This window comes from Balaenoptera acutorostrata, chromosome 9 (assembly GCF_949987535.1).
Source record: "Balaenoptera acutorostrata chromosome 9, mBalAcu1.1, whole genome shotgun sequence".
In the NCBI taxonomy this organism is placed as follows: Eukaryota; Metazoa; Chordata; class Mammalia; order Artiodactyla; family Balaenopteridae; genus Balaenoptera; species Balaenoptera acutorostrata.
In genome coordinates, this window is record NC_080072.1 from 43,655,119 (window position 1) to 43,799,297 (window position 144,179).

Here is a 144,179-nt window from a genome sequence, read left to right on the forward strand (position 1 = left end):
ATACCGAGAAACAAATGACAATGAAAACACGACGACCCAAAACCTATGGGATGCAGCAAAAGCAGTTCTAAGAGGGAATTTTATAGCAATACAATCCTACCTCAAGAAACAAGAAAAATCTCAAATAAACAACCTAACCTTTCACCTAAAGCAATTAGAGAAAGAAGAACAAAAAACCAGCAAAGTTAGCAGAAGGAAAGAAATCATAAAGATCAGATCACAAATAAATGAAAAACAAATGCAGGAAACGATAGCAAAGATCAATAAAACTAAAAGCTGGTTCTTTGAGAAGATAAACAAAATTGATAAACCATTAGCCAGGCTCATCAAGAAAAAAAGGGAGAAGACTCAAATCAAGAGAATTAGAAATGAAAAAGGAGAAGTAACAACTGACACTGCAGAAATACAAACGATCATGAGAGATTACTACAAGCAATTCTATGCCAATAAAACGGACAACCTGGAAGAAATGGACAAATTCTTAGAAAAGCACAACCTTCTGAGACTGAATCAGGAAGACATAGAAAATATAAACAGACCAATCACAAGCACTGAAATTGAAACTGTGATTAAAAATCTTCCAACAAACAAAAGCCCAGGACCAGATGGCTTCACAGGTGAAGCCATCAAACATTTAGAGAAGAGCTAACACCTATCCTTCTCAAATTCTTCCAAAATATAGCAGAGGGAGTAACACTCCCAAACTCATTCTACAAGGCCACCATCACCCTGATTCCAAAACCAGACAAAGATGTCACAAAGAAAGAAAACTACAGGCCAATATCACTGATGAACATAGATGTAAAAATCCTCAACAAAATACTAGCAAACAGAATCCAACAGCACATTGAAAGGATCATACACCATGATCAATGGGGGTTTATCCCAGGAATGCAAGGATTCTTCAACATACGCAAATCAGTCAACGTGATACACCATATTAACAAATTGAAGAATAAAAACAATATGATCATCTCAATAGATGCAGAAAAAGCTTTCAACAAAACTCAACACCAATTTATGATAAAAACCGGCCAGAAAGTAGGCATAGAGGGAACTTATCTCAACATAATAAAGGCCATATATGACAAACCCACAGCCAACATCGTCCTCAATGGTGAAAAACTGAAACCATTTCCACTAAGATCAGGAACAAGACAAGGATGCCCACTCTCACCACTATTATTCAACATAGTTTTGGAAGTTTTAGCCACAGCAATCAGAGAAGAAAAAGAAATAAAAGGAATCCAAATCGGAAAAGAAGAAGTAAAGCTGTCACTGTTTGCAGATGACATGATACTATACATACAGAATCCTAAAGATGCTACCAGAAAACTACTAGAGCTAATCAATGAATCTGGTAAAGTAGCAGGATACAAAATTAATGCACAGAAATCTCTTGCATTCCTATACACTAATGATGAAAAATCTGAATGAGAAATTAAGGAAACACTCCCATTTACCACTGCAACAAAAAGAATAAAATACCTAGGAATAAACATACCTAAGGAGACAAAAGACCTGTATGCAGAAAACTATAAGACACTGATGAAAGAAATTAAAGATGATACAAATAGATGGAGAGATATACCATGTTCTTGGATTGGAAGAATCAACATTGTGAAAATGCCTATACTACCCAAAGCAATCTACAGATTCAATGCAATCCCTATCAAACTACCACTGGCATTTTTCACAGAACTAGAACAAAAAATTTCACAATGTGCATGGAAACACAAAAGACCCCGAATAGCCAAAGCAATCCTGAGAAAGAAAAACGGAGCAGGAGGAATCAGGCTCCCTGACTTCAGACTATATTACAAAGCTACAGTAATCAAGACAGCCTGGTACTGGCACAAAAACAGAAATATAGATCAATGGAACAGGATAGAAAGCCCAGAGATAAACCTACGCACATATGGTCACATTATTTTTGATAAAGGAGGCAAGAATATACAATGGAGAAAAGACAGCCTCTTCAATCAGTGGTTCTGGGAAAACTGGACAGCTACATGTAAAAGAATGAAATTAGAACACTCCCTAATACCATACACGAAAATAAACTCCAAATGGATTAAAGACCTAAATGTAAGGCCAGACACTATCAAACTCTTAGAGGAAAACATAGGCAGAACACCTCCATGACATAAATCACAGCAAGATCCTTTTTGACCCATCTCCTAGAGAAAGGGAAATAAAAACAAAAATAAACAAATGGGACCTAATGAAACTTAAAAGCTTTTGCACAGCAAAGGAAACCATACAGAAGATGAAAAGACAACCCTCAGAATGGCAGAAAATACTTGCAAATGAAGCAACAGACAAAGGATTAATCTCCAAAATTTACAAGCAGGTCAAGCAGCTCAATAACAAAAAAACAAACAGCCCAATCCAAAAATGGGCAGAAGACCTAAATAGACATTTCCCCAAAGAAGATATACAGATTGCCAACAAACACATGAAAGAATGCTCAACATCATTAATCATTGGAGAAATGCAAATCAAAACTGCAATGAGGTTAATACCTCACAGCAGTCAGAAGGGCCATGATCAAACAATCTACAAACAATAAATGCTGAAGAAGGTGTGGAGAAAAGGGAACCCTCTTGCACTCTTGGTGGGAATGTAAATTGATACAGCCACTATGAAGAACAGTATGGAGGTTCCTTAAAAAACTAAAAATAGAACTACCATACGACCCAGCAATCCCACTCCTGGGCATATACCCTGAGAAGACCACAATTCAAAAAGAGTCATGTACCAAAATGTTCATTGCAGCTCTATTTACAATACCAGGACATGGAAGCGACCTAAGTGTCCATGGACAGATGAATGGATAAAGAAGAAGTGGCACATATATACAATGGAATATTACTCAGCCATAAAAAGAAACAAAACTGAGTTACTTGTAGTGAGGTGGATGGACCTAGAGTCTGTCATACAGAGTGAAGTAAGTCAGAAAGAGAAAGACAAATACTGTAAGCTAACACATATATATGGAATGTAAAAAAAAAAAAATGGTTATGAAGAACCTAGGGGCAGGACGGGAATCAAGACACAGACCTACTAGAGAATGGACTTGAGGACACGGGGAGGGGGAAGGGTAAGCTGGGACAAAGTGAGAGAGTGGCATGGACTTATATATACTACCAAATGTAAAATAGATAGCTAGTGGGAAGCAGCCGCATAGCACAGGGAGATCAGCTCGGTGCTTTGTGACCACCTAGAGGGGTGGGATAGGCAGGGTGGGAGGGAGACACAAGAGGGAGGAGATATGGGGATATATGTATATGTATAGCTGATTCATTGTGTTATAAAGCAGAAACTAACACACCACTGTAAAGCAATTATACTCCAATAAAGATGTTAAAAAAAAAGACAACAGAATGATATATTTAAAGTGCTAAAGAAAAAAATTGTCAACCTAGAATTCTTTTTCCAGAGAAAATATCCTATAAAATGAAGATGAAATATAGACATTTCCAGACAAAGGCAGAAGAATTCATCACCAGCAGACCTACACACCAAGGTATGTTAATGCTTTCAGGCCAAAGGGAAATGGCACCAGATGGAAATATGAATCTACATGAAGAAATGAAGAACTCCAGAAATGTTAACTACTTTCTCTTAAAAGTACTTTAGAAAATACAAAGTCTTGTTTTCATTGCAAGAAAAACACCTGACTGTTTAAAGCAAAAGTATTAACAATTTATTACAGTTTATAACATTTGGAAAAGCAAAAAAAAAAAAAAAGAAATAGAAAAATGTTTGGTAACAGTATCATGAAGAATGGGAAGCGGGTAATTGGAAATACACTGTTGTTACGTTCTTATATGTTAAGTGGTGTAACATTAATTCCAAGTAGACTGTGATAAGTAGAGATATTAGCAAGCCAAACTCAGTAGCGTATACAACAGACACTATACAAAAACTAAATTGGGTTTAATCCTAGAAAAGTGAGGTTGTTTTATAATTTAAAGTGGAATAATTCACTCTATGCAAATTAAAGGAGAAAAAAATAATCATAATGTTTTTCCTGTTCTAGAATTGTCCTTTTCCATCCTGACAAGCTAACTGTGCAACTTTTAACCAGGCCACATAGAGATGCTTAAGTTTGACAAAAGATGGCAGATATATTGCACACATGCCATGTTTCTGTTTTCTGCACCCATGGCAGACATCACTAAATGATCATGCCTCGCATTCTCTTCTGCTGAGCCTCTCTTGGGTCTCAAATTTTTTCTCAATACAGATATTAGTTATCAACTGACTGGCAATAATACCTAAGATAAAGTCTGTTTACGATCTCTGGTTTGGACCAGAAGAATGAAATGTGGAATGGAGTTTTATCAGAACTCTGGGATCACTAAGGATGATAGTTAGAAGACTAATCTTATTATTATAAATAATAACAGTAATGATTATGATGACAGTAATAATGAATCAATGCTATCAACTGCCTATCTCCAGATTTCTTATATAAGAAAAATTAGTAGCAATCTGGTTTTGGATATTTGCCATTGAAAGCATTCTTGATAGACTTGATGCCTAAATTGAAATGTGAAAGATGGGTGAGAGCAGACAAAATTTTGCAGGTAGAGGCACGTCGTGATCAAGACAAGACAGAGATTAGAACTTTGGTAGAAGAGCAAGTGGTTGAGGCATGAGGAACAGGAAAAAATGTAGGAGATGAGAATGTTCAGATCGTAATGAGCTTTAGAAATCTGTGTTATGAAGTACAAACTTTATCCTGGGTACAGTGTACAAATGGGAAGTCACTTTGGGGTTTTAAGTATGGAAACCAACGTATCAGAATTGTGATTTAGAAAGATCATTCAGTTGTTGAAGAGAGCATGCTTTGGAGAGGAACCAGACTAGAGGCATGGAAATCAGTTAGGAAAACGTCATCATGATCCAGGTAAGAGAGATGTTGGTTTCTGGACCACAGCGGTAGCAATGAAGATGGAAGGAAGTTAACATATCCCCAGTGTTAAGGGAATAGAATGGCAAAGATCTGGTGACTAATGCAAAAATTAGTATAAAGAGAGGGAAGAGCAAAGAATGATGCCCATTTCTAGTTTACCTGGGTGGATGATGGGGTCCATCTGATGGGACAGAGGAGGAGAGTTTGGGGGACAGGGAGAAAAATATAAGAGATAAATTCCATTTTTGGACAACCTTGAACAGTCTCTTCCAGAGCTGAGTTCATCTTAAGGAACAGATGAAGGGCTCTTTATTGAGGTACTACAACTGTGACTCCACTGTCTGACAAACAACAGAACAATGTGTGTGTGTGTGCACGCACGCGCACACCTTTTTGGGAATGGGATGTATAGAAAGGGGAAGATAGACTAGGTAGAAAGAGTGGGGGGGGGTTTGTTTTTTTGTTTTCAGGCAAAGAATTTGCCTTCTAGATGTTGGTGGGTGGACCAAATCTGCGAATTAGCAATCGGTTCCACAGTGATATAACACATATGGAAGAGCAAGGATGATTCCCATGTAATGATGGTGTGCCCATATCAGGGACTGACAAAGGAAGTGGTAGCCAACTTGAAAAAGTGAGAAAGGCAGTGAACATTTTTTCAGGACCAATCAGTAGGCTTTATTCCACCACATTTGGGGTCCTGAACTGTGTTAGTGGAAGGTACCAGCATTGCTAAGATGTAGATGAGGAACTGTATCCAAACCGGACAGGAAACAGATGGCACACTGAGAAAAGTAACAGAGGTCAAGGAAGGGACTACAGAAGTATGAGCAGGGTTAAGGCAACAACGAGGAATGGTGAAGCACAGGGACTAGCAACAGTGGGAAGCTGTAGGCCAGGGGAGGAGACGATGACTGGAACTCTGAGAAATGTGGAGCTGTAGGAGGGAGGCCACCCTGCAGCAGCAATGGCATTTGGTAGAGGAATGCAACCACTGCCAAACCAGAGCTCAGAGGGAATGGCTGAGGAGCAAACAGCCCTGTCCTTTCTCTCCTCTTGTCCTCTACTCCTGTCAGTGCCTCTCACGGGCTGAATCCAACTGGAAGCCAGAAGGCAAGGGAACCCAAATGTGTCATCCACAGAGGTCAGCTTGATGTGGCAAAGAGCAGCGTGGAGAAGACAGTGGGTCTGCAAGGGCAAAGAAGAACATTCAGCAGAGGAACTTCCTTCTTGAGGGAAAAGGGTGGGGGTGGGGGGCCTCTAAAGTGAGGACTGTGAATCAGAATTAGAAACTCAAATGAAATAACCAGCAAGTTCTAACCAAGGAAAAAAGGTAATAAGTAACTAGACTTATCTTGGAAAAAAAATAATTGAAGCCCAGGGTGGGGTGGGGGGAAGAGGGGAACCTGACAACTGGATGTGGAAACACTACACATTCTCCTTTGAAAATGAGAAAGAGTGAGAAAGCTGTACAGAATGCCTGGCAAAGCAGAGAACCAAATCTAGAACTAAGAATCTGCGATTTAACAGTATACAAATACACGTACCCTGCAATTTCTAGTTGTAAGTGAAAACTTCCGGAAGATTTTTGATTCTGAGGAAGAAGCCTTGTTCAAAAAGGAAGATTTTAAATGTGTATGTGTGAGGGTGGGATGATTTCCAGAATTTGCTTCTGGATAGTTCAAGGCTTTTCCTAATTACAGGCCTCCTATCAGGACTGAGGACTACAGACCTAATGGAATGCGAAATGCTCCAGCAGCCAAGTTATATAAACAATTAGAAAAAATTGACAGTTTGCAGTTCAAGTTTGTTTTATCTCTTTTAAATAAAAGCAAGAGGAGGGAAACTCCCCAAAGAATTCTTGGAACACAAATGAGGCCCAGGTCATGTGCTATAATCTCTCTACCTCAGCAAGAAGACAAACTATTGGGTTGACTACAGATCATTAGGGCAGATAAAGAGGGCCAGTTGTCTCAACATGTGGCTAATAAGAAGTCTGTGGGAATGGATGATTTGGGAACTGGCTACCTTTAAAGAATTCTTCTGCCCGCGGGTGAAATGACTAAGTGGGACTTCTGTTCCCGTATGAGGAAATTTTGAAGGATCCTCATTTTATCCAGTGGGCAAGTCCTGTTGATTGCAGAAAAGCCACAGTGGAGAAGGGTGCTCAATTAAAGTGATAATAACATTAACACTGCAAGGTGTAAAGAGAACTGATTTCTTATACTTTTATTCAAAATGTTCAAAATTCGTATTCCTTAATGATTAAAAAAAGTGGTATCAGGGACTTTCCTGACAGTCCAGTGGTTGAGACTTCGCCTTCCAATGCAGGGGGTGCAGGTTTGATCCCTGGTTGGGGACTAGGATCCCACATGCCTCGGGGCCAAGAAACCAAAAACATAAAAGCAAGGGCAATATTGTGACAAATTCAATAAAGACTTTTAAAAATGAGGACTTCCCTGGTGGCACTGTGGTTAAGAATCCACCTGCCAAAGAAGGGGACACAGGTTCGATCCCTGGTCGGGGAAGATCCCACATGCCACGGGGCAACTAAGTCCATGTGCCACAACTACTGAGCCTGCGCTCTAGAGCCCATGAGCCACAACTTCTGAGCCCACATGCCACAACTACTGAGCCCGCACGCCTAGAGCCTGTGCTCCGCAACAAGAGAAGCCACTGCAATGAGAAGCCCGCGCACAACGAAGAGTAGCCCCGGCTCGCCGCAACTAGAGAAAGCCCGTGCACAGCAACGAAGACCCAACACAGCCAAAAATAAATAAATAAATAAATTTATATTTTTAAAAAAAGACTTTAAAAAATGGCCCACATTAAAAAAATCTTTTAAAAAAAGTGATATCAGAAATGGGGAAACCACAGTATAAAATTGGAGAATATAAATTGCGTTGCATTAGTATAACTAATTCCATAATTATTCCATAGTTTTATTCCTTAGGCATTTTTGGTGATTTTGAAGAAACAGTTACTGAACACTTACTATGTAACACACACTTTATATTCATTATATCATTTAATCCTTACAACCACGTTCCTGGGCAGGTATTTTACAAAAGTGGAAACTGAGTCTGAGAGGTTAAATGACTCATTCATAGTCACACAGCTGATAAGTGGCAGTTGATTCATGCCTAGTCTTAGAGCAAAACAAATGCTTTTTCTACTACACAATTCTGCTTCTCTGTCCTTACGGAAGTTTTGTTGTAATAGTTTTTTTTTTTAATTTTAGAAGTGACTATGTACTTGTGCTCCAGTTACCATGGAACAGTATGTTAGAAAAGTAGACATGGAGTATTCATTTACAAGAACAATTAGAATATCTGTGAGAATCCCTTTCGACACTAATCTTTAACTGCTTATTTTTATTATTATTATTATTAACATGGCTGTGCCACGTGGCTTGCGGGATCTTACTTCCCTGACCAGGTATTGAACCCAGGCCACGGTAGTGAAAGCACTGAGTCTTAACCACTGGACCGCCAGGGAATTCCGCTTAGTTACTTTTCAAAACAGCAAATCCTTCATGTGTGCGGACCTTATAGGAATTAAGCCTCCTAGAAAGAATATTAGTCCAATTCCCTGCAAGAAGAATGCCAGTAATCCTGGAAGACTCACTGCAGCTGGAAAGGGAGTTTTCAAATGGGAAATGCGGAAGACAAGGGCAGAGAGAGAACTGTCAAGAACTATGTGACAAAAGGCAGAGTAGCAATGGGACCAGAGTGGGCAAACAAGCAGTAGTGACTCTCAAACAGATGAGGCTAGGTTTTACTACATTACCTGGGCTTTGTGAAGAAGTTCCAGAGCTGGAGTTTTAAAATGCCTCAAAGTCAACGTTTTCCCCTTGCATTTTTTCTGTGTTAAGAAAAAAAAGGTTTCTTTTCAGACAAAAGGGATTCCTCCTAGGATGCCCAACTTAGGGGATGGTTCTGTATGTCTTTTTGAGATTATGCTAATAAGTGTGCCTAGTGCCAAGGAGGATCTCGGGATACTCCAGGATCCCAGTACTGACATTTCTTGAAGAATTTGTCCTTATGCTCTGTGATGACCTAGAATTTTATGGTCTGTTAAGCAGAGTATTGATGTATATGGATACAATATGCTTGCAGGTAAAGTGCATCTGACAATTCGAGAAGTAGGAGGGTGCTCATAACACGGTATAAGTTTGAACAATACTGAAATTATACAGTGAGGAAATTGAGGGTTGAAGTGATGTCAGAGCAGGGCGGGCATTTCATATAGTGTACTGAACATTACCTCTTGTGTCAAAGGGAAAAAATTCAAAAATTGGCCTAGGCCTGCAAGATCATTCTGGTATACTGGGGAAGAAGGCAGATGATATAGCCAGGTCAAAAATGTGCCATCAGGCCATTCTACTGTGCTGCCAGATGTTACATGCACAGTCGACCCTTCCAGTGGCTTTCGCACCACTGAGCTAAGCAGATTCATAAAGCTTATCCAGAGATTTTCTAATCTAAGGCACACACGACTAGGAATCACCACACACCAGGAATCAAGTTGCCCTTCAATATAGACAACTAGATTTCTTTGGATATGTGTCTTCATAAAGAAAAACTCTAGAAGTAGTACAGACAGCAGAACTAGTACTTTATGATCTACTAAGAATTCAGAAGATTGTATTTAGCATGACTTTACATTAGTGGCTAGCAAAGAGCCAATCAGTGCTTATCGAATAAAAGACTTAGTAAAGTTTGTCAATTGTGGAGTTCCTAACTTGGAGCATTTGCATTGTCTTTTGTTAGCATCTCTAGGTGAGGGAAAAAAATGAAATTATTGGTGTCAACTTTTATACTCCTTTTGGCAAATTCTTCTTGATTGTAAAATTTTGTATTATACAGGAAAAGGAAGCTTAACAATTCTGGGGCTGATAGAAGGAAGGACAAACTTCATATTATCAATTAAGCTGAGACATTTATTGAGTAACTTCTATGTGCTAGGTTCCTTAAAGAAACAGGCCCTGCCCTATGGGAGAGCTCACAAGTGTATGAAGGAAACAAAGTAAACAGGTATTTTCAATCTAATGGGGTTAGATCCTGTTTTCATACAGCTTAAGGCAAACCCCCTAATCATTTCAGATTTTCTCAGGTAAAACATTCTAAAATTAGCAATACTTTCAACTGCCTGCATGCTTTGGTAATTATGCGAGGTTCCCATGACACAGGCTCTAGAACCCAGTTTTAAGGACAGAAACACCTTCTCAATCTACGAAGAGTTGAGCACTCTCTGTGACAGCTGACTCTCCATAAACTCACAATTAATTGATACATAATATGAGCACTATAATGGGAATTACAATGGGAAAGTAAGCTAGTTGGAGGACTGTGGTAACTTGGCTGCACAGAAAGGACATACACTCATGGTTAGTACCAGATAAAGACCGAGTAAGAAACTAGTAAGCACAGAAATGAATATACTTACCGAGTTTACCAAAAACATAATAAAGACCTGGACAATTTCAAAGGCTATCATAGCATAGTAGGTTGTTGTTCTCTAACCATGAGACAAAAATGCCATCTCAAGATCTGGAGTTAAAAACCCAGAATGAATGGACTTTTTTTTTTTTTTTTTTAGGCTTTTGTTATTTTTCCAGATTCCACACACCCTCATTTGTTACTGTAAAATAAAAACTTTTGCTTTAGTTTACAAAAAACTCAGGCTCATTGCAGAAAACGTAGAAAATATAAGGGTCAAAAAGCTAGACCACCCATAATTATCACATAAGGCTAACTTCTTGAACATTTTGGCATTATTCCTGTGAGGCCAGACCATTTCTTATGTATTACTATGTGTTTTGTGTCATGTTTTATATACTGATTTTTAGTTTCAAGTGGGACTTTCCAGACCTTGTCCCAGGTCCTAGGAATGCACTCTACTTGGACCTTGCTGGTATCTCACGAACACTGACTACTCAGACCAGCAGTTCTCCAACTTTAGTGTGCATAACAATCACTTGGAGGCCGTGTCAGAACAGGCTGCTGGGCCCCACCCAGTTTCTGATTCAGTAAGTCTGGGTGGGATCTGAAACTTGCATTTCTATTGAGTTCCCAGGTGATGCAAATGCTGATGCTGCTGGTCTGGGATCATACTTTGAGAATCAGAGAAAACTGAAAAACAGAGAGACCAGCTGTTTAAACACTGGTGTGGCTTGTATTCTCAAAAATACTTAGTGTCACTATTTAAGTAGAATTTTTTCTCTTAAGTTGATTTCATTCAGGAAATAAGTGTAATATAGGTCAGTTCACTGAAGTCCAAAATCTATTCATATTTAATAGAAATTGGTGTGCTTTGGCTAGGAGGACATTCTGAGTGGTTTTGACCACAGCCATTCCACATTCCATAGTGAATTCTGAGCATATAAAGGCCCTCGGTTGGCCCCCAATTGCCTCCCCAGCCTCATCTTCCCTTAGTCATCCTCCCCTTTGGCACCAAAATATTTCCTCATGGCTCCCCACACTTCCCTTTACACATGCCCTTCTCTGTACCTGGAACGCTTCCCTTCCCCACCATTCTTCCAATCAGACTTAAAACCACAATTCAAATACTGTATGTCTGTATGAGCTCTTCCCTGAAACACTAAGCAGTAATCACTCCTTTGTGCTTTTAGTATTTTGTTCTTTTCTTTATATGTTCTATTAAAACTATGTTTACTTACCTATGTTAAGTCATACAACGCTAAAGGGTAGGTAGTGTGTCATACTCCGATCTGAACCACTGACAAGTTTAGAGTGTGTTGAGTGATACAGACAGATAAACAGATAATTGCAATATATAAAACATAGTGCCTAACCCAACAGCATATAAGAGAACCTCCCTAAATGGTCCAGAAGCACGTGTTCCTATAGTGAGAGACAGTATAGTGTCATGGACAAGTGTAGCAGGCTTTTGAGCTGGACTTACCTGAGTTCAAACCTTGGCTCTGCCACTAGCAGTGTAACATGGATAAATTACTAATGTTACACACCTTAGTTACCACACCTATAAAACATGGGTAACAGAGGTGCCCTTCTCAAAGGGTTGCTGTAAGGCACAAATGGGTTAATACATGTAAAATGCTTAGAGTAGTGCCTGGCACATAGTGAGTGCTCAACAAGTGTTCACTAATGTTATTTCTACAGTGTAAAAGGTGCGAGCTGGTTTTCCTCTCAACACCAGAAATCAACAACCCAGTTCGGAAAAATGACAAACCTGTGAAAGATGTAACATAAAGCAGAGAAGTAGGTATTATATGTCAAAAAATTAAGTACTGATGAAATAAATATATATTCTCCTGGGATGACTCTTTTAAATAAAATCCATTCATCTGTATGTTTAGGTTCAGGTGTGTTTGTTAAAAAATAAAACAAAAAAAGCAGCTCTAATACTAGGTAGAGTCATATGAGATTATCTTTGTAGTTCAAAGACCATCAAGTATTAGCATTTTTACGTGTTTCAACCTAACACTTTCTAGTTAAACTTTGCTCTCAAAAACTGAAGATAAGCTTTCCACAGATATATGTGAGAGAGAAAGAAAGAGAAAGAGAATTAGGTTTTCTGTATAACAGCAGAAAATAAAGCAATTCTGCCTCCAAAGCATCTTTGGAGGACACCTAATTCAACCCCATAAAAAAACAAAGTCAAATGTCTAGGAGAGAATCTCAAAGTAAATATTTTGAAGAGAATAATGAGGTATGCTTATATATTTTAATGAATTCAGAAAAATCTTCACTGCCTCTCTTCATCTTTTTTTAAAATTTCTTGGCCGCACCACGCAGCATGTGGGATCTTAGTTCCCTGACCAGGGATCGAACCCACACCCCCTGCATCCCTGCATTGGAAGTGCGGAGTCTTAACCACTGGACTGCCAAGGAAGTCCCTTCCTCTCTTCATCTTGTATGAAAGTATAGGTATTGTATGTGATCTGTGACAAAGGAAGGGAGGGAGGGAGGGAGGGAAAGAAAGGGAGAAAGAAAACGACAATTATAGCCTTATTTGCCCACCATAAAGATATTAAACTCATATTTATCACTTTACATTTTTCTATATAAATGTATTTTTATAGCAATCAACTTGCAAAGGAGCACGTCAAACTTAATGTTACTCAAATTTTTCTTTAATAAAGAAAAATCAAAGGAATAATTTAACAAATATGCTCAAATGACAAAGATGATTTGTTTAGGAATCTTAAGGGTAGCAGAGATGTACGCTAAGAGAGTACCATCATAAAAAAAGGCATTCATTCATTCTATGACTTGAAAATGTTTCAAGAAGATAAAAATACTAATTCAATAAGAAAATATTTCATATTTCTTTTATCACAGAGACTGTAAATTTAATTAACTCATTTCTATATCAAGTTATGCAGTATACCTTCCTTTCTCTAGCTTCTCATGCAAAAGATTAGGGAGTTTTTCTCAAAATAGAGCAAGTCAGTGCTAATATTTTCAAGTCACAGCTTGGAGTCAGCCTAGAAGAGCTTGGCTAGGAAGGACATTTATATTCACCTGTACCCCAGCCTGATATCAGCTCTCTCCTTTTTTAGTTACCCTCTATTACTAATGAATGATTCCTTATACTTACTCAATAGACAAATTACAACAAATGTATTTATAAATTAATATAATATCATTCAAGGTGGAGGAGAGGAGCTGGAGCCTAATGACACCCTGGCACTGTTTTTAGAAAAACCACCTCATTCCAGCTAATAAATAAAAATAATACTTTAACAAAAAGTATTCATCCTGCCTATATGCTTCCCCTAAAATGCTGTGTAAGAGACTTAGAATTCAATAAAATTAGGATATAAAAAGTAATGAGTACACCTTTAAAAAGGTAAGAAGTATAAATGAGAACTGTTTCCTGTAATCCTAACCACATTACCTCATGAGTAATTTTCAGGACAATTATTGTAAAAATACAATAAATACTATAATGGAAATATAGGGATTCATTTATTACTTTTTGGTTTACAAACAAAGGCACCCAATAATGCTTCTATTTATTTCTTATAAAAGACTATCGATTTACATTTAAAACAAAAAGCAAAAAACCCTGAAACAGTTCCTACAGACAAGCACAAAAAAGGGAGAGAAGATTTTTCCTCCCTGCTTCCAAGCTTTATTATGCAGATTCAGAAAATATTTATTTTATACCATCCTTAAGTCAAAGAATGTATTGCCATGCTTCTCTGTGTTGAGTTTTTGAACATATTAACGTTGCCAAGTCAAGTTTAAATATAGTTATAATGACTTCACGACTGACAAATGCATATGCCAGAATTATAAGAATCAAGGGTGAATAGGGGGAAAAAACCCAATGTTTAAAAAACAGCTTTATCAAATGAGTTAAATGAAATATTAGATTTACTTAACAGGCTATCCTGTTAAAATCTGAGTTTGTGTGTAAAACACAATCAGAAAGAACTAAAAACCATGTCTAGCAAATGACATAAATACAAATGATTTCCAAACTCTTTGTTTGAGTTAAGCTTAAAGTCAAGTTGGTGAGGATTAACAACCTATATACTTTTTAAACTAATTTTAGAACTTTTAAGTTCCAGAATGACATATTAATTTATTCATTAGCTTTCTTTTGACAAAAGAATTCTAAACACACAAAATTAATGCAGTGGCCTCAGCACCCTCCCAGTTATCATTTCTTTAAGTTAGATTACAGGAACAATGACAGAGTTCAGAGACATACACCTTCCATGTACTTCACACGCCTGCTGAAGTTGTACCTGATTCTTTTGCAAGACACAAAGACAGTTCATCTGATTCTAAGTATATTCAGCAGATGTGTAAAAATCATAAAAATGTTAGCATGTTTTCAACACATTATGGAAATGTATTTGGAGAGATAAAGTACTCAATGTATAGGACATCTATAGTTAACTTTGTGGGCCACTTCAAATCAAAGGCATCATCATTTATTCCATTTTTAGACACTGCCATGGTCTCTCACACCTTACACAAGGTATGGTCCTAGACCAGAGACTTTAGTATCATTGCAAAGAATACATATGTATTTATATTTATATACATATTTCTTTTAAAATAATATTTTAAAAGGTTTACTACAGAAAATCTGGCTTCAACATGGAAGCATTTTCCTTTTCAAGATTATACACCTGCATGGAAGAAGGTGGTTTCCTTTACATTTAGTTTTTTCACAATAACAAAATAAACTTCTTATACATTGCATTTAAATTGATGAAGAAAATTAAGATGTAAAGTTCTATGTAACTTTTTGTATTGTGAACTGACTTCATTAAACATATTCAAGATACATTGTTAATGATTTAAATATAGTACAACTTGATCAGCTAAATTAGAACATGTTATGCTGATATGTTAAAGCAAATGTGTTGTAACAGTAAGGAGAGTTACCTACTATTAAGATTTAAAGGGAATTATAATGTATCATTAAAATATACATCGATTTTCTTGCTATTACTTGTTTCTATAATGAATTCCTTTCTAAAAGCTAAAACCACATGCAGAAAAAATAAATGATATTTTTAAACTCATTCAACAGTTTGCTACTTTATGTGGTATGTAAATAAAGTTCTTTAATTTTATACACATTATTTTATGTATTATTTAGTTTTTCTGGAAGAAATTCAGCTCTCAAGGTCAAAAATTAGTATGTGTTTACACACATATGAAAACATTTTCTTAATGCTATGACTACCTGCAAATACATTCCTCCATAGTAATGTACTTTTAGTTTTCGTTGGAAAGACAGTATAAGCCTTTTAAAGTCCTATTAATAAAATTTAAAAAGGGCAGAGAGCACAAGTATGGTGAATTCCTCCCTGCACCCACACCTGCTTGTCAAAGTCTCAAGTAATCATCCAGCTTCAAAATATGAACAAAATGTCACAGAACTGATTTTCATTTGGTCATAATGTGGTCAAGAAAAGTGTATTCCTATTCTTTTTGATACTAACAGTCTTACTGAATTTTCATTTTCCTTCTAAAAACACATAGCATATGTTGACATGGATTCTCAAACTCATTTAGATCCAGTAGGGCCTCTATAATAATATATAGCCTTCTGATTATGAAAGCAACTGACTGCTTATAGAAAAATGATATGCATCAGACCTCTAATCAGAGAAAGAAAAATAAGAACGTGTCTCTCATGTCTGAGACCACTCAATAACTTACAGGATGAGGTGAAAATAGTTTGGCTGTAATTTTAACAAAACTAAAACCCACTTGAACTGATGAAAAAAATCAAACACTAAAGAATCAAATATCTACCACCTAGCTAGTATTCCTGTCCAAATATATGCTTTCCACTGCACTAAATATTATAATTAGAAAATCACTGTATGTTAAGGCATATTTTAATTAATATGTTCCAGAATTGCACAGTTATACTGGTCAGTGTTCCTATTTCCCCACTCCTACCCTCACCCAACCCCTTTTCCCCAGGGATCAAAATGTTAAGTCATGGTTTTGGTGGCTATTATAGATTTGAGTTGGCATACCACAGTGTGTTCACTAGGTTTTTATGAGCATACGTTAAAATGTTACATAAAATGTACCATAATTTACTCCACACTCTGAGTTAAGATGGTTTAATGTCTTGACAAAAGGTGAAATGACTTAAGTACATTTTACATTTTGTGCATTTAGACCACCATATGCATAGATGTTCTAATGCTAAATTCTTGTCTTCAGTATCTCATAGTGCTGGATGCTCGGAAGTAAGACAGAAACTTGTAACACAGACTAACCACAAAGTACCAGATGTTTCTTGCCATTTGTGATCTTGCGATAAAAATGCGCCAAATCAGGATCACGAGGATAGTATTGAAACCATAACGTATGTTCCTCAACCTGAAAAGCAAATCAAGAAATGTACTGGATACTATTTTCTAGAATAGAATATTGTTGGATAGCAGATAATTCATGCTCAGTTTTAATCTAATCAAAGTTCAAATCCATACTAAGCTGCAACTTATTTAAAAACTAACTAGAAGGGACTTCCCTGGTGGTACAGTGGTTAAGAATCCACCTGCCAATGCAGGGGACATGGGTTCAAGCCCTGGTCTGGGAAGATCCCACATGCCGCAGAGCAACTAAGCCCATGCACCACAACTACTGAGCCTGTGCTCTATAGAGCCCGTGAGCCACAACTACTGAGCCTGTGTGCCACAACTACTGAAGCCCGTGTGCCTAGAGCCAGTGCTCCGCAGCAAGAGAAGCCACTGCAATGAGAAGCTTGCGCACCGCAATGAAGAGTAGCCCCCACTCTCCACAACTAGAGAAAGCCCGCTCGCAGCAACTAAGAACCAACACAGCCAAAAGTAAATAAATAAATCTATTTAAAAAAAAAAACAAACAAACTAACCAGAAGTCCTTAAATTAAAAGTTAGCAAACATCAAACAAACCTGACTGTGCACATTCTGGACAAGAGTCCATCAAACAATGCATTACCTCTATTAACAATGAATAACACAGTTTTTTTATAACAGTACATTTGGGATGCAAATTTATTTATTTAACAAGTATTATTTAGCATCCTTCCATATGCCCTATACTGTGCTAGTCAGCAAGTACATTAGTAGGTAAAACAGACATATCCCTTGCACTTCAGAGCTTCCTATCTAATCTAAAAAGATAGATTCATCATATACATCATCCTACAGACAAAATAAACATTTTTTGGACATCTTTAGCTGCTTAAAAGTTGTCAGACAAGTGAATTTACTCCTTCAGTCCCAGGATCAAAAGCCAACTGGACAAGTCCTCATTCGTGAATGAAACATGGCACTTGCTCTATATAGGAAGACCCTCCCATTCTCAAAGAGCAACATGCTCATTATCTTGCTCATGTTTCAAAACATTTTTGATGTTTTTTAATGGTGTTAGAAAGGAATATAAATCCTTTACATATGCAATACTGTTACATAAATTCCATTAACTTCAACAGGCAGTGAAAGATATAGGACTACAGTTGATCCTTGAACAACATGGGGGTTAGGGCATCGACCCTCCAACAATCCAAGTATAACTTCACAGTCAGCCCTTCTTACCCGTGTTTCTGCATCAGTGAATTGAACCAACTTCACATTGTGTAGTAATATAGTATGTATTTATAGAAAAAATCTACATGTATCAATAAATGGACCCACGCAGTTCAAACCCATGTTGTTCAAGGGTTAACCGTACAACACACGAACAATGGGTGTAGACAAAAGAGCTTTGAATTAGGAGTCAAAGATCAGTATTCTAGTTTGCCCTGCCACTTAATACAATATGACCTTGTCAAACACAACTTTCCTAAGTCTCCATTTCCTCATCTATACAACTAGCTGCCCTATAAATTCTCAAAGAGTTGAAAGCACAAGAATAATAATAATGTGAAACTTTTGAAAACTGTTATAAAACTTGTATTAAAAAATTACTATGAATAAAAGAGATTACTTTTAAAACTAACTGCATCTCTGAATAATGGATTAATAGTAATTTTTCCTTTTCTATTTTCTGAGGTTTTTTTTTAACAATTAGTATGTATTACTTTTACAAGAGACTAAGGGAATAATTACAACTATTTTATAAACAAGGAAAAAAGTTCTATAGTGAATAATGTATTATTATACCTCTTTTCCTCTTCTAAAGATGTATTTAAATAGGGTAAAAGAAACGTTACATTACCTCCAGTTTAAAATATATTTTTATTTTCTCCTAATATCTTTACTTCTTCACTAGCAATAAGGGAAGATAAAAGTGATATTTAAAACTAAATTCCACCTGACTTTATTACTAATGGACAGTATAAGCTGATGAAAACAGTAAGGTTCAACAATCATAGGCTAAATTAATACTACCATAGTTACAGCCCAAAGGCAACCACTTTTCTTAAATATTGATACGATATATTATTAGCAGTGTCTCAATTTATCAGCTTAGAAAAAACTGTAATATTTCATAAGGAAGACAAGATGAAATCAAACCCATATAAAACGTACTTGTTCAGATGTTTTCTAGCTGCAGGGAGGCCAGACATTTCTTCATTCAATACGTATTTCTTAGTTCCCATACAGTAGTTCTCTATATATTCTGCCCAATGTAACTGTCGTACATCAATATTAAAAGTCTACATAAACAAAAAAATTATTGGTTACTTTCTTAGATAATTTTTTTCACAACCAGTCAAAAATTCACACTTTTTCTAAAGGCTAATTCCACATGACATGATTACAAAACATTTACTGTATTAGTTTTTTAAATGTTACTGCTATTCACAAAAAAGTTCTTATTCCTATTTCATATCGTCCATTAAACAAAGACACATTTGAGAAGATAATCTGAAAACTCATGTCAGCTTTTAAAGAGTACATGAAGAAGAAAGAAGCCTGCACCATTAAAAATAAATAAATAAACCGACAAAATCCCATTGTCCAAATAGACCTAAGTATTCCTTTTATACATGTATCAATACACCTATTTCCAGTTTCCTTCTGTCTATACTATCTCTTCTTTTTGAACATCCTGCATACCACACAGATTAATTTTCCTAGAGAAACAGCATTGACATCAAGAGATAGAATATGTTACAAAAGCTGGCTTAGGAGTTTAGACAACTGTAAGTAGGCCATCTGATGAAAAGGGTAGATAAATCTGGAAAAGAAAGCCTTACAAAAATGCTATTTCATGACAAAATAAGAGGGCTATACACTGCTCAGTGCTCCTCCACACACAATCAGGTAATTTTTTTGGTGTAACAGATTATTCACAATTTAATTTACCATCATTTCTGAAAATAGCAAGTTCTAGACCAAAAATAAAAAAGCTATCATAAATAAATCACTGAAGTACCAGTGCACTGAAATGGAGACTTGACTTAAGATATGAGATATTATGAGAAGGTCATACATATGTGCAACTGGATTCCCATAGGAAGAGTGAAAAAGCATAGAATAGAAGCAGTATCTGAAAAGACAACGGCTGGAAATTTTCCAAAAATGGTGAGACACCAAGCCAAAGATTCAAAACACACATATACCACATATACACACATATATCTATGCATATCAGAGTAAAACTGCTGAAAGTCAAGGAAAAAATTTTTTTAAAAACCAGAGAAGGCACTGTGGATTACCTCCAAAGAAACATTAGTCTGACCAACTGACTTCTGAAAAGGAGCAATGGAAGCCGAAAGACTATGAGAAGATGTCTTCCAAGTGCTCAAAGAAAGCTGCTAACATAGAATTCTATACCAGTATAAATATCTTTGAAAAATAAAAATATTCCCAGAAGAATAAAAACTGATACAAGCTGACATCAATAGAAGACACACACTAGAAGAAGTATACTAATGGGTACTCTTTAGGCAGAATGAAAATGCTTCCAGATTGAAGTCTGGAATCATTAGAGGAGGATGGAGGAAGAAATAAGAGCAGTAAAAGGACAATTATGCCAGTAAATCTATATGAATACTAACTGACTAGACTACAGTAGGAATGATTGTGAGGCACATAACATAAATATAGAATTAAAAAACATAACAACATAGCAGATAGGTGTTACCCTTTGCATTATCCAAGAAAAGGTAGAAGTATCAATATTATATTAGACCTTGCTAAATTAAGAAAGGATAGTAAAGCAGCCGCAAATTAGACTGGCTTTTCAACATCAAGAAAATAAGACAAATATAAAGAGAAAGTTGTCTTTAAAGTGTTGAAATCATGTAACATAATCACAAACTGAGAATTCACTACCAACATACCTACTACACAATCATATTCTTGTATTCTGGATATATTTCAAGCAGAAAAAAAATGACCCTAAAGAGAAGATCTGATAGCAAAGACACTAATAAATATATAGTTAAATCTAAGTAAAACTGAACAAAATAATCATTTCTAATTATGAGGTTTAAGTAGAGAACTAAAGTAACATATAACCATATAAGTTAATGAGGATGGTAATCAGAGCTAAAACATTTTATGGTCCTAAATATCATTAAGGAAGAGGCTATAGAAATTACTCAATTTAGACTTTGTTAAGTATGCATGTTCAAATATCTAAGGTAACCTTAAAAAGAGAATACAGAGTTTTAGTTTCAAATTAACAAAGAGCAAAATGTGGAATGGCAAAAAGTAAAAGAGTATACAAAAACAATTTCTGAGAGAAGGTTTTCCTTAAAACTTAAAGAAAACAGAGTGTTTGGGGGGAAAATGCATAAAGAAGTCAAAATTCTCTTTGAATCTGACATTAAAGAGAAAAAGAGAATCAACATGTCAATCATGCTTTGAAAATACCTCTGCTACTCTCATACTTACATTATAAACTCCAGGATAAAGCAACTTTATCACCACCAATTATGACTGAAGCTTTAATGGGAGACTATAAATAGATCAACTTTCTTATTGTATAATAGTTGGGGAAAATACTCAATTATTTCTCGGGTTGCTAATTAGCATACTCTAATTAGTATGCTACTTGTTTTCTAATATAAAACAGAAAATACTTGCCTTTTTATCTTCCGGGTTTAGTTGATTCATTAACATATTGACATTGTCAGTATTCCAAACCCAAGAATTACTTGTGAAATATTCAAGAAACACCATAGCTTTGTGAAGACGAGTTATTGTCTTCATCATCCTGTATTATAAGAAAAATTGAGATTCATAATTTGCATAGATAGGGAAAAATCTCATCACCACCCAGGGTACCAGTTTCTATTTTGAGACATTAACAATAAAATTGTAACACGTAATTCAATAAGTGTACCAAACCACCAGGAAATAAGAATATTTCTGCATCTTAGAAGAACATTTTATAAATCCAAAATGAATTTAATACAGCAGCAGTAAGTTTAAGCAGCAGTAATTGAATTTAAGCAGCAGTAAATGAATTTAATACTGCCTAAAGAGAGTTCTGCTGATATATGAAATTAATTTTCAAAGGAAATACAATACTTCAAGGTCAAATTTTCTACATACAATACTAAGCAAATAAATGGATTCAATTAGTATTCCTTTCCTTTTTGTTCCTTAAGCCACCTTTTAGTTCAGCTGCATTTTACTAAGATTATCTGTGAATTCATAACATACTGTTCCATTATAATCTCAACTCTTCAGCATCATGGAAGCAAAGTACACAGAAATATTCATTTGCCATTTAGTCAACTCTCGCTATATATTTTAAATAACTTTCTCTTGAACACTAACGGGCACCGTGATTGTCTGGGCGTGCCATGAAATCAGTGACTCATGTTGGCAGCTGTCTGAAATAGATATTCAAGAGATTCACTCACCTTCCCAAGTCCCCAATATCCATCCTTATGGAAATAAGGGAGTTCGATACTTTTTTTGTTTCTTTTTAGAAGGGTGAAGGGCTTTAATCTCTAAATTTGTCATTTTATATATCATGGCTCACTATAAGTCATTGATATCATAACATTAACCAGAAAAGCAACATCTATACAATAATAATTACCTATGCTAAGTAGAGGAACGGAAGAAAGAACTTTTTGAAACAAAACACACACCAAAAATTCCTAACCTCTGGTAAACAGAAAAATTATGTGTGAAGTAATGCTTAAAAAGAATTCTATTTATAGTCCCACAGTAAGGATTAGCATTATATGCAGTTTAGAAGTCCCAAAATTAGGGGCTTCAGAAATGGGGGAAATAGGAGAAAATTAGAACATTAGAAATGGGGGGGAAATCAAAACAGTAACATTAGCTAAGAAATTCTGATGACATATTCAATACATTTAGAAAGAAACCCTAAATCCAGAATACTGAAAGAAAATGAGGCAACATGGACTATGTTAAGAAAAACTGTACTTCATGCAAGGAAGCAATTCCAAAATAAAACCTCCATTAAGCACAAAAAGAATTATTTAGCATCAAAGGCTAAATTTGGACAGGAATAGTTCAAATAGATAGAAAGCACTTGAAGGGAAAAAAAACAAGACATGCTGCTTTTAGAAAAGAGATTAGGCAATTTTTTTCTAAAAAACAACATAAAGATTTAACAGATTTGTAATTAATACCCACTATCACAGCCAGTATAGTACACTTGAATCACACATGTACACATATTTGGTTAATGTGATTTTCCAACATACATCTTACTAAAAAGTTTTTCTTCCTAACTCCTTTTTCACTGACAATTCTCACCTAGTCTTATTTGCAGATTCATTCAAGTGACAGAATTACCCTAAAACCAATCACTGATTCAGCCATAATTACAATAAAAAATTGGAGGGGGAGAAGGAAATTTGAAAGGTCATATATGTGTGAAGTTCACAGAATACTTATCAAGCAATAAAACTCTGGATTGAATACTATGGGGGATAAAAAGAAACTTAAAACTTTGCACCACCAATCTTTGGTTAAACATGCTGTAAGAGCAGATGCCTGGGACTACACTGCCATGTATGTTCTGAGTATTTATTCTTTATTACAGCAACCTGTAAAAACTAATCACAATCTTTTAGAGGAGGGCAAGATCTTAATGGTCATCTAGTCCAGGGTTTCTCAACCTCCGCACTATAGACATTTTAGGGCAGATAATGCTTTGTGGTAGGGGCTGTCCCATGCACTGTAAGATGCTCGGCAGCATCCCTGGTCTCTACCCACTAGATGCTAGTAGCACCCATCCCCCAGTTGTGATAACGAAAAACATCTCCAAAAATTGTCCAATGTCCCTTGAGGGAGGCAAAATTGTCCTCCACTGAGAATCACAAAGATAAAAAATATCAGATTCAGAGAAGTTAAGCTGGAGAAAGTTAAGCTAAATAATCAAAAAAAACAAGACAATGGAAACATTTTTTTTAAATACCATTTTAAGAGTGATGAAATATCTACTACATTTCAAGAGCTAGAGTAAATAATTTATACTGCTTCTACATGTGATAATATCATGCATCCTAGTCCCCAGTGACTATTAACCAGGAATCCATATGATGTGTATACTTTTTAAATTATGTCAAGATATACAGTAAGTCAGATTTTTATCTAGCTGGCACTCAGAATAATGTAAATGAGTAAACTGGACACCACGAATGACATGACTGACATTAGTTTAATGCAGAAGTAGGCATTATATTAAGGCCCCAATATAAGGTATAGAGGCCAGTACCTTGCTCAGTAAATATCTGAACAAATTAAATAATATAAATTACATATTTATATTCGTAAATATGTAATTTATATTATATATAAATATAATCTATTTATATTTAACATTTATAATATTGCCTAAATAAAAAACCTTTATGTCTCTTGTTGCTTTTACAGTATAGGTTCCCAAAGCATTCCTGCTTTGATACTTAGGAAGCCTTGTACAGGACAAACCTCAGGTAAGAAGATTCTTTATTTGATGTTTCCTATTTGTAGCAAATTTTAATTTCCAAAGGTGGCTGCAAATATTATCTCCCATCTTACATGTTCACCTTAATTATCGCCCCATTAAGAGGTGAAGGTAACTTATACAAAAAGAATGAGGTGGAAGTGACACTGTGTGACTTCCATGGGGAGGTAAGAAAAAGTGATGTAGCTTTCTGCCTTGCTCACTGGAATACTCACCCTTGAAGCCTTCAGAGGTCATGTATGCTGTCCAACTCTCCCTGAGGCTGCCAGGCTGTGAGGAAGCCCAAATTAGTCCATGTGTAGAGACCACATTGAGAGGCTCTGAGACTATATGAAGAGAGAAAGATGCCTGGCCACCCAGCTGCTCTGTACCCTTTCTCTCCTTTACCACTCCTACAGTGTACCTGCTCCAGCCCCTATGACTGCAACCACTTGAAAGATCCTGAGAAAAAACCACCCCAAAAAAGGCTTCTAGAATTTCTGACCCACAGAAATCATGAGCAATAAATGAAATGATTACTGTTTTAAGATACTAAGTTTGATGTCAATTAGATCTCAATTTTTTAAGAAAAGAAAGATACTAAATTTGAAAGATTTGCTATGCAGCACAAATAATGGGAACTAAAAGATTTGTTATGCAGCACAAATAATGGGAACAGATATCAGTACTGGGAGTGAGGGACTGCTATAATAAAAATCTAAAACATGCAGTACTGACTTTAGGATTAGGGGGCAGACAGAAACTGGAAGGCCCTTGAAACCACTGGTAAAACCTGGAAGGACCAAGAATGTTAGTGGAAAAAATAAAAGGGCTCTAAGGAAACTGTTGGTGAGAGTTTCAAGGTAAGTGAGGAAAATAATGTTGGAAGTTAACAAAACTGTCACCCGTGGTCACATGGAAAATAGAAAATGTATCTAATAAACTCGATGATCTAGCTAAGATGTCCTCAAAGAGGACAAAGATGATCTTAAAAAATGAACTATCTGTTTGGGTGCAATTTGGAAGGAATGTAAAATTCCAGCCAGGAATTCTTTAAGAAACATCTTCTGGGGATAGATCAAATCCAGAATGTAAACATAAGATTCTTTGTTAGGACCTCAGAAAGATTTAAGGTAGTATACTTCATAGAACCTTTCAGACAAACAAAAGTTTCACTCTAGATGTTAAAGACATGTCTTACATAAGCACTATTGTTTAAGAGGCAGGATGTAAGAGTCTAAGGATCTAAGATCCAAGGGTGCTATCCCACAGCAACCTCATAAGGAACCCAAGATAGAGAAAGGTGTGTCTCAAAAAGATATGTGGACTTTCGTCTAACGGAGTGGATTGTTTTAAAATAGATACATGGGAAACCCACACAGTTTTAAAAGGAATCCTATGAGTTTACACTTAAAAGGAAAGAGACAGTACCAAATGAAAAGAGGCCTATGGATCAAGGGCCAGCAAACCAGAGCTTAGGGGCCAAATCCACCTGTTTTGTAAGTAAAGTCTGACTGGAACACAGTCATGCTTATTCATTTACATATTGCCTAAGGCTGAAGAATTGAGTAGTTACAAGGTGGAAGCTACATTTAACAGCAGAGTTAAGTAGTTACAACAGAATCCATATGGCTCACAAAGACTAAAATATTTACTATATGGCCCTTTACAGAAAGTTTGCCAATCCCTGCCCTGAAGATTCCCAACTTTTTACAGGCAGGAAGTAGTGTACGAAGGCTATTTAGTTGCAAACACAGGCCATTTTTTATGGGAAAAGAAGGATGACTCAGAGGGGAGAGCCAAAAGCCTCAGAAAACCACCAGAGAGTGGGAATGAGCCCTAACTAAGAAACCATCAAACAAGACCCTGCTGGAATGCAGAACTGTTATGGACCAGTGATTGCTGCGTGCCTCTCTTTTTCTCTCTTTCGAACAAGACTGTCTAAAGTATTTCCTATGCTTGTCTCACTATTATATGTTGGGTGGACGGGCAGCAGGTAACCTGTCACTTTAGTTCACAGGTTTTCAGATTAATACTTGAGGAACTATACCTGAAAAAACACTCCTAAAGAGCTTCATCCACAATTTACCAGATTTCACTGACCACACTGGCTTCAAGCTGATGTCAGAGACGTTTTGGGGGGAAAAGGCAAGAGTATTTTCCATGTGGGAGGAATATGAATTGTTTGCATCAGAAGCCTGACTATAGCAGACTGCACTTTCCAAAAATGGCTGCAACAATACCTTTCATCTCACCCGTTCATTTACAAGATGATCTTGACTATTCTCTATATCCCTTCTTCTTCAATCTTGGAGGATCTGTGACTCGCCTGTGACTAAAAGAATGAGGTGGAAGTAGTGCTGCATGATTTCCTTAGGTAGGTCAGAAAATGCACATAGCTTCCACCTTGCCTGCTGAAGCACTTTTCCTTGAAGCCTTCAGTTGCCATGTACGTAGTCCAATTCCCCTAAGGTTACCACTGGTCCTTGCAAAAAGACTCTATGAAGAGATCCTGACACAATATGAAGAGACAGTGATACCAGCTGTTCCACTGCACGCCCCCCTTTCAGCTCCATCTGACCACAATCACATGAAAGACCTCTAAGACAAAGTTGCCCAGTGGATTCCTTCCTGAATTCCAGATCCTGAAAGAAATAAAATGACTACTGCTGTTTTAAGCCACTAAGTTTGAGATGATCTGTTATGTAGCAACATCTACTATAAATTATTTAATAAACTTTGGCTCTTCATTCATTTTTTAAGTTTACTAAGCCCCACTTTCTGTGTAAGGCACTGTGATGTATTTAACTTATTTTACTTTTTTGACCTAGTTTTGATTGTTCTGCTCTAATTTGCAACAACTTTATTAATATCAAGACGGCATCACTGCCATCACTCACAAATTTACATCTGCTTTTTAGCCATGAAAGAATGTTGCCAATGACAAATACTGCACTTTGCAGATCATTCTAGGAAAACTTGAAGATAGTTTTAATATATTTTGGATCTTCTTTCCACTGAGTATTTCTTTACCTATTCTAAAGTTGTTCAACACCTCTCTTGTATTTCAATATTTAACATACAGGGTTAGAAACATAATGGACAACTGAATCCACAGAAAATTCCCTACATGTAACTCAGATCCTGATACACTATAACTGGAAGATACCTCACTTTTATTTTTTTAAGTTGATGGAAGTTCTGGAATCAGCATCTTCTTTACACATAAATACTCAAATCCTGAACTCTCTAATCAAAGGCTCCACTATAATGCCAATGTAGTTAAAAAATAAATATTTTTATAGTACATTTCACTATAATTGTGGTAAAGACAGTAGGATTACTTATTTAAGTTTGTGGGGTTTCAATAAAAAAGAAAAGAAAGAAAGGCCATAACAACTATAATAGAAAGTTTTCCATTTGTTAACTTTTGTTTTAAATTCTCAACCTGAAAAATTAGTCAGAAACGGTAATTACCATATTATAAGCTGAATAGGAAGCTGAGATAGCTCAAGCAGTTAATTTTCTAGAAGCATCCTAGGTTTTTTCATATAAAACTGCACAATCCACTTAAAGCAAAACATTTAACCCTTAATCCCCTATAAAACTCACCTCCAAGTTTTTAACGGGGAGAGAAGGGCTCAATTTCAGCTTATAATAACAATGACAACCTTGACGCTGGACATTTCCTACATTATGGGATTCTGGAGGATCAATGGCCCAATAAGATGAGATCCACAGTTAGTCTCCCCAAATATCCTTAATTTCTAAGAAATGTCCTAGCATCCTGACTGTGATTGTGATTAATCAGGTTAGTAATTCTAAAGGTAAAGCTCATGCTAGCGACTTTTTGTCTCTCCAGCAAGCTTCCACCACCTTACCAATACATAGTGTATTTACTGCTATTCTTCTTACCACGGTTTCTGACCTGTCAACCTGAGTGCAAGATCGAGCAATAATGCAGGTACTGTATGTCTGACACCCTTCCAATAATGAAGCAATAAGTTGTTGGAATACAACTTAATATTGGGGCGCCTGAATACTTGGTTTAAAGGATTCATCTTGAAGGAATGATTTAGATAATATCCTGTAGGAAAAATAAGCGTCAAAGCATTTTGAATGTTATTTGTTATTCAGAAAAAATACCTGAAGTTAGACCTAGAATTCAGCACATGACAATAATTTATCATCCAAACTTTAGAACAGAGTGAATTATAACACCACCTTTGCTTTTCTGACAAATTCTGAAATTCAAGAGTCTTCTCATTCACAAAAGGCCATTAAGCCTTATCATAAGCATAAACAAATACAGAGTTAATATGCATTTTAGAGTAAGCATGGGTTGCTTAACAGTCAGAGGAACAGATAAGACAGAGCTAGTCACCATTACCTTGGGCTTCTTCCAGTCATCCTGAGGTAGATATCATACAGGAATGCTGGGGCCTTATGGCTTACAGCAATCCAGTAATGATATAAAAGGTGATTGGAGGTTAGATTTACATTGGGCCGTCTGAAGGCCTGTTCGAGAGGATTCCTCTTGAAAGTGGAAATTACATGGTATTCTGAGGAAGAAAAGTTGTGTAACAGCTTTGATAATAACCATGTAATGAAGTTTTGAAAAAAAAAAAAACACATGTTTTTACAAAGCAAAATATTTTACCAAAGATGTAAGAGTTTGCTCATTTAAAAAACAAACTTTTCTATTTTCTATAGTAGCTAAGAGAATATGGGTATTAGACTGCTGAACTCAAATGGTTTTAGAACTGCCACTATTTATGAATTTTTATTAGATGAATGAATTTTTGCTAAAATTCACTCTTAAAAATCCTTTTAATGTTTTACCTATATCAGTTTACAATGTCACTTTCTATATTTCATCTCTCACGATAGCTTCTTTCTTTCTGTTCCTCTTTCCAGATTCTTATTACTGTACTTACTTAAAAAAGAAAAGGGAAATCATCATCCTTTGCTTGTGAATAAGTTGCTCAAATTAACATATATCAACAAGCTTAAAACAACCCCAAATTAAGTTCTGTTGTAATTTATTTAGGTTATGCAATATCAAAATAATCTATTATCATGTATATATGATACATGTATACTTCAATGGAAATGTATACTGGAATATTCACTAAAATAAAGCTCAACTTGATTTTTGCTAAACTTCATAACACAATGAAAGAATACAAAAAAACCTAACTCATTAAAGTGTTTTAAAATTCTTAAAAGAATACAAATAATTATCATAAAATTAAAAGCACCCTAGATTTTTTTTTCTTATATGCTCTAATAGTCAATCTTTCAATTGAAATAAAAATGCCATAAAAAACCCTAGGATGAAAGACAAAGATTTACTTTAAAATCAAATCGCTCCACAAGGGTAACAAAAATTGTTCAATTAGAGGTAAAATAAGACCTAGTACTAAATCAACACTGTAAATACATTTTACTTTAAATTTGAAAACATAAACCAACAACTTAAAAATGATTCAATTTAAGTAGGCCTTTAAGTTATACTATTCCTATTCTAAAACAAGTAACATAGCATACACACTACCTGCTATGAATCTGTGAATTTAAACAGATTAATAAATGTAATAGAAAATATTCTGGCAACATGTATTCTACTTGCTAATTCCTTCAGTTATTACTCTTAGGACAACTAGCTATCTCCTACAACATACCAACTCTTGTAGTTGGAAGTGATACTGCCTGTGAACAGGGAACATCAGGATTGAGAGTACCCACGAGGGAGGAAAAAAGCATTATTTCCATACCACGAGTATTTATCGGCGTTGCTGCAGATGGCAGCAGAGAAACAGTAAGGGTCAGACGAGGGTAGGATGAGGAGGGAATATACAGCAGGATATTTTAAAATTTATGAAACATTATTAAGGACCAAAAGGCAGTACTAGTAGATGTTCTAACATGGCAATTAAAATAAGAATAAATTGGTAACTGGTGGCTCTAATGCCTCATGGGTTATTCTAACGTAAAAACTCAGTGAACATTTTAAGTTCTTTAAAATTTATTCTAACATTCAAAAACACAGGTAAAATCATACCAACTTCACCCCAGTGGAAAGGATTAGTGCTGCCTGTTGTACAATTATACACCATGATGTTTCTTGGTCTGCAAAGACAAAGATCAAAGCAATGAAACATAGAAAGAGGCTAAACTTAACCAATCTAAATCTTACATGATACTTAAGTAGGAAGAAATGAGGATGATGGGTGCCTTTTCTACAGTGAATATTTAAAATATTATCTTTAAAGGATTAATTTTTGTGTCTGAACGACTATTTACACTACCCTTTTTCCCTATCCTACCAAAAAATTATTTATAAAAAATAATATAGACTTCATATTTTCTTCTTTGTATTAGCAGGAGTGTCTGTTTTTCATGCGAGGAAAAAGAACAAACAACCTCAGCTCTTCCTATCTCCTTCCCATTTTCAGAGGCTCTAGCTGAAAAAAATTATGAATTGAGTTCCCTTTCACCAGAAACAATATATTCATATAATCATATCCCTCCTTTTTAAGATATAAAATACTGACTTCAAAAATAAGGGCAGTTTATTATTTAGAAAAAAAGTTATTGAGAAGCTTAGGTGTTTAGGTTTAGGTGTTACCTGTAAATGCTACTACTCCCTTTTAAAAGGAGGCCCATGAGTTGATTAAAGTGCTCTAGTGTGCATGTTTGATATATGTAAGCCATTCTCTGTGAATTTTAGCTCTTTATATATGCCAAGTTTATACCAAGTTCTAGTTTGGATTAAAAAAAAAATCATGTTTTGTGTTATTTTTTTTTTTAATTTCTAATGACCTTGTCCATCCTGTGGGCAGTACACAAGAATTTATGTTAATTCTTAATAAATGCTGATGGAACCACTTCATCGCCTACTTAAACCAACTCTTGCAGTTGAAAGTGATAATGCCTATATAATATTGGTATGGGTTAATAAAACTGATAAATATCAGTTATGAGGGATTATTTAACATTAGTTTTCCCATCTCAGTTACTATATATTTAACAAGCGACATTGTCATCTCATATACCTATTAACTCCGGAATACCAGGCTGCCGCAAGACTCATGTTGACAACTACATCTACAGGAACAAGATCTGCAAGGGCATTGTTGGAGGCACGCATTGTTCGAAGAATTCCTTTCCCTGCCTTTGTTGAAATTAAAAACAACACCTTAAGAAATATAAGCCAAAGCACATATACACAATATACAGATACACAGAAAACAGAAAAAAGTACAGAATAGTCAATAAAACAAAAGGCTTACTTACCGCAATAAAGAGACCACTTGGTCCATTAAAGTTATCAATCCATCCCTAATACCAAAAATTAAAAAAAGGGAGGGAGCTTAGAAATATTATGAAACTAGAGATTTATCATTTGAAATCTACAACTCCACATATATACTTGGTAGTTTTCTTCTAAAAACTAAAAAACAGACTAGATTCAGGCCAGAATATTTCTCCCCATCTTAAATAGAAGCAGTCTTCCTCTGAGATTGCAAATGACTAAGTAAAATCGTTTTCAAAGGGCTACCTACTCTTCCATTAACTCTCTGCAAAGAGAATTTTTTAAAAAGGAGTTTATATCTGTCAAATATTTTAGCTAAATGGTGACTGTTTAAGTTTGATTTTGTGCTATTTACTAAGGCAGTAGCCTGAGATTGAGGGAAATGGTAAATCCTCCTCAAAATTACTGAATAAAACAGAAGAAAACAGAATAATGCCAAAGCAACAGAAGAGATACTATCATTTACTACCATTACAGAGACCTAAGTTTTTCCTAAATCAATTTATCTCTTATGTTTTCTCTTATTTCAGGGATTCACAAATACCGTAATGCCTTGCTTTTCTACAGCAGATCACAGAAATCTCTTATCTTCCTTAGCTTGTAATCTATACAGGGAGGAGTCAACCTCTTGGAAGGCCTGCCTCTTTTTGGTACTAAAAAGCAAATGAAATAAAATAAGATCTGAATATTCTCATCTCTATTTCCTTCACCTCTGCAAGGGAAACTAATCTGCAAATAATTTTAAAAGCCAACAAATGTTGACGTGTCAGAGTCCAATCCCTCATCAATCATGAAGAAAACTCATGGTCTCCTTTGACTCCAGACAACACCATAGCCTTCGATTTAATTTTCAATTAACATTTTAAAAACTGATCTGCATATCTATACATACAGTATTACATTAGAAATAAAAGTACCAATAAGAGTGCCTCTTTCTACAAACGGAAACAACTTTGCCATAGTAAGCCATGTTCGGTAAACAAAACCTGCTCATAAAAAATTGCCAACTCTTTTTGTACAGAATTATGCCTTAAAATTCCCAATTCCAATTATTTACAAAGATTTCTAACAACTTACTGGAAAAGGTTCTTTCCAACTGGCACCAACAATTGATGGCCTTACAATCGCCACATTTAGCTTTGCTCCTTCTTGTTGTACAACATATTCTGCCAATGCTTTTGTGTATATGTATGTATTAGGTCTGTCTCCTATCAATTTTGGTGTGATATCATTTACTAGGCCATCATCCATCCACCTGGTAAACAAAGAAATTGCATGCAAAAATATTTTCGGATGTTTTACTATAAAATGAAAAACCACTTTGCATATTTCAAACATATCTGTTGCTCTGACTCAAGTGATTTGACAACAACTTTTACTAAAAAAATGGAAATTAGCTTTACTTTCATTAAATATCAACCAGAACTCCATATCTCTTATATCCAGTTTCTATATCCACGAAGGTCTGAAAAACAAGAGTTCTTTCATAAATCATATGGTAGGTAGCAAAAGTGAATCAGAACTGATTTATGGTCTTTTTTTTTTTTTTTTAAATCATTTAGTTGTAAGTATTCATATACTTCCTATGTGTTTGATGAGGGGTGCTACCCCGAATCCAGTTGAAGTTATTTCATATTACACAATACATAGATTATATTTCCTTTCTAAAGTCTAAATAAATTCCAAAATACATCTGGCCCCAAGGGTTTCAGATTAGGAATTATAGATTTGTATATAATCACCATAACAGCATAACATGTAAATTATATACATTTTAAATGAACATACATTTACAATCAACATAAAAGGTCTAGTAATCTAAATATTTAAGGTGAAGCACTAAAAATTGTTATGCTCTCACTAGCAACACTAACAAATACTGGGGTAAATGATAAAAATAAATTCAACCACGCTATAAAAATTCAATTAGCAACCTACTATGAAGTCACAAAATTCTTCCAATTCTCTCAGTGTCTCTGAAGAAGTTCTACTATGATAATCTGTAAGAGGAGGGTGATACGCTAGGTGATCTCTATAGTCTTTTCCAGTCTAAATTTCTAATTCCAATACATTATGTACTTGTTTTCAGATAGTTTTTCTTCCTGTCTATAATACAATGCATACTTGCATGCATACTAAGTATTCTATCAGTGCACAAATGATACCCATACCAACTGATAAGGATGCATAAAATGGAGACTATCAAGATAAACTTTCTTCTGTATGTGGAAGTACTTTTTGCGTGTAGAAGGAAAAGAACACTAACAAAATTGAAGGGAGGTTGCTACTCAACTTAGGAAAAATTCCATAGTGGAGATGAACTTTGAAAAATGGAAGAGAGAGTTGCTATATTAAAAAAAAACAAAACTGGCTAAACCGAGGAAAGACTTTAGAGTCAGTAAGCCTCATCACTGGAGTGAGTTTACAGAGCCAATCTATGAGTTATCCTAAAATTATCTGTTGGCCAGTTGGTCAGATTTCTTTGTAAGCGAAGAAAGGAAATAATAGAACTAGAAGGTTATAGGCTCTTTCTCAGCAACTTCGATGTCTGGATATACAAACTGCTAATAAGAGAAAAAGTAAAAAGATTTATTAACTTCCACACCCAGCTTTTCCCAGAGATATTAAACACTTCTGCCTACTGACCTGAGGAAAATGAGGTAGATATTTGGGACCATCTAAGAAACGAATTAGAAAACAGAAACCAGGGAATTACCATAAGAATGTCTCAGTAAGCTCCCATACTTATTAGTTTTCTTACAAATCTGTCCACTTCCTCATATTTCCAGGAAAGCCGTAAAGAAGTGGACTTATGTGTTTATTTTAGAAGAAAACTTGGAGAAGGAGCTATCAACATTCTGTAGCACCCTTGGGAAGAAAAGAATTCGACTGAGAAAACAGGGGATGGTAACTGAAGAGCTGAACGTGAATAGGATTCCTTGGAAGAAAAGAGACCTAAGAGCAAACAGAATAAAGGAGGAAAAAGCTCACAGGAATATTATATGAGGATTAACAAATATGTGAAGATACAGATACTGGAATTTTCTATAATTATCGTCTATAAAAGAAAAGACCCTTTATTTATTCTTGCTCTGATCCTGTTTGTTTGTTTCACTCGATGAGAAAGTACAGGCTGAAGCAAATGAAATCTTGGCCATGCCTATTTGTATCCATCAAATGCAAACATTTCTCAAGTAATCATTGATGACAGGATCCTAGTCCTCAGAAAGATGATAAACAACAACACTAGGAGTATCAATTAAAGGACCATGACTCCTCCGATTCCCTAATAATTCAAGGCCCCTCTGTAGATATACAGTTGACACTTGAAAAACATGGGGTCGGGGCGTTGACCCCTGCGCAGTCAAAAATCCACATATAACTCTACAGTCAGCCCTCTGTATCATGGTTCTGCATCAAAAGATTCAACCAACTGCAGATTGTGTAGTGCTAGAGTACTTATTTATTGAAAAAAATCTGCGTATAAGTGAACCCACATAGTTCAAACCCGTGTTGTTCAAGGGTCAACTGTACTCTATTGGGCAAAATAAAAGGATAATCTTTTAATAAACTAGAACTTGCTATTGAATAGGCAGTCATTAGTCTCCACGGATATCAGGCACTTCTTAGCAGCTAAGATTGATTCCTTGGAAAACGGAGACTCTAATACCATGGATGAGTTGTTCAGAGGCTTTCCTCCAACCATCACACCTGGTCAAAAGTGAAAGCTCTACACTGACTTTACACATTGACTTTACGGAGAGTCATTTAGGTACAAATCTATACAATAAAAAGAACATAGTAGATACATAATAATTTGTTGAATAAGGAAGAGATAAATGTATACATAAGTGTGGGTGGAGATTTAGAGAGAAAGAGAGAGAAACTGAAACAGACCAAGAGATACATGTAAATAGATAAACTTGGATCCAAAGTTTGGGGTCAAAGCTAATGTATATAAATTTCAAACAAACGTACTCTAAAGAATCAATCAGCTTCTTGGGATCCACAGGGGGTGGATAGACTACTTCATCAATATGCTTTCGATTGCAGTAGGCATATGCCGTTGATACATGCATGAACACTTCCAGATTCTTCATCTGTTGTGCAAGTAGAATAAGCTGTCGTGTAGCAATCACATTTAACTGAACAGCATCTCTGTAAAAGAAAAAGTGACAATAAAAAATTGGGAAGCTGTGTCATTTTTTCACCTGTTAAAAAAATCTTATTTCCATTTTAGAGCATCAGAGACAGAAAGGGACAAAGAGTTTTTTGTTTCTTTACAACTGACCCCTTAGCTCAGATTTTGTGTGTTATTTCAACATGAAGTACAACCATTCTACCAGTTGTGTTTACAATTCTTCTGATTATAAAATAAACTTCATATTAGGATTGTAAAAATAAAAGCACAAATTAAAATTCTTAAATTACCCAGAAATAGACACAGATAATTTCAGTCTTTGGCTTTTATGCATACATTTTTGAAGTCATTTTAGACTTCTTTTGCCTCTTGATTTTTGAAAGCATACTGTTTTATGAAATGGCTATACCACCAGGAGAAGTAAGAATCATTAAGTAATTTTAAAATGCTATGGTAGAGTCATCAATAAGGGTAAAACAGTCAAAGAAAACTCAAAAACATTAAATTATATTAATATATAATCAAGTAAAAGTATGTTTACTTCTCTCTTTGTAGCAATTAACCCAAACACCTTTTTAAGACTACCTTACAAAATTCAAAGGGGTGTTATAATACATTTGTTACGAGAGGCAAATGCAAGACCCCAAGATGATCTATATATTCCCTTCTTGAAATTTATTTGAGGTAAATAATTTCACAAATGCAAAAGTATATATGCAGAAAAATAATCGATGAAGCATCATCTAGTAATAGTAAAAGCCTAGAGAGCCCAAATATTCACTATGAAATGGTTTAATAAAGTAGGTATCTTATCACAATGAAAGAATACAGCCATTAAAATAATTGACAACTATAAAAACATGGAAAATCTGTGTGAATAATATTTTTTAAATATATAGATTATGAAGTGAAACAGGATTAAAAACAAGACCCTGGAATAAGACCTGGGTTCAAATCCTGGTTTAGCTTGCCTATCAGCTAGGATTAGGTGACCTTGTAAAGTCATTCAAGCACTCAGGCCTCAATTTCTTCATCTGTAAAGGAGAATATGTAATGGAGACTAACTACTAAGATTTGTATAAAGTTAAATTAAACAAAATAGCTTGCAAGTATTCATCAGTATTATTCTTAACATAGTCCCAAAATAAGCATTCAATAAATATTACTTAAGGGGTGGATCGTTTTTGCTTTCTATTATACTTTTGTTTATAACTTACTTGAGGGGAAAAAAAGTTGAAATACCCAAAACCAGTAATACTGTGAAAAAACTGGCAAAGTAATACACTGTTGGTGACACTATAAACTGATACAACTGATCTGAAAGAGACTAGGACAAAGTACCAGGAATTATAGAAATGACAGAGTTATTAATCTAGTTAACCCACTGAAATTAACTGAGAGGAAAAACTTGTTCTAACCGTAATTTTTCAAATAGAAAGAAATTAAGATTCCCTAAATTTGTTTTTTGGGTTCTTTGGTTGTGTTTTTGCTTTTGTTTTTTAATTGAAGTATACTTGATTTACAACGTTGTGTTAGCTTCTGGTGTACAGCAAAGTGATTCAGTTATACATATATATTCTTCTTCATATTCTTTTCCATTATGGTTTATTACAGGATATTAAATATAGTTCCCGGTGTATACATTAGGACCTTGTTGTTTATCCATTCTATCTATAATAGTTTGCATCTTCTAGTCCCTAACTCCCAATCCAACCCTCCCCCGCCCCTACCCCTTGGCAACCACAAGTCTGTTCTCTATGTCTGTGAGTCAGTTTGTCTTGTAGATAAGTTCATTTGTGTCATATTTTAGATTCTGCATATAAGTGATATCATATGGTATTTGTCTTTCTCTTTCTGACTTACTTCATGTAATATGATAATCTCTAGGGCCATCCATGTAGTTGCAAATGGCGTTATTTCATTCTTTTTCATGGTTGAGTAATATTTCAGTGTGTGTGTGTGTACACACACACACACCCCCCACATCTTCTCTAGCCATTCATCTGCTGATGGACATTTAGGTTGTTTCCATGTCTTGGCTATTGTAAACAGTGCTGCTATGAACACAGGGTTACATATATCTTTTTGAATTATAGTTTTGTCCAGATATATGTGCCCAGGAGTGGGATTGCTGGACCATATGGCAACTCTATTTTTAGTTTTTTGAGGAACCTGCATACTGTTCTCCATAGAAATTGGCTGCACCAATTTACATTCCCACCAACAGCGTAGGAGGGTTCCCTTTTCTCCACACCCTCAGAAAAATTCCCAATATTTGCTATACTAAGTGAACATGACATAAATTACAGTATAGTAACATGATGTAATATCATCACATCATGAAAATTATAACTATGAAAAAGTTAGAAATATGGAAATTGTTTCAATAAGTAAAACTACAAATTCTATGTTTACGTTTTATGGAAAACAACATATTTTCAAAGACAGATCACAAGAAAATTTTTTTAAAAAATAAAAATAGTTTTGAGTACTTTCCGAAATTCTTACATGTTCAGTATTTAAGAAGGAAAAAATCCAACTGTTCTTTTAAAAGGTCAGGATATGTCACAGATAGAATCTGGTCTACTTGACTGTAAAGTAGTTCTTTGATGCGTATCACATTTGCAAAACAGTGGGAATGGGAGGGTACTGTTTTGGAAAAGGTATACAGAGAATATCCTGTTACAGGTTTCTGAGGACAGAACAACAAGTTCTGGGTCACTAGGAGTAAGAAATAGTTCATGAGAGGAAAAACTCTTGGGACTTATTTTTTCTTTTAATATTATCTGAGAACCTATGAAAACATACTGAAAGGAAAAAAAATTTTTTTAATGGACTAATTGGGTTGGGGTCTTAAAAACATGTGTATCTTTTTCCTTCCTTATCTCAACTGAGGGAGGAAAATCTGTTCAAATAGATATCCAGCAAAAAAGACGTTTCACAGAGAGGATACTGTCCACTAGACTATAAGGCAATGTGCCATTTTCTTTTGCATTTGCAAAACAATAGTGGTAGGGAGAGTGATGTTTTGGGAGCAGAACACAAAGGATATTTTGTTACAGGTTCCTGAGGATGGTGACAGAATTTCTGGGTCACTGAAAATAAGGAATAACTTGAGAGAGGAAGCACTCCTGAGCTTTGCCTACTCACCTCTTCCCATCCATCCACACCTGACAGCGCAAACCTGAAGGCATTTTGTGCCCATGTAAATAACTCTTAGGATCCCTGCCAGGCTAGTATCCTCACTCTGTTTCACTACCATCCAATTTGTACACCTTGAACTTTAGGCTGAGACCCTGACATGTTAGATCTGAAAGCATTTAGTAGTACCAAACAAAAATAAAGTTCTCACTATGTTTTGGTTATGGGGATTCAACACATCTTATGTAACACTGGCTTTTGGGGGGGAGAGCAAAAATGAACAAATCTTTGTAATTATGGTCCATCACTAATGTAGACATAGAAACCACTTTAATAAAGGAAAAAACTCAACTTGAACTGCCAAGAAATTTTCTTATTCACCTGTCTTCTATTGACATATTGGGTTGTTCAAAATCTATGCTGATAACACTTACAAGACCTTAAACCAGAGATCATGCTTTGCTTGACAGACACCTGTGAGCTTATTTAAAATGCAGATTGCTGGACCTCATCTTCAGACACTTTTTAATGTGTCTTAAATCACATCTTATATAAGTTCCCCAGGCCATTCTGATCTCTCCCTCATCACTCCCTTCCCCACCTCTGAGAAAATACTACCTACATGAGATCTCATCACTATATTGCTGCTGATTTTATTTTAACTTAATGAAGATATAGAAACAGATGTCTATTAAGGGGACAATTAATCAATCAGGGTAGGGGACCCAGTCATTTGTAATTTAAATCACACCCTAGGCTCTTATTAAAAATGAGGATTCCTGGGTATTATCTCAAAACTAGAGGGTCTGAATTTGGCAAATACAGTCCAAGATTACGCATTTTTAACACATTTTCCAGTAATCCTTAAGATTCATAATACATTCTAAAGTTTGAGAATCCATGCCCTTAGGCTCAACAGTTTTCTTGATCTTTTCTAAATCATCGATCTTTACTTCCACTCCTTTCTAAACACCTACTCTCATGTTCATACCCTGGGCCCTCTCACCCAAAATTGCTCTATCTCTAAAATCTCATACTATGAATTTTCCCCAGACCACACTATCTGTCCTCCCATTTCTGCCCTTAAGCCTGTTTTCTGTCCTCATCATGGTCTCTAGTCTCCTGACACTTCTTTACTCTCAAGTCCAATGGCCCTGTTCTACCTTCACTTTCCTTACTAAGAGATACCATACCTATGGTCAATTATTTAAGTAACTCCCTTTATTATCCTCAATATCACCCTCTCCTCATCTTTTGTCAGTATTTCTTTATAATTCCTAATCTTGATATCCATTTTTTCCCACTTCAAGATTTATAGACCACCATATCTGAAAATAAATGAGCTCTGCCACCTCTCAACTCTCACAACACTTTAATGTATGCTCTTCAGTAACTCTACATTTTCTATCCTATTTTATGGTTATTTAAGTATATTCCATCTCCTCTAATAGACAATATGGACTTTGCAAATAGGATCTGTGTACAATTTATTTTGATTTCCCCCAAAATACAGAGTATAATGTTGGGAGTAAAATCTGGATTTTCTTGTCCTGGCAGTAAAGGCTCTGAACCATTTTTTATTTGTGGGCTAACTTAAAAACTGGTTATAAAGAATAATTGTTCTGTAAGTAGTTATTATATGTCAACCTACAGTATTTTAGAATGTTGTAGTATCACCACTTAGACATCAATATCCATTAAAGTTGCTCCACAGAAGACAATAATTTCAATTAATGACTAGGATTGGGTCAGTAAATATGCATGCCCTGACAAGGAAGAGAAGAACAATAAATTTTCTTGTTCACCTGTCTACCTCCTTCCACTATGGTATCTCTAGTGAAAGAAGAAAGAATAATAATAAAAAGATTTCCCTTTTGTTAATCATAACCTTGCTTACCCTGAGGGGAAGAGAAAGAGGAGAGAACATTCCCCAAAAGTATTACACTTTGGTCCTCCTCGTAAGGTTACTTGGATGAGTTTCACCCTAATGAATGTTGCCTGTCTGCAAAACAATTTCCCCTTTAAAAGCATCTGATTTTCCCTTTGAGGACTATACCATAATTATCAAGTATCTATATACCTTTTTCCTTGAAAACAGTTTCATAAGGCTATGTGAACTCTTTCTTTTGGTTATGAAAGAAATGAAAGCTAGAACTACAGGGAAAAATACCAGTTAGATGGACTATTTCATATTAAAAACCTACCTGTAATCACACTATCCAAATATAATAACTGGCTGATATTAAAAGATATGTATATAAATACACATCTATGTACACACATATTTTATGAAAATGAGATTATACTATAGTTCTAATAAGATTCTTTTGTCACTTTTGAATCCTGAACACATAATTGCTGCATAAAAAGAACTAAAATGTAAATAAATTATTACCACCAGATAATAAAGGATAAAGTCAAGATTAGAACTAAGGTATGTAATTCCAAAGCTCACGCCCTCTCCATTATACAGTGCTGCCTCAGCTTCCTCAAGTATAAAATGGATTTGACCATGATATTACATTGGGTAACATTAAGCATGGAATGAAATAATGAGCGAGAAAACACCCTGAAACTATAAAGCATTGTTAGAGGAATCTAAGGGACTATTATAGTATCATCACCTGCAATATAGGCAAAACTCACTGTAATGCTTTGGCACTGAACTGTCATGTTATACAATGTCGATTAAGGTTTATACTTCTATACATAGACAATATGGGGGATAATCTCAAAACCCTTCACAATCAGAATTGAACTTAAAAACATTTTAAGAAGCCCTTCAGGCAATTATGAAACCTAAAGAAGTGTGCACCATTTTAATTGCTGTAAGACCATACAATTAGATTAACATTATAAAACTGTATATAACACCAAAAAATGCTCTGAATTAAGCACCATTATTTGAAATGCGTATTTGTTAGATTTTTAAAAACATAGTGACCATTTAAAATGCTATTTTTTTTCTTGAAATAGGGCATCTTGAAGGAAGTCCAAACCGTTTTTAAAGTAAACCTATATCCAATGTACCCTGCCCTTAACACTGATACCAAAGTTTTAAAACAAAAACAAAGTATGACTTCAATGTATAAGCCATTTCATCTTACTCTGCAAAACCTGAGCCTAACTTTTTAAAATTTTCAGATGAATATGTGTGAAGTAGACAAAGCTGCTGGGGTATACACTTCTGAAAGAATGGAGGGCAGAGGAAATAAACACTATTAGCTGTTAAGACTAATACTCCTACCCAAGGTAAACTTCTCTTTCTTCTACTCCACACTTCCCATCTCTTGCCTCCTCCCTGCCCCATATATAAATTCATGGCAACTTCTTCTAATAAACATATACTAGCTATCCGATGTTTTTAAACTGTTGAGAAAGAAAATTCTTTTAATGCTCTGTAGGACACGGAATGCTACAATTAACAGAGAGCAAACATGTTCAAAACACTTTCAAATGACTTGACTAAAAAGTAGAATTCAAATTAGATCTTTTAACTATGCCGCAGTTCAAATATCATATAAGTACCTTTACTTACCTCAAATTTTCATTAAACCTTACTGTAGCTGCACAGTGGAATATAATATTGGTAGACTCTATGATGATCTCTTTATCTTCTTCACTAAGAGCCAGTTTAGGTTGGGTGAGTTCACTGTTGACTGCTATAATTTTCTCCCTAAAATCTGGATTTTCATCTCTCAATCTGTCAAAAAGCTATCAAAGGGGAAAAACATTTTAGGGCAGTATTTTTCAATTTTCTAAAACCCATCATCACCACCTTTTCCTCCCCCAAGGATCACTATTTTTTAAATTTCAACTACGTGAATCCTAAGGTTGCTTAAATTGCTATCATTCTGTATGAAAAACACTCTATGGGGTCCACATTATTATCCCCATTTTATAGATGAGGAATCTGAGACACAGAGAGGTTAAGTAACTTGCCAAAGGACACAGGGCTGGTAGCTTGCAGAATTAAATTTTAACTGTCCATGCTTTTGTTGATTAGATTATATTATCTCTCAGAATAGACATAAGCAGTACAGACATCAGAACAATGTTTAAAATGATCATTCAGGGACTTCCTGGTGGTGCAGTGGTTAAGAATCCGCCTGCCAATGCAGGGCACACGGGTTCGATCCCTGGTCTGGGAAGATCCCACATGCCGCGGAGCAACTAAGCCTGTGCATCACAACCACTGAGCCTGTACTCTAGAGTCCGCGAGCCACAACTACTGAGCCCACGCACCACAACTGTTGAAGCCTGCGCACCTAGAGCCCATGCTCTGCAACAAGAGAAGCCACCGCAATGAGAAGTCCGTGCACCTCAATGAAGAGTAGCCCCCGCTCTCCACAACTAGAGAAAGCCTGCATGCAGCAACAAAGACCCAACTCAGACAAAAATAAATAAATTACATTTTAAAATAAATAAATAAAAATAAAATGATCATTCAGATTTCTAAAATCCAAACCTTAATTTATCACTTCATTTCATTTTGGTTTTAGTCTCTTTTAGTAGATTAAAATACCATTAATCATACTCTACCTAAAATCTTAGAAAAATTTTAAAGGGAAAAACAAAGTATGTTAAAGGAAAAAAAAGTTGGTAAGCAAATGTGAATATGAAGCTGGATAAACTTGAGATATACATATAGGATTCTAACTTGAAAATAGAAAATTCAATATTCCTTAAGTATACTCAAAGGAATAAATTTAACTAGAGAATCAGATCCCAAAATGGTTACAGTATAAAGGTACATTCAATTGTGAGTCAAATTTAATTTTTTATCCCAGATTTTATAGAGGAACACTGATGTCACCTCCAGATCACTGTTCTATTACACCCTGACTCTCCACTCCATTGAAAGTCCATATTTGTAGTTTAAGCAGAGATTCTGAAATCTGGGGAAAAAAGTCTATAAAACATATATGGTACTCTCTTTCACCTTCCCAGGTGACTTTTAGTAAGTAACAGTCTTCCCCTCCACCACTGCTAGCTAGTGACTTCAATATTATTGTTTTCTTATGTTAATAAAATATTTACTAAGCATTTCAGATGAACTAAGTACCTTCTAGACACTGAGAAAACAAGAATTATGACCTTTGCCTCAAGCTATTTAGAGTCTAATAAGAAAAATTAGACAAGTAAACAGACAGTTAAAATATAATGTTATAAGTAATAAAATAGGGATAATATAAGTGTTATGAGACTGTACAGGAGCAACATCTAGCCCTGCTAGTTGGGAAGGACCTGAGATTATAAAGTAGAAGAATAGTGTTGCAGGTAGAGAAAGTAGCATGTATAACCACCTAGAAGTAATAGAGCACTAATCTTTGGGAAATATAAAAAACTCAGTAAGACTTGGCCAATGACTGGACGAGGGATAAGGAATATAAACTCCACGTGGACAGGGACTAGAGTCTATTTTGCTCAGAACAAAGGCCCCAGATAACAGAGTGCCTGGCAAGACAGTGACATGATAAACACCTGTTAAGTGAATAAATTCATTAGGTGGAAAACACTGGGAGAGAAAGAAGTGCAGCTATGGAGATACGAGTTCAGTTTTGTGAACATTGAGTGTAAAGTGTCAATGAGAACACCCCAGAAGACTGGTCTAGTAGAGATAACTGGCTCTGTGGGTCCTGAGTTCAGGGAAGAAAGAGCCAGACTACTGATATAGATTTTATTAACCACACAGGTAGCCCTGGGAGAATATCACCCAGGTAGCAGCAGTGATGAGCTCCCAAGGTCCAGACTATATGAAGCTTTTTCCAAATCTAATTTAAAATACAACTTTTCACCTCACATAAAACAGAAGGTGCTGAGTAATTACCTAACTGGACCTAGTAGGAAGAGATCAAGGCCAAGGACAGAATTCTGAAGAATATTTAAGGGGTTAGCAGAGAAAAGGAGCCTGAAAATGACCAGAAAAGTACTTTTAACACACTGAATTCAGACTTTTTCATTCTCCCAGATTGCCAATGACCTTTAATTCCCCTTCATATCAGATATGTCCACCACTACCATCAATATGTGATCACGCTGTTTTACAAGTTACATCTCAAATGTGATGCTCTTCCCTTCTTTAGCTACCATCTCTTTATTCAATACCATCTTTTCCAAAGTTTTTTTTTTTAATTATTTATTTATTTATTTATGGATGTGTTGGGTCTTCGTTTCTGTGCAAGGGCTTTCTCTAGTTGCGGCAAGCGGGGGCCACTCTTCATCGCGGTGCACGGGCCTCTCACTATCGTGGCTTCTCTTGTTGCGGAGCACAGGCTCCAGACGCGCAGGCTCAGTAATTGTGGCTCACGGGCCCAGTTGCTCCGTGGCATGTGGGATCTTCCCAGACCAGGGCTCGAACCCGTGTCTCCTGCATTGGCAGGCAGATTCTCAACCACTGTGCCACCAGGGAAGCCCCTCCAAAGTTTTTAACCCACTGGTACCCCAATTAGTTCCGACTTTACTAAGTCCACTAATGCCCTCTTTAATGTATTTTATTCCCTTTCCAGAATTTATTTCATGGTCAACTATTTTCACTCCTTGCCAGCAATGAGGTTTACCTTCCCAGAGACATTCCTGTAAATCAGTGGTTCTCAAGTTGGGGCAATTTTAGCCCCCAGGGAACATTTGGTGATGTCTGAAGACATTTTTCTTTGTCAAAACTGGGATGGTGAGGAGAGGGAGCTGCTGGCATTTAGTGGGTAGAGGCCAGGAATGCTGACCACCCTACAATGCATAGGACAGCTCCCCATAACAAAGAATTATCTGGCCCAAAATGTGAATAGTGCTGAAGTTGAGAAATTCTGCTATAAGACAATGTCCCACTACAGTATATGCTCTATGCCTATGCTTTTATTCCTGTTTCAAAATCACAGAAGGCTCTACCTAAAAGTTTCTTAACAACTTTAAGTGTACATATTCACTGCTACTTGATATAAAAAGAACTCATTTTATTGATTCACCAGAAAGGCTATACCTAAGTGGGAATGAATGGCCCTAGGAGTAAGTGGTGGGATGTGCCGGGGGGAATTAAAAGCATAAGATAAAATGACAAAATTTTAGAGTATTTTAGTCAAGTATTTTTTAGACAAATACTTGGGGACAAGGCATTTTTATATTGAAAATAATGGCCATATGTTTAGACTAAACTATAAAAGTTCAATGAAATTTCAGGCTTTCAGTAAAAGATAATCATTTTCTTTACAAATTAGACTTACTGGTGCAGAAAAATTTTAGAAGCATTACCCTGGAGACCCCAGAGAAGATGCCCAACTCTTTCACATTTAACTTAGGTCCTCAATTCCAACCAAGACATCAGCTTCAATAATTGCTCCTATCCAATCTCTCTTAACACCTCTACACTCTCTCTCCCTCCCTCTTAAAAACTCTCTAGACTGTAGGCTCCATTAAGGCAGGGACTCTTATTTATTCCTGAATTCAACCCCTTACATCAAGTCAAGTGCCCAGCACTGAGTAGGCACAATAAATGTTTTCTTAAAAATAAAAAATGAATAAGAATAAATAACCTCTCACTAGGGGGAGGGAGGGTGTTGGGAAGGGAATTACAATATACCAATTACAAGTGGTTCATGATAAAATGCCAAGATGAGTAAACAAAGGGCAGAGATGGCAGCAAAACACACATGGAGGCATTATTACTTAAAATAGGCCTTGTGGTCTTATAGCCCCCTTGATGACTCCCTTCTCACAGGTTTTAAGGGAAGCAAAGAATTCCAAAAGGATTTGGCAAAAAATCAGAAAGAGGAAAAAGAAGAGACACTAACGTACACTATCTGAATAGTTAAGAAGTTTAGGGATAACTTCTAAATTTTGTAGAAAGGATTTTACATCCTACAGTTAAATAAAAATAAAAGCAACATGTTAAGTATCTGCTGCATGATGTCAAAGAAAAGCTACTGTGACATGACAATTAGTTCTAATCCAAAGAACTATCACAAAGGTATACGAAGTTCATTCAAAGTAAAAAGTCTGGTTAGTTGCTATGTAAGGATTTGCTAATTTTTTTTGTTTTTTCCAACAGGACTATAAGAATTTAGATAGACAAATGAGCATCATTCTCTTCCAAAAAAAAAAATAATAATGCTATCACTGACATTTCTTTGGAGGTATATGCCTATAGAGTCTGAGCCCTTGCAAAACTGAGCTCACAGCTTTCTAATCACTTTTGTTTCTGACTCCAATTTCATTCTCTGAATCTTTACTGCCAAGCTTGGGTTCAAATTAATTTTGGATGTCTGCAAAAGTCAACTCTCTCCTTAAAGCATGAACATTTGCCCCTATTCAGTATATCCATTAGAATGTGTCTGTAGGCTGTCCCCACATGGTCTAAGCAACACTGTACACTCTTAATCAGCACCAGTTCTCAAAGTGTGGAAGATCCTAGGAGTCCCTGAGACTCCTACTTAGGGAGTGCACAAAGTCAAAACTACTTTCATAATAAAAGTAAAACATTATTTGCATTTTTCACTTTCATTCTCTCACAAGTATGGAGAGGAATTTTCCAAAGCTACATGTGTAATGACATCATCACTCTCGATGGCTAATGGAATGTGTGCTTGTATGTATATTCTTTTACTTTAAAAATTTCTCAATTTTAAATGGGACCTAACGAAACTTAAAAGCTTTTGCACAGCAAAGGAAACCATAAACAAGACAAAAAGACAACCTTCAGAATGGGAGAAAATATTTGCAAATGAAGCAACTGACAAAGGATTAATCTCCAATATTTACAAACAGCTCATGCAACTCAATATCAAAAAAACAAACAACCCAATCCAAAAATGGGCAGAAGACCTAAATAGACATTTCTCCAAAGAAGATACATAGATTGCCAACAAACACATGAAAGGATGCTCAACATCACTAATCATTAGAGAAATGCAAATCAAAACTACAATGAGGTATCACCTCACACCAGTCAGAATGGCCATCATCAAACCATCTACAAACAATAAATGCTGGAGAAGGTGTGGAGAAAAGGGAAGTCTCTTGCACTGTTGGTGGGAATGTAAATTGATACAGCCACTATGGAGAACAGTATGGAGGTTCCTTAAAAAACTAAAAATAGAACTACCATACGGCCCAGCAATCCCACTACTGGACATATACCCTGAGAAAACCATGACTCAAAAAGGGTCATGTACCACAATGTTCATTGCAGTTCTATTTACAATAGCCAGGACATGGAAGCAACCTAAGTGTCCATCGACAGATGAATGGATAAAGAATTGGCACACATATACAATGGAATATTACTCAGCCATAAAAAGAAACAAAATTGAGTTATTTGTAGTGAGGTGGATGGACCTAGAGACTGTCATACAGAGTGAAGTAAGTCAGAAAGAGAAAAATAAATACTGTATGCTAACATATATATATATGGAATCTAAAAAAAAAAAATAGTTCTGAAGAACCTAGGGGCAGGACAGGAATAAAGACGCAGACGTAGAGAATGGACTTGAGGACACAGGGAGGGGGAAGGGTAAGCTGGGACGAAGTGAGACAGTGGCATGGACTTATATACACTAACAAATGTAAAACAGATAACTAGTGGGAAGCAGCCCATAGCATAGGGAGATGAGCTCGGTGCTTTGTGACCACCTAGAGGGGTGGGATAGGGAGGGTGGGAGGGAGACGCAAGAGGGAGGAGATACGGGGATATATGTATATGTACAGCTGATTCACTTTGTTATAAAGCATTAACTAGCACACCATTGTAAAGCAATTATACTCCAATAAAGATGTTAAAAAAAAGAAAAAAAAAAGAAAAGAGGAAACTAGAAGAGGAATACAGCATAAAGCTTACTTTGATAAATCTATACACAGAAAAGGATGGGTGAAGAGTTGAACTGGGGAAGCATAGATCATAACTACAGTGTGAATACCTGACTGGAAAATTGTTCTTGTTAACTCTCAGCACTCGATGAATGATCTAGCAATCCAGTATAAAATAAATCAATATTAATATTAATATTGCACTACAATTATCATAACTACTAAATCACTATCATTGCTATTACTGCTTCTATCATGTTTTGAGTTTTTACTATGGCCCAGGCTTTGTGCAAAATGTTTTAAATAGCAGTATCTTATTTGAATCAATCATTCAACATGTATTTAACACGTGGTCTGTGTAAGGTATTGTTAAAGTCTCAAAACTTTATAAAGAGGTGTTACGGACTGAAAAAAAAAAAATTCTCAATTTTAATCTCTACTACAATAAACATCAATAAGATACTTGAAATAAAACCTCACAAAAACAAAATCTCTTTGAAGTCCTCAATAATTTTTAAGAGGTAAAGGGGTCCAGAGATCAAAAGTTTGAGAATCACTGCCTTAAATAAACAGAATCTTTCAACCTATTTGGATGATATGAAAAAATATAGCCATAAGGTAATAATATCAGTCTGCAATACACTGCAGTCAATATACATTATCAAATAATTTGCTCAAGAGTTTTAAAAGTCACTTGGAAAAAAGCTATAAATTATATCACGTTTTTTAAAAAGTCCTTATACTAGGCTACCAAATAGTTTTAATTTTAAAATGATATTGAATACAGTTTAGTCGATCTTCCCAGTTCTCAGGAAAAACTGAAAATGACCTTTGTACCTACCACACTTTAAGATGGCAAATTCTTCAAGCATAGTTATTATGTAGCTAGATTTTACGGTAGTAAATACTGAAATATTAACTCACATCTTTTTTTTCATTGTCTCTAAAGAATTTAGAAACAATAATGAAAATGACTACAACTTGTCTTTTTTTTTGGACATGCCACATGGCACCCGAGATCTTAGTTCCCCGACTAGGGATCGAACCCATGCCCCCTCCAGTGGAAGCAAAGAGTCTTAACCAATGGATCACCAGGGAAGTCCCTTGTCTTTTTTTTTAATTGAGATAACTAACACTGGTTTATAACATCATATAAGTTCCACGATTAGGACATTATATTTTGACTCCTATATACACTACTGCATGCTCACCAACAAAAGTTTAGTTTCCATCTGTCACCATACAGTTGACCCCCTTTACCCATTTCACCCTACCCCCAACCCCTTCCTCTCTGGTAATCACTACTCTGTTCTCTGTTTTCATGTTTAACTCACATCTTACTTTTAAAAATAAGTACGTAGAAAGTTCACGTGATAATTCCTTAATCTAAGAGTTTAAAAATACTAGCTACATTTTTCTCATGTGTAAGTATAAATATTTGTTCGAAGCCCTCTTCCTCAAGTCAAACAAGCAAAAATTTAAAAGAATAATTAACAATTTTAATTGTATTTTAAAAGGCAGAAACCTCACTTGGGGAGAGGAAGAGTGTTAGTAGGAATACTCCAGCACTTAGTATTTACTTTACATGCCTTATACAGAGTCCAGTAAAGCAGACAACACAGCTTGCTCTGACACTCTTCCAACCTGCCAAGCAGTTCTCAGAGCCTCTGCCCGTGCTGTTCCCTCTACCTTTAACACTCTTCCTCCACGTACCACATGGATTCTTCCTCACTTCATCATTCAGGTCTGTGACCAAACGTCACCTCAGAGAGAACTTTTTCTGACCATCGTATCTAAAGCAGCACCTCCATCACTTTCAATCCCCCTTTTCTGCTTTACTTTTGAACAGCACGTGCCACTATTCAACATGTTATATAGTTGTTAACTTGTCTCCCTAACTAGAATGTAAATTCCAAATGCTGGGATTTTGTTTTCTTCACTGCTGTATCTCTAGTAACCTGAACAGCTTCTAGTATATAGCAGGACTCACATCTTTGTGGAAGGGAGGGAAAATGGGAAGAACACAAGTGCACGAGAGTTTGGGGCAATGGGAAGAACGTTACTAGAGTATAACTACCCTTGTGAGCTATACTGTTAACTGAGTAGCCCTCAAAGAAGTAGATTTGTTTTAAAAAGTAATTCAGAGAAAAGAAGTTTTTCTAGTTGAAGTAAAGATTATTTAAAGTTTTCATATGGGGACAAACTCAATAAACAGTGGGACAAAGGTAAATATTATTTTTATTCTTTAATGCCCTATTAATAGTTTCAAACAATTTATTTTTAAAAGGAAAAACAAATATTAATTTACACCTCACTGTTAAAACCCTGTGGGTCTAGGATTACCTCTTAATGGGGAGGAGGGGGAATACAAACAAGAAAAACATGGATGCTTCACAAAAGAGAGAAGTTTATCTTTCTGAACCAAAATTATATTTGAATGGAAATCATTCTCAAACAACGTAACATCTTAGTAAAGAAAACATTCTAAATATAGTTTAACCTTTTCTTAATTTATCCTTAGTCACTGTAGTGAATATTGGTGATTGTATTTTATTATAACGCTGTAATGTTAAGAAAATTAAAAGTTTTATTTAAACCCTCCCACACTTCTGTACAGGTCTTACTGTGTATCTTCTCTTTTTCTCTTAATTGTTTTTCTGTTATCATACTTTATCACTCCTAGGAGATAAGCTTCCCACTACTGCCCTAACCCATAAACTGACTTTTATTCCTTCTGATGTTAACCTCTGTTATTCGCTGCCCTTCACACACTTCTCTTTTGCTTTTGTCATCTTCTCTTTTAATTTCTGTAAACTTGGGCACCAAGTTTTTTGCCATTGGCTTCAGGAAATTAAGCTATTTTTACTCAGTGTGTACCAGCTACAACATTTACAACTAGTAAGGTATCCAACTCTCAAGATTACTTTTCCCATTTTATCACAAAGCGTTCCATCATCTTTGTCTTACTTTCTTATCTATTGGGGAAGTAATGCTATAAAGTAGAAAGGGATTTGTTATCAAGTCATCTGCATTATATCTGACATCTATTAGCTACACAACTTCAGACAAAATAACCACCTCTGAGATTCACTGTCTATATTTGTAAAATGGGACATATCAACATCTGTCCCTACCAGAGCATGAGCTCTGGGTTCAACCGTCAGAGTTCACAGACATTGGCTCTAACACTAATTATATGACCTTGTAGAATGGGAATAAGACCAGTACTTACCTTGAAGAGTTCCTGTGATAATTAAATACATATAAGGTGCTTTGCACACAGTGCCTGGCACAACTTAAGCACTCAATAAATGTCAGCCACTATTAACTATGGATTTCTACTGAAAGATCAAAACAGGCTGGAATACAAATCATGTCTAATAAATTATTTATTAACTCTAGAGAATTGTTAATCTATAATTAATCAACATATCTTTTGATACTTTTCAGCAATTCTTTCACTGCTCAGAGTAACTCAGAGGTTTCTAGTTTTGGTCTTTTTTGTTTTTTTATATGGAAGTCACAGCTGCCCTAGAAGGTTAAAAGGTACCAGATACCTACCTAGTAACTAAAAAATTACGTAGCTACTATACCAAACTTACTAACAATGAATGTCAGATAAATTCTAAAGCTTGTGACTATGAAATAATTTTACTCCAGCTTATTTCCATTTTTTCTTAGCCATATTTTACTAAAGGTTCAAACGTACGACATACTCTTGTATTCTATATAACCCCTCTGTCATGTTCTTATTTGTCAAATGGGAATATGTGACTTTGCTACTTCCTAATACTTTTGTGGGGAGCAATTAGTGCTTACAAATCTTTAACTGTTATCAAAGCACTGTGTCTCACAGCATAGTAGGAGTTAAAAACTAACTCATTATTATTATTCCGAAACTATTTAAACACCTAGTAATTACAAATAACCTGCCTCAAATATTCTAAAAACACATTAAACCTTTACCATAAAGGTAATTTAGAACTTGTTATATAATTTTGTTCATCATAGAAGAAAGCTTTTTTCTCCTACTGATCACAAGTCACATTCAGTTTACTGCCATTCTTATAGGATTTTTTTTACCAATTTTTTTCAGGATACTTAAGAAATATACTCTGTTGATGATTACAATAATTACATGCACAAACACACACTTTTTTCTCTCTTCCAAATGATCATTTTCCATACTTACCTTGCCACTAATGACTTCTTCTACTCGCTCCTGGGGTGTCTGTCCAGCTTTCTGCCTCACCAAAACATACACTGAATTCACCTTAGGACATGACCTCAGCAACTTTTCCAGAAGTACCTTCCCTAGGAAACCAGTAGCTCCAGTGAGGAGGACATTCTTGCCTTCATAGTATTCTGGGATTGAAACCATTCTGATCCTAAGGAAAATATGACAAATAAGCATCACTTCAAAGATTTATGTTCATTGTTACATACTGAAAATCTCTTGGTATTCAAATAAGTATTTTAAAGGACAGGCAAAAATCAAAGTTCAACGTTAACACAAAAGGGGACATTAACGTTTGGCTCATTGTAGTATGGTGGAAAGTACAATGAACTGCAACACTGGCTTCTAATCCCTGTTTTCACCTGGACCACCTCGGACAAGTCACTCACCTTCTCTGGGCCTGGGTTTCTTTAGTACAGTTTGTACCAAGTGACCTCTAAAAATTCCTTCAGCAATAAGAATCCAAATCTCCACTTAAACCTCAGTTAAACCCCAAACATGAATAAGTGGTGTTTCTCTGTCTCCAAAAGTATTTATAACACCAAATACAGGTCAGCAGCAAGACTCAATTGCCTAGCTTGTATAACAGGGTGAGGTGTCATATTCACCTATCATCACCAGTTGAAACAAGAGGTAACACCAAGTCCTTTCTTTTACACGTCTGTAGTGACAATGTATTCAAAAGGTACTTAAATCTCCTTTTTAAAAAAGTCATAGTAAGAAATATATAGACTGACTTATCCTCCCTACCCAAATTCCACTGAAACAGCAGAAAAGAGAGTATACTAATAGAATGAACACACAAAAGAACCATGATGAGTGGAAAAAACAAGATGCAGAAGGACTCATGCAGTATGTCACTATTCAAGGCTCAAACACATTCAAAATGATGCTATTTATTGTTCAGAAATGCATACACATGATAATATTAATAAATGCATTAGAGAGAGTATAATACAATCAGAGAAGAGAATAAGAAGCTTCAATTGTATTTATGTTTTATTTAAGCTAAGAAGTAGATACCTGTATTTTATATCTAAATTTTTCACAATTATAAAAAATTAAATTCATAACAATCTGAAAACCCATTAAAAGCAGAAAGAAAAGAAGGAAGGAAGGTAGGAAGGAAGGCAAGAAAAAAGAATTTCCACAAGAAATAGATGAGACTAAATTGATAGAGAAGCCATAGCATAAGAAATAACAACCTAATAAGCAAAACAAACATAGGAAAGGACCATAAGAAGGCAAGAGCTGTCCCAACCCCCTAAATAGAAAACACCAAGTTCAGGATCAAGAAGCTGAATAAAAGCTTAGGGAAATTAAGGTAACTAAAGGTTGCTCACAGAACAGCAGAGCCACTCCTGACAGTCTTACTTCCTGTATAAACTTTGGCTCCCAGGCTTAGTATCCAGATCTGCTGAGAACATCCAGCATGGGTACTAGGGACAAAAGCGAAGTAGGGCTGAGTTTGAGGTTGCTCTGTACATCCACAAATGGAGGTGGGGCACTGGGAGAAAGGAAACAGAAACAACCAAAAGAAAAAACGTCTTCAGAGCACTCGTGTCCCAGAAATAAATTTTAGGTCCTCAGATTATCTGGCTGCTGGTGGCCCTTAAAACAAACTCATATAGAGCTCTCAGTAATTCCACTTGGAGAAAAGCTCTCTTGGAAAATCAGGCTTCAGAAAACTGAGAGGAAGGCAGTATCAGCTACCAAAACCAATCATACTAGTCCTTCATAAATATGGATAACTAAGGATCATGAGATATTTAAGAAATACCTACAAAATCAAGAAGGACTAAAATGAAAAGCAACAGAACCAACCACGAAGAAAACTAAGGTAATGAAAAATTTACAGGAAATTTAAATTCTAATAAATACTCTCCAAGTCATTCAAAAGAATATTGCATCCATCGAGTAAACTACTACGAAAAAGGAACAGAGAATAAGAAACCATTGGAGACGGAGCTCTGCCCACCACAGCAAGAGCCAGCTCTACCCACCACCAGTCCCTCCTATCAGGAAACTGGCACAAGCCTCTTAGATAGTCTCATCCACCAGAGGGCAGACAGCAGAAGCAAGAAGAACTACAATCCTGCAGCATGTGGAACAAAAACCATATTCACAGAAAAATAGACAAGATGAAAAGGCAGAGGGCTATGTACCAGATGAAGGAACAAGATAAAACCCCAGAAAAACAACTAAATGAAGTGGAGATAGGCAACCTTCCAGAAAAAGAATTCAGAATAATGATAGTGAAGATGATCCAGGATCTCGCAAAAAGAATGGAGGCAAAGATCGAGAAGATGCAAGAAATGTTTAACAAAGACCTAGAAGAATTAAAGAACAAACAAACAGAGATGAACAACACAATAACTAAAATGAAAAATACACTAGAAGGAATCAATAGCAGAATAACTGAGGCAGAAGAACAGATAAGTGACCTGGAAGACAGAATGGTGGAATTCACTGCTGTGGAACAGAATAAAGAAAAAATAATGAAAAGAAATGAAGACAGCCTAAGAGACCTCTGGGACATTAAACACAACAATATTCGCATTATAGGGGTCCCAGAAGGAGAAGAGAGAGAGAAAGGACCTGAGAAAATATTTGAAGAGATTATAGGCAAAAACTTCCCTAATATGGGAAAGGAAATAGCCACCAATGTCCAGGAAGCACAGAGAGTCCCATACAGGATAAACCCAAGGAGAAACACACTGAGATACATAGTAATCAAACTGGCAAAAATTAAAGACAAAGAAAAATTATTCAAAGCAGCAAGGGAAAAACGACAAATAACATACAAGGGAACTCCCATAAGGTTAACAGCTGATTTCTCAGCAGAAACTCTACAAGCCAGAAGGGAGTCGCATGACACACTTAAAGTGATGAAAGGGAAGAACCTACAACCAAGATTACTCTACCTGGCAAGGATCTCATTCAGATTCGATGCAGAAATCAAAAGCTTTACAGACAAGCAAAACCTAAGAGAATTCAGCACCATCAAACCAGCTCTACAACAAATGCTAAAGGAACTTCTCTAAGTGGGAAACACAAGAGAAGAAAAGGACCTACAAAAACAAACCCAAAACAATTAAGAAAATGGTAATAGGAACGTACATATTGATAATTACCTTAAACGTGAATGAATTAAATGCTCCAACCAAAAGACACAGACTGGCTGAATGGATACAAAAACAAGACCCATATATATGCTGTCTACAAGAGACCGACTTCAGACCTAGGAACACATACAGACTGAAAGTGAGGGGATGGAAAAAAGATATTCCATGCAAATGGAATCAAAAGAAAGCTGGAGTGGCAAAACTCATATCAGATAAAATAGACTTTAGGGCTTCCCTGGTGGCGCAGTGGTTGAGAATCCGCCTGCCAATGCAGGGGACACGGGTTCGAGCCCTGGTCTGGGAAGATCCCACATGCCGCGGAGCGGCTGGGCCCGTGAGCCACAATTGCTGAGCCTGCGCGTCTGGAGCCTGTGCTCCGCAACAAGAGAGGCCGCGATAGCGAGAGGCCCGCGCACCGCGATGAAGAGTGGCCCCTGCTTGCCACAACTGGAGAGAGCCCTCGCACAGAAACGAAGACCCAACACAGCCATAAATAAAATAAATTAAAAAAAAAAAATTTAAAATAGACTTTAAAATAAAGAACGTTACAAGAGAAGAGGAAGGGCACTACATAATGATCAAGGCATCAATCCAAGAAGATATAACAATTGTAAATATATATGCACCCAACACAGGAGCACCTCAATACATAAGGCAACTGTTAACAGCTCTAAAAGAGGAAATCGACAGTAACACAATAATAGTGGGGGACTTTAACACCTCACTTACATCAACAGACAGATCATCCAAACAGATAATACGGGAACACAAGCTTTAAATGACACAACAGACCAGACAGAATTAATTGATATCTATAGAACATTCCATCCAAAAACAGCAGATTACACTTTCTTCTCAAGTGCACATGGAACATTCTCCAGGATAGATCACATCTGGGGTCACAAATCAAGCCTCAGTAAATTTAGAAAATTCAAATCATATCAAGCATCTTTTGTGACCACACGCTATGGGATTAGAAAGCAATTAAAGGGAAAAAAAAGTAAAGAACACAAACACATGGATTGATTTGCATATATTGAAGAATCCTTGCATCCCTGGGATAAATCCCACTTCATCATGGTGTATGATCCTTTTAATGTGTTGTTGCATTCTGTTTGCTAGTATTTTGTTGAGGACTTTTGCATCTATATTCATCAGTAATATTGGTCTGTAATTTTCTTTTTTGTAGTATCTTTGTCTGGTTTTGGTATCAGGGTGGTGGTGGCCTCATAGAATGAGTTTGGGAGTGTTCCTTCCTCTGCAATTTTCTGGAAGAGTTTGAGAAGGATGGGTGTTAGCTCTTCTCTAAATGTTTGGTAGAATTCACCTTTGAAGCCATCTGGTCCTGAACTTTCGTTTGTTGGAAGATTTTTAATCAGTTTCAATTTCAGTGCTTGTGATTGGTCTGTTTATATTTTGACAAAACAATATGTTACAAAATAACCAATAGATCACTGAAGAAATCAAAGAGGAAATCAAAAAATACCTAGAGACAAAAGACAATGAAAACACGATTCAAAACCTATGGGATGCAGCAGAAGCAGTTCTAAGAGGGAAGTTTATAGCAATACAAACCTACCTCAAGAAACAAGAAAAAGCTCAAATAAACAATCTAACCTTATGCCTAAAGGAACTAGAGAAAGAAGAACAAACAAAACCCAAAGTTAGCAGAAGGAAAGAAATCATAAAGATCAGAGCAGAAATCAATGAAATAGAAACAAAGAAAACAATAGCAAAGATCAACAAAACTAAAAGCTGGTTCTTTGAGAAGATAAACAAAATTGATAAACCATTAGCCAGACTCATCAAGAAAAAGGAGGAGAGGACTCAAATCAATAAAATTAGAAATGAAAAAGGATAAGTTACAACAGACACTGCAGAAGTACAAAGCATCCTAAGATACTACTACAAGCAACTCTATGCCAATAAAATGGACAACCTGGAAGAAATGGACAAATTCTTAGAAAGGCATAACCTTCCAAGACTGAACCAGGAAGAAATAGCAAAAATGAACAGACCAATCACAAGCACTGAAATTGAAACTGTGATTAAAAATCTTCCAACAAACAAAAGTCTAGGACCAGATGGCTTCACAGGTGAATTCTACCAAACATTTAGAGAGGAGCTACCATCTATCCTTCTCAAACACTTCCAAAAAATTGCAGAGGAAGGAACACTCCCAAACTCATTCTATGAGGCCACCATCACCCTGATACCAAAACCAGACAAAGATACTACAAAAAAAGAAAATTACAGACCAATATCACTGATGAATATAGACGCAAAAATCCTCAACAAAATATTAGCAAACAGAATGCAACAAAACATTAAAAGGATCATACACCATGATGAAGTGGGATTTATCCCAGGGATGCAAGGATTCTTCAATATATGCAAATCAATCAATGTCATACACCATATTAACAAACTGAGGAATAAATACCATATGATCATCTCAACAGATGCAGAAAAAGCTTTTGACAAAATTCAGCACCTATTTATGATAAAAACTCTCCAGAAAGTAGGCATAGAGGGAACCTACCTCAACATAATACAGGCTATATACGACAAACCCACAGCAAACATCATTCTCAATGGTGAAAAACTGAAAGCATTTCCTCTAAGATCAGGAACAAGACAAGGATGTCCACTCTCACCACTATTATTCAACATAGTCTTGGAAGTCCTAGCCACGGCAATCAGAGAAGAAAAAGAAATAAAAGGAATACAAATTGGAAAAGAAGAAGTAAAACTGTCACTGTTTGCAGATGACATGATACTATACATACAGAATCCTAAAGATGCCACCAGAAAACTACTAGAGCTAATCAATGAATTTGGTCAAGTTGCAGGATACAAAATTAATGCATAGAAATCTCTTGCATTCCTATACACTAATGATGAAAAATCTAAAAGAGAAATTAAGGAAACACTCCCATTCACCACTGCAACAAAAAGAATAAAATACCTTGGAATAAACCTACCTAGGGAGACAGAAGACCTGGATGCAGAAAACAATATGACACTGATGAAAGAAATTAATGATACAAACAGATGGAGAGATATACCATGTTCTTGGATTGGAAGAATCAATATTGTGAAAATGACTATACTACCCAAAGCAATCTACAGATTCAATGCATTCCCTATCAAATTACCAATGGCATTTTTCACACAACTGGAACAAAAAATCTTAAAATTTGTATGGCGACACAAAAGACCCCAAATAGCCAAAGCAATCTTGAGAGAAAAAAACGGAGCTGGAGGAATCAGACTCCCTGACTTCAGACTATACTACAAAGCTACAGTAATCAAGAAAATATGGTACTGGCACAAAAAGAGAAATAATCAATGGAACAGGATAGAAACCCAGAGATAAACCCACGCACCTATGGTCAATTAATCTATGACAAAGGAGGCAAGGATATACAATGGAGAAAAGACAGTCTCTTCAATAAGAGGTGCTGGGAAATCTGGACAGCTACATGTAAAAGAATGAAATTAGAACACTCCCTAACACCATACACAAAAATAAACTCAAAATGGATTAGAGACCTAAATGTAAGGCCAGAAACTATAAAACTCTTAGAGGAAAACATAGGAAGAACACTCTTTGACATAAATCACAGCAAGACGTTTTTTGATCCACCTCTTAGAGTAATGGAAATAAAAACAAAAATAAACAAACGGGACTAATGAAACTTAAAAGCTTTTACAAAGCAAAGGAAACTACAAACAAGACGAAAAGACAACCCTCAGAATGGGAGAAAATATTTGCAAATGAATCAACGGACAAAGGATTAATCTCCAAAATATATAAACAGCTCATGCAGCTCAATATTAAAAAAACAAACAACCCAACCCAAAAATGGGCAGAAGACCTAAATAGACATTTCTCCAAAGAAGACATACAGATGGCCAAGAAGCACATGAAAAGCAGCTCTACATCACTAATTATTAGAGAAATGCAAATCAAAACTACAATGAGGTATCACCTCACACCAGTTAGAATGGGCATCATCAGAAAATCTACAAACAACAAATGCTGGAGAGGGTGTGGAGAAAAGGGAACCCTCTTGCACTGTTGGTGGGGATGTAAATTGATACAGCCACTATGGAGAACAGTATGAAGGTTCCTTAAAAAACTAAAAATAGAATTACCATATGACCCAGCAATACCACTACTGGGCATATACTCAGAGAAAACCATAATCCAAAAAGACACATGCACCCCAATGTTCATTGCAGCACTATTTACTATAGCCAGGTCATGAAAGCAACCTAAATGCCCATCGACAGATGAATAGATAAAGAAGATGTGGCACATATATACAATGGAATATTACTCAGCCATAAAAAGAAATGAAATGGAGGTATTTGTAATGAGGTGGATGGAGTTAGAGTCTGTCATACAGAGTGAAAGAAGTAAGTCAGAAAGAGAAAAACAAATACAGTATGCTAACACATATATACGGAATCTAAGGAAAAAAAAAAAAAAAGGCCATGAAGAACCTAGTGGCAAGACGGGAATAAAGACACAGACCTACTAGAGAATGGACTTGAGGATATGGGGAGGGGGTGGGGTGAGATGTGACAGGGTGAGAGAGTGTCATGGACATATATACACTACCAAATGTAAAATAGATAGCTAGTGGGAAGCAGCCACATAGCACAGGGAGATCAGCTCGGTGCTTTGTGACCACCTAGAGGGGTGGGATGGGGAGGGTGGGAGGGAGGGAGATGCAAGAGGGAAGAGATATGGGAACATATTGTATATGTATAACTGATTAACTTTGTTATAAAGCAGAAGCTAACACACCATTGTAAGGCAATTATACTTCAATAAAGATGTTTAAAAAAAAAAAAAGAAAGCATTGGAAATCAGAAATGCAAATGTACGTAGAAAATTCAATCAATACATAAGTAAACTATTAGAAATACCAAGTGAATTTAAGAACTAGATACAAGGTTTATACAGAAAAAAAAAACAAATGTATTTCTATACACCACCAACACACAAGAAATAAAGTTAAAATAAAAACTATACCACTTATAATACCATCCAAAACACAAAAAAATTATAGAAAATATCAAGTATCAATTGATGAGGATGCAGAGAAACTGGAACTCATGCACATTGCTGATGGGAATGAAAAGTGATTCAGCTGCTGTGGGAAAGTTTGGCAGTTCCTCAAAAAGTTAAACAAAAAATTATCGTATGCCCCTGAAATTCTGCTCCTAGGTATACACCCCAAAAGACCTGCAGATAGGTACTCAAAAAGTACATGTACACGCTTGTTTATAGCAGCAGTGTTTACAACAGTGAAATAGTACAAACAGCCCAAAAGTCCATCAACAAATGAATGGATCAACAAATCATGGTATATATAGTGGACTATTATTCAGTCATAATAAGGAATGAAGTACTGACACGTACTACAATGGGGGATGAACCTCAAAAACATACTAAGTTTAAAAAATCAGATATAGAAGATCACACACTATAGGATTTCATTTATATGAAATATCCAGAATAGATAAATCCATAGAGACAATGCAGACTGGTGGTTGGCAGGAGCTGAAGAGTGGAGAGAGTGGGCAGTGGAGGAAAACTGCTTCAGGAGCTTTACTTTGGAGTGAAGGAATTCTGGAACTAGACAGAGGTGGCAGCTGCACAACACTGTGAATGTAGCAAATGTCATTGAATTTTTCACTTTAAAGTGATTAATTTTATATTATGTGAATTTCACCTCAACGAAATTTTTTTTTTTTTTTTTTTTTTTGGCTGAGTTGGGTCTTTGTTGTGGTGCGCGGGCTTCTCATTGCAGTGGCTTCTCTTGTTGCGGAGCACAGGCTCTAGGCACATGGGTTTCAGTAGCTGTGGCTCACGGATTCTAGAGCACAGGCTCAGTAGTTGTGGCGCACAGGCTTAGTTGCTCCATGGCATGTGGCATCTTCCCGGGCCAGGGCTCGAACCCGTGTCCCCTGCATTGGCAGGCGGATTCTTAACCACTGCACCACCAGGGAAGCCCCTGAATTATTTTTTTTGAGAACACCAAAAATTAGAAATAAATGTAAAAGATATTAATGGAAAACTACAAAACACTGAGAGAAATCAAACAATACTTAAATAAATGGAGAGATGTACTACATTCCTTAGATTCAATACAATCCCAATCAAAATTTAAGCTGTTTTTGTTTATGTATGGAAACTAAGACTCTAAAATGTTACAGAAATGCAAAGGGCCAAGAGTAGCCAAGACAAGCACTAAGAACAACAAAGCTGGAGAACTTATATTACCATGTATCAAGATGTATTATAAAGCTACAGAAATGTAGTGTTGGGACAAGAAGAGAAGAGTACAATCAATTGGATATCCATATAGCAAAAAATGAATCTTGACTTCTATACCACACCACACACAAAAATGAATTCCAGACAGACTATACACCCAAACGTGAAAGGTAAAATAGTTATGATTCTAAAGATGACACAGAACATTTCCATGATCATGGGGTAGGCAAACATTTATTAAATAGGACACAAGAAGTGCTACTAACCAAAAAGGAAAAATATTGATAAACTGGAAGACACTAAAACTGAGTTCATCCCACAACACTATTAACAGAGAGAAAAGGCAAAGCAGGTAAAAGATATTTGCAGTAGTACGTATAAATGACAACTGATTACTACCCAGAATATATGAAGAACTACAAATCAATAAGGAGAAGTGAAAAAAACAATACAAAAATGGGAAAGGCTTGAACAGAAAAGGAAGCATAAAGGAGAGTATCCAAATGGCATTATAAAAAAATATCCAAATGGCCAATTAGCACATAAAAAAGGGCTGAGGACTTCCCTGGTGGCGTAGTGGTTAAGAATCCACCTGCCAATGCAGGGGACACGGGTTCGATCCCTGGTCTGGGAAGATCCCACATGCCACGGAGCAACTATGCCTGTGTGCCACAACTACTGAGCCCGCGAACCTAGAGCCTGTGCTCCATAACAAGAGAAGCCACCGCAATGAGAAGCCCGCACATGCAATGAAGAGCAGCCCCCGCTCCCCGCAACTGGAGAAAGCTTGCACACAGCAACGAAGACCCAATACAACCAAAAATAAATAAATAAAAATACAATTTAAAAAAAAAAAAAAAAAGGGCTGAACTTCATTAGTTATCAAACCTCAATGTGATCCTGGTACACTGTCCCCAGAATGGCTAAAATGAAAAAGACAGACAACACATAGTATTGGTAAAGTTGCAGAGAGAGAAAAATGGAACTCTCATCTACTGCTGGAGGAAGTGCAGATTGTTATAACACTTAGTAAAAGTGGTACTACCTAATAAAGCTAAACAATCACATATCATATGATGTAGCAGTTCCATTCCTGATTATATACCCAACAGAAATGAGTACATCTGTTTACCAAAAGACTCATAAACAATGTTTATATGTTTGTGGCAGCACTACTCCTACTGACCCAAAATTTTAAAAACCCAATGTCTGTCAATAGTATATTACATAAACTATAGTATATTCATACAATGGAATATTAAAAAACAATGAGAATGAAGGAATTATCCTATACACCACATGGATGGGGCTCACAAAAAGAACACTGAGCCAAAGAGGCCAGACACAAAAGGTGTATACTGTATGATATCATGCATATAAAGTTCAAAAACAGGCAAAAATCATCTACAGTTAAAAGTCAGAACAATGGTTATATTCCAGGGGAGGAAGAGGTAGTGACCAAAAAGGGTGTGAGGGAGGCTTCTGGGATACTGGTTATGTTCTATTTCTTGATCTGAGTGGCTCATTTTTTAAAACTCGTCAAGTTGTACACAGGATTTATGGACTTTCTGAAGGTATGTTACATGTCAATAAAAAGTTTACTGTAAAAAATAAAAGTAAATATTGGGTGACCATATATGTCCTGGTTTTCCTGGAATAAGCCTGGTTTTACACATTATTCCAGCTTAACTTTGATTAGAGCCCCCTCTTCTCAAAAGTGTTCCAGTTTTCACAGTATGGTTACTCTACTTATAACCTGCTTCAGGTCTAATAAGACTATTTCAAGACTTCGTTGACCCCCAAACCTAATTAAAACTATAGAGCATTAAAGTTAAAATGTTGTCATAGGGGAGAAATGAAGAATAATTCTGCATCAATACACCTAACAAATCTGGTAAGTATTAATGACAATTACATACTAAATATATATTAAACACAGTGTCCTGGACACATGACCTAGAACAAGTTATTTAATTCTCTGAGCTTCATTTTCTTCATATGTAAAAATCTATTCAAGAAATATTTATTAAGCCCCTACCAGATACAAGGAACCAGAAAGTTTTCCATAGGTGTACACATGCATTTAAGACAGAAAAAGATACTAAGCAGTTTGCCCTTTAATAATTGAGGATTTATAGCCTGAATATGTGATTGCCTCAACCCTAAAAAAAACACAACTACATACTTTCTTCCTCACCTACCAGGACACCCTCCCTATAAAAATCTGTTAACACCAAACAACAGAAAATTTTTACCGAACTTAATACTCTCTCCTTAACAGTATAAAGATTATTTGCTAAGAGAGTTGTAGAATGAAACTACTTCTTACCAGTTTCAGGTAACTAGCTTAAAGCTAATTGCATGTGATTTTATCCTTAAGGTTCTCTTCATGGAAGAAAGAACAGATTCCCACAGCTCCCCAACTTTATCACAACGCAACCAAAAACTTTACAAGCACCAAGTATTTTTAAACTCTGTCTCCAGGTATTCTTGATTCCCCCACCCACCAATATACTTTACCCTATTAACTTACTGGCAAAGCAAGTACAATTGAGCACTCCTTTTAAAGAAAGTCTAGACTTATCACATCTTCCACATAGTCCTGCTAGTATGGCCAAAAGCTACAGGAAAAGCAGAAGCCAGGAAAGAAATGCTGCCAATCCTTCCAGAGCATGCTGTTTAGATTCCTACTGTGTGATTCCACTTACATAGGAAAATATCTAAAGCTCCTATCAACTGTTAAAAAGTAGCTGCAGCACTGCAATAATGAGAAAAGCAGCAATATTATTCCATGTGCCAGGGCAGAGAAGCTGTGAAACATGATTCATATTTATTTTCACTGTTCTTGAGATGCCTTAGGATACACCACCTAGCAGTGGCAGCTGGGTATTTTCTTCAAAAAGTACCTTATCCTATGGTTCAAAAGTTATAGAGGCAGAAATCTTTCAGAAGACCAGCAAAATGGTGGGTACCAAATATCAAAATTACTTTCGAGGCTTTCTTGCTAAAGTGGGTTTTCCTAGTGGGTTTTATATTATGCACATAAACTTACATTAAGAGAACATATTACAAAGCACCTTCACTTACTAGTGGCTGAGGTCCAGGCTCTGTCACTTTGAAGCCATGAGATCCTAAGATAAAACTACTACTCTTAACCTGTTTCCTTATCTATAAAAGGAGAACATGCAGGTTCATGGGCAAAAAGAGCCTGGAATGGACGCAAATGGAGAAACCACAGATAATTCTAAGATAGCACTCACTCAATCAATATAAACTGCACCCTTGTAACATAATTGTAGTCTCTTAATAGATGTCCTAAAATTAATGGAAAGCCAGTCATGTTGTCTCACTACTTTCAGAAACCTAGTTAAGATAAATAATTAGAGACAAGTTCCTTCTCTCATTTTCAACTTTTTAAAAAAGTTCTTTATACTGTGTATAAAGTGGATGACTGGTGAGAGTCTGCTGGGTGGTACAGGGAGCACTACTCGGTGTTCCGTGGTGACCTAGATGGGAGGAAAATCCAAAAAAAAGTGGACATGTGTAAAAAACTAAAAATATAAACTTAAATTTTTAAAAAAGAGTTCTTTAAATAGACAAAGCAATCAAAGTGAGAGACTGGGGTATTACAGTAACATGAAAACCACAAAAATCTGCCAAAAAAAAAAAAAAAGCAGCTCTTTAGTGCCAAGAAATGGGAATTCCTTTGCCTATATTAGCGTTAAAAACAACTCAAATTAATTAAGACTTTTAATATACTGTCAAGTAGTTGTTTCAGAAACTTGCTAAGCAGAAAGACAAATGTGAACAAGTACATGGAGATTAGGATACGGTGAGAGGAACGGGGTGGGTCCATGGGCTTGAAGCAAAGTTTTACAGAAGACTCATCAGTGATGAGAAAAATAAATAATAAAAGGAAGACAGGAAAAGGAGAGATTAAGCACAAAAAACTATATCTCTCATGCTTTCCGATACAATTTCCTACAAGTCTTCTTAATAATTTTTCTTGCCTAAGGTCACTCAGCACCTATATATAGACAGAGGCAAATTTAAACCAGTATCTTCTAACTAAATTCCACATTTATAGAGAGTATAAAAAGTTTCCACTTGTCCTACAGTGAGGTAAAGGCATCAACTCATAGGTAAGGAGTGAGTGCACAGCACTGGAAGAGAAGTTCAGGAAAGTGAAGAGGCTGGAATAGATGGTCTTCCTTTCCATTTCTAAAGTTGTATGATTCACTATAAGAGGAAATGGACAGTATCTTTACTACAGGGTCTCCTTGGCATGTAACAGACAAGAATCTGCTCCACAGAAGATTTTAGCATATGAAATAAAGCAAATTCTGGCTGAAAAATCCTTAAAACTCCACACCATTTCACAGTAAAAGTTGATGGGCCAATTCAGCAACACAGTTTAGAAATGAGACTATTAACTGGTTCAAGTAGACTCTTAAACAATTAAAGCTCAAAAGCAATTAGACTTTACCAGTATTCCCCTGAAGGCCATTTCCAGAGGCACCCAACAAAGAGAATGAGAAAGGAAAAGGTCTGTTGTCAAACTTAGAACTCGACTCACAAGACCACCGAAGCCGACTTAACTATTGCCACTATCAGTTTGAATAAAAAGACATCATTCTCAGGTTAAGAAATAAACACTTATCGAAGGTTAGTGGATTCATTTCCAACTCTACTCTACCCAACCCACTGAAAGACCTTTCCTAAACAGAACTATTTATTGGAAGACTAGAAACAAAAAACTCAGGGCAGTAGAGGTAATAAGATAAGGTAAAGAGAATAAGCTCTGAGAGCTTCTTAAGGTCTTGCTTAAGATTAATAACAAAATTCAAACATGTTTCTATAAATATCTATACCAATATATGCAAATATCTATACCAATATATATACTATGTATCACACTTAACTACCTTTGAAAAACAGTGAGTTCTGTGTGTAAGGGAGTATGGGATCAGAATTTGCACCCCAAAGCTTATCATTAACAGCACATGGGTTACTTTGAGCTGAAGGAACTGAGATTCAACAGATGCAGAAAGAATTCTTCTCAGAGCTTCCCTCATCTGATTAAAAGCAGAAACTTCCAAGAAATGAGGGCTGCCGTAATGAGGACTCTCTGGGTGAGTTTTATGGCCAGGAAGAAGATGGAATGTTAGCAACCGATACCTTCTATTAGTTTTCCCACATATTTACCTTCCCACAATTTATTGCCCCTAGAAGCCCAAACTCCTTTTCCTTTGTCTAGTCACTTCTCCATAATTTATAACCCTTTGTTAATATGGTATATAAGCTCTCAAGTCTAACCATCTTTTTTTGGGTTTTCACTTTTCTGTGAAGCCTTTATGCACATTTTAAAAATATACATATGCCTTTTCTATTAATGTCTTTTGTCAGTTTAATTTGCAGGCATCAGTCCTAGAACATAAAAGGATAGAAGAAAAGTCTTCCTCCCTTACATAAGCTATTAAGAAATTAAGTCTCTAGTGAAGCCATTTTCAGTACTCTTGAATCTGGCCCTGTTATAAACTGCTTCCTGATAAATAAGGTAGGCCCCCTTTGTGGAAACAAGCCTTTCAGATAACCCAATGCCATGATGTAGTGGGGACCTTTGGGCTCTGAGTCTAGCAGGGCTGGGCTGGAATCCAGGCTCATCCATTTATCTTGGGGGTGAGCTTACTTATCTGTTTGTTTCTGTAGTTTCCTCATCTCTAAAACATATAGACAGCATATACACCACCACCCCTTCACTTCATAGCATTTGTGTAAGGATTAAGGCTGGGCACATAATTACATTTCCTTATTCATCTTCCCCCTACTTCATTGGCAGTGATTTCTCTGTGGTCCCTCAGCAGTCAGTCTGATCTGTAATATTTCAGTCTAAAAAACTTTAATTATCTTTTTTTTATGGAAATGATCATTTACTTATGAGTGTAATTTTTAGACTAGGAAAAAATTTTTATTACCAAAGTAAAACTAATAGCTACTTTATCTCTGGACTATATACTGTTACAGTCACATGCACATATACCCTTTTTTTAATTCTGGGAAGGAAATTAATGATTTTAGGAGAAGTAGGTTTAAACCAAACCTCTGAGGACTAAAAAAGGAAAGAGGTGGTTCAACTTATACTGATATGAAACACAGCATTCATGATTAATTTTAAAAGCCAAGATGTAATACTCTATATGATATACCACCTTTTATGGAAAAGGAATGAAAAAATGAATGCATATGTTTATAAATACACAGATTTTTCTGGCAAAAAAGCCAAAAAACTGGTAATAATGGTTTCCTCTGGGAGGGAGAACTGGATAACTAGGGAAGAGAAATGACAGGCATTTGCTTTTCACTGTATATCCTTTTGCACAATTTAAAATTATGTATGAAGTGCATGTGTTATGTATTTTTAACTACTGGTGCAGAAAGAAACATACAGGTAGAGCCAGTAAATAGAAAAATCAGAAGGTACCAAAAAAATATTTGAAAGTGTATATTTTCCCATCAATTAGCCAGTCTATACTATCTTTTGTCCTCTAACAATTTACAAACTTACTTTCATCTATGAGAAAAAAAGTATGAAAAATCTTTTCTAAAGTGAAAAATAAAAGACGAGCATTGTGTTAAGAAAAAAAGTGTAATATCTTTCTTCTGCTAATCTTTATTACTTGAGTTATTATTTCATTTCTTTATTAGATGGCAAACCTACTAGATTAAAAACCAGATGATGTTTTAACTATGAAACTGTTGTTTAACAAGACTTTAGCAGGCTGGATTTCCTAAATGGAATGTGAGAAATTCTTCCCCCGTCTGGATAATGTTGATCTTTGGATCAGATACCACTCTCTCCCATCTCCTGAGAGGACCCCTATGTTCACCATGTTCACCAAGGAGTCAAGTACACAGAATTACCAAACACAGTTCTGCAGTGAAGTTCTGCAGTGAGACTGGCTCTACCTATATGTTTCTTTCTGCACCAGTATTTATTGAACATACAGTAAAAACTGACAAAAGGTAATTGTAAGAACTCTTAGTTCCATGTTTTAGCTGCTATAAATTTATTTAGGGAAACTAAGCACTGAATATGAAAATCTCTAGACAATGTCTAAACATTCATTCAAGCTTCCTATAAATTTCCACCTACAGCTACACCTTAAACCAGGATCTACTTAGTTGTCTTCCTCTTAAAAAGTGGCTCCTCTGTGCCTCTAGCATGTAAACAAACCCAAAGTAAATAACCTACCAATGGAGACAGTGGGGAGAGCAAAGAGACAAAGAATAAGCTATTTCATCTATCTTTTTATTGGGAGTCACTGATTGACTCCCAATCAGGGACAATTCTGTGTTTAACACAGACACAGCCAATGCTGTTTTGTCTCATAATCCTACTACACCTCTAAGCTGGAGGACCACTTGGCAGGAGTACTGGAGGAAATTCAAGCAGCAGTAGATAGAATGCTAAATGGTCTTTTAATATCCCTTAGATTCCATGGCTGAAAAAGTTAAAAAAAAAAAAAAAAAGAATTTCAAATATCCTTAAAAGAGGGGGAATTAATTCCAAAATACTCTAAACCAAGAGTTGGCAAAGGTTTCTGTAAAGGGTCAAGTAGTAAATATTTTCAGCTTGTGGGCCATACAATCTTAGTAGCAACTACTCCATTCTGCCATTTGGGGCACAAAATCAGCCATGAACAGTAAGTAAACAAATGGGCATGGCTCTGTTTCAATAAAACTTTATTCACAAAGACAGGAAAACAGTTTGCAGGTCACAGTTTGCCAACCCCTGCTCTAAATAAAGATTCTGAATATTCCACATTCAGAAAAATGAACTATTGGGGCTTCCCTGGTGGTGCAGTGGTTGAGAATCTGCCTGCCAATGCAGGGGACACAGGTTCAAGCCCTGGTCTGGGAAGATCCCACATGCCATGGAGCGACTAGGCCCGTGAGCCACAACTACTGAGCCTGCGCGTCTGGAGCCTGTGCTCCGCAACAAGAGGCCACGATAGTGAGGCCCGCGCACCATGATGAAGGGTGGCCCCCACCTGCCGCAACTGGAGAAAGCCCTCGCACAGAAACGAAGACCCAACACAGCCATAAATAAATAAATAAATAGATAGATAAATAAATAAATAAATAAAAAGAAAAATGAACTACTAAGAAAGGCATCAATGAGAAACCAGCACAGTCTAAATATCCATCGCCTATGATTTCACTATTACTAGAGTTACTATGCATATCACTCTAAAATGGACAGTAAATAACTGTTTGATATAATATTTTCAAAAAAAATAATAATAATAAATGAATGACAGGCTTCAGAAACACAGATATGCCAGAGACTAAACACAACACAAAGACATGACCTATTGCCTTTTTCAAGGTGTACTTAAAAATCTGTATTTTTAAAAGGAAAGCCCATTAAGATAAGATGTTCAGGGGTGAAGCTTGGGCGATATTATTTTGGAGAAAAGGCTACAAGTGAAGAAGAGCACAGAATATAATCCTGTCGCAGACTCAGAAACCCTAGACGGCTACCATGTTCAAAAAAATCTTGATATAATAATCAAAAACTAACACATAATTTAAAGAGGTAAAGAGTTAACCCAACACTGTTGCAAGATACAAAGCTTGGTTTAGATACTGTGTACAGGTCTAAAACTACATAGATTATTCTTTTTTACATAAAAGTCTAACATTACTTATAATTTTATGTAGCCAAAGGTTATACATGGCTAAGGGAACGGGAATGGAAGCAGAAAAGAGACTAAGCACATGGTAAATATCACAGAATTATGAAAATTCCCCAAAAAGCTGCACTGAGCTACAATGATCATGAGGGGATTCCATATACATACTTTGCTTCCTCATTATTTTTCCTTTTCATTTGCTTTTCCACTAAAAGGGAAATAGAAATTAGGCATCTGTAACTGATGGGAATTAATAACTCTCTAATCCAGAAGTTCATGAACAGGCTTGGGGGCTGGCGGGGAAATCCAAGAACATGTTAAAAGTTTCATGCAAAATATTGTTTTGAGTGTGTTTATGTGTGTGTGTACAAGTGTGCACTCCTGTGCATATATCTGTACATTTTTTCTAGGGGAAAAATCCACTGCTCTTATCAGATTCTCAAAAGGGTCAATGAGCGTAAACAGTAAAAAACTACTATCAAATTTTATGTGTGTATGCTAGAGAGAAAGGGGACCTAAACTGCAGAGAATAGAGCTTCATGATCACTGATTAAAAACCCCATTCACATCTAATCTGGAGTAAAAATGTGTAAATAAATGGTTAAAACATAATTATATCAGTCTCCCTTGAAGCCTGTTATGGATTGAACTGTGTTCCCCCTAAAAAGATATGTTGAAATCCTAATCCCTAGGACTTCAGAGTGTGACCTTATTTGGAAACGGGGTTGTCAAAGGTGTAATTAGTTAAGGGAAATGATATAACACTGGAGCAGAATGGGTCTCTAATCCAACATCACTGGTGTCCTTATAAGAGGAGAGGCATGTAAAGACACAGAGATACACAGGGAGAACTCCACCTGACAACAAAAGCAGAGACTGGAGTTACACAGCTACAAGCCAAGGAATATCAAAATTGCTAAGAAAAAACTAGGAAGAAGCAAGGAAGAATTCCCTTACAGGTTTCGGACAGAGCATGGATTTTGGACGTCTAACCTCCAGAACTGAGACAATAAATATCTGTTGTTTTAAGCCACCCAGTTTGTAGTACTTTGTTACAGCAGCCCTAGGAAACTAATAGAAGGCCAAATATCATAGTAACTAAAATTAAGGTACAGAGCAAAAGGCCTTCTAAAGATGATCATATGCTCTCATGACATAATAAACATATCATGGACACTTGCCAACAAACATGACAATTTCAATTACCAAAATACATTCTACTAAATAGTTAAGGATGGAATGGCTTTTCCAAATGGGCACAGGAAAGAAAGATAGAAAAAAGTTTTATATGTCAAAGGTAAAGACCAAAATAAAGTTAATGTTCAGATCCCAGAACAAACCATTGGGGTATATCACTGACTGTACATCTGTACACTGACAAATCTCAGTATATAGTAGCAGATTCAGGGAAAGTACTGTTCTGATTATCTATTGCTATGTAACAAAATTACTCTAAAACAACATCTTAAAACAATAATCATTTTTATTCTCTCTCATAGTTTCTGAGAGTTAGGAATTTGAGAAGGGCTCGAATAAGCAGTTTTAGCTGAACAGTTCTAGCTCCTATCTTAGAGCCTCTTCACGTGGTCTGTCCACATGAGGCAGTCTGGGCTTCCTTACTGCATGGCAATCTCAGGCTATACTGCTGAAAAGCTGTTGAAGACTTCAGGACCAGTATTTTGGTGAGCTGGATACAAGCTCACCTTTTCTGACCTCACCTTATTGCTCACAAGTGATTCACAGGAACACCCAAATTCAAGGGAAGGGAACATAAACTCCACCTCAGGATGAGAGAATGGTCAAGGTCACAAGAACATGTGAGAAGGGACACATTGTTACAACTACTTTTAGAAAATACAATCTGCCACAAAGAATATGGTAAAGTAACTGCTCATTACTCTTGAGAGGGTCAACCATTTGAAACTGTCCCATAGGTTAAAAGAAACTGATGACTAAAAGAAATTCTTGAGCTTGTCTTACAGAACAACAGCTAAGGGAACAGCTTATTAAAAAACCCCCTGCTTGTAATATGCTTTCACTGATCAAGCTCATCTTAATTATTTCTTTTGGCTCCTTAACCACCCCCTATAGATAACACCTCTGTGTCCCTACAGTATTGGGGGCTTATGCTGTTTTCCAGAAACTTGGAGTCAGCTCTTATCCAGTTCAAGCTGGCTAAGATTTTTGGTTGGGACCACTGACCCTAAAACTGGGCCTGCAGAGGTATCCAATAAATGACCTTTTGACGTCAGAGGACTCAAAACTCCACCCTCAGATCATGCTAAGTGCCTCCATTTTTGGACATGTATCTCAAGAAGAAGCATGTAACTCAGATATGCCTGCAAAGAACACCAATTACCTCACCTTTTCCCTACCTCCAATCACCTTTCCCCATGCCTAATACCACCCTGCTTCTTTATCCCATAAATATTTCAAACCCCTTGCCTTCAGGGAGGCAGATCTGAGATCTGCTCTCCTGTCTCCTATCTCCTCACTTGGCTGTCTCCTGAATAAACACTTTCTCTGCTGCAAACCTCGGTGTCTCAGCATTTGGCATGCTGCACATCAGGCAAACAAACCTGGTTCAGTAACACATTTGATCCATGTTCAAGTTACCCAAAATATCTTAAAAAAAAATATGGCCCCATGGGCCTCATACTTTTAAGTACAGATGATCCTTGAACAACACAGGTTTAAACTACATGGGTGCACTTATGCACAGATTTTTTTCAACAAATGCATATTGCAGCATTATACAACCTGCAGTTGGTTGAACCTGAGGAGGCAGAACCACAGATACAGAGAGCCAACTGCAAAATTACACACAGGTTTTTTTGACTTCTCGGAAGACTGGCACCCATAACCTTCACTGCTGCTCCAGGGTCAACTGATTTTGCCTACCAAATAATCTCATTCACTGAATAAAAATTTCACTTTCCCATATTCACTTAATTGTGAACTTCTAACCAGTAGATTTTTACTTGGAGTTGACATACTTGTAGCCAAAAACAAGCCAACTCATTTTAGTTAGACTATTAAGAGGCCTCATATTATAGGTAAGCATATATTTTCTTTTAAAATTTTTGATAGACTCTCATCTGGAGGCATGTCGGGAACCACTGGTCTAGCGTCTTTTTACTATATTTTAATAACTCTAGAATCTTTATTTAGTGTTTTGATTAAGACTCAACGTAAAAGAAAACCTCTGCAAGTGAGCTGTAAACAACAAAAAAAGGACTAAAAAATGCAAACTCAAAATGTACAAGTTGGTAAGAATAGTGGGTTCCTTTTTCTTTTCAAAAATTAAGGCTTACAAAGCATTTTTCAACAAACAAAAGAATAACTCTAGCATCTTGGTTTTCAATAAAAGATGCTAGTGTCCAACCCTGTTGTAAGCACTCATTGAAGTGAATATAATGGCCACTCTGTTTGCCTACACAGACATTGTTATGCCAATATTTAACTCTCTATATCCAATCTTCCCCAATGTCTGCGACACATCTTGGTAAGGAATCTCAGTAGGTTCATTAGTTCTTAGGGCACTACACAACTATTTTGTATACTGATGTTGCTCTGTAAGCATGGCACTTTGGCAAGTTAAAATGCCTCTAAAACCTCATTATCCTGGAAAATATTACACGTTAAGAAAAATCAGACTCAGAATTCCTTTGAGTGATGTAAAACTCAAACACAAAAACATCCTTAAAAGTCAAGTTCTACTTCATCAGAGAGGAAATGTCAATTCTACAGCATTAAAATTATCTACTAACAAGAAAACTTAAATTTTTTAGCAATACCCATTTTCCTTTGTTTCTGTCCTCAAGGCCTGTACCAGTAGGGTAATTTCTCTACTGTAAAGCCTACAGAAGAAGGGCTGTGCTCTTGTTAACACAGTTTGGTAATAAACAGTTCCACTGCTTGCAAAAACATGTATCCAATTCCATTCTGGGAGAAAACAATCTTAAAAGAGTAACATCCAAAAGTCATACATGATTTTCTTTAGATCAACTATTGTGCTACAGACTCCTTACCTTAATAAAAATGTTTTCATGTTAAATATTGTAATTTTTATCTTAACACTTTGACTCAAAAAAGTGAAATACAATATACAAAGGCATACTAGTATTTTAAGCGTATTAGCAAAGATAAGGCTTCTTAAACTTCTCCAACACAACACAGAAATCAAAATATCCCATTTTGCTTAAAAACTCATTAAAGTTGTGCATCTGATTCCATAATATACCTAAGAATTAATATAAAAATATTTCACTCTTTTCCTCTCTGGCTGCTTGAAGATCAGCAACCATCATAAATGACACAGTAGCTCTCCAGACCAGGAAGTTCATGACCAACCAACTACTTTATCAGAAACAAATGGTCATCGACATCCTTCACCCTGGGAAGGCAAAAGTAGCTAAGAGAGATATTCAGGAAAAACTAGCCAAAATGTACAAGACCACACCAGATGTCATCTTTGGATTTGGATTCAGAATCCATTTTGGCGGTGGCAAGACAACTGGCTTTGGCAGGATTTACGATTCCTTGGACTACAGAAAGAAAAATGAACCCTAACATAGATGTGCAAGACATGGCCTGCATAAGAAAAAGACTTCAAGAAAACAGCAAAAGGAACGAAGAACAGAATGAAGAAAGTCAAGAGGACTGCAAAGGCCAACATTGGTGCTGGGAAAAAGTGAGCTGGAGATTGGACAACAGAAGGAGTAAAGACTCTGCAGTGACTGTATCTGTGGTGACTGTGCAGATTTTTCATGAGATGATTAATAAACTAAGAACTTTTATGTGAAAATATATACACATTTCAAATTACTCAGAAGAACTGATTTTAACATGAAAATGTTCCATGTATACCCTGAACATTACATGTAGATGTACACATAGAAGTTTACCCAAAAAATTGACTCAGGCAGATTACTAATCATGTCTCTTGTGTGGTCTGATTTAAAACTACCAAAGCCTATTCATGAAGATTAGTAACTTTAAGAACAAGTTGTTAGAGTCAGGTATTTCACTGGTTACAGAAGTAGACTTTGTTTAAAAGCTGTTTATACTCAGTCTGATTATTATAGCAAATAACCTGCAACTCTTAACTACGGAAAAGTGCTTTGAAGCTCCTGCTGCATGCTGTATTTCCTCTCTGTTTCTCTTGTGTCACTTTCTTATGAAGCCTTCTGAATCTGTTCCCAAGGCTGAAACCTAAAAACAGGCTCTAGTCCGCCAAGGCAGCATTTTCCAAATTGTGGTAAATGGGGCTGGGAAGCTGTACACTTTATCCCCAACCAGGAGAGCTATAAAGTGCATTAGCATATCAAAGACCTACAAAATGTACTGAGGTAAAGAAACTCCTAGACCTCTTTTTTTTTAATTTTTGAATTTTATTTTATTTATTATTTTTATACAGCAGTTTCTTATTAGTTATCCATTTTATACACATCAGTGTATACATGTCAATCCCAATCGCCCAATTCATCACACCACCACCCCCACCCCCCACCACTTTCCCCCCTTGGTGTCCATACGTTTGTTCTCTACATCTGTGTCTCAATTTCTGCCCTGCAAACCGGTTCATCTGACCTCTTTTTAAGGCTGGTCTTTCACCAATTTCCCAACACCGCTAGGGAAACAATGCTCCTGAAAAGCTCATTATTACCACATCAGCCTTCTAAGGTAATGACTATACAAACACGGACCAAACCTCCCATGGTCTACAAATGATTTAGAAAGCATGACCTTCCATTGATCCACAAGGCTACTTATGAATAAACTATAAAGCCAGGTATTAAGCGTTGCAAATATGAGTGTGTTATTAGAATGTACCGAAAACTTCAGTTTGTATACAATTAATAACTCTGCATGCTGCAACTCACAATGCTGCAAAGCTTCTACCAAATATGCACACTCAAAACCTGGAATTCTGTAATTTTCAAGAGGAACAATCAATCACTGTCAGTGAAACTGGTCATGGTTTTCAATTATCATTATTCTTACTTCTAATTAAGTTGAGCTTCATTATTAACATTTTAGTTGTTTTACTAAACCAGCAGAATGTGTTATATAATTCCATCACTAGAATTTGAAACCTACAGTTTTCTAACTAGTCTAGACTTTAAGATAAGTATATTTTTTGCGATTCAAATAGGAACCATCCATTTCCCTAACTGCTGAAGAAAGTCCCTCTCCCCACCAAAATGCTTATACCTTGACAATTTAGTTATTATTCCACTAGAAAGTGGGAATTATTGAGCTAAAGAATGGCCCAGCTAAAGGGCCGGGATTAAAAGAGCTGGAGGGTCACTGTTCTAAAGGTCTTTACCCCAGCTACAGGGGCAGGTCTTCTCCCTGGGCACCAGGTCCACACCAACCAAATGTGGCATGAGGACTTGGACTCAGAGCCCTTCGTGGAAGTAATTCAAACTTCTCTGAACTTGAATGTCAATGATCCCTCCAGTCTCTAGTTTCTAGTAGGAAGCTTCCAGGAATCTCTTTAAACAACTGAATCCCATAACAAAGTCTCTTCTCAAAAATCTTCCTGGTCTAGCTTTAAAACCTTGCCAGGTTCTTATGTACAGCTTGCAACAAACAAAATGCTGTCAAGCACAGAAAGGTACAGAAAACAGGAGGGAAGTGTTTGATGACTTTGTGGATTCTTAGAATCTTTTTCCAGCTCTGAAACTGACTTAACGCATCTAAGAAGCCCAGGGAATTCTTAGTCAATTTATCAACTGAGAATCAAAGTCACAATGCTAAAAACTCCAAGTATCAAGATATTTCCTTCTCCAGAAACTGAGATCCAGAACGAAAAGACAGCCAAGATAAATAAGAGCAACAGACTACACTGCTGGGACTACCACTAACCACCTGACCTTGGGCAAGTCAATTAACTGCTCTGATCATTCATAAAATTCACTGAAGGGGAGGCTAAATCACTGACGGATAAATCCTCTTCTAGCTCTCAAAGTCTATGTATTACTGTGTATTAGAATAAGTTATTTCCTAGTAATACATTAGATACTCAGAAAATTATTAACTCCAATGGGTCACAAGGTTATCATTTTAAAGCCATACACCTAATATTCACTGATCTTCAAACAACCTATGCTCTGCTCTGCAGAGTCAAATGTCCCATTTAGCAGCTAACTGATCTGTTCCTATCTCCTAAGGATTCTGCTTATGCTAATAACCATTATTATGATTATATTTTAGGTACAATCCACAAATTTTTAAAACCCCATACTTCTCACCTCACACCAGTCAGAATGGCCATCATCAAAAAAAAATCTACAAACAATAAATGCTGAAGAGGGTGTGGAGAAAAGGGAACCCTCTTGCACTCTTGGTGGGAATGTAAACTGATACAGCCACTATGAAGAACAGTATGGAGGTTCATTAAAAAACTAAAAACAGAACTACCATATGACCCAGCAATCCCACTCCTGGGCATATACCCTGAGAAAACCATAATTCAAAAAGAGTCATGTACCACAATGTTCACTGCGGCACTATTTACAATAGCCAGGACATGGAAGCAACCTAAGTGTCCATCGACAGATGAATGGATAAAGAAGATGTGGCACATATATACAATGGAATATTACTCAGCCATAAAGAGAAACGAAATTGAGTTATTTGTAGTGAGGTGGATGGACCTAGAGTCTGTCATACAGAATGAAGTAGGTCAAAAAGAGAAAAACAAATACCATATGCTAACACATATATATGGAATCTTAAAAAAAAAAAAAATGGTTCTGATGAACCCAGGGGCAGGACAGGAATAAAGACGCAGATGTAGAGAATGGACTTGAGGACACGAGGAGGGGGAAGGGTAAGCTGGGACAAAGTGAGAGAGTAGCACTGACATATATACACTACCAAATGTAAAATAGATAGCTAGTGGGAAGCAGGTGCATCGCAAGGGGAGATCAGCTCAGTGCTTTGTGACCACCTACAGGGGTGGGATAGGGAGGGTGGGAGGCAGACGCAAGAGGGAGGGGATATGGGGATATATGTATACATATAGCTGATTCATTTTGTTATACAGCAGAAACTAACACACCATTGTAAAGCAATTATACTCCAATAAAGATGTTAAAAAAAAAAACAACCCATACTTCTAAGAAATATATTTAGGACCATCCTTCAAAGCAGGTGGACGATAAACACTTATGATCTCAGGACTCTACTGAGAATCAATCCTCTGTCAGACCAATACATGTTTCTAAGCCTCTGTGTATCATATCTAGGAGTTGTTTTAACACAAATGTGAACCTCAAAATACTTTTAACAGATCCTTTCCTCCATAGGTCTTAACTATTTAAGGTCAAGAGAGGTCAAAGAAGTTTTTTCCTTTACCTCTGAAAAAGTGGTATTTATGTATTTATTCATTCTTAAGTCATATTCTACTTCATCTTAATTCAGGATGGATAGCAGCCATTACATAAAGTTCCATACACTTATTCCAAAATCTTTGGAAAAATCATTCCTACATATTCAAACTGGCTACAGCTTGTTTTCCTCCAAGAATCCAATTAAGAATTGGTCTTTTAAAAAATTAGGCATTTGCATAATGAATTTTATAATTTCACTCAATAACGAAAAACACTTGTTTGACTCAAAATTCCTGCAATGACCATTGCTAAGAATGCAGGTGTCGAAGGATCACTGATAGTTGAGAAAATTCTGCAAAGTTCTTCAGAAGTTGGTTATGATAGAATTAGAAATGAAAAAGGAGAAGTAACCACTGACACTGCAGAAATACAAAAGATCATGAGAGATTACTACAAGCAACTATATGCCAATAAAATGGACAACCTGGAAGAAATGGACAGATTCTTAGAAATGCACAAACTGCCGAGACTGAACCAGGAAGAAATAGAAAATATGAACAGACCAATCACAAGCACTGAAATTGAAACTGTGATTAAAAACCTTCCAACAAACAAAAGCCCAGGACCAGATGGCTTCACAGGCGAATTCTATCAAACATTTAGAGAAGAGCTAACACCTATCCTTCTCAAACTCTTCCAAAATATTGCAGAGGGAGGAACACTCCCAAACTCATTCTACGAGGCCACCATCACCCTGATACCAAAACCAGACAAAGATGTCACAAAGAAAGAAAACTACAGGCCAATATCACTGATGAACATAGATGCAAAAATCCTCAACAAAATACTAGCAAACAGAATCCAACAGCACATTAAAAGGATCATACACCATGATCAAGTGGGGTTTATCCCAGGAATGCAAGGATTCTTCAATATACGCAAATCAATCAATGTGATACACCATATTAACAAATTGAAGGAGAAAAACCATATGATCATCTCAATAGATGCAGAGAAAGCTTTTGACAAAATTCAACACCCATTTATGATAAAAGCCCTGCAGAAAGTAGGCATAGAGGGAACTTTCCTCAACATAATAAAGGCCATATATGACAAACCCACAGCCAACATTGTCCTCAATGGTGAAAAACTGAAACCATTTCCACTAAGATCAGGAACAAGACAAGGTTGCCCACTCTCACCACTATTATTCAACATAGTTTTGGAAGTGTTAGCCACAGCAATCAGAGAAGACAAAGAAATAAAAGGAATCCAAATCGGAAAAGAAGAAGTAAAGCTGTCACTATTTGCAGATGACATGATACTGTACATAGAGAATCCTAAAGATGCTACCAGAAAACTCCTAGAGCTAATCAATGAATTTGGTAAAGTAGCAGGATACAAAATTAATGCACAGAAATCTCTTGCATTTCTATACACTAATGACGAAAAATCTGAAAGTGAAATTAAGAAAACACTCCCATTTACCATTGCAACAAAAAGAATAAAATATCTAGGAATAAACCTACCTAAGGAGACAAAAGACCTGTATGCAGAAAATTATAAGACACTGATGAAAGAAATTAAAGATGATACAAATAGATGGAGAGATATACCATGTTCCTGGATTGGAAGAATCAACATTGTGAAAATGTCTCTACTACCCAAAGCAATCTACAGATTCAATGCAATCCCTATCAAACTACCACTGGCATTTTTCACAGAACTAGAACAAAAAATTTCACAATTTGTATGGAAACACAAAAGACCCCGAATAGCCAAAGCAATCTTGAGAACGAAAAATGGAGCTGGGGGAATCAGGCTCCCTGACTTCAGACTATATTACAAAGCTTCAGTAATCAAGACAGTTTGGTATTGGCACAAAAACAGAAATATAGATCAATGGAACAGGATAGAAAGCCCAGAGATAAACCCACACACATATGGTCAACTTATCTTTGATAAAGGAGGCAAGCATATACAGTGGAGAAAAGACAGCCTCTTCAATAAGTGGTGCTGGGAAAATTGGACAGGAACATGTAAAAGTATGAAATTAGAACACTCCCTGACACCATGCACAAAAATAAACTCAAAATGGATTAAAGACCTAAGTGTAAGGGCAGACACTATCAAACTCTTAGAGGAAAACATAGGCAGAACACTCTATGACATACATCACAGCAAGATTCTTTTTGACCCAGCTCCCAGAGAAATGGAAATAAGAACACAAATAAACAAATGGGACCTAATGAAACTGAAAAGCTTTTGCACAGCAAAGGAAACCATAAACAAGACCAAAAGACAACCCTCAGAATGGGAGAAAATATTTGCAAATGAAGCAACTGACAAAGGATTAATCTCCAAGATTTACAAGCAGCTCATGCAGCTCAATAACAAAAAAACGAACAACCCAATCCAAAAATGGGCAGAAGATCTAAATAGACATTTCTCCAAAGAAGATATACAGATGGCCTACAGACACATGAAAGAATGCTCAACATCATTAATCATTAGAGAAATGCAAATCAAAACTACAATGAGATATCATCTCACACCAGTCAGAATGGCCATCATCAAAAAATCTAGAAACGATAAATGCTGGAGAGGGTGTGGAGGAAAGGGAACACTCTTGCACTGTTGGTGGGAATGTAAATTGATACAGCCACTATGGAGAACAGTATGGAGGTTCCTTAAAAAACTACAAATAGAACTACCATACGACCCAGCAATCCCACTACTGGGCATATACCCTGAGAAAACCATAGGTCAAAAAGAGTCATGTACCAAAATGTTCATTGCAGCTCTATTTACAATAGCCAGGACATGGAAGCAACCTAAATGTCCATCGACAGATGAATGGATAAAGAAGATGTGGCACATATATACAATGGAATATTACTCAGCCATAAAAAGAAATGAAATGGAGGTATTTGTAATGAGGTGGATGGAGTTAGAGTCTGTCATACAGAGTGAAGTAAGTCAGAAAGAGAAAAACAAATACAGTATGCTAACACATATATACGGAATCTAAGGGAAAAAAAAAAAAAAAAAAAAAAAAGGCCATGAAGAACCTAGTGGCAAGACGGGAATAAAGACACAGACCTACTAGAGAATGGACTTGAGGATATGGGGAGGGGGTGGGGTGAGATGTGACAGGGTAAGAGAGTGTCATGGACATATATACACTACCAAATGTAAAATAGATAGCTAGTGGGAAGCAGCCGCATAGCACAGGGAGATCAGCTCGGTGCTTTGTGACCACCTAGAGGGGTGGGATGGGGAGGGTGGGAGGGAGGGAGATGCAAGAGGGAAGAGAAATGGGAACATATTGTATATGTATAACTGATTCACTTTGTTATAAAGCAGATGCTAACACACTATTGTAAGGCAATTATACTTCAATAAAGACGTTTGAAAAAAAAAAAAAAAAGAAGTTGGTTATGATGCTATGCTTGGAGATTTTGTGAATATGGTGGAAAAAGGAATCACTGATCCAACTAAGGGTGTAAGATGTGCATTACTGGATGCTGCTGGAGTGGCCTCTCTGTTAACTACAGCAGAAGTCATAGTCACAGAAATTCCTAAAGAAGAGAAGGATCCTGGAATGGGCGGGATGGGTGGAATGGGACGTGGTATGGGAGGTGGCATGTCTTAATTCCTAGAATAGTGCTTTACCATCATTAATGAGCTGCGAGAGGAAGCTCAAGGCAGCGTTCCTCACCAATAACTCTGAGAGGTCAGTTGAAGGAGATGACTGAAGAAAAGGCTGGTTGATGTTTAAGAAAATCACTATAACCATCAGTTACTGGTTTCAGTTGACAACATAGAATGGTTTACTGCTGTCACTGTCCATGCCTACAGACAATATATTTTGTAGTTTTGAATAAAGACATTTGTACATTCCTGGTAAATGAGTATAAGAGCCATGTACCAATGTACTGCTTTCAACTTAAAACACTGAGGCATTTTTACTACTATTCTGTTAAAATCAGGATTTTAGTGATTGCCATCAACAGATGAGAAGTTAAGAAACAGCCTTTTTGTGGAGAGTAAGAATAATTGTGTACAGAGTAGAGCAATATCCAATTATGTGACAACCTTTGTGTAATAAAAATTGTTTAAAGTTAAAAAAAAAACACTTGTTTGTAAAAGGTGAAGAGCACAAAGTAATAAATATAAGTTGGATTTTAGCAGTATGCTATCTGCCTATACATTAAAGAATGGATTATTAAACCAGAATCTATAAACCTTCAAAGATATCTGAATGGGTTTTGAAAGTCTTATTACTAGCCTCCTGAAATTATTCGAAAAACTAAGTGTATATGTATATTTTTTCTGAGGAGGAGAGACAGCACAAAGCTTTGAGATGCTCAAAGAAGTTTATGACCTTTGACTAAGACTCTGCATTAGGGGATATATTTTAAGATTTTAATTCTCAGTTAATAGTTCAAAGTTTTTAAGTCAATACTCCAAAATAATAAGATATAGTGGTAAGAATTCCTTACATTCAAGAAGGATTTCTCATGTGACTGACATGCCAACATTTTTGGCAAAAATTCCACAAAGGACAAGAATGATCTAGCCTAGATTTCTCAAAGTAATCTTAAAACTGTCAAACGGTTAAAACTTAAACACACACACACATACATACACACACTCCACCAACGTCATTTCCCTTTTAGAATCTCTAATACTGACATATGATCTTAACGTTGCTACATTCTGTTTTATATATGTATATTCAGTCTCTCCAACTACTTATCCCTGTCCTACAGTAGATTATTATATCTAATTTCTCTTGCTCAGAACAGTATAATATACAAGTCTCAAATATATTTATATGAAGAAATTTCCACTTCACTTAGATTAGCATGTCTATTGTTGCACTTACCATGCTGTATGGTAAAAATGGGTAAAAATGTCTAGGGACTTGCTTCAAAATTAAAAAGGGGGAGGGGAGTGGGTGGAGATACAGATGAAACAAGATTGACCACAAGTTGAAAAATGTTAAAGCTAGTGATATGCATATTACTGTATTTTTATGTTTGTAATTTTCCGTAATACAAAGTTTAAAGACATCTGCCTCGCCTATTAGAACAGAGAGCTTCTTAAAGACGGGTCCAGGAGCTTTCCTCTTTGTACATCTGCCCAGTAGAGAGCAGATACTTACTTTGCTGAACATATTTCATTCTTTATGTGAAAGGTAGCAGTACTATCCTTCAATGAAACTTCAACAACTCTTTGATGGTATTTTATTTAAACAATTCTTTTATTAACCAGATAAAACATATTCATTCATTCATTCATTCACTACTTACTGGTTACCTACTTTTCTCAGATATCCTGTCTTGACAAATGGAGGATATAAAAAGTAATTCATACTCTCTAATAAATTAAGAATCTGACAACACCCTCAAGGATCCATGGAAAAAAGGGCAGGGAGGGAAGACAGGGAGATGAAGAGAAAGAAAAAAAAGTAAAAAGCAACAAATACAGTATTTTAAGAAAGGTCTCTAAGGCATCCACATTTTTAATTAGAAAGAAGGCATATAGTTTCTTTAAGCTAGACAGGTCTAAAAGTTCCCCTCCCCACTCTATTCTACAGATGAGGAAACTAAAGCTCAGAGAGGGGAAGTGACTTGCCTCAAGTTACACATCAAGTTGCTAACAAAACTAAAATTAAAATTCAGATCTGCTCATTCACAGTGCAATGTGAATTTTCTACATAAAAAATTTTCTCCTACACCATAATATTCACTACCTAAAGAGAATGACTATTTTATTATTAATATACACTTCAATTCTGTATTCTACCATACTAAAAAAAAAGCAATACGCTAAGTAAAGGGAGGAGGCTGGGAAGAAAATGCAAACAAACTGCTAAGACAGATATACATGAATACTATATGCACATACCACACTTCCTTAATTCTGAGACACATTTGACTTTAAGACATAGTATCCATTTTGTAAACATTTTTAAAAAAATATAGACACTGTAAAATCTTCATTTCAAAAAATATTAAAATGTGAAAACACACACTTCTAAAGCAATAAAATATAACGCACCCTATAAGACACAAAAATCACTATCATTTAAGACCCCGTGTCACAGGCACAAACACACAGAGCAAGAGTCCCATCTTCTAAAGTAACGAATAGTTACTAAATACCTAAGGCTATGTGGCATTTTTTTCAGTTGTATGTATTAATAAACAAGTCCTTCTTGCCATACATCTCATATGCATGAGCTCTGGAGTCAGAGAAAGCAAATTTGAATCTCCAGCTCTGCCACTTAGCTCTCTGGCCTTTGGAAAGTTACTAATTTCTCTGAATCTCATTCTCTTCATAAAATAAGATATCCACCTTAGAGAACTGCCTGAGAATTAAATGTAATAATTTATTTAAGGAACACAGTACAGTGCCTAGATGAAATATTAAGTTTCCTTCCACAATTCCTATGGACCAAATGAAATTAAAACTAAAAACTGGGGCTTCCCTGGTGGCGCGGTGGTTGAGAATCCGCCTGCCGATGCAGGGGACACGGGTTCGAGCCCTGGTCTGGGAAGATCCCACATGCCGCGGAGCAACTGGGCCCGTGAGCCACAACTACTGAGCCTGTGCGTCTGGAGCCTGTGCTCCGCAACAAGAGAGGCCGCGATAATGAGAGGCCCGTGCACCGCGATGAAGAGTGGCCCCCACTTGCCACAACAAGAGAAAGCCCTTGCACAGAAACGAAGACCCAACACAGCCAAAAATAAATAAATAAATAAATAAATAAATAAATAATAAAATTAAAAAAAAAACAAAAAAACTAAAAACTACGTCCCATTCTTGACTTATAAGATTGGAATAAATCTGTACTAGCCCTAGGGCAAATACTACTAATTTGCTTTGGAATAATTATTTGATAAGAAAAACTTATTTTCTTGAAATTTATCTCTTCTCTTCTTCAAATTGGGAACTGAAAACAATGACGAATTTTAAGTGTTTAAGTTAAATTTGTTATATGTAAACTCAGCACTTTCATGTTTCCTTACTGAACTGAGACTCTAAGCCCAATACAAACCCACTGAAGAGAGGAACTATAAACCTACGTGTGGGAGGAGAGAAGGGTATAACGCCAAAAAGACACAGTTAAAATGACTCAATGTACGACTGGTTTGGTTTTTTTAACCTTAAATTCATTTATTAAACAATGTTCAGAAAAGCCAAGACCATATCTCCATGATTCACGGTGCTTTAGTAACCTGATCCCTCAGATTAAGCAAATGTAGTTTCAGGTTGTTTCCAACAATAACAAGTCATTGCCAAAATGGGATTGTGCCTAGCAAAGTGGCTCATATGCAGTAGACACTGAAATAAGACCATCTTCTCTCCTACCGCAAACATAGTACAGACTAGACCACCCACATATTCCCTCTCTATTAGTTCATTTTAGTTGAATGATTTTTCCCCACTAATGATAAAAATAACAATGCTTTTTTTTAAACTTGGAAAAATACAAAAAGTACCAGCATTTTTAAACTACCCATGATTTTACCAGCCAATAACTAAAATATTACAAAGGGACATACCAACATCTTTCCTATGAATTTGACCATAATTGTGATCATACCAAACTTTAAATCTGTATAGAGCACTTGCCACTAAACACAATTAACTACCAGCCTGTATGTTAGTATCTTCATTTTGGCTTTCTTGAGACCAAATTCACACTAAGTTTTTCGTTACTTAACTCAATGGTTTCTTCTCGATCTTTGTTCTTCTGAGTCTCTCAGCTACATATTTTGCTGCTGATCACTTCCTCTTTCTTAAAACTCTATACTAAGTTTCCCTAAACAGTATATTCCTCAGTGTCTACAAAAGTCTCTCCAATTAATCTTTTTCTATTTCTTCACTGGTTCTCTTCTGTTAACTCCTGACAATCTCTAAAACATGGCTCAGGCCTGACCTTGAATTTGCTTGTCAACCTTGAATCCCTAGCACTTAATAACACAATGCCTGGCATGAAGCAGATGCTCAATTCACGTTTACTTACTGACTTTGCCAGCCCTGACCTGCCACTTACTAGTTGTGTTACCTTGGTTAAATTAAATCTCTCTGAACGTCAGTTCTCTCACCTATAAAGTAGGGATAATCAAAGGAAGATGATGCTTGGAAAGCTCAAAACAGTTTCTGGCACAAAGTAGCACCCAATAAATTTTGCTATTATTATCAACATAATCTAGTACAGGAATCAAAAATATTTACTATTATATACAGTTGAACACCAAATCTACCTCTCAACAACCCAATTTACTTTCACCATATTCCTCTTATCATAACTATCAAAAAACATTTTTGTACTCTTCACTATTTATCTCCAATCCATCATCAACTATTCTAATTTTTCTCTCCTAGCCACCATACAAAACCATCATTTATCAACTAAGCTATAACAACAAACTTAGTTGATTTCTACACCTTTACATCTTCATTCATGGGCTTCCCTGGTGGTGCAGTGGTTAAGAATCCACCTGCCAATGCAGGGGACACGGGTTTGAAACCTGGTCCGGGAAGATCCCACATGCTGCGGAGCAACTAAGCCCGTGTGCCACAACTACTGAGCCTGCGCTCTAGAGCCCGCATGCCACAACTGCTGAAGCCTGCACACCTACAGCCGGTGCTCCACAACAAGAGAAGCCACTGCAATGAGAAGCCCAAGCATCACAAAGAAGAGTAACCCCAGCGCACCGCAACTAGAGAAAGTCTGCACGCAGCAACGAAGACCCAACTCAGCCAAAAATAAATAAATAAAATAAATAAATTTATTAAAAAAAAATCTTCAAATCTTCAATCCTCCTTAAAAACCATTTTTAATTTGTCACTCTTGTCCACAGTTGCTTATAACATGTCCATACTACTGGAATGCCATCCTCTTATCTTGCAATAACCCATGTCCCAACTCCTAGTTCAAAAGATGGCTCAACACTCACCTCTTCCAGGAAACTTTCCCTGATTAACTCCACACCACTCAGATTACTTCTCTGCTCCAAGTCGCCTCAGCACCTCAGCACTTAGGTACTCTGTTATACTAAGAGTAAAATGTGATCAGTGAATAGCATTACCAAGAAATTACTTCCACAAAACTATTTCTACATCCTAAAGAATGGTCCATTACCCATAATGCTTTGTTGATTTGGTTAATAAGGAAACATCCTATATGACAAATGCCCTCTTTGGGTTTTGTCCTTAACACTGTACTATTTCATGTTGGTAAAGAAGCACTTAACTCCTCACAATCCTTTTGTCCTATCCTCAGGCAGAAATTATACCTCAGTTGTATCACCTCTTCCTGTTTAAATCCAATGAAAATGTAGTAATGGACCATTTTCTTTTCTACTGTCTTTTCTCTGCCCCCAACCTCTGCCCATACCCCACAAATAAAACTTCCAAAGCTTTAAACAGAAAGGTAGTAGCAGTGACACCATGTTTTTCTTTCCTCTAAGTGAAAAGAACTTTGAACCTATTTAGCTATAAAACTCTTCCCAAGGCTGAAAAATTTCCCAACAAGCATGATGCATAATCAAATTCTACATCAAAATGCTTGATTCTTATAGAGTAACAGAATTGTACTTATGTTCACTCTTACTTGTGTTACTGTAAGAGATCTTGCATCATTTTTATGCTATATTACACATGACTGTTGAGAAACTCCCCTGTATTGCAGTTTTCGGAAAGTATCCTCTGATGTTGTCTTCAAACAAACACATTCTACTTTTTTTTGATATAAGAATTAAGCGATTCCTCACTGCCATCCAATCAAAAGCAAACAATATTTGTGCCATGGCTTGTGAGATGAGTTCGTGCGCTGCTGAGGCAAAACAATGAGATGAACTGTCACACGGGTGGGAGAAGGGTTGGGGAGGAAAGAGGAGGGTCGGGGAGGGAGGACAATCAACCTCAGCAGTGAGAGTTAACAAGTCTGAGAGTTTGGCCATCGATGAGTAGTGAATGAACCTATGGACGTGGCTGACTGACTCCTACCTGACAAAACCGACAGTTATTCTTGCTGACTTACTCATAAAAGATCCACACCCTTCAGTTACCATACATAAACCTACCTCGTTTGCTCCTTGTATACTTTCTCCTAACTGGCCACCTAACGCCTTCTAGTCAAACAGCCTCCATCTACACCTCACCTAAAACCTTTGCCTCTCGGTCACCTTCCGGCTTTAGTAAGTGCCTCTTACTCCAGATTCACGTGTCCCAAGCCTGTCCTCCCTTCACTCCCAGCTGATTTCCCCCCCAGTCTCAATCAATGCCTACTTCCAAGAGGCCAACCACACGCCCCGGCTCCGCACCTTCTCCCCGGGCACCCTTTTCTGAGCATCACCCTATTCCCATCACTTTCTTCGTACCCAGACCCAAAATCCTTCCATCACAGGCCTCCTTTCACTGCCACCCTCAGGCGCACAAACCTGCTCCTCCGTTAACTACCCCGCCCCACCTTCGCCACCTCTACGCGGTCTCTCCGCCCCAGGCGGCGCCCCCAGGCTCCGCGTCTGCAAACCAGGCCCCTCCCTATGGCACCGCTCTCAGTCCCGGCTCTCCAGAGGGCGGTGGCCCCGCCAAGCCTCGCATAGACCATCCGGGCAGAAGCGGGTGCCCCCCGCTCTACGCAGCGGTGGGCGGGGGCGGGGCAGCGGGTGTAGCCCCCGCCTCGGCCAGGCCTGCCTCCCCGGCTCCCAGAGCCGCGGCCCCGGCCAGGCGAGGAGGGACCCACAGCCCGCCTCTCCCGCCCGGCGTCCCCGCCTCTCACCTAGACGCAGAGGCTCGGGCCTCGCTTTCCTCCCGGCAGTCCAGCGAGGGCTCTGTCGGCGTCGCCGTCGCGCTCCCTTCACTCGCTCTTCCACCGCCCGCGACCGGCCGCTGAAGAGCGGACGGGTGGTGGCACGCCCATTGGCTGCGGCCCGCGCTCGCGTCAGCCGACCCCGACCCGGACCTCGGAATGTGACTGGCTGACGCGGCGCCTCTTTTTCACGTCTTGTCCTGATTGGCTCTCTCGCGCCCCCTTACTAGGAGGACCGCTCACCCTCCTCCTGGCTTCGGCCTCCCACCCCCTCAACCCCGTTTCTATCCGGGCGGGAGGAGGACGGGAGCGGGCGCGGGTGGGACGCGAACGGCCAATGGGAGGGCGGAGAGAGGGCCGGGAGGTGGGCTCTGCGCCCGGCCAGCTCGCGGGGAAAGTTCATCCAATGGGCGCGCGCCCCACATCCCGAGCTCACGAGCGCCCCCGCCGGCAGCTCGTGTTCCAGTGGGTCGCGTCCAGGGCCACACCCGGGCTGCCCGTCGTTTAGGAGCGACGCCCACTGGAAAGGTGGGGAGGATGCGGCGAGGCAGCCGCGGGTGACCGCTGGCAGCCATTGTGGTGTGCTCCCGCACTGTCTTCGTGAGGCCCGACGCGCCTCTTGGCGGGGCTGGTTTGGGTCGGTGAGAGCGGAGCCGTGGCTCTGTGGTCCCCTGGCGCCTCCGCGGGGTGCCCTATAGAGAGGGAGCCGAGCGTGCGTCTCGTCCAGCCCCGCGGGACTGTGGGTCAAATATTTCCACTTAACACTGCTTCCAGAGTAATTTCATACAAAATTTATCCATGGTGAGAGAAATTAGAATAATGGTTATCTCGCGGGGGGAGGAGGGGAAATGGAAAGGGCACAAGGGAACCTCACGGAAGCTCGGAGCGTTCTGTCTCTTGATCTGGGTGGTAGTTACCGAGGTGGTGTCTGCCTAGGTACAACTTCACCGAGTCGTACGCTTAAGATTAGTTCACTCAACGCACTTTATGTATAATATCTCAATTTTTTAAATGATGATTGTGAGAAAAACTCTAATATTACCATAACCTTAGGCTCCATGGGACACCCACGGTATAAACAATCCCACTAGGATTTAGCTAGCTATCATTCAAAAACTAGAAACCAGAGGAAGAAAAAAAGGACTGTGAGAATTTAAAGTGAGTGAAAGCTCCTGGCACGGTGAATAACATTCACAGGTTGGTGCTTTAAGGATGAGCTAAGATGGTTCAGAATGATTTTTCTCTGAGGATTTAGAGCTTGTTTCAGTGCCTGACACTGTTACTAGAACTAAAGCACCCGTGGTGCTGCACCCAATTGGAAACTACAAAAGTTGACGGAGCTGCGTACTTTACTTTCTTTTGAAGACCGTGGCTTCTGCCTTGGAGCTCGCAGTCCAGTACCAAGTGCAGTCACCCTCTGTATCTGTGGGGAATTGGTTCCAGGACACACTCTCCCCACCCCACCCCACCCCCGCAAATACCAAAATCCACAGATATTCATGTTCCTTATGTAAGATGGTGAAGAATCTTTGTTTCTGAACTTGGCATATAAAGTTAGGTAAGATAGTATTTTCCACAGAGCACAGGATATAATAAGGACACAGACATAAACAGATAATTCCACTATAATGCAGGATGAGGGAATACATATAAACAGGATCTTACCCAGCCTAGGGAATTTAGGGGCATCTTCTTAGAAGATGCAAAATTAAGTTAACCACTGCTAACATAACCACTGTGCACATCCTCCCACATTCTTTAAATCATCTCTAGGTAACTTATAATACCTAATACAATGTAAATGCTATGTAAGTAGTTGTAAATACAATGTAAATGCTGGGTAAATAGTTGCTGACAAATAGCAAATTCAACCTTTTGCTTTTTGGAACTTTTCTAGAATTTTTTTTCTGAATATTTTCAATCCACAGTTATTTGAATTCACAGATGTGGAACCTACGGTTACTGAGGCTACCGGTACAGTCATTCCTGGCGGAGGGCACAGAACACAAAACTAATACAGCTGCCTACCCTCAGGGATGAGTCATTTCCCTAGGCTAGGCAAGATGTGTGTGTGTCTAAAACCCAGTCCATTAGCAAAATTCTGAAATATCCAGGGTCAGATGAAACACTTCTTAGCTATAGGTCAGTAATATTCTTCCCAAAATAGCCGTAAGAACTATGGGCCAAATGCTAGCCTGTGGAAGGGCATCAGCAACAAAACAAGTTAAAGATTACAGGATTTGTGTTTATTAATTCAGTCATTAAGTTGTTCATTTCAGATAAATACCTTTGTTTAAAGTACTTGTCCCTGAACTAGGCACATAAAGTTAGGTAAGACAGTATTTCCCACAGAGCATAGGGTGTAACAGGGAGACAGACCTAAACAGATAATTCCAGTATAATGCAGGATGAGAGAATATATATAAAAAGGATCTAACCCAGCCTAGGGAATTTAGGGGCATCTTAGAAGACACAGAGCTAAGTTAACCACTGCTAAGGTTTATCACCATACCATAAGCAATTAGGCACTATTTCTGGAGAGTACTTTCATTACAAATTTTTAAATTTTTGTGCAAAGCTTGATTTTTTAAAAATAGTTATATGTAAATATAACAATATAATAGCTATATATAAATATATAAATTAATACTTAGTTCTGAGAAAAACATGTGAAGAAATTAAGTAATTGCTTAATGAATACATTATGACTTTCAAAAATAACTTTAGGGTTGCAGGCTTAAAGGCATTCATTTGATTCAAGTCGATGTGTATGTAACATGTCCCTCCAGCAGAGACCCCCCACAGATGGGCAGCATGCATTCTGGAAGAGGACTTAAAATTAAAACAACAGTTTACTATCCAAGATGGTACAGTCTTACGGGCATGTTGTGTGGCTCATGTCCCTTGTAGTGCACCACCATTTTTAAGTGAATTCCAAGTCATATATCTATAAAAAGTGACTAATAGTCTTCACAAAAGGTAATGAAGGATTTTGCCCAGAGTGTAACACTTAAAATATAGTAATACCAAAAAAAAGTAATAATTCATTCAAATGCTTTTCCCATCTCTTTTCAACAAGAGCCCCCAAAATTGGGCTGCCATATATTGGAATCTACTACATTGTAATTTTATTCACATATGGAATACCGGTATATACTTTTGATTCTTGCTACAGAAACATAGTTCTGTAAATGAAGGTAAGTTATACCAAGCCAAAAATGTATTGCTATAGTTTACAGCCTAAGGATACTATATATTACTGAGAAAATAAATAGGAATAGACACCAAAAACACATATGTTACTCATAAACTAGTTATAGCTATTTATGCATTCCCTCAGACTTCCATAACTTCTTTAAAAACAGAAGTCAAGTAAGGTCAAGCATTAATTTTTTTATGCAAACAGTACCTCTTCCTGCTCTGAGGAAATACTTTTCTCATGGCATGTATCATTTTCTAACTCATATGATATATTGTTCTGTCAGTGTCTCATTAAACATAGTTCTGTTGAGGTTCTTCACTCCATCTTTACAACAACCCTATGCAAATGTTCATCTATTCATCTGAATTTTGTAGAAGAGAAAATTGAGGTTCAATGAGACAAGTAATTTGCCCAAAGTCACACAGCTGTTAGGTGGCCGAAGTGGGATTGAAATCTAGGTCTATTTGATGGCAAATTCCATAATCTTTTTACTATGCCACATTTGCCTCCTCCAAAACAAGATCTGGTCACTTTGCCTTCTCATACATCTTTGTGTTCCCCACAATGAGTAGCACAGAATCTTATGTATGTCTCTCATGGAACTCATGGTGTTAATTAATTATTTTCACCATGCTTTATCTTTACAGATTTCATGACAAAGGAGAGCGTGAACTATTTAAAAGAAACTACTTCTTTTGACAAAACTAAAGGGAACACAACTTCGTAGTTGCAGTGAAGAACCCATTACAGCTATCTAGAGTGCATCAGAGATGCTCACTTTCGTAGCATAGACTGAGCACAGCATAGAAAGGGTTTCAGGCAGCTTTTCTCAAGAGAGCCAAATTTCTAGTGAGCACAGTTACTCTTAGCAGTTCATTTGGTGATCTCTACCTTGCCCTGTATTCAATTATGACGTCCAGAATTGGTCTGCTTTAAACATATTTTTTAAAGCTTGTTATTAAAAAGCAAACAAAAAAATTCTACCAGGTTTCTAACATTTCTGCTAATACATCAATTGTCAGTCTGAATGAGTACACACAGGTTTCTGTGGCTTCATTTCCTCATCTCTAAAAGGAGGGTGAAATTTAATGCCCAGTGTCTGTTCTGAGTGTTTTAGAGATCTGTGAAATAAGTTTGGTTTTCACGTGGAGGCGAATCATCTGACCCTCAGTTATTCAACAGCTTTAATCTACGTGGAACAAAAATGGAGCTGCTATGTTCTTGGCGCTTCTAAAATATTCCTTGTGTCCTGACCACTGACTTTCTGGTTCTTGAAGAGTGGCAGAATATGCCACCCCAAAATATGCCACTTTAGCATAAGGATTATTTTGAGCTAAAGTCACTTAAGAAACAGCAGATGCAAGAAGAGCCTTCTAAGCTCCCATTTTCTTCCTGAAAACAGGAGATAAAAGCTCCCATGTGAAGGATGCTCTTCTTATACCAGAAGAAAAGAAACATTCTTCAGTGGCAAATCAAAGCCGAGTATCCTGTATACATAGACTTTGTTAAAATAATTTGTATCTTCCTTTAGCCTCCCCATATAATTTACTTTTTCACAATTGCCTTTATTTGTTCAACCTAGTATAAAAGCCTGTAGATTTTGCCATTTCTTTGAGTCTTCATTTAACATAAATGTGTATACAATTCTACTGTTAATCTGTTTTATGCCAATTTAATTCTCAGGCCCAGCCAAAAAACCTTAAGAAGATAGAGGTAAAATTTTGCCTCCCCTACGGTTTCTGGTTGTGAGGTTGGGATTTCAATGGTTGGGACACTGAGAGATCCTGGGACAGCTGACAAAAAGCCAGCAGAAGGTAAGAATTCTTACACATCAATCCCTTAGATCTCTGCCTGCATGGCCCAACCAAAGCAAGAATAATGAAAGTCTCTCCTCATCTTTTTCCCTTTCTAAATGTAGCTTGGCAGGAGAAAAAGTTTGTAAAAATTAGTTCTTTGAGTTGTGACCTTTGTATTTGGTTCTGGGTACCCATTGGTTATAATCCACAGCCTCCTAGTCTTTGTTTCTTTGTCTCTGTCTTTAGTGGTGTTTGTCATAAGGAGGAAAATCATAAAATGAGCTGCTCCATTCATCTTGTTTCACATCTTCACAGCTTGGCTTTGTGACCAGGTAAAATATTCTCTCTGGTCTCCAGCAGCTGGACTGTACAGTACAAGTATTGGCTTGAGTCAGGTAACCAGCCAAACAGGCTGGAAATCAAGACACAAAATGACAAGCAGCATTCTCTTTGTCCAACCTTGCCACCTCTCAGAGAAGTGTGTCCTAAGCGAGATTCCAGTTTGTCTTGAGAGATTCCAGTCCCTAAGGAGCCTTTGTTGTCTTACCTTTGTTGTCTTCATAGTGCCAGGGAGCCCTTATCCTAATGTCACCCACCCGATGCCACAAATTAGCTGGTCTATAGCTGGAGACATTTCAAGTTCCTGTAGGAAACAAGAGACACCAGTTTCACAAACACTATTCTTACTGCCTGTGACAGTAAAGCTCTTTGCATTCTTAGGCTAACTCTGGGAGTGAACTTTCTGGATCTTGGGAGGGCTGCATCTTTTGTACTCTCTTTGGGGATGCCTCTCATGTCTGTGGCTAAGCCATAAAAGGCTTATTGGTTTTGAGTCATAATTAAAATAGGTATGCTCTTGAATATTTGGACTTTTAGATCTAAAAGGAGTTTTTAGAGAGCTGTCACCCTATACAATTATCCTATTGTTACCTATGGGAAGGTCAAATTGAAAGGAAAAAATTAATAAGACAAAGATAACTCTTGTATAAGTTAGTAAATTTTGTGTTTCTATATTTATACCTAACTCACGGCTAAGGTTTAAAATGAAAACTGTAAGATCTCTTTTGTATATGTCTCTATATGTCTATGTATATATGTAATATTTTTCTACCTCTGGATGATATTGCCAAAATTACTCTGTGAAGGAGTTCTATTTAATTGGTTTAAAAAAATAAATGCTTATATAAAGTATTCCTAAAACTCTCAGAAATATAAAAACTAACCCAAATGTTTCTTAGGTTCACAGGATCTGGGATAAAAGCTTGTTTAAGTCATGTCTTCAGAGTTGTCAACATTAAATGTAATGAAGACATAGCACTTATTCTATTTGGGTTTACTAGTCAAATGAATTTATGTTATCTCTACTAGATGTTTAAGATTGTAAAATTTTAAACTCAATTTAAAATCAGGACGTATAGTAAAAATAAATTGCTTGATGTATGTCAAACACAGCAGTACATTAAAAAAGTTAGAGAAAGTCATGTTTTAACTTCTAGGTTCTTTGCTTCTGTGATTTTTTGTGTGTGTGATGTTTATTTATTTATTTATTTGGCTGTGCCGGGTCTTAGTTGTGGCACGAGGGATCTTCGTTGCGGCACGTGGGATCTTCGTTGCAGCATGAGGGCTCTTTTAGTTGCAGCATGTGGGATCTAGTTCCCTGACCAGAGATCGAACCCGGCCCCCCTGCATTGGGAGTGTGGAGTCTTAACCACTGAACCACCAGGGAAGTCCCGCTTCTGTGGGTTTTTTTTTTTAATTTTTTATTTTATTTAATTTATTTTTGGCTGTGTTAGGTCTTCGTTGCTGCACACGGGCTTTCTCTAGTTGCGGCGAGTGGGGGCTACTCTTTGTTGCAGAGCACGGGCTCTAGGCCCGCAGGCTTCAGTAGTTGTAGCACGCAGGCTCAATAGTTGTGGCACATGGCCTTAGTTGCTCCGTGGCATGTGGGATCTTCCTGTACCAGGGCTCGAACCCGTGTCCCCTGCACTGGCAGGCGGATTCTTAACCACTGCACCACCAGGGAAGTCTCCCAGACACTCCCCTAGTTTTGAACATAATGTGCTTAAACATTTTTTGTTGATTAGGTCGTATTTGCCATATGGTAAAACATTCATAAGCTACGAAGGGATATACAGTGAAAAGAAAATTGTCTTCCCATATCTGTTCTCCAACCACTCAGTACCCCTCCCTGTCAACCAAGATTAGCAATTTCTTGTATACTCTTCCATAAATAGTCTATGTATATGCAAGCATACCATAAGCAGATAATACAGACTACATACAGTCTTTTTTCATTCAAAACTGTTTAAGATTATTCTCTATCAGCCCACATAGTGCTACCAAGTTATTTTTTCCTTATTCTTTTTAATGAACGCATGCAACTCTTTGTATGACTGTACTGTAATTTATTAAGCCCTCCTCTATTAGCGAACATTTAGGATGTCTCCAATCTTTGGCCATTATATAATATACTGCAGTGAATATCTTTGTACATGTGGAACACGTGTAAATACATTATAGAATTCGTTCCTAGAAGTGGAATTCCTGAGTTAAAAGATTTTTTTCAGTGTTAAAACTTAAAAATATTGGGACTTCCCTGGTGGTGCAGTGGTCAAGACTCCAAGCTCGCAATGCAGGGGACCCAGGTTTGATCCCTGGTCAGGGAACTAGATCCCACATGCATGCCGTAACTAAGAGTTCACATGCCACAACTAAGGAACAGGCGAGCCATGACTAAGGAGCCCGCCTGCTGCAACCAAGACCTGGTGCAACCAAATAAAACAAAACAAAAGCAAAACAAACAAACAAAAAATAACCTTAAAAATATTTAACACCATTACACAGTTCAAAATTCATAAGATTCAAAGGGTATATGTGAAAAGTTTAACTTTCATTTCTGTCCTCAGCCTTTTAGTTCTATTCCCTGAGTCAACCAGTGTTATCAGTTTCATATCTATTCTTTTTTTTTTTAACATCTTTATTGGAGTATAATTGCTTTACAGTGGTGTGTTAGTTTCTGCTTTATAAAAAAGTGAATCAGCTATACACATACATATATCCCCATATCTCCTCCCTCTTGCATCTCCCTCCCACCCTCGCTATCCCATCCCTCTAGGTTGTCACAAAGCACCGAGCTGATCTCCCTGTGCTATGCGGCTGCTTCCCACTAGCTATTTATTTTACATTTGGTAGTATTTCTGTGATTTTTAAAAAAATATTTGCCTGATTTATCTACAAGAAAAATAATTTAAGATTATCCTGGCTTTGTTTCATTAACAACATTAACATAACAAAGTGTTACATCTACTTAAAAATAGTTTCCAAAATCTTTTTTGAAACTTGAGGCCTTAAAGTTATGTTAAATTATGGCTATTCATTGAATATCTAGATCATTTCTAAGTGAGATAATACACTAAAACATTAATTGCTAAACATAAGTTTATCTACTTTTGGCTTCTTAATTTTTACAAAGAGAAAAAAGATATTTGGTGGTCTGTTAACTACACATATTTTTGCCACATTAAAAAATTGTACATATGTCTCTAAAAATTATAAATTTTTATAATAATGTACAGGTATATCTCATTTTATTACACTTCACAGATATTGCATTGTGTGTGGGAGGGCTGTTTTTTTATTTTTGACCACCGCACAGCATGCAGGATCCTAGTTCCCCGACCAGGGATTGAACCCCTGCCCCCTGCAGTGGAAGCACAGAGTCTTAACCCCTGGACCACCAGGGAAGTCCCAATATTGTGTTTTTTACAAACTGAAAGTTTGTGGCAACCCCACACTGAACAAGTCTATCAGCACCACTTTTCTTTTCCTTTTTTTTTTCTTTTTTGACATTCCCAGCTATAGCAAATTTTAATCACTATATCAGTCTTTTTCATAATACTTTGTTATCAGCGCCACTTTTCCAACAGGATTTGCTTACTTAGTGTTTCTTTGTCACATTTTGGTAATTCTCACAATATTTCAAACCCTCCACCAGTAAAAAGGTTATGACTTGCTGAAGACTCAGGTGATGGTTAGCATTTTTTAGCAATAAAGTATTCTTAATTAAGGCATGTCCATTGTTTTAGACATAATGCTATTGCACACTTAACAGTCTACAGTATAGTGTAAACATAACTTTTTTATGCATTGTGAACTCAAAAAATTTGTGGACTTGCTTTATTGTGTTATTTACTTTATTGTATTGGTCTGAAACTGAACCTACAATATCATTGAGGTATGCCTGTATTCATAAATTTGCAAATCTACTAAGAATGCTAATATATGACAGTTTACAATTGCCTGCCTACAATTTATAATCAATATATAAAAATAAAACGACTAAAAACAATAACAGCAAAGGAAAACAACTTTGTAAGCGAAGTATAGGTAGAGAATGAGGTGTATTCTTATTATGAAGAGCATATAAGGAATGTAGGGTGTGTTTCTGTTAAAAAATTTAAAAAGTAATTTTTGTCCTAAAGTAAAATGACTAAATGTTCCAGATTGAGAAAGAGAAAAGGAATAGGACAAAATCAAAATGGATATAGAAAATTACAGAAGGTTTGTAGAACAGAAATTTTTTGTTGCAAGGTCAAAGCTGGCTAAAATTAAATGCATTTACTTATAAGACTTCTTTAAATGAGCGCAATAATGTACTGATACAAAACTAGAGTTTAATTTTCTCTCTGTTAACATGACAAAGTTTATTAGATTGTCTGCTTTTTTTTAATTTTTAATTTTTTTGTACAGTTTTTAAAGGTTATGCTCCATTTGGTCTGCTTTTAATAAGAGATTATAAAAGGTTTTTTTCTTTACCTTTCATATAATCTGTCAAGGAAACAAAGATTTTGTGTCTTATCAAAATAATTTCCTATGCTTCGCATTGTCTTTATCAGGTCTTTGATTACTTACAAAAACTGAGTCTTCATTATTAAAGAAGCTGAGTGGTTTTTATTTTACAATTATGTAATTTTTTAATTTACCTTTAAAATCTTTCAGTTGTCAACCTTAATTAGATGGGTAACTAAGTATCTGTTTTTCTGTGACCTGTGATACTTACTTAATCAAGTGTTTTAAACCTTTTGACAATTTTGCTAAACTTCCCCAAATCAAATTCAAAATGAAGACTTTTTGACCTTGGACTAACTTTGGGATTTTCCAGATGGCCCCTGGAAGATCTCAAAAGATTTGTTCTCTCTCCTTTAAAAAAGAGAGAGAGAGAGAGAGAGAGAGATTAAACTAATTAGCTTATTTGATGTATTAAATTACATAGAAAACATTGTCAAATTGCTGATTAACTTTGTTTAGGTTATATTTGTATGGGCATATGTTACTAATATTTCAAAAATTTTACAAAGTTCCTAGAAATTTGTCAGTGCCCTTATTATCTGTATAAGCAATCATAAACCCAATTATTATTTTGAAACATTGCATGTCACAGAAATAACCAACTGTCCCTTATAATTGTATCATTTCTTTAAATAGTGAACTCTCACCAGATCTTTAACCATGGCTATTTTGAAGTCTTTTGTCATTCACAGACAGTTATTGTTTCACTCTTGATTCTTCTTGGAAAGCTTTTACAATCATCTACAAGGGAAAATGCTTCATCTTCAAGGAGATTCATGAAAAGGACCCTGAGAAATACTCTAGAATATAGGTTTCTGATAACTCTAAGATCATACCACTAAACTGGATAACTATTTCTAGAATTCTAATGGAAAAACTGTTTGATTCATAAAACTGCTAACTCAGGATCAAGCAAACAAAAAGTAATTACATGGGACTGAATGAACCAATGAGGATAATTATAATTTTATAACTTGTTTAAAGCATTGTTGGTTTTCCAGATTTAAGAAGACCCCATTTCTCTTTTTCTTAAGCTGTCTATTAACTTACAGCAATTATACCTTTGTAAACAAAAATTAAAACATTGATCTTTTTCTCTCTTTGTATCCCCTGAGAATTTGGAAATTCTTAAGAAATATTCTTATTCATGGGAATACAGTTATTTACACAGATTCAATAAGAATTTCTTCTCTTTATAACAGAACACAATTGGAGACATTGGTTATATTATCAAGACTTTGATTGTAATGTCATATTTGACAGTGATGTACATATACTCAATTAACTAGACAGATTTAAGAAACTAAAGTTGACTTTATGAAGTCAGTGCTTATAAAGTCCCTTGAAATACCACCCTGATGCCTTGCTTACAGGGTTCCCAGCCCTACAGCTGAGTAAGGAAGGTCACTTCCTGGCAGGCCCAAGAACCTTCAGATATATTGGGTACCTCAGGAAGAGAGGAATTCACCCAAATGTATGGGTGCTGTAGGCAAAGTCTGTTGGTGAATTCTTGACATGGCTTCTTATCCTTGAAAGACTTTTAAAGGTTCAATCTAAGATTCCTTATTAAAAGTTCTGACAAAGCAGACTTATAAAGAACCTATATGATAAATCATTCTTGCTGCACTTATGTAAATAATCATGCCAAGTTTAACAAGACTAAACGTACTTTACAAAAAAAGTCTTACTGTAATTATATTTAGTAAAAATGGGGTTGACTCTAGAGAGAAAATTATGTTTCAGTGAAAAACTATAACACACTCTTGTGATTACTAGATTCTAGCTGTGTTCACTGTCTTTGAGGTTTTGTTATCTACTTATAAACTGGTCTGGATCCTGAATTCTTTTAACTTCCTAAAATATATGGCTACAACTCTCCAAGTTATCATTTCCAATTTTTCTCCCACTCTTCTGACTTGAAATCACTAAGAACTAAAACTGCCCTTTTCCCCAAGCCCTACAAGCTAAAGCTAGATGACTTGATATAAACTTCAGAAAAATCACCACAATAAAACATATATAAACAACCTTCATGCCTGCTGCTGTGTGGGCCAGTCAGAAAATTCACCAGAATACCCAATGCCATAACCAGAGACATTCAAACTTCAAACCAGGAAATTTGTCAAATGACAAACTGCTATCCTCATTCCACCATCTAAAGATGCTTCTAAGCTTAAATCTAGAAATCTTCTTACCTGCTGTCCTCTGGACTCAGAAACTAGATTTCTAACTATTAATATTTGTTTTTCTTTTGTTTCCATTAAAAAATACCCCTCACTAAATGCCTGATTGTTCACATCATATAGAGATCTAACTTAGATGAGCTACTGCTCTCACCTGCACCACTGCCTCCTGCGCTAAGACACAACTGTTCAAATAAACTGACCTATTCACAAGACTAATTCGGGGAGAAACAGAATAATCTGCCAGCTCAGATTCTGCACTATGAATCTTTGGGGTGAAGTTTCAGAGGGGAGGAATAAAAAGTGGCAGAATATACCACCCCAAAATATGCTACTGTGACATAGGGATTATTTTGAACTAAAGGCACTTGAAAGAATAGCAGATGCCAAAACGGCCTTCTAATCTCCCCATTTCTTCCTGAAAACAGGAGATAAAATCTCCCATGTGAAAGATACCCTTCCTATACCAGGAGAAAGAAACTTTCTTCAATGGGGAATCAAAGCTGAGAGAATCCTGTATAAACAGAACTGTTAATTCTTATCTTCCTTTAACCTCCCCATATAATTTAGTTACTTTCCCACAATTTCCTCTCTTTGTTCAACCTAATGTAAAAGCCTGTAGGTTTTGCCATTTCTCTGCATCTTCATTTTCTTATCAGAGCCCCGTGTCATGTAAAACATATAAATTTGTATACATTTCTCCTGTCTTATGTCAGTTTAATTCTCAGGCGCAGCTGAAAACCCCTAAGAAGGTAGAGGTAAAATTTTGCCTTCCCTACATTCTCAAGTGTCTCCTCCAGACCCTGTTTATTGCTAACAGTGTTCTGGTGTTACCTGACTCACAGGTATTGGGAGGAAGAGGAACAGTATTTGTAACATTTCTTTAAATACCATCTGCTGTCTTTTTTCCAAGTGTCACTGTGGAAAGAAGTAACCATCTTGCTGGTCAGTTTCTTCCCACAATTGATTTGGTGGTCATTTGCCCTTCTTTTGTGGGTGGCGTTGTCATTGTTTGGAGCTCACTTTGGGGGCAGTAGTAACTCAGTAGGACCCTGAGACCTGGAGATTATTCTTTTTTTCTTTTTCTTTCTTTTTCAGGGATTTACTCTCTTTGCACATGAGTCAGAACCGAGCTGCTGCAGATGCCCAGAAGTGGGAATCACTAGTTCAGCATCTGTATTAGAACATCACAGCGTGTCCAAGATGTAAGCCACAGACTGACTCCCCTATGTCCTGCTCTCTGGGTGGTGCTTTTTGAGAACTGTGCCTGAAGTCTCCGAGACCAGTATCAGCTCACCCTTGAGCTTCTAGGGAAAGGCCTCTTCCCAGAAACAGTTGAAACAATGCACCTGAACTGGGAGAACCTCAGACAGCAAACCACACCTATGTGTAAAACAAAACTCAGTGTATACACAGGTATGACTCTTAAGGAAATAAAACTTATGTTTAACTCAGTTCCTAATCACTTATTCTCCAGATCAGAGAACAGTGCACAGATTAGGTTCTCCATAAAAAAGCCATTTAACCACTCTGTTATGATATTTATTAGAGCAGCCAATTGTAGGTTTTTTCTAATAAATTAGTCAGTGGTTGGCTTGAGAAGAATAGAGCAGTGATTAAGAGTCCTGACTCTGGCACTGAACACCTGGGTATAGAATCCAAGCACTACCACTTACTATGTGTGTGACCCTGGGCAAGTTACTTACCGTCTATGCCTCAGTTCCCTGGGGGTAAAATGGAAATGACAGTAATAGCACTTACCTCATAGGGGTGCTATCAAGCTGAATGAGTTAATATTTTTAAGCTTTTTATCACAGTTTCCGGCACATGGTAAGCCCTATCTAAAGGCTTACCTTTACGATTGTTAAATCCTAAGGTGGAAAAAATAGAATGAAAGACTTCTCAGAACCAATAATAATGTCTTCTGTTTTTTAAAGATATACTAATATGCCAAACACTTTATAGATATTATTTCCGAACCCCACAACAGGTAGGTATTATCGTCTCCGTTTTACAGGGAAGAAGTGGAAGACGGGGAAATTTAATTTCATTGCCTAAGAACACATAACTGAGTAGAGGAGCTGGGAATTCTAACCAGGTGTGCCTAATTCCAAAGCCTGTGCCCTTCCACTGTGCAACATTGTCTCCTAAAATTTATCTGATCATTCATTGTTTTCATGACTCGACTCTAAATGCTCTGCATTTATTTATATCCACACTATTTCAGAACTGGTCTAAGACTCACTTGGCCCATCCCCTCTGTCTTTCACAAGTAGGAAAACTGAGTTCTTAACAAACAATTGGCTTTCCCAAGACTAATTACGTAATGACTGTTAAGTAGCCATTGAATACCAACTAAGCATTTGCTGGTAGGGAAAGGAATGAAGTTATGTATATTGCTTACCACAGTGCCTTTCACATGCAATCAGCACTAGCTATTTTTATCATTGTTCATTTATTCATTAATTCATTTAGCAAGCATTTGTTAGGTATTTCTGACAAGTCGAACACCTGGGAATACAAAAATTAACAAGATATGATTCCTTTTGAACGTCACACTAGTCTTTCAGTACAGGAGCCATTAACCACATGTGGCTATTGAGCACCTGAAATGTGGCCGGTCTGGAGTGGAATATGTTATAAGTATAAAAAACACACAGAATTTTGAAGACTTAGTACCAAAAAATAAAATACCTCATTAATAAATGTTACATTTGTTACATGTTGAAATGATAGTATTTGGGATGTATCAGGTTAAATTAAAATATTTAAATTCTTTTCATCTGTTTCTCTTTACACTTTTTAATGTGGCTACTAGAAAAATTACATGTGGCTTGTATTATATTTCTATTGGACAGCATTGGTCAAGATAGCAAAAAAGATGAACACAATAGAATGTAAGTCCAATGAGAAGAGTCACTAGAACGTCTGTGGGAGCACAGAGGAGAAACTGCCCAAGAGTCAAGAAAGTCTTCACAGAGGAGGTAATATTTGACTTGAATTCCGAAGGATAAGTAAGAATATTGTCAGGTGAGTATTTTCCAGGCAGAAGATGAGCATGTAGAATGTCACATAAACATGAGAGAATAACCCACACATTTTCAGTTTGGGGATGGAAGAATGAGAAAGGAAGAGAGGAGATTTAGATGGCCATAACTTGGGCAATGGTAGTGGGAATCCATAAGACAGGACCACAAAAGATATCTCAGAAGTAGAACTGACAGGACCTGGTAATTCATGTCAGGGAAGCAACAAAAAGAGAGGGATCAAGAGAGATGCCCAGTTGTATTTGTACATGGCTATGTAGTGACATCTCCTTCTGTTCATTCACAAAATATTTATTGAAGGCTTACTTATGTGCCAAGTAGTAGGTAGTAGTGCTTAATGGGCTCCTGGGACAATGTCTTAACTTTATGTGATTATAGGGATCAGAAAAGAAAGTATTAAATCCACATTTAATTACTGGCCCACTAATGAAACTTTTATTTCTGTGGAATAATCTTATTTTCAGGGACATTAAATGGTCAAAGGTCTTGTGCTAAGGTGAGAGTGGCAGTTCCTCCTCTAATGAGATAGAGCAGGAATCTGATCCCTGAGGGGACAGATCAATCCACAGACTGGCAGGTATGAAGTCTGATAATATAAAGTTTAAGAAAGGACGTGAAGAAACAGGAACTCTTTCATAAACTGCTTGCAGATTAGTACGTTGCATTTAGAAAAGCAATTTGGCAGTTTGCAGTAAAACTGGAAATGTACATTTCATAGAATTTGGCCATTGGATTTCTGTATCCCTGAGCACCTTTCTGTAAAGCAAGGCTCTAGCACCCCAGGCATGTGTGGGAAGAAAATGTGAGAACTTCTATAGATGTGTTTTTAAAATATGTATATATACAGAAATGAAAAAGAAATTGAGCTTTACTAAAATTTATTATAAGGATTGAAGCTTGCGCCTTTATTCAATCTGTATGTCAGATATCATATGGATGCTGACAACTCCCAAATTTAAACATCCAGGCTTATCCTGTCCCCTGAACTTTGCCTACTAAGTATCTTCACTTGGAAATATGTGAGTACGTTGAAAAGATGGAGAGACTAGGCAGTTAATTGATCATTCATTGATAAAACAAATGAATCAAGAGATAGTGGTATATGCTTATTCTTTAGGTTTATCAAGGTAAATGACAGAATTCCATCTTGAGGTGCTAGAAGCAAATCTTTCTTCAGTACCATTCCCTGGAGGTGCTGTTCTCTTCCCTCTGACAATGAGAGTGGACCCTCCACGTTACCGGCACTGGTGCAAGAACAGCATGACAATGGAGTAGGGTGTGGGATGGTTGAGGAGCAGGGAGAACAGGGACGGACCAAAGGCTGAAACATGAGGCGAGAAATTAGTCTACAAAGAACCTAAAAGAAAGTTCTATGGAAAAGAGTGAGGCATTATGTCAGGGAGTGGGAGAATTAGGGTCTGAAGATGTATTGGGATGGAGTTTACCCTTTCTCACTCCTTCTCCTTCTCATAAAATCTCAACTTGGGAAGTTCCCAGTCCAGTCAGCCTTTCTTGAACATGAGGGTAGTATAAAAGTTAGGAAGGAGGTGATGCAGAAGGACATGGTGTTGACTAATACCGTGGCAACAGCAGGTTGGGCTTTTTTTCCCCCTTCCTTGCTTGCTTTCCCCTTCACCTCACCTACTGTGAGCACAGTATGGAACGGGGGACCAGAATGAGGAGGAAACTGAGTCAAGGCCCTGGGACCCTGGCAAGGATCAGCTCCCAGAGAGAAGAATGAGGGGGGTTAACTGCTCATCCACAATGAAAAGGGAAGGAAATTTCCCACTCTTTACCCAATCCTGTGAGAGAAATACACAGAAGTCAGGCATTTCAAGGTCCAGGCTTGTCTCTAGTAATAAGATAGAAATTCTCTCAGTCAAAAATCACCCCATCCATTTCTCAAAGTTAAGTGTGTATTTACTGTAGGAAACACACACACACAAAATTATATGTAATCAAGTTTGAATAATGAAAAGGAAACAAATATTCGGCAACTTTACTTTTCATTGTGGCTTACACAATAAGATGCTCTGCATGCCTCTGCTTGATTCACTAACACATTTCTGTTTTTAGTATAGGGTTTGGTGAACTTTGAGTGGAAAGGAAAGCTCTCAGTTACAATAGTTACTAAAAATTATTGACAACCAGGTTAGAGTCATGTGGGCCAGAAGAACTTGAAGTTCAAGGCAAAATTTTAGAATGGATAAAAAAGTGAGAAAGAGGAATGACTTCATACTTGATATACAAATGACATGAGTACTTCTCTCTTCATCTCTGAAAAGGAAAGTGGCAATTCAGGTTACGTAGGCCTTCAAACGTAGAATGATAAGGAAAAGCACAAGTAATGTACACAGAGATTAAAGAGAAATTAGTTATACAGGAGGGAGAGAATCAAGTTCTTTTCTTTCAGCACAGTAAAAACCTGGTAGAGGCTGGATTCTAGAGTCATTGTTTATTGGTGTTGTGCCCTAATTTTTATAGGATACAGCCACAACATTTACTTAGTAAAAATATCAAGGGAGCTGAGGGAGTCTCACTTTTTAAACTGGTATTCATGTTATTCAAGAAAGTAAAAGGGATGCCAAGATACCAGAAATACCTTGTATATAGCTGGTATGGTGTTACTGGAGGTATCACTGGGAGAGCTGACTATTGGGAGGCCTAATGGGCTGGAACAACAACGTGGATAAAGGGGTGCTCGGAGTGGGGGTGGGGAGGAATTGGGGAGGGAACCCACCAGACTGTAAGGTCTGAATTTGAGGCTTGCTAGTCCAGAAAATAGACTTTGGACCCTAGAATGAACAGGTTCTCAGTGAGAGATTCATAACAGAATTTTCTGAGTTGGTGCAATTAGCTTGAATGCTGGATGACTGATTTATATTAAGGGGATATATCTTTCTAGTGACATTATGCTCCTGTGCCCTCTTCACTGCATTCCTTTCCCAAGACCACAGTCTCTTGTAGGCTGAATCAACATTCTGAAAGTTGTTGGATAAGCAGGGAATTCCAGTCAAAGCATATAGTTAGACCTGAGGCGTATTTCAGCCAGCTCAGGTCTGGGGAAATATTCTTGACCCACAGAAGAACATTTTTCTTGTACTAGGCACTCTGTCAGAATTTGCTTTTCAGAACCACCTTATACTTTTGGAATAATTTTAGATTTACCAAAAAGTTGCAAAGGTAGTATCAAGAGTTCCCATGTACCCTTCACCCAGCTTCCCCTACTGTTAACATCTTAACACAAACACAGTACAGTTGTCAAAACTAAGAAATTAACATAGTTATAATACCATTAACCTTGCACTTTGTTTGTATTTTACCAGTTTTTCCGCTAATGTCCTTTTTCCATTTGAGGAACCTACCCGGCATCCCATACTGCGTTTAGTCATCATGGTTCCTTAATCCCCTCCAATCTTTGAAAGTTTCTCAGTCTCTTTGTTCTTTATGACTTTGACAGTTTTGATGAGAGCTGGTCAGATACTTTGAGAATGTCCTTCAGTTTGGGTTTTTCTCATGATTACATGAGAGTTATGAGTTTTGGGGGAAATTACCACAAAGGTGAAGTGCCTTCTCTGCACATCATGTATCAGGAGGTATATGATATCAAAATGATTTATTACTGATGATGTTAACCTTATTCCCTTGGTTAAGGTAGTACCTGCCAGTTTTCTCCACTGAAAGTTACTATTTTTCTTTCCCATACTTTCTTTGGAAGCAAGTCACTAAATCCAGCCCACACTCAAGGAGAGGGGAATTATCTCTACTTCCTGGAGGAGGAAGTATCTACAAATATTGTTTTGAATTCTTCTGTAAGAAAAATTTGTTCTTTCTTCAGCACTTACCTATCTACTTAGTTATTCAATTGTTTATATCAGTATAGGTTCATGGATATTTTATTCTTTGGGTCATAATAGAGTACTGTCATTATTTTGTTGCTCAAATAGTTCCAGCTTTGGCCAAATTTTTCTAGCTTTGAGAGCTACTTCAGGTTACCTCCAGTATCCTTTTATTGGAGAATTATACGTAGAAACCAAGATTTGGGTCCTGGGTGTGCTCATTGCTACTGAGTTGCCACTGTTTCTCAGCCCACTCAGTGAACAAAGCTAGCAAATGTGTGTGTGTGTGTGTATGTATGTGTGTGTACACATAGATACTAACCCATGTAAACACACAGATATATGTTTCTGTATCTGCCTGCATATATCTTAAAATAAACATGAGTTCATACATCCCCAACTCTAATACAGCACTACAGGATTAACTCTAGCCTCTTTCTCTGTAATTAATTTTTTAACTATTATCTGACAGTTGGAAATCTGCCTCCTATTATCCACAACTTATTTAATTCTTCTACCCTAGTATATATATAAAGCAGTTTCAGAAATGCTAACTCAGGTCAACTAGTTTTGTCTTTAGCCTTAAAGTATCCAGTCAAAACATGGTTTTCCAAAGTTACTTAAGTTAGCTCCTGTTTTCCTCACTTCCTTCAGTCAAGTTACATTATACATTTGTAATACAATTATGTTCATTAGTCATTGTCTGCATTCCATCCTGGGATCCCTGGGCATCCTGGTTGATATTTTTGAAATTTGCATGCAGAAGTTCACTATTTGTGATGCATAATTCTGTGGGTTGTGACAAAGCCATAAGTCATCTGTCTACAACTACAGTATCATATAGAGTATTTCCATCACCCTATAAATTCCCCTGTGCAGCCCATTTGTAGTCTGAACTGCTTTAACATACTAGTTTTTCCTATTAATTGATTTATTCACTTTAACTATGTAGCTGTTCTCAGGGCCTAGGAGACATTTTGCTGGCTTCTTATATGTGTTGAGTTGATAGGTTTAGGATTCAAAGAGCAGCATTCTTTCTCATTTCTAAAATTTTAGAAGGCTCCTCACTGCTGCTCACTCCACTGCCAGGAATTAACTAAATAGCTCACCCATAAAATTATAATGACCCAAAAATTGCTTCTGAAAGACTCATTTGGGACTGAACTATGGGACCATTCCATCCCCCCACTTTGTATTATCATATCAGGGTAAGATATAGAAAACTTTGTTGGAAAGCAAAGATTTATATTTAATCTATTATTTGCAGTTGGTGAGGACTTTGTGTAATGAGTAACTCCCAGGGCAGTTGGTAAGGGTGCTGCTTGTTCAGACATGAGAACCCAGCCTTCAAATGGCAAAAATGGTCCACTCAGTTTAGATGACTGTCTATAGTGGCTTCTTGACCTTTCTTGGCCAGTTTCATACCCTTCTAGAATCTTCTGAGAATATGGTGAAAACTATGGACTCATCACCCAGAAAAATGAACACACATCAACTCAAAATGCTGTATATAATTAGAATGTTTCATGGACCTCCTCCCCCCACCTGAAGATGGGAGACCCTCTAGAGGTCCATGGATTCCAGATGAAGAATCTTTATCTAAATACTAGTAAAGCAAATTGATGAATACAAGGGATTTGTTGTTAATTAATGAGTGTATTCTACTATAGAGTTAAATGTACATGTGTACATTGTGATGGTTAATTTTATCTGTCAACTTGATTAGATTATATGCTCAGTTGTTTGGTCAAACAACAGACTAGATGTTCTGTAAGGGCTTTTTTTTAAAACGTGATTAACATTTAAATCAGTGCAATTTGAATAATATGATGGGGCCTCATTCAATCAGTTCAAGGCCTTAAGAGCAAAGACTGAGGTTTCCTGAAAAAGGAATTCTCACAATTGCAACATAGAAACCTTAACTGAGTTCGTAGCCTGCTGCCCTACAGAATTCTCAGTACTGTAACATCAACCTGAATTGCCAGGCTGCTGGCCAGCCCTACAGATTTCAAACTTGCCTGCCCTCCCAATTGTATGAGACAATTCCTTAAAACACACACACACACACACACACACACACACACACACACACACACACACCACCTCACGTATATAAAATCTCCTATTGGATCTGTTTCTCTGGAGAACCTTAAATAATACATACATCAAACTGTAACAAATACACAGTGAATTTCCATAGAAATGTCCAGTTTTCTTACTATGAAAAATGATGAAAACTCTTAATTAGTGTTTAGCTAGGTATTGCCTCTGTTTTGATCCAGTTTTGATTCCTCTTGTCTGCATTGTCCAAGTCCTGTAGATGATCTTTGCTTTGTCTCATGCTGTTCTTATTGTATGTCAGCCTGTACTTGGATGCTGTAATGCTGCTGTAACAAATTATCCCAAACTTAGTGGCCTAAAACAACTTAAATTTATCATCTTACGGTTCTGGAGATCAAGTCTCACATGGGTGTCAGCAGGGCTACATTCCTTCTGGAGGCTCCAACGGAGAATCCATTTCCTTTCCTTTTCTAGTTTGGGGAGGCCATCTGCATTCCTTGGCTATGGCATCACTTCAACTCTGCTTCTGTTGTCACTTTTCTTATTCTGACTCTGACCCTCCTGCCTCCCTTTTGTAAGAACTTTTGTGATTACACTGGGCCTCAGAGGATAATCAAAAAATATTTGATTTTTTGATTATTTCATGACAATTTTTTGATTATTTCATGACAATTTATTCATATCTTAACCCCTTTTGCATGTAACATTTACAGATTCCAGGGATTAGGACATGGGTATCTTTGAGGACTTATTATTCTGTCTACCACAGATGTCCTTTTTTCTAATTTATCCTCTATTTTACTTAACCTTTACTTTTGTTCATAGAGTTATTTACAAAGTTCACATTAAGGACTGTTTTGATTAGTTTATTTTCATATGTTTATTCTTCTTATACTCTGCAGAAGTATTTTTCACTTGTTAAACCCCAATTACTTTTCTCTTTTTCTGACTGCATGATTTTGAAGCATTTCTCTCTATATATCTAGGACCTCTACATTCTCTCTGAGTTCTATTTTGTCCTTTGTATGGCAAAGGAAGGACAATTTAACAACCCTTTTGGTGAGAAAAATAAATTATTCATTAGTATTCTAGCTGAAAATGGGTTTCCTTCCACTAGACAATGGTGTATAGGTAGGTAGTGCATATACTCCACTACTATTCTCCCCCTATATCCTTGCCAATATTGGTTTTGGTTTGATTTTGGTTTGAAGTTGTAACAACCAAAACTGTTCACAGATATTGCCAAATGTCCCCTGGAGGTCAAAATCACCCTAAGTTGAGAATCACTGTCTTAGACCAATCATGACAATCCAGTTCTCCTTTTTCAGTGACTTATTTACAGAAGAGCATATGATCAAGTTCTGGAAAAAAGAAAGGAGAAGTCTGTTTAGGGGTTGGGGTGGAAGGGAGAGAGGTTCTTAGGAAAAGTTTCTTTTTGGAAAAAAGGAGAGATAAAAAATGATAAGGCCCTTTTAGCCCATCCCCTTCCTTGCTGCCTGGGATGCTGGTGTGTATAAACTTGAATCTTGGAGCTGTGGCAGCCATCCTGTGATTTTGAGGTATGGCAGAACAGAAAAATGGGAAGAGCTTATATCCTCAAGGACATAGTTAAACTGCAGAAATAACCTTGGAGCTGACTACCTCTAGATACTAGATATGTAAGATAACAGAAAGTATTTATTGTTTAAAACATTGTTAGTTAGAGTTTCTGTTATTTGCAGGCAAAAGCATCCTTATTGATAGTATTAAAACATGACAGAAATAAGGACATGCATTAAACATTCTCTGCCCCTGCAAAATACCCAAATGGTGAGAGTTTAGATGAGTGTGGGATGTTAAAGAAGAAACATCTGGAACTATTTAAATACTTTGCGGAATAAAAATGTTCATAAGTACACCTAAGGAAAATTTAATAAGAATTTCAGTTCAATAAAGCAAGAGCTCAAATACCAGATAAAATGAGACCACGAGATGGAAAGGGAAATTGCAGAGTTGCGAAAACAATTCAAGGACCAAAATAACACTAACTTTCTCTAACAAATTAATATGAAATAGGAAGAAATAGAATGGACACAACTGAAAAGAGATTTCTAACACAAAAGAAAGCCTGGTTAATCACTTATAAGAGAAGAAAACAAAGGTGAAAGCAATTAGAAGTTAGTCATTGCAGAGGACAAACATTATCCAACATAAGACTAATTATTATCCCTAAAAGAGTGAGCTTAAAAAATACAGAGTGGATATATGTATATGTATAACTGATTCACTTTGCTGTATAGCAGAAAGTAACACAACATTGTAAATAAATGATACTCCAATAAAAAATTTTTTAAAAAGGTCTAAATAGAGGTGACCAAAAAAATGCAGCAAAAAAAAGTATTAAAAGAAACTGAAACTGTAAATTAAAGGGCTGATTTTGATCATTCCAGAATGACCTACCTGAGATGAAACATGTCAAATTAAGTTGAATTTCAAGGATTAAAGAATGTTCTTCAAGCATCAACCCAGAAAAAGAAGGTGATCTATAAGAGGGGGAAATGGGATTATCCTTTGACTCTTCCACAACAGTATTCATGCCAGGAAATAATAGAACAATCTCTAATAAGTTAAAATGTGAGACAAGAATACTGCACATGTAAGGAAGCATATTAACATCCCTAAGCAGAAAGGAACTCAGGAATCACATTGCCCAGGAGTCCTAGCACAAAACTACTTAAAAAAAAAATCCATATATCCATGAGATTTAAGTATAGAGAAGGTAAAGTAAGAGGATTGGTGGTAAACAATGAATACATTTAAATATGGAGTTAAATAACTGTGATACAGAGCATGGTCTGAAATGGTGTTCACTGAATATTTCTGATGATTATTTCTGGAGGGTAGTATTTTTATTTCTTTTTGCTTTCTTATTAATATGTTGCTGTGCTTCTTGAATGCTTTTCAAAGAGTATGCTTTATTTGCCATTTCACTAACACAGTAGTCATTGGTTTAAAAATAAATTTGTGATATAGATTAAGTAAATTATCTCTAGGAATTTTAGGAGGGGGTAAACTTAATCTGGGACAAAACTTGTTGGCTTGATTTTTGTCTTTTAAATATTTAGTACCTTGTTCGTAATAGTCTATCTTGGTATGTAATATTTTGTATTCTAAGGGTAGAATTATGCAGCACAAAACAGTCTTTCATTTTCTTGGCTTTAATTGCATTACTAAAGTCCTTTCCAAACTTCAAAAAAATGGAAGAGGAGGGAAAACTTCCTGACTAATTCTATGAGGCCAGTGTTGCCCTAATGCCAAAACCAGACAAAGGCATCACAAGGAAAACGACAAAACCAAACTACAGACCAACATCCCTGTGAATATAGTCACAAAAATCCTCAGCAAAATAATAGCTGCATATTTGTTCATTTGCAGACCACATCTAGCAACATATAGAAAAAGGATTATATACCATGACCAATTGGGACTTATCCCAAGAATGCAATGTTGGTTTAACATACAAAAATCAAGCTATGTAATACACCACATTAATAGAATAAAGTTAAAAAATCATCTAATCTCAATATTTCTGATAAAAACATTCAACAAACTAAGAATAGAAGGCAACTTCCTCAATCTGATAAAGGGCATCTGTGAAAAAACCACAGCTAACATCATACTTAATGGTGAAAGTTTTAAAGCTTCCCCCTAAGATCAGGAACAAGACAAGGATGTTTGCTCTTGCCGCTTCTATTCAACGTTGTGCTAGAGAGTCTAGTCAGTGCAATTAGGCAAAAACAAAAAAAAGAAAAGAAAAAAAGAAAAGCCCCATTCAGACTGGAAAGGAAGAAGTAAAACTACTTCTACTTGTAGATGACATAATCTTGTACATAGGAAATCCCAAGACTCCATTAAGACCATTAAAACTAAGAAATAAATTTACTCACTGAAGTTGCAAAATAGAAGATCAATATACAAATATCAATTGTACCTAGGTACACCAGCAAACAACAGTAAGAAAATAAGATTAAGAAAACATTTCCATTTTCAATAGCATCAAACAAATAAAATATTTAGAAATAATTTTTTTAATTATTAAAAATTTTGAAAAAAATTAAAGAAGACCTAAATAAATGTAAAGACATGGTCACAGATTGGAAAAATTAATATTGTTAAGATGGCAATATACCCCAAGTTGATATACAGATCCAGTGCAATCACTATCAAAATACCAACAGCTTTTCTTTTGATCCTAAAATTCACATGGAATAGCAAGGGATTTGGAATAGCGAAAGTAATCTTGAAAAAGATCAAAGTTGGAGGACACACAATTCTTGATTTCAAAACTTACTACAAAACTACAATTATCAAGGCATTGTGGTACTGGCATAAAGATAGCAATATAGATTAATGGAATCAAGTTGACAGTCCAGAAATAAACCCTTATATTTACAGTCATTTGATTTCAACAAGGATACCAAAACAACTCAAGGGGAAAAGAATAATCTTTTCAACAAATGACACAGGGACAGCAAGATATCCATATGCAAAAGAGTGAATTTGTACCCCCTACCTCACACCATATAAAAAAATTAACTCAAAATGAATCAAAGAACTAAATGTAAAAATTTAAACTGTAAAACTCTTAGAAGAAAGCATGAGTATAAGGTTTTATAACCTGAGATTAACCAATGATTTCTTAAATATGCCACCAAATATGGGAATGCAAGTTGATACAGCCACTATGGAGAACAGTATGGAGGTTCCTTAAAAAACTAAAAATAGAACTACCATACGACCCAGCAATCCCACTACTGGGCACATACCCTGAGAAAACCATAATTCAAAAAGAGTCACGTATCACAATGTTCATTGCAGCTCTATTTACAATAGCCAGGACATGGAAGTAACCTAAGTGTCCATCGACAGATGAATGGATAAAGAAGATGTGGCACATATATACAATGGAATATTACTCAGCCATAAAAAGAAACGAAATTGAGTTATTTGCAGTGGGGTGGATGGACCTAGAGACTGTCAGTGAAGTAAGTCAGAAAGAGGAAAACAGATAATGTATGCTAACACACATATGTGGAATCTAAAAAAAAAAAAATGGCTCTGAAGAACCAAGGAGCAGGACAGGAATAAAGACGCAGAGGTAGAGAATGGACTTGAGGACACAGTGAGGGAGAAGGGTAAGCTGGGACGAAGTGAGACAGTGGCATGGACATATATACACTACCAAATGTAAAATAGATGTCTAGTGGGAAGCAGCCACATAGTACAGGGAGATCAACTCGGTGCTTTGTGTCCACCTAGAGGGGTGGATAGGGATGGTGGGAGGGAGATGCAAGAGGGAGGAGATATGGGGATATATGTTTATGTATAGCTGATTCACTTTGTTATACAGCAGAAACTAACACACCATTGTAAAGCAATTATACTCCAATAAAGATGTTAAAAAAAAAAAGGCCACCAAATAAAAATTAGATTGGACTTCATCAAAATTTAAAATGTTTGTGCTTCAATGTCAAGAAAGTGAAATAACTAACCACAGAATGGGAGAAAATATTTGCAAATTATATATCAGATAAGAAACTAGTATCCAGAATACATAAAGGGCACTTTCAACTAAATGGTAAAAAGACAATCCAACTAAAATATGGGCAAAGGATTTGAATAGACATTTCTCCAGGGAAGTTACATAAATAGCCAATAAGCACATGAAAAGATGTTCAGCATCATCAGCCATTAGGGAAATGCAAATGGAAACCACGATGAGATACCATTTCACACCCCCTAGAATGGTAAAAATAAAAATGAGGGCCAAGTGTTGTTGAGGATCTGGAATAGAACCTTATAGCTTGCAGATGGTGTTTGTCAGTTTCTCAAAATGTTATACATAGAATTACCACATGACCCAGTAATTACACTCCTAGGTGTATACCCAGTAGAATTGAAAACACACATGGACACAAAAAATTGTACATGATGTTCATAACTGCATTATTTACAATAGCTATAAAGTAGAAACAACCCAAATATCTATCATTATGAGTGGATAAACAAATTGTGATGTATCCATACAATGGCATGTTGTTTAGCCATAAAAAGAAATAAGTACTAATACATGTTACAACATGGATGAGCCTTGAAACATTATGCTAAATGAAAGAAGCCAGACACACAATGCCACATATTATATGATTCTATTTATATGAAATGTCCAGAATAGGCAAATTCATAGAGACAGAAAATAGACTAGTAGGGACTTCCCTGGTGGCACAGTGGTTAAGAATCCGCCTGCCAATGCAGGGGACATGGGTTTGATCCCTGGTCTGGGAAGATCCCACATGCCGTGGAGCAACTAAGCCCGTGCGCCACAGCTACTGAGCCTGCGCTCTAGAGCCCGTGAGACACAACTACTGAGCCTGTGTGCCACAACTACTGAAGCCCACGCACCTAGAGCCTGTGCTCTGCAACAAAGAGAAGCCACCGCAATGAGAATCCTGTGCACTGCAACAAAGAATAGCCCCCGCTCTTGGCAACTAGAGAAAGACCATGCGCAGCAACGAAGACCCAACGCTGCCAAAAATAAATAAATAAATAAATAAATTTATTAAAAGAAAATAGACTAGTAGTTGTCAGGGGTTGAAGGGAGGTGAAAATGGGGAGTAACTGATGAAAATGTTCTGGTATCATATAGTAGTGATAGTTGCACAAGTTTGTGAATATACAGCAACCACTAAGTTGCATTCCTTAAAAGGGTGAATTTTATGGCATGTGAATTATAGCTCAATTAAAAAAAGAATGAGGGAGTGTAAGGGCCCATGTATTGCCCGTTTGGGCTGATCTCTGAGCCGAACCATGCTAAACATTAACTGAGAAAGTAATACTATTATGTTATGACCCCTTTCCCTTCCCACATGGAAAATGTCCCAAGAAAAAGCTGACAAGTCAAGAGAATCCAGCAGAGCCAAACAGTCTCTGAAGAAGCAAGTTGGGATCTTTTTTTGAGAGGTTTTTAATAATTTCTGTAGGAGACAGACCAAAAAAAAGCAGAAGAGCACCCTTTTCCTCACAATCTGCCTCAGCTTTCTCTGTTGCAAGGGACTGAGAATCATTCAAGTAACAGTTATGGGATAGCTGGGGTAATGGTACTCACAGGAATCACAAGACAGGAATCAGAATCATGTGGGAAGGCCTATGGCAACACAGGAAAGGACAGAAAGCCATGTTGCTGGGCAGTGGACAGTTCTTGGTTTGGCTTCCCAATATTCATCTTTTCCTGTTCTTAGCCCCCCAGTTTCCTTTTCCCCTATTGCCTCTTCCACTTTGATTAATTTGGAGCTATTATTTGAGATTTGGCTTGTAACCCAAGCTAGGAGGGCAGGCCCATGACCCAAGCTAGGGCATTGTATATTCCCTCCCTGGAATTTGAATCTCTAGCACAGGGACAAAGAGACTGAAGCTATCAATGATCAAATTTCCCTTCTGTCTGTATAGCAGCATCTTGACCAGACCATTCCTGCCACCGAGACAGCTATTGTCTCTAGGGCTGTCTTGCTTCCCACCAGTCCTCAAGTCTGACTCTCCCACCTCCTGTCAATTTGATTATACCCCTAATGCCCCCTTTTTTAAAAAAAATATTTATTTATCTATTTATTTAGCTGCGCTGGGTCTTAGTTGCATCACGCGGGATCTTTTTTTTTTTTTTTTAACTTTTTTTGGGTTTATTTATTTATTTAATTTATTTATTTATGGCTGTGTTGGGTCTTCGTTTCTGTGCGAGGGCTTTCTCTAGTTGCGGCAAATGGGGGCCACTCTTCATCGCGGTGCGCGGGCCTCTCACCGTCGCGGCCTCTCTTGTTGCGGAGCACAGGCTCCAGATGCGCAGGCTCAGTAATTGTGGCTCACGGGCCTAGTTGCTCCGTGGCATGTGGGATCTTCCCAGACCAGGGCTCGAACCCGTGTTCCCTGCATTGGCAGGCAGATTCTCAACCACTGCGCCACTGGGGAAGCCCCACGCGGGATCTTTTAGTTGCAGCATGCATGCGGGATCTAGTTCCCCAACCAGGGATCGAACTCAGGCCCCCTGCATTAGGAGAGCAGAGTCTTAACCACTGGACCACCAGGGAAGTCCCCCCCAATGCCTTTTGAATAAATTCCCTTCTGCTTAAGTTAGAGCCATTTTCTGCAGCTTGCCACAGAGAGCTTCACTCATGAATGGCTGGAACCATGGTAGAGCTGGGTCCCATGGGACTGGGTGGTCATGCAGAATCCAAAACAGCTCTTGGGTCCTCAGCAGTAAAAACTGAAGTACTATCTCCCTAGTGCCCCATGATCAACTATTCTTTGTCTGCTATTCTCTGCATCTGTTTCTTTCCCTACTACGAATTCATCCTCAGCCTTTATCTTTTCTCCAGCTCACAGTTACTGTATACTCAAACTTTCAATTAGTCTCTTCAACACATTCATGACCCCTCTACCCTCTTAGGTTCTGTGGCCAGGCCTGAGAATTAAACTGACATAAGAGAGATTTACAGGAGAAACATATACAAATTTTATTTAATATTGTTATGTGCACTTGGAGCCTTTATAGGAAAACTGAAGACCCGAAGAAGCAATTAGGACCAAGAGCTTATATACCTTTTTTTCTTTTTTTAATCAAAAAGACAATAAATTTGTGGAGAAATGACAAGACAAAGGAAAAGAGTTTAACCTTCTAGGAGTGGTAAATTGTGAGGAAGTGACTAGGAAATATTAGGGGAAAGTAATAAAAGATAAGGGTTGTTTTAGTAGGTTGGTTTGTACAGATCAATTTTGGCATTGACTCCCAGTCTCTGGTGATAAGAATGTTCTTCTCTTCCTGATACGTGGAGGACACTATTCTTATGGGAAATTTTATGATCTGCTTTTACATAGAAAGGAGAAGTTCAGAGAGCCCTTCCTGCATCTGCTGTTTCTCAAATGCCTTCCGCTCAAAATAATCAATGTGTCAAAGCTGCGTATTTCGATTCCCATTTGGCATGTTCTGCTCCCCTCAGGGATCAGGCTTCTGAGCCTCTGCTTTCATCCTTAATTTACTGAAACTTTCAGGATTCAGCAATTAAACTTCTGTGAGTGAGACTCTGCCACAGCTCATTCCCCAATAATCAGAGTGCCACACAGGGCCAGGACTAGGGTGAAGCAAGCAAGGCCCCCAGAGAACAGAATTTCAAAGGCAGGCACTCTGTGATGCCAACCACGCACTTGTACAACCCCAAGAGGGAATGCCTCCTGATATGTTGCCCCATGGCAGTCTTGCTGGCCTCACCCTAGTGCTGACCCTGGACTGCCTCAGCACAGTGTTTGGAGGGCTGGCCTAATGCTTGCTAGAGTGCCCTTGAGCCAATTTCCCCTCCCTAAAGTACATTCCTCAAATCCCCAAGGTTCTGGGAGGGGGCCTTTGCTTTTATCTTTCCCACGGAGTCCTCATATTATGCTCCAGAATTTACCTTGTCCCAGGGTGATTGAAGGTGGAAGCACACATTCTCTTCACCCCCCCGATTCTCAGAGCTATTCTCCCTTACCTTAGGCTCTCATCATAAGATTCCTCTGAAAATAATGAGCCATCCATTTTCCAAAATGTGAACAACTCAATCTTTTACAATATCACATGTAGGCTTACAACCAAGCAGTCAAGCTCGTTTTGGATATTTCCTACTTCTAGTTACTTGGACAAAATCACATCCCTTCCTTCAAAACAGTGATTTTTAGGTGTAGGCTATTCTATTTCCAGATTAAGAAAAAATGTTTTTAATATCATTTTCAAGGATGTGGTTCTGCTAAAAAAAAAAAAAAAAACCAATTTACCCCTCTAAATAGGACACTCAATTTTTCAACATAAACCATCTATATTTGTATATTTTTACTGAATTCCCCAAGGAAAGTTGATAGATACTTGACTCATATTCATGTAACTAAAAAGTCATGCAAAAATAGTACTTTCCAGAGTACGGGGAGGGTCTGCTCCTCAAAGTAATCTGTTTTTCCATCCTGTGTGGCAGAAGGTGCTTGCAGCATATAAAATGAAAATGTTCTTGCATCTACTCTTTTTGTAAGGTTCAGTCTTTAGTAAGCAAACTCCTTCCTCAGTTAAGGCAAAGAATTTCATGTCATTCCACCATACAGGATGTGGGCCAGCCTATGTATTGGTGGTTCTTCAGTCAGGTGCCTACCTGGCCTCAATCAGCTGTGGCCATGTGGTATGGGGTGAGGTAGTCACATAATATAAAACGGGGTTACTTGGTCAGCATGGGCCATAAATGGTCTGGGGTAGAAGCAAGGTATTTACATCATTAACACAGGCCAAAAGTGATTCTAATTTGAGAATCCCTAGGAAATGCATCTTTGAAAACAAAAGGTATCTAGTGATAAATTCCCCATAAAGGAGAAGGAGCAGGGAATATCTGTGATTGGGATTTGATCTCCTCTACTCCCAGCCCAACTTGGTGTACATGGGGCTGATCCATATAAACAGGCAAAGTTTCAGAGAACAGGTTGAGAGAATGGAACATTTTGTTTACGACAAAGACTTCCAAAGGGCAGAGTGTATTGGGGAAGTTGCAGAGGAATATGATACTGCGTCAGATCACTAGCTAGAGGATGCTCAGAGCCATATAATTTAGTACGTCCATCTTTCAAAAAATGCTTCTTGACCACACTTCCTTTTGCAAAAGCTTCTTTATTTCTCAACTCCACCTTACTGCAAAACTCCTCAAAAGGGTTGTCTATTATCTCTATTTTATTTCCTATCCTCATATTCCCTCTTATATTCACTTCATTCAGGCTTTATCTCTATAACTTTGGCAAAGTAATCAATCTTCATGTTTCCAGGTCCAATGATTATTTTTCAGTTTCATCTTGTTAACCGCCAGCAGTGTTTGACACACTTGATCATTTCCTCTTTCTTGAAATATTTCTTCACTTGGCTTTAAGGGCATCATATCTTTTTGATTTTCCTTCTACCTCATAGACCATTCGTTCAGAGCCTCCATTGTTGATTTCTCGTCCTCAGCATTTATTGGAGTCTACCAAGGCTTAATGCCCAGCTCTCTTCTTTATCCACCTTCCCTCCCTAGATTATCTCATCCAGTATCGTTACTTTAAGTGGCATCTATATGCTGATGACTCCCCCAAATTCTTATCTCTAGTCCTGACCTTTACCCGACTCCCAAGCCAATAACTTTTACAACCACTTCTTGGTGTCTCCACTTGGAGAGTGTAAAAGTTTACATGTCCAACACTGTCTTTCTTCCCCCAAACCTGCTCTTTGTATAGTTTTTCTTATTTTAATAAGTGGCAACTCCATTCTATCCATTGCTCAGACAAAAAATGATCCTGGATTCCTCTAACACCTCATATCCACTCCCTCTGGAAATCCTATTTCTTCTACCTTTAAAATATAACTTGAATCTAGCCATTTATCACCACCACTTATGCTACCCTGTTTCAAGCCACCATAGCTCTCATCTAGATTAATAGCCTCCTCACTTATCTTCCTGTGTTTCTATCCCCACCTTCCCACATAGTCTATTGTTAAGACAGCAGCCATAATGATCCTTTTAATACATAATTCAGATCATGTTACTCTTGCACAACCCTTCTACCCCACCCCAACCCCTGCATTTCCAATCAGTGAGAGGATACATTTTTAGTACTTGGCATTGGGTATATTTGGATAGTCCTTTGGTTAAATATTTTTATTGAAGCATAATTGATTTAAAATACCATATTAGTTTCAGGTGTATCACATAGTGACTCAATATTTTTATAGATTAAATAGATGTTATAAATTTAAAGTTATAAAATGTTGCCTATATTCTTGTGCTGTACAATATATCTTTGCAGTATACTTATTTTATACATAGTAGTTTGTACCTCTTAATCCCCTACCCCTATCTTGCTCCTCCCCACTGGTAACCACAGTTTGTTTTCTATATCTGTGAGTCTGTTTCTGTTTTGTTATGTTCATTTGTTTCTTTTATTTTTTAGATACCACATACGTGGTAACATACAGTATTTGTCTTTCTCCATCTGACTTATTTCACTAAGCAATAATACCCTCCAGGTCCATTCACTTGTTGCAAATGGCAAAATTTCATTCTTTTTATATGGCTAATTAATATTGTATTGCATATATACCACATCTTCTTTATCCATTCATCTGTTGATGGACACTTAAGTTGTTCCATATCTTGGCTATTGTAAATAATGCTGCTATGAACATCAGGGTGCATGGGTCTTTTCAAATTAGTGTTTTCATTTTTTTCTGGATATATACCCAGGAGTGGAATTGCTGGATCATATGGTAACTCTATTTTTGTGTTTTGAGGAACTTCCATACTGTTTTCCATAGTGCACACCAATTTTCCTTCCCACCAACAGTGTACTAGGGTACACGTTTCCCCACATTTGTTATTTGTAGACTTTTTGATGATAGCCATTCTGACAGGTGTGAGGTCATATCTCATTCCTTTGGCTAAAATTTAAAGTAAGAAATCTGTATTAGTTTCCTATTTCTGTGTTAAAAATTACCACAAACTTAGTGGCTTAAAACGAAACAAATTTATTCTCTTACAGTTCTGGAGGTCAGAAGACTAAAATCAAGATATCAGCAGGGCTGTATTCATTCTGGAGGCTTCAGGAAAGAATGTATCTTTGCCTTTTTTAGCCTCTAGAGGCTGCCTGCATTTCTTTCCTCATGGCCCATTTCTTGCCTCATGGCTCATTCCTTGCAACACTCCAACTTCTTGCTTCCACTTTCAGATCTCCTAGGAGATCTGGAGACCCTAGGACCCTTGTGATTACTTCAGACCCACTCTGATAATACAGGATAATTTCCCCATTTAAAAATCCTTAATCACATCTGCAAATTTCCTTTTGCTATATATGATAACATTCAGTGGTTCTTGGGGGACCACTGTTCAGCCTACCACAATCTCTTTCTCACATTGTTCACAAACATAAATTCTGATGAATTTCAGGCCCATGTGTTTTTTTATTTTTTTATTTTTTTTTTTTTAAATTTTTTTTTTTTTTAATTGTATAGCTACTTTATTTATTTATTTATTTATTTTTGGCTGTGTTGGGTCTTCGGTTCGTGTGAGGGCTTTCTCTAGTTGCGGCAAGTGGGGGCCACTCTTCATCGCGGTGCGGGGACCGCTCTTCATCGCGGTGCGGGGACCGCTCTTCATCGCGGTGCGCGGGCCTTTCACTATCGCGGCCCCTCCCGTTGCGGGGCACAGGCTCCAGACGCGCAGGCTCAGTAGTTGTGGCTCACGGGCCCAGCTGCTCCGTGGCATGTGGGATCTTCCCAGACCAGGGCTCGAACCCGTGTCCCCTGCATTAGCAGGCAGATTCTCAACCACTGCGCCACCAGGGAAGCCCCATTTTTATTTTTAAAAATATTTTATTTATTTATTTATTTGGTTGCGCCAGGTCTTGGTTTGGTGCTAAGGATCTTCATTGCCACATGCAGGATCTTTGTTGTGGCATGTGGGCTTTAGTTGCGCCATGCGGGATCTTTAGTTGCAGTATGAAAACTCTTAGTTGTGGCATGTGGGATCTAGTTCTCTGACCAGGGCTCGAACCCGGGCCCCCTGCATTGGGAGTGTGGAGCCTTAGTCACTGGACCACCAGGGAAGTCCCTCAGACCCATGTGTCTTTTAAAAAACATATCTTTCAAAGAATAAAAGAAAATTTAAGGGAATAGATTTATAATTCTAGATGTAGAAAGTCCTTAAATGAGTTTCAGAAACCTAAATCAGAGTGACATCAGTGAAAATTTTATTTTTTTTATTATTTTTATTTTTAATTTTTTAATTTTTAAAATTTTGGCCACCTGCATGGCTTGCGGGATCTCACTCCCCTGACTAGGGATTGAACCTGGGCCACAGCAGTGAAAGCACCAAATCCTAACCACTAGACCACCAGGGAACTCCCACATCAGTGAAAATTTTAAAGTAGAGAGGGAAATCCAAAGTTCTTCCCCTCCATAAAAGCAGTAAATAAACTGGGAAAAAAACCACAAAACTGTCAAAACCAACTTTATCAGAACCTCTAGAAAGTAATAAAAAGTTCACAACCAAGCAAATGCTTAATCAAGAAAAAAAAAAAAAAACAGGTGAATCTTGGTAAGACAGCTTTGTGGAATTTTGATTTTCACTCCTTATCGTCCATCCCTCACTCCCTGGTTCATTCAGCAGCAGCTTTCAAGACATCTTGCATTATAGGTTAAGTTCCAAGTGCCAGAGAGAGCAGAACAGACCTTATTCTCAAAGAATTGTGGTAGTTTTTTTTTTTTAACTTGTCTGGTGGTTCCCTCAAAGACCAGATCAAAGGGCTTGTCTTTATTTCACCTAACTTGGATCTCTCCCGATGCTAAGGCAGTTACCTGGAGGTATTTATCAAAAACATTTAAAGGCAAATGTATTATCTGTTGCTGCCTGGGGCAAAAAATAACAGTTGGAACAAGCAATAGAAAAGCTTGGGAGGGGAAATCCTGAGAAATGAGATGCTTTGGGGAATAAGGCTTTTGAAAAGTTCCCAAGACTCTGGAAGGGCATTGCATGCCCAGGGCTGGTGTGTGTTCAGAAAAGACCGGAGAAGACCCTGGGCTCTCACCTCTACCTGGCCTTAAGTCTCTGCTCAAGCAGGAATTGAAGGCTAAGGCAGAATTGCTAACATCTGGATAAATGCTGAATGTGTGTCACAACATGCACATGGAGACCCGTAACAAACTGGGAGGTTTTCTGTTGTTGTTTTCCAGACATTAAAGGAAATCTGTCAAATCATTAGCTGATCACTGAGATAATTGAACAGAGACTTCAGTGGCCCACATGACCAAAAAAAAAAGTGTTTACAAAATGAATTCAGAAAACTCAATAAAGAAACAAACAACAACCACAACAAGCAGGAACAGCAAACCTTGGGGAGGAAAGAATATAATTTCTGTAGATGCTGCATTGTAATATTTAAAAGGTACTTGTACAAAGAAGTAAAGGAAACCAGGAGAACAAAGTCTCATCAAATAGAGAATATCAATAAATAAATAGAGATTATTTTAAAATGAACCAAATAGAAATTCTGGAGTTGAAAAATGTATAACTGAAATTAAAAATTCACTTGAGGGGTTCAACAGCAGATTTAAACATGCAGAAGAAAGCGTCAGTGAAATTAAAGATAGGTCAATTGAGATTATCTGATCTGAGGAGCACAAAGAAAAATGAATGAAAAAAAATGAAGAATCTCAGAAATTTGTGAGACACCACCAAGCATACCAACATACACGTAATTGGAGTCCCAGAAGGAGAGAAGAGAAAGGGACAGAAAGAATGTTTGAAGAAATAATGGCTGAAAACCTCCTAGATTTGATAAAAGATGTGAATGGTCATATTCAAAAAGCTCAGTGAACTTCAAGTAGGACAAAATCAAGGAGATACACACCAAGATACATTATAATCAAACTGTCAAAAATCAAAGACAAAGAGAATCATGAAATCAGCAAGAGAGAAATGACTTGTCAAGCACAAGGGATCATCAATAAGATTAACAGCTGATTTCTCATCAGAAACCACAGAGGCCAGAGGGTATGAGACAACATATTCAAAATGCTAAAAGCAAAAAAAAACCCCTGTCAACCAAGAATTATATATCCAGCAAAATGATCTTGCAGAAATGAAAGAGATATACTTATTGCATCATTTTTCACAATAGCCAGTATGTGGAAGCAACCTAAATGCCCATCAGTGGATTAAAGGATAAAGAAAATATTGAACATACATATAATAGAATATTATTCAGTCTTAAAAAAGGAGGAAATCCTGTCGTATACTACAGCAAGGATGAACTTTGAAGACAGTATGCTAAGTAAAATAATCCAATCACAAAAAGACAAACACTCATGATTCCATTTATATGAAATATCTAAAGTAATCAAACTCATAGAAATGAAAGAATAGTAGTTTCCAGGGGCTGGGGTGAGGAGGAAATGGGAGTTGTTGTTCAATGAATATAGAGTTTCAGTTATGCAAGATGAAAAAGTTCTAGAGAACTGTTGTACAACTATGTGCATATAGATAACAATACTGTAACATATACTTAAAAGTTGTTAAGATGGTAAATTTATGTCATGTGTTGTTTTTTTTTTTACCACACACAAGAAAAGCCTAACAAAAAAGGAGGAAACCAAGACTTTCCCAGATAAATAAAAACTGAGAAATTGTTTCTGGTAAACATTCCCCTACAAGAAATGAAAAAAGGAGCCCTTTAATCTGAAATAAAAGGACACTAGACAGTTAATTCAAATCCACATGAAGAAATATCCACTAATAAAGGTAACCACATAGCTAAATATAAAAGTTAGTCTTAATGTATTTTTGGTTATAACTTCTCTTTTTAGTCTATTCAATTTAAAAAAATCTACACAAAACAATAATTATAAATCTATGTTGGGCACATATTGTATAAAAATGTAATTTGAGACAATAACAGCATAGGGAGTGGAGGAGCTATATAGGAACAACGTTTTTATATATTATTGAAACTAAGTTGGTATTAACTTGAATTATCTTGTTGTAAATTAAGATGTTAATTGTAATCCCATGGGAAACCATTAATAAAATAACTAGAAAATATATAGTAAAGGAATTGAAAAGGAAAAAATGGTATACTAGAAAACTATTATTTAATTAATTACTATCCACTTAACACAAAAGAAGGCAGTAATAGGGTAACTACGGAACAAAAAAGATATGAGACATATGTAAAACAAATAGACAAATCACAAAAGTAAATCCTTTTCTATCAGTTATTACATTAAATATAAATGGGTTAAACTCTCAAATTTAAAGCAGAGATTGGCAGAATGGATAAAAATTTGATCAAACTATAAGCTGTCTACAAGAGACTCACTTTAGATCCAGGACACAAATAGACTGAGAATGAAAGAATGAAAAAAGATATTTCAGTAACCAAAAGAGAGCAAACAGTAAGCAAAAGAGAATTGGAGTGGCTATTCTAATATCAGGCAAAATAGACTTTAAGACAAAAATTGTTACACAAGATAAAGAGGGACATTACATAGTATTAAAGAGTCAATTCATCAAGAAGATACAGCAATTGCAAACATATATACAACTAACAACAGAGACCTAAAATATATTAAGCAAAAACTGACAGAGTTGAAGAGAGAAATAGACATTTCAACAACAGTAATTGGAGACTTCAACACCTCACTTTCAATAATCAATAGAACAACTAGGCAAAAGATAAACAAGGAAATATAAAACTTGAATGACTATAAATCAACTAGACCTAACAGACATGTGTAGAACACTTCAGCCAAAAACAGCAGGACTCACATTATTCCCAACTGTACATGGAACATTCTTCAGCACAGAACATGTTGGGTCATGAAACAAATCTCAATAAAGTTTAAAATATTGAAATGATATAAAGTATCTTCTCTGACAACAATGGAATGAAATTAGAAATCAATAAAAGAAGAAAATCTGGAGATTCACAAATATGTGGAAATTAAACTACACAGTCTTAAACAACCAATGGGTCAAAGAAGAAATCAAAAAGGAAATTAGAAAATACTTTGAGATGAATGAAAACAAAAGCACAACATACCAAAACTTATGAGATGCAGCGAAAGCAGTGCTCAGGGGGAAATTTATAGATGTAAACATCTACATTTTTAAAAAAGAAGAAAGATCTCAAATCCACAACCCAACATTCCACCTTAAGGAACTAGAAAAAGAAGAGCAAACTAACCACAAAGCAACTAGAAGAAATGAAACAATACAGATTAGAGCAGAGATAAACAAAATAGAGAATAGAAAAATAGAAAGAATCAGTGAAACCAAAGGTTGGTCCTTTGAAGAGATCAACAAAGCTAAACTTTTAGCTAGACTGACCCAGCAAAACAGAGAGAAGACTCAAATTAATAAAATCAAGAATGAAAATGGAGACATTACTTTCAATCTTGCATAAATAGAAAGTTCATAAGAGAATGCTTTGAAAAATGTACACCAAGAAATTGGATAAACTGGATAAAATAGACACATTCCTTGAAACACACAAAAACTAAAACTGACTAAAGAATAAATAGAAAATTTGAATAAACCTGTAGCAAGTAAAAAGATTGATTCAGTTATCTGAAAACTTCCAACTAATAAAAGCCCAGGATCAGATGTCTTCACTAGTGAATTTTATCAAACATTTAAAGAAGAATTAACACCAGTCCTCAAGCTCTTCCAAAAAAAAATGGAAGAGGAGATAACACTACCTAACTCATGTGAGACCAGTATTACTTTGATACCAAAGCCAGACAAAGAAACCACAATAAAAGAAAGTACAGACCAATATCCTTTATGAATAAAGATGTAAAATTCCTCAACAAAATAGTAGCAAATGAAATCCAGCTGCATATTAAAAGGATTATACACCATGACCAAGTAGGATTTATTCCAGGAATGTAAGGGTGTATCAACATGAAAATCAGTCAGTGTAATACACCATATTATGAAAATGGAGAGGGGAAAGTCACATAATCAACTTGATAGATGCAGAAAAAGCATTTGACAAATTCCAGTACCCTTTCATGAAAAAAAACCAAAAAAACCTGTATAAGCCAGGAAGAGACGGAATCCTCCCCAACCTAAAAAAGGGCATCAATGAAAAAACTCACAGCTAACATCATGCTTGAAGCTTTCTCCCTAAAATCAGGAACAAGACAAGGATATCTGCTTTCACACTTCTTTCCACTATCTAGCATTGGAAGGTCTAGTCAGGGCAATTAGGCAAGAAAAAGAAATAAAAGTCATCCAAATTGGAAAAGAAGATGTAAAGCTATTTCTATTCACAGATGACATAATTTTAAATATTGAAAACCATAAAGAATCTATTCAAAAACTATTAGAACTAATAAATGAATTCAGCAAAGTTGCAGGATACAAGATCACTTACAAACATCAGTTGTATTTCTATACTCTTCAATGAATGACCTGAAAATGAAATTAAGAACACAGTTCTATTTACAACATCATCAAAAATAATAAAATACTTCATAAATTTAACTGAGGAGGTACAAGACTCATATACTGGAAACTGTAAAACACTGCTGATAGAAATTAAAGAAAACCTGAATAAATAAAAAGACGTTCTGTGTTCATTGATTGGAAGACAATATTGTTAAGATGACAGTATTCCCTAAATTTACAGATGCAGTGCAATCCCTATCAAAATTTCAATTGCCTGTTTTCCAGAAATGGATAAGTTGATCCTAAAATCCATATGAAATAGCAAGGGACCCATAATAGTCAAAACAATCTTAAAAAGAACAAAGTTAGGGGACTCACAATTCTAACCTTCAAAACTTACTACAAAGCCATAGTAATCAAAACAGTGCAGTATTGGTATAAATATAGACATATAGATCAATGAAATAGAATTTTGAGTCCAGAAAGAAACCCTCACATTTATGGTCAACTGATTTTCAACAAGGGTGCCAACACTATTCAGTGGGACAAGAATAGTCTTTTCAACAAATGGTGCTGGGACAACTGGATATCCGTATGCATAAGAATGAAGTTGGACCCTTACCTCACACCATACACAAAAATTAACTCAAAATGGATCAAGATTTAATGTAAGAGATAATATAAAACTCTTAGAGGAAAACATAGGAGCAAATTTCCATTTCTTGGATTTGGCAGTGAAATCTTAGATAGGATATTAAAAACACAAGCAAAGAATATATAAGAAATAGAAAAAAATTAGTTAGACTTCATTACAGTAAAAAACTCCTGTGCACTGAAGGACACTATCAAGAAAAAAGACAACCCACAGAATGGGAGAAAATATTTACAACTCAAATATCTGATAAAGATCTAGTATTCAGAATATATTTTAACCTCTTACAACTCATCAACAAAAAGGCAAACAACTCAATTAAAAAATAGGCAAAAAACAAAAGGAATAAAACATCTAGGAATAAACCTACCTACAGAGACAAAAGACCTGTATGCAGAAAACTATAAGACACTGATGAAAGAAATTAGAGATGATACAACCAGATGGAGAGATATACCATGTTCTTGGATTGGAAGAATCAACATTGTGAAAATGACTATACTACCCAAAGCAATCTACGGATTCAATGCAATCCCTATCAAACTACCAATGGCATTTTTCACAGAACTAGAACAAAAAATTTCACAATGTGTATGGAAGCACAAAAGGCCCCAAATAGCCAAAGCAATCTTAAGAAAGAAAAACGGAGCTGGAGGAATCAGGTTCCCTGACTTCAGACTATACTACAAAGCTACAGTCATCAAGGCAGTATGGTACTGGCACAAAAACAGAAATATAGATCAATGAAACAGGATAGAAAGCCCCGAGAAAAACCCACACACACATGGTCACCTTATCTTTGATAAAGGAGGCAAGAATATACAAAGGAGAAAAGACAGCCTCTTCAATAAGTGGTGCTGGGAAAACTGGACAGCTACATGTCAAAGAATGAAATTAGAACACTCCCTAACACCATACACAAAAATAAACTCAAAATAGATTAAAGACCTAAATGTAAGACCAGACACTATAAAACTCTTAGAGGAAAACATAGGCAGAACACTCTATGACATAAATCCCAGCAAGATCCTTTTTGACCCACCTCCTAGAGAAAGGGAAATAAAAACAAAAGTAAACAAATGAGACCCAAAGAAACTTAAAAGCTCTTGCACATCAAAGGAAACCATAAACAAGACAAAAAGACAACCCTCAGAATGGGAGAAAGTATTTGCAAGCAAAGCAACTGACAAAGGATTAATCTCCAAAATATACATGCAGCTCAATATCAAAAAAACAAACAACCCAATCCAAAAATGGGCAGAAGACCTAAATAGGCATCTCTCCAAAGAAGATACACCGATTGCCAACAAACACATGAAAAGATGCTTAACATCAGTATCATTAGAGAAATACAAATCAAAGCTACAATGAGGTATCACCTCACACCAGTCAGAATGGCCATCATCAAAAAGTCTACAAAAAATAAATGCTGGAGAGGCTGTGGAGAAATGGGAACCCTCTTGCACTGTTGGTGGGAATGTAAATTGATACAGCCACTATGAAGAACAGTATGGAGGTTCCTTTAAAAACTAAAAATAGAACTACCATACGACCCAGCAATTCCACTACTGGGCATGTACCCTGAGAAAACCATAATTCAAAAAGAGTCATGTACCACAATGTTCACTGCCGCTCTATTTACAATAGCCAGGACATGGAAGCAACCTAAGTATCCATCGACAGATGAATGGATAAAGAAGAAGTGGCACATATATACAATGGAATATTACTCAGCCATAAAAAGAAACAAAATTGAGTTATTTGTGGTGAGGTGGATGGACCTAGAGTGTCATACAGAGTGAAGTAAGTCAGAAAGAGAAAAACAAATACCATAAGCTAACACATATATATGGAATCTAAAAAAAAAAAAAAGGTTCTGAAGAACCTAGGGGCAAGACAGGAATAAAGATGCAGATGTAGAGAATGGACTTGAGGACACAGGGAGGGGGAACGGTAAGCTGGGACAAAGTGAGAGAGTGGCATTGACATATATACACTACCAAATGCAAAATAGATAGCTAGTGGGAAGCAGCCACAGAGCACAGGGAGATCAGCTCGGTGCTTTGTGACCACCTAGAGGGGTGGGATAGGGAAGGTGGGAGGGAGACACAAGAGGGAGGAGATATGGGGATATATGTATATGTATAGCTGATTCACTTTGTTATAAAGCATTAACTAACACACCATTGTAAAGCAATTATACTCCAATAAAGATGTTAAAAATAAATAAATAAGTTAATAAGCTAAAAAAAAAAAAAAGAATAGCTACCTTGCTTACTTTGCTGGGTTGCTGAGAAAGGCATTGTAAAAGGAAAAATACTAATAAGATCAAAAGAGTTAGAAAGTTGATCTTTCAGATCAACTCAATAATGTAGAATCTCAGGGGGTTATGAGCTGCCAAAACACTTGGGACAGACTGTCCACAGAGGCTCTTTTTGGACCAAGTCCAACTTTATTCTTTATCCTCTGCATAGTAATACACACCAGCCTCAGATTGTGTCCAGGTTTCCCCCTCATCATTTCAGGAAAACTGCTCTTGAATCAACACTAAATCATTTCTATCGTTTCTATCTCACAGGTTCATTGACTTGACTAAAATGCGTATCAGTCACTCCCACCCACTTAAACCATGTATTTTTGAGAATTATGTATTCAAGTGAGGCAGTATCAGAGAATAATTAAGAGACTCTTGGGTCAGATTGCCTTGGCTTAAAGCTGAGCTCCACACCTTAACAAATATGTAGGCTTGGTAAATATGTAGGCATGCCTCAGTGAAGTGGGTTAAGAAAAGTACCTAATATGTAGAATTGTTATGCAGTGAAATGACAAAACAAATAGTAGTTTATTAGAACAGTGTCTAGCACACCTTAAGCACTCAATTAATGTTAGCTCTTTGTTAACAGTCCCTTTATCTTCCTGGGTCTTTTGTGGAACCTAAATGAGTCCTTTCTGGGTCTGGATTGAGAAAATTCCTCATCCTGAATGGATGGAAACACCATCTGGGCTTTCCAGTCTCCCCACCCTCGCTACATAGAGGTCTCATTTTTTCATTTCTATAGGTTCATATATTTTAAATTCTTAGACGCCACCCCCCACTCTTACCACCCCCAACCCCACCCCACTGAAAGTAAGTTGAAGCTTAAATAGAATACCTATTTCACCAGGTTAGCTACAATCCCAGAGCTGGTCACTGCTGATCATATCCCAGCTGTAATTCATATTTCCACAGAACTGATGACAAGGACCATGATGATAGCCAACATTTATTAAGCATAAATTTATTATTTATGTACAGCATCTAATAGTACTAGGCACAGTTCTAGTGCTTTACATGTGATTCATGTGATCATAAAAACAATCCTATGAGGACACTGAGGTTAAATAATGTGTCTAAGACCACCCTGCTACTAAATGGTGGAGCCTAGACTGCTGCACCCCTACTCCCTCCCCAAAATCTTAATTACCTTTGCAATAGTGTGGAGTTTTTACAAATCAAATAAAAGTCAGAAATCACAGAAAGTACCAACTTGTTCAACTAAAGCACTCTATTTCTGGTGGGAGTGTAAATTGATATAATTAATTTGGAAAACAACCTGGCATTATATACTGAAGTTGAATATGATGAATTCCCTATGGCCCAGAAAATCCATTCAGTTTCTAAGTGTGATCCTTAGAACAGCATTTCTCAAATATTTTTGGTTCCAAGACCCTATTATAGTCTTAAAAATTGTTAAGAACCCCGAAGAGCTTTTGTTTATGTATGAAAGTTATAGCTATCAGTATTTCCCATATTATAAACTACAACTGAGACATTTTAAGAATCTTTACTTTTAATTCACTTAAAAATAACGATAATAATAATCAAGTTGCATGTTAGCAGAAATAACATTTTTATGGAGAACAGCTTTATTTTCCAATACAAAGCACAGTTGACCCTTGAAAAACATGGGTTTGAACTGTGGAGGTCCACTTACATGTGGATTTTTGTTTTCAATAAATAGGTATGTTGAATGCAGATGTTGAATGACAGAATGGAAGGCCAACTTGTAAACTTACAGGTGAATATTCTACCGTGTGGAGGGTCATCACCCCTAACCCCTGGATTGTTCAAGGGTCAGCTGTAGTGAGATGAGTGATATTGTTTTACATTTTTAAAAATTGAAGTGTAATTGACCTACAACACTATATTCATTCCAGGTACACAGCATAGTGATTCGATATTTCTATGTTACAAAATGATCACCACAATTAGTTACCATCTGGTCAACATACAAAATTATTATAATGTTATTGACTATATTCCCCATGCTATACATTTTATACCTTTCACTCATTTATTTTGTAATGGAAGATTGTACCTCTTAATCTCCCTCACCTATTTCACTCATCCTTCCACTCTCCTCCCCTCTGGCAACCACCGGTTTATTTTCTTTATCTTTGAGTCTTTCTATATGGTTGTGTTTGCTCATTTATTTTGTTTTTTAGATCCCACATCTTGTGATGAATCATAAGGTATTTCTCTTTCTCCGTCTGGCTTATTTCAGTTAGCACAATACCCTCTAGGTCCATCCATGTTGTCACAAATGGCAAGAATTCATTCTTTTTTGTGGCTGAGTAATATTCCATTGTAAAGATATGATTATATCACATCTTTATCCATTTATCTATTGATGGGCACTTAGGTTGCTTCCATATTTTGGCTATTGTAAATAATGCTGCAATGAACATATATCTTTTCTAATTAGTGTTTTTGGTTTCTTTGGATAAATACCCAAGAATGGAATTGATGGATCATACAGTAGTTCTATTTTTAACTTTTCGAGGAATCTCCATACTGTTTTCCATAGTGACTGCACCAACTTACATTCCCACCAACAGTGCTCGAGGGTTAATTTTTCTCCACATTCTCACCAACCCTTGTTATTTTTTTAACAATAGCCATTCTGACAGGTGTGAAGCGATATTTCATTGTGGTTTTGTTTTGCATTTCCCTGATTACTAGTGATGTCAAGTGATCTCTTCATGTGCCCGTTGGCTGTCTGTATGTCTTTCTTGGAAAAATGTCTATTCAGATCCTCTGCCCATTTTTTAATCAAGACGTTTGTTTGATGTTGAGTTGCATGAGTTCTTTGCATATTTTGGATATTAACCCTTTCTTGGATATATTGTTTGCAAATATCTCCTCCTATTCAATAGGTGGCCTTTTTATTGTTGATAGTTTCCTTCACTGTGCAAAAGCTTTTTCGTTAGATGTAGTCCATTTTTGCTTTTGTTTCCCTTGCCTGAGGAGACATATACAAAAAATATATATATATTACTGAAACCGATGTCAAAGAGCATACTGCCTGTGTTTTCTTCTAGAAGTTTTATGGTTTCAGGTCTTACATTTAAGTCTTTAACACATTTTGAATTTATTTTTGTGCATGGTGTGAGAAAGTAGTCCAGTTTGATTCTTTTGCATGTGGCTGTCCAGTTTTCCAAACACCATTTATTGATTCTTTAATTCAGCTAGAAGACCTTTCTTCTTCAGAAAAATGAAACATTGTAAGCAACAGTACTTCCAACACTGTCAGTCCTCATCATGGGTGATAAAATGACCCAATGGCCCACTTCCACAAAACCTTAATTTAGCAAACCAACTCAGAGGGGCTCAGGTTTTCATAATGATGGAGCTTTAAGTTTCAAGAAGTCATGCCCAAGTCTGGGAGACCACCAATAGAAGATTACTTTCTAGACATAATTGGGTCCTTCAGTTTATGCAACACCCTAGCAAATCAAAGTTCATAAATTACACTCTTTGGGATTAAGAAACAGACTTAGTTTATCTCCATTTACTTCAGGTAATGGAAGATGTGCAGATCTTTTGCTGTTTGCTCTCAGATCCATTCCTTGCTCTGCCTTGTATTGTAGGGAGCTGTGTGTCTGAGGTTCCCTTGCCAACTGGCTTCCAGGTAGGTTCACCTAATGGAACACATCAGGAGAAAATTGAAATTCAGAAAGTGAGGGGGGAGCCTGGGGATTTCTTCATGTCTTACCATGCCTCTAACAATGTCTCTGGTTCCCATTCCTTATGGGAAAGCTCGTCTCTCTATGGTCCCTGCTCCCTCTGGGCAGCATTCTAGGCTCTTGTAATACCACTTCCTTCCTTGTCACCTGACCCTAGATATGGTAATAGATCCTTGGCATTGCTAGCCTTGGGGTTGACTCATACCCTTTTTGGCTTCTCAGTGCTTCCATCACCTATATAATTCTTGTATTAAATTCCAGCTGGATCATGACTGAAAAAGTATGTTTATACTAAGCCTCTGTGTGCTTTGGGAAACCAGGAATAGTCAAATAATCCGGGCTTTGGAAGAACAGGATTTATAGTAGAGCCAGGCTTCACAGAACAGAAACTGGATACAAGGCAATTCTCCAGACCTCTACAGCAGGAGTCTATTAATTCTCTTTAATGCTGTGCCATCAACATGAGTCAGTTATTCTCTCCATATGCCTGTTTCTTTACCAATGACTTCCTCCTCTTATACTCTTGCCGTGTCCTTTGCGTGCCTCATAACTTTGGCTAACTCATAAGTTTTGAATCTCTCTGTCTTCGATTTTCAGTGGCCTATCATGACTTTGACAGCTTCTCTCTACATCAGAAACTTTCTGTTTTAGCTCCCACTGATAATATGCCTTATCTCTCAGTATTTGTTGGTTCAAATCTATGAGAGAAGAAATCTGATTATCCAGGCTCATTTTTCTATAGTAGACTATGTCATCGGTTGTGGTCAGTCTGTGGATTGGGTAATATTCTCAATTCTGGTATAATCAGCTACTGTCTATGGCTAGGGTCTAAGTTCAAAGACAGAGAGAGAGAGACAGAAAGAGAGAGAACACATTATAGTGATTAAGGTTATGTGCTCTGAAATCAGGCTGCTTAGGCAGAAATCAGGTCCTGCCACTTAGCATGTGTTCATGCTATTTTCTCTGAACTTCCATTTCTTCACCTATAAAATGGAGATTATGAATGTGCCTGTTTCATAAGCTTGTTGTGAGGATCAGTGGTGTTACATGTAAAATATCTAACACAGTGTTTGGCACATGGTAAGCACTCAGTATTAGTTATCATTACTACTACTAATAGTAATGTAGAACGACTCCTTCAACAGGACTATGGGTGGGATAGTTTCTCTCAGAACAGAGCAAGGGGATATACTCTATTAATAAGATTTCAATTATGTAAGGATATTTGGAGGCTGCTTGGAATTGGGGATATTATAGATAGTTGCCTCCCCTTCTTTTTTTAAATATTTATTTATTTATTTGGCTCCGCCGGGTCTTAATTGTAGCATGTGGGATCTTTGTTGCTGAGTTCGAGATCTTCATTGCGGCATGCGGGATCTTTAGTTGCAGCATGCAGGATCTTTTAGTTGCGGCAGGTGGGATCTAGTTCCCTGACCAGGGATCGAACCCGGGCTCCTGCATTGGGAGTGCAGTCTTAACCACTGGACCATGAGGTAAGTGCCACCTCCCATTCTTTAACTTCATCTTCATCTTCCTGTTAACTGGTTTACCTGCATATACTCTTGCTCCCATTAACAATCCCCTCTCTCTCCACACTGTAGTTATAGAGATCTTTCAAAATCACAGTCTGATTGTGTTCCCATTGCTCTTAAAATGATTGGAAATTTTGTCTCCGAGGCCCTGCATGGTCTGACTCCCTCTGTCTTCCATCCTCACAGTAGCTTTTCCCATTTGCTTTTTGCTCCAGTTCAGTTCCTTTCTCACATTCGGCTTTAGAAAATATTTTGTACTAAAGTATTTACTGATAAAATAATGTGATATATGGAGTTTGCTTGAAAATATCCCATGTCCTTAAAAGTGTTAATGAAAAGAATAAAAGAGAAAGGATTTGCAAAATGTGGGAAGTTGTTGAAGCTGAGTGGTGGGTAGATGGGGGTTCATTATACTATTCTCTATTTCTCTGTGTATACTTGAATATTTTTTACAATAATTTTAATTTAAAAAGAAAGTATTTTTAGTTGAATGATAATGAAAATACTTTATATCAAGATTGTGAGCTGCACCTTAAACCATGATCAGAGGGAAATATGTAGCCTTAGATACATCTTTTAGAAAAAAAGAAATACCAAACAGAATTGAGCTAAGCATCCATCACAAGAAATTGGAAAAGGTAACAGCAAATGAAATTCAAATAAGAAAGAGAAGAAATTAATGAAACAAAATAAATAATATGAAGAATCAGCAAGGCAAGAGGTACTTCTTTGCACTATAATAACTTTCCTAATCTGGTGACTATGGTTAATTTTTTAAAAAGAGAGAAGGGGGACTTCCCTGGTGGTGCAGTGGTTAAGAATCTGCCTGCCAATGCAGGGGACACGGGTTCAAGCCTTGGTCTGGGAAGGTCCCACACGCCGTGGAGCAACTAAGCCTGTGTACCACAACTACTGAGCCTGTGCTCTAGAGCCCGTGAGCCACAATTACTGAGCCCACATGCCACAACTACTGAAGCCCACGTGCCTAGAACCCATGCTCTGCAACAAGAGAAGCCACATAAATGAGAAGCGCATGGACCGCAACGAAGAGTAACCCCCGCTCGCCACAACTAGAGAAAGCCCGTGCGCAGCAACAAAGACCCAATGCAGCCAAAAATTAATTAATTAATTAATTAATTAAAAAAAGAGAGAGAAGGGACAAATTACTCATGTCAGGAGTAAAACTTAATACCAGACATTCCAAGGGTCACAAGAGGATATTATGAACATCTTTGTGACAAATTTAAATTAAAATGGCACATTCTTAGAAAAATATAATTTACTCAGAAGAACCAGAAATCTGAATGGTCCTATATGTATTAAAAAATTAAATCCATAATTAAAAACTTTCCCAAATGGCTTTACTGCTGAATTTTTCCAAATATTTAAGGAAGAAATGATACCAATCCTACACAAATATTTACAGAGAATAGAAAAGTGGGGAGAATCTGTCAATTCATCTTATAAATCGAGAATTTCTTTCATACAAAAACCTGTTGAGAACATAACAAGAAAAGAAATTGTGAGTAATTCTCACTCATGAACATAGAGGCAAAACTCTTAAACAAAATATTAGCAAATCAAATCAGGCAATACATATATAAACCAATAAGAAACAAGTAGAAAATAAAGCTATTAAATGCCATGCTTTAAAATTAAAAGAACATAAAATATTTAGGAATAAATCTAGCAAAAAATGTACAAGATCTATATAGAAAACCACAAAACATTACTGAGAGAAAGTAAAGGAGATCTAATTATGCATGAATTATAAACCCATTACCATAAAAAATTAATTCTTTTCCCAAAGGTTTTTAGATTCAATGCAATTCTAAAATATCGTATGTATATACAATGTATATATGAAAACAAATTAATTTTAAAATGTATATGGGAAAACAAAGAGCCAAGAATAGCACCATACTCTTATGAAAGAACAAAATTCTAGAGTATTAGAGAGGACAATATTTTTGTGATTTTGGAGTATGCAGAAATACTTGATAAATTGGACTAGATTCAAATTAAGAAATATCAGAAGATACCACTGAGAGGAAAGACTTTGAGAAGATATGTAAAGCCTTATATCTAGAACATATAAAAGAATGCCTATAAATCAATAGGGAAAAAATAAGCAACCCAATTTAAAAATTGGATAGGAAACTTGATGAGGCACTTCACAAACGAGGATATCCAAACAGCCAATAAACATTTGGGAAGGTCATCAGAAAAATGCAAATTAAAATCACAGTGTAATACTACTATATATCTACCAAAATGACTAAAAATAAAAAAACATGACAATGCCATGTCTGGGAAAATTTAAAACAATCAGATTTCTAAAAATACTGTTGATGGAAATATATTTTGGTTCAATCAGTTTTTTTTTTTTTTTTTTTTTTGGACGGACCACGCAGCATGTGGGATCCTAGTTCCCTGATCAGGGATCAAACCTGCCCCCTGCATTGGAAGCATGGAGTCTTAACCACTGGACCGCCAGGGAAGTCCCATATTTTGGTGCAACCATTTTTAATCTTTGATTTAGAAAATGAAATCACAATACCAATAGATATGTAATGAAATGTTCACAGAAGCATAATTCATTATATCCAAAATTGGCTATTACTTATAAAGCCTATCAATAGTATAGAATGGATAAATATATTGTGGCATAGCCAAGCAAAGGAATATTATACAGCAATAAAAAATAAAGTGTACTGGTCCACAACATGTAGATGAATCTCATTAATGTAATGTTGATTGAAAGGAGCCAAACACAAAAGAACACATACCAAATGATTGAATTTATCTGAAGTTCAAAGCAGGCAAAAACTAAGCCATGGTGCCAGAAGTCATTCTGTGGTAAACATTGGGGAGGAGATAGTGGCAGGAAGGGGTTGATAGTGGCAGGAAGGGGTTAAGATATAAATTTCTGAGACTCTGGCAATATTCTATTTCTTGATTTTGGTGTAATTACCAGAGCATGTTCACTTGTGATAATTTATTGACCTGTACACTTACAATTTGTGCATATATCTGTATATATGTTATACTTAAATTTTAAAAATTTAAAAACCAAACTAGTGTAATATTTTTGAAGAATATATAAATACTTATAAAAATGTATGTATGGAGGGTGAATTGGAACTACATGTGTTTAATATACTATCATGAATGCCTATAGTAGGAGGGGAATGAGAATGGGGATGAGGGAATAAGAGGCAGACATGTACAATTTTCTTTATTTTAATTTACTCTCTATTACCCCCATTATTATTCCTCATTTTCTGTTTTTCTGGGGTTTTTTTCTCTCTCTTCTTTATTAAACTAGCTAGGTTATCTTTTAAAGCTTGATTTCCTTTAATTTTTTTCTCCAAATAGTCATCCCTTCAATTTTTTTTTTTTTTTTTTTGGCTGCATGACATGTGGGATCTTAGTTCCCTGACCATGGATTGAAACCATGCCCCCTGAAGTGGAAGCATGGAGTCTTAACCACTGGACCACGAGAGAAGTCCCAGTCATCCCTTCAATTTATGTTCCCTCCCCATGCCATGATTCCATCCAATCTATTTTTCGCATTGCCATAAGTTATCTTTCTAAAATGGAAATCCAATCAGGTATTTCAATGACTCACCACATCCTACAGAAAAAAAGTCAAGTTCTTCAAAAAATGTGATAGACCCTTCAAAACCTTACTTTTACCTCCTTTTTTTTGCTACTTCTCCATTTGGACCTTATATGTCAATTGAGTTGAATTCCTCATTGTTCCCACCCACAAGTCATGCTGTTGTATTCCTCCATGTATTTACACATGCAATATCCTACTGGAATGTCTGACAGAGTCAGGAACATTCTACCTTTGTTATGGCAAAGTGTGGCTGCTAGCTATGTGATAATTCTTCTGGGAGAGCTACAGGGATTTGTTCAGGCAACAAAGATTTTATAAGTTGAAGTAAAAGTTTGGGGTGCAGAAAGAGTAGACCTCTCTGCCTTGATTTTTAAAAAAAAGTATATTTGTTAGGGTATAGGTTCAGCTACTATGATCTAAAATAATAGTGGCTTAAATAAATTAGAAGATTTTTTTTCACTCTTGGATAAATCTGGATAAACAATTTAGGATCAGTGTGATAGCTCTACAGTTATAAGGGGCCCAGGCTTTTTTGCATTATTGCTTCAATATTCTTACCTGTGGATTCTGTCTTGTGAATAAAATGGCTGGTCAACACCCACTGTAACATCTACATTCCAGCCAGTAGGCAAGAAGAAATTGTCAAGAAGAAGGCCTTTCTTTCAAGAGTAAATTATAGAGATTGAACATTTTATTTCAAGACAATTCCCATTATCTAAATCTGGGGTTCTCAACCAGGGTTAAGTTTGCTTCCCCTACTCATGCCCCAGGAGACATTTGACAAGGTCTGGAGACACTTTTAGTTGTCACAACTAGGAGAGGTGTGCTACTGACATCTAAGAGGGAAAGACCAGGACAGCTGCTAAACATCCTACAGTGCACAACCCTCTGCAATAAAGAATTATCTGGACAACTGGATATCCACATACAAAAGACTAAATTTGGATCTCTACTTCATACCATATACAAAAATTAACTCAAAGTGGATCAGGAGAGACCTTCAAGATGGCAGAGGAGTAAGAAGTGGAGATCACCTTCCTCCTCATAAATACATCAAAACTACATCTGCATGTGGAACAACTCCTACAGAACACCTACTGAACGCTGGCAGAAGACCACAGACTTCCCAAAAGGCAAGAAAATCCCCACGTGCCTGGGTAGGGCAAAAGAAAAAAGTAAAAACATAGACAAAAGAATAAGGAGAGGACCTGCACCTCGGGGAGAGAGCTGTGAAGGAGGAAAAGTTTCCACACACTAGGGAGCCCCTTCACTGGTGTGGACAGGGGTTGGGCAGGGAAACTTCGGAGCCACGAAGGAGAGCACAGCAACAGGGGTGCAGAGGGCAAAGTGGAGAGATTCCCACATAAAGGGTCAGTGCCAGCACTCACCAGCCTGAGATGCTTGTCTGCACACCCACCGGGGCGGGTGGGGGCTGGGAGCTGAGGCTCAGGCTTCAGAGTTCAGACCCCAGGGAGAGGACTGGAGTTGGCTGCATGAAGACAGCCTGAAGGGGGCTAGTACACCACAGCTAGCTGGGACGGAGTGCAGGAAAAAGTCTGGACCTGCCAGAGAGGCAAAAGACCTTTGTTTCAGGGTGTGTGAGGAGAGGGGATTCCTTCCCAGTGTGCCCACAGAAGGCAGAGCACTGCCTAAGTGAGTTCCAGAGATGGGCGCAAGCCGCGGCTATCAGCTCGGACCCCACAGACGGGCGTGAAATGCTAAGGCTACTGCTGCCACGAAGAATCCTGTGTGCAAGCACAGGTCACTATCCACACCCTGCTGGGAGCCTGTGCAGCACACCACTGCCAGGGTCCCAAGATCCAGGGACAACTTCACCAGGAGAACACACAGCACGCCTCAGGCTGTTGCAATGTCACGCGTGCCTCTACCACCTCAGGATTGCCCCGCATTCCAATTGACTACCATATCCCTCCCTCTCCATGGCCTGAGTGAGCAAGAGAGCCCTAATCAGCTGCTGCTTTAACCCCCTCCTGTCTGGACGGGGAACAGACACCCTCAGGTGACCTACACGCAGAGGCGGGGCCAAAACCAAAGCTGAACCCAAGAATCTGTGTGAACAAAGAAGAGAAAGGGAAATTTCTCCATGCAGCCTCAGGAGTAGTGGATTAAATCCCCACAATCAACTTGAAAAACCCTGCATCTGAACAATACCTGAATAGACAACGAATGTTCCCAAAACT

The 144,179-nt window shown here is 37.0% G+C and overlaps 1 protein-coding gene and 1 pseudogene across 2 annotated transcripts; one reads left to right on the forward strand and one right to left on the reverse strand.

The window, feature by feature from the left end:
- Window positions 1–13,862: 13,862 nt before the first annotated feature.
- FAR1 (fatty acyl-CoA reductase 1) lies at window positions 13,863–90,346 on the reverse strand. Of its 2 annotated transcripts, XM_057552496.1 has the most exons (13): window positions 90,148–90,346; window positions 88,322–88,419; window positions 52,841–53,036; window positions 42,392–42,567; window positions 35,550–35,729; window positions 32,649–32,826; window positions 31,553–31,597; window positions 31,312–31,430; window positions 30,318–30,385; window positions 28,644–28,815; window positions 21,424–21,553; window positions 18,916–19,043; window positions 13,863–16,779 (listed from the first exon to the last, which is right to left on the reverse strand). In XM_057552496.1, exons 3-13 carry the CDS (start codon window positions 53,027–53,029, stop codon window positions 16,617–16,619), a joined length of 1,548 nt encoding a protein of 515 aa, XP_057408479.1. In that variant the 5' UTR covers window positions 53,030–53,036; window positions 88,322–88,419; window positions 90,148–90,346; the 3' UTR covers window positions 13,863–16,616. The 2 variants fall into 2 exon arrangements, with proteins under 2 accessions (XP_057408479.1, XP_057408480.1); XM_057552497.1 differs by lacking the exon at window positions 88,322–88,419.
- On the forward strand, window positions 74,418–75,698 carry LOC103008622 (40S ribosomal protein S24-like; annotated as a pseudogene).
- Window positions 90,347–144,179: the final 53,833 nt, after the last annotated feature.

What these genes read in the sequence shown, in the direction of transcription:
- FAR1 (XM_057552497.1), bottom strand. Translation starts at nt 53,029, where the DNA reads ATGGTTTCAATCCCAGAATACTATGAAGGCAAGAATGTCCTCCTCACT. An exon ending in TTTCCACTGGGGTGAAGTTG is followed by an intron (nt 28,816 to 30,317) that starts GTATGATTTTAC and finishes TTTCTTCCTCAG; the next exon opens with AATACCATGTAATTTCCACT. An exon ending in TAAACCCGGAAGATAAAAAG is followed by an intron (nt 19,044 to 21,423) that starts GCAAGTATTTTC and finishes TTGTTTATGTAG; the next exon opens with ACTTTTAATATTGATGTACG.